Genomic DNA, 118,535 nt, shown 5'->3' on the forward strand with positions numbered 1-118,535 from the left:
ATCAATTATATACAAGTATAATACTTTTGTACAAGGATAGCTAAATAATGAAGCTATATTATTATTATTATTATTATTATTATTATTATTATTATTATTATTATTATTATTATTATTATTATTATTATTATTATTATTATTATTATTATTATTATTATTATTATTATTATTATTATTATTATTATTATTATTATTATTATTATTATTATTATTATTATTATTATTATTATTATTATTATTATTATTATTATTATTATACTACTACTACTACTACTACTACTACTATTATTATTATTATTATTAACAAAACCTACAAATTCAATCAATTTACAAACAATTAGTGGGGAGCCGAGATACAATCTGGGTCTCCCACTCCTCTACTTAAAGCAAAATCAATCCTGCTGAAAATAAGAGCAGCTGCATGAGCACCTATGTCCTGAGTCCTTGCAAATGCCTGAACCCGCAAAAACTTCCTTTTCTAATTCCCCCAAAGAAGAAAAGGATTAGAGAAGGGAAGAAAACCATAACCAAATCGCCCTGCAACGCGCCCCATACTTGTTTCGTTTCTGTTGAGCAGCAATCAATACAACACGATCAAGAATAAAGTCAGACAACCCTGATTGTGTCAAAGGAAAAGACCCCGTCAAGTCAACACACACATCAAAGCCTATGTCCCAAGAATAAAGTAGCACATCTGCAGGTTGTAGTGCCCCATCGTTCCCTCCGGTCAACCCAACGTTAACCTCTTTTCTTGCAGAATTCCTAGACTGAAAACAAATATCAACAAGGGTATTGCGAACAATATTATGTCGATGTTTAATACCCATCATCCCAGCACAGGACACTGCATGATCCCAAAAATATCCCCATCGAAAACCCTTAAGAAAGCAGAACACGGTAATTAAACATATAATTTAGGGCTTGTTTGGCATCAGTTTTGGTTTTCAGTTTCCTGTTTTTTTAAAAACCAAAAACCAAAAACAGGAAACAAGAAAAAGGTGTTTCCACTTTTCTGTTGTCAGTTTTCAAAATTATCATATTTTAATAAGTTTATACGTACTATAATTTTTGATTCATTACGGGACTCGTATCATATAGTTTTAGAAAACAAAAAACCACATCAATGCCAAATGAACCCTTAGGTAATTAAAGTTTAGTAATTATCAAATAATGACATAATGTGTAATATTTTGCATAATAGTATGTATATTGTATATATAGAAAAGCTATATGAACATTTAATTTACAAAAATTAAAGCTCGTATTTGGTAATTAAGAAATAATTTAAAATTTACAAGTTTGTACACGAGTAATCTAAACCATACTTGGTAATCCCTATCATAATTAATGGCTTGTTTGAGATTGTTTTTTGTTTTAAATTTTTTTATAGATAAATAAGATAAAAAGCCAAAAATAGAAAACTAGAATAAGTTGTTTCCACTTTCTATTGCTAGTTTTTATCATTGTCTTGATTTCAATAAGTATGACCAATTTTTGTTTTATTAAATGACATATCACATTATTTTAAAAAAAAAAACAAAAAACCAAAAAACAGAAAACTATAGAGATACCAAATGAAGAAGGCCCTGTTCTCATCATATTATTTTCAGTTCAGTTCAGTTCAGTTCTAATAAGTTCAGTTCAACCGAGTTCAATCAATGAGAACATGCCCGAAGTATAAATTGACAATTAACAGTATATTTTTTGTTGGTGTGTAAAAACATTTGTTTCATAATAAATTTTTTTTTTGCCAATTGCAGCCATTTAAAATTTGTACTTTGCAAATTGCAGCCATATAAAAAAATTTGCAAATTACAACCTAAAAGTACTAATAACTTGTTAATTGCCACCCAAATTAATTTTTTCCTCGATTTGTGTGATGTAAAGTGTTCCGTAGAGGTTTTTGAGGTCATTTTAGATCTCAAGAAACCAAATTGAGCTCGGAATTAACAAAAGAACAATATAAGTGCCTCGTTTTGTGTATCAAAAATTTGCAACTATTTTTGACGTGAAAATGAGACACTTAGTTTTTGTTTTTTTCTTCAATTCCGAGCTCAATTTGGACCTTAAGAACTTGAATGACCTCTAAAACCCCGATGGAATTTTTTCGACATAAAAGTCGATTAAAAAAATTTGAATTGGTTGGCAATTTGCAGGATTTGCAAATTTTCTTGATAAAAAATTACAATGAAATCAATTAAATATTTAAAAAAATAGGGATTAGGAATGATTGAGATTAAATGTTGAAAATGAATGGCTAAGATTAAAACGTTATATTAATTGCCTTTTTTTAAAAAAAAAATCCTATATTAATTCTTTTTAAGAAAATCATTGTAGAATTTGCGATAATAATTAACAATAAATTATTAATATCCATAAAGTGATAAAAGTAATAATAAATATTATCGTAATATTTATTATCTTATTATTAAAAAAGTACTCCCTTCGTTCCTTTATTAGAATCCTATTTCTAGCATTTATTCCTCACATAATAGAAAGAAGTAGGAATCTAATTAAGGGACAAAGGGAGTAGTATCATACAACTAATATATAAAGCTAAAATTTTAGCCAGGTCACGAGGCATCGACACTTGACGTTTCAACTTTTCGCCAAGTGTCGCGCCACGTTGGATAGATTTAAATAGACGATTAAAAAGTTAATTTAAAATTCTATTTGGATATAATTTTAGGATAAAATTGTTAGTTTAGAGTTTATTTTCAATAAAATACCAATATTTCAGAGGTACAAATTGAATTATAATTTTGTTAAAAAATATTCGATAAAATATAGCTAATCGTCATAAAAGCACACCAATTCCTAACTAATTTTGTATCAATGATATATTTAAAAATTTGACATATAGATTAAAAATTTATCTTCAATAAACAACCCGGGCATCGCACGGGGAACAAAACTAGTTTAATATAATTAGATTAGACTTGATTCGCTTGTTTGAACTTATTAGAACTTAAAAGACCTAATTGAACTTATTGAAATATTTTAAACCTAATTAAACTTAGTAGACCTGATTGAAAATAATAAAAACATATATGAACATATTTTAGACCTTAATTAAAACTATTAGGTGAAGAGAGAACGACCTTAGGCCCTGTTCTGTTCACCTTACTTCCACTTTTTTTTTTTTTTTTTTTTTTTTTTTTTTTTTTTTTTTTTTTAAGAAAAATAAGTTCAGATAAGGGCTAATTAATAAGTTCAGATAAGATAAGTTTAGGAATAAGTTCAAATAAGTTGTGATAAGGGTTAATCAAAGCTACTCAAGTCCAATTTATAACTAAAATAAGTTCTAATAAGGGCTAGTAAGTTTAAATAAGTAAAAATCAAGTGCATAAAACGCACCATTAAAGCTAGCAATAAGCATTTGAAGCCCATTTTTTAAATGCAATACTTTGATCTGTGTGAAATTTTATGTGATTGAGCTGAATTAATTAAAATATTGAAAGTGATAATAGGTGAAGTGTTTTAAAACTGGATGTGAGTGAAAAACAATATTTATTAAAAAATTGTGAGTCTTGCCCAAAAAAAAAAAAAAAAAAAAAAAAAAGAAGTGTGAGTTCCTTGATGATTAATAAAATCTTTAATTAATTGTCAAAAGGGAAAAAAAAGTGTTAGTTGTACAGGAGTGAACACATAGTGCAAAGAGGTATAATCTGTGTAAAAAAGTAATGTAAAATATTTTCACCAAAGAAAGTGCTGCAAGTAAAAAGAAGAGGCCGTTCAAAAAAAAAAAAAGGGAGTATATTCAAGAATGCATAAAATCACTCTTGAATGTTATGCTTATATATATATATATATATATATATATATATATATATATATATATATATATATATATATATATATATATATATATATAGTCCTAGTGCCTTAGGGGATATGATTACACTTTTTCGTAATTTAATTAATAACGATTCTCTTTATATGTATATCATATGAATATATCTTTTTTTTTTTTTTTTACTCTTTATATATCTATATCCACTCTATACCACACAAATACCAACACTATAATTTTAGCAAAGAACAAAGAAAGTAACTCTATTAAGGGTGCGTTCTTGCAAAACTTACATCACAATAAATTTATTATTGTATTACCTCATTGGACCGGATTGACTCTGATTAGAGATAGATCAGCTATAACTACCTCGAATTAACCTTGAAACTTATATTATTTAAACATCAAAAGTAGTTACTAAACATGAAATCATAGTTAGAGTAAAACAAAGGTAAGAAACATATATATATATATATATAAAGAGAAAGGGCCTTTTGGGTGATAAATTTTTCTTTTCCCAAAATGCCCTTCTCAATTTACAAAACTACTTATTTATTAATTAATATTTTTTAAAAAAATGAAAAAAAATTCATTCATAACTGCTCAAAAAAAAATCTATTCTTTCAAATAAAAAAAAATTAAAAAAAAACCTATTAACTAACTACCCACTCACCAGAATTATTATCACTAAAAACAAACAAAAATTATCTACTTTTTATAAATAAAAAAAATGTAACTAACCACAAACCCCATTTACTTTTTTTTTTTTTTTTAATTGAAAAAAACCACGTTAAACTTTGTTGAAAGATAACTATATCATGATTTTATTTAAAAAAAAAAAAAGGAATATAGTTCATTCCCTCAAAAAAAATCTAAGTTACAAAGAATAAAAAACCTTAAAATTTATTTAAAAAATAAAAGGAAAAATTATACATCAATCTAATTTTCTATATACGTACTATTACTGTAGATTTTTACTCTATAATTTTCAAAATTTTATATAAAAACTCATCGATCAACAATATTTTGTAAGATTAACTGAGGTACACGAAGTGGAGTAGATGTCCTATTGACAAATTTTTTTTTTCGTTCTTAAATTTAAAGTTTATGTAAGTATTGATTTTCGAAAAAATCCACAATAACAATATTATGAGTAAATTAATAAATTTCCTATAGTGTACACGCGTAGCGTGTGTCTCGTAGCTTGTATATATATATATATATATATATATATATATATATATATATATATATATATATATATATATCTTCTTATATATAAAGTGAAAGGGCTTTTTGGGTGATAAATTTCACTATCCCCAAATTACCCTTCTCAAGTTGCAAAATTACCAAATAAAAAAAAAAAAAACAAAAAAAAAACCCTATCATAACTATCCAATAATAACCACTCCCTTTCCACATAAATTTACATATTCAACTATTCTCACTCCCCATAAAATATAAAACCACTTTATTATTTTTTTTTTCATCTAATTTCTTATATTGTACACGCGTAGCGTGTATCTCTTAACTTGTATATATAAAGTGAGAAGGGGTTTTGGGTGATAAATTTCACTTTCCCAAAATACCCTTCTCATTTTCTTTTTCTTTTCTTTTTTTTATTTAAAAAAGCTACCACCTTAAAAAAAAACTTTTTTTTTTTTGACAAGATTAAAAAAAAAAAAACTACCATCTTTAAAAAAAACTACCATTTTTTTTTAGATAATTCATACTCTATTATTTAGTCTCATGAACTCACAGCCATATATATATATATATATATATATATATATATATATATATATATATATATATATATATATATATATATATTCTGAAACATATAGACATATATTTTTTAAATAACATATAGTTTTGTAATAGCTATATTTATTTAACAACAACTTTTAAACCCACTAATTTATTTTATTAGAATAAGGTGCATAACATTCTGGTAAAAAAATCGAGCTTGATTGATTTTTTTTTTATTTTTATATTATTGCACACAGGCATGTCTCTTAGCTTGTATATATAAAAGTAAAGGAAAAAAAAGAATGGTACATTAGTAAAACAAGTAAAGAAAAATTAATTAGTTTTAGTCAAACCGTCTTTTAAGAAACTATCTCCACTTGATTTTCATCAACAATCAATTTTTTGTTTTTTAAAAAAAAGCGCAAAAAGAAAAAGGAAACCAAAAACGCGGAATTAAAACATCTCATCAACCTATCATTCAAAAACATTCTGTAAAATCTTTTTGCCACCTTCATCTTTCTTTTTCCTTTTTTTAATTTTTTTTTTCTTTTTAATAATAATTTCTTTAATTAATTTATCCAATTAATTCAATTTTTTTCTCCTTATTTTCTCTCTCCTAACAACACCCTATATTCTCTCTCTCTCACCTAGCAGCAACCAAAGCCTCACTTTGAATCTAAGCCATTTTTCATCACTTTTTTAACTCCCCACTTCTTCCATTTTTTTTTCTTCTGGATTTTATTATTACTCATTCACATACTTACCGTTACTCTAATTTCAGTGACTAATAATTCATTGAACTTTGTGTCAAATTTTATTTTTGTTAATTTCCCCTCGAAATTCCCACTTCTCCAAGTTAGTGAAATTCCTGTCGTTTCATTGTTTTTGCTCCACAAATTTTTTTATTTTTTTTCCTGTTCTTCTTACTATTTGAATGAGTTCTTTAATTGGCGTGTTTCTTGTAAAAATTTGCTCCCCAAATTAAGTGGGTTAGTAAAAAAAATGGGTGCATTAACTTGGGTTCTGCTTCAATTCACCATTTTTGGAGCTTTAAGTGTAACTTGCGACTCATTTGTATCTGTTGAAGGTAATCCTTTTTACTCTCTTAGATCTTCGATTTTAATCATCATTTTTGCCAAGATTTAGTCGAATTTTTCTGGGAATTTATTTAATTGTTCTGGGTATTTCTTGATTTTGCTTCCTATATTTGGGGTGTTAATTTTGTCCTGATTTAGAAATGTGGTTAATTTTTTTATTTATTTTTTGTTGGATTTTAGTTTGGGCACTTACTGCTTTTAAAGAAGCCATATATGAAGACCCATATCTGGTATTGGCTGATTGGAATGGGTTAGATGTAACCCCTTGTCAATGGTCTGGTGTTACTTGTTCAGTTGCCAAAGATCATGTTGTTAAGCTGTAAGTTATTTTAATTAAATTTATAATCTTATGGAATTTCAATTATTATGGTATAATGTAATGTATGATTTGTGTATTTCAGGAATATTTCTGGGTCATCTTTGAAGGGATTTATTGCCCCTGAATTGGGTCTACTGAATTACTTACAAGAACTGTATGTTGTTTGTTTGTTTGATTGATAATTACTGTTGAATTTGTTTTAGATGAATTGTGTTTATGTTTGAATTGATGAATTAATTTCATTTTCAGAACTCTTCATGGTAATCATTTGATTGGGATAATACCTAAAGAAATCGGGTTGTTGAAGAATCTTACAGTGTTGGATCTTGGAGCAAATCAGTTATCTGGGCCGATTCCTCATGAGATAGGAAATTTGAGTAGCATTAAGAAGATGTATGAATAAATTTGGTGTCATTACTTGTAGTTTGTTGTGTTTTTGTTTGATTTTGTTTCTAAGTTTAGACCTTTGATATATGCAGTAATTTACAGTCAAATGGATTGACTGGAATGCTACCTCATGAGCTTGGAGATTTGAAGTCTCTTCAAGAGCTTCACTTGGACAGAAATAAGCTCCAAGGAACCGTGCCTGGTGCTGCCACTCCGGACTTTAAACCCAATATGCACGGAATGTAAGTGTCGTTCACACAACGCAAAATTTACCATGTATGGCTTGTTAAATAATGTCTATGAATCTGATCCTTTGAAAAAAGTTGTTGCTTTTTGTAGTGAATTTTCTTGACATGTATTACTTTCAATAGTTGCTTAGTGTGAAAAACAAAACTTGCAATTGTTATGTCTTTGTATGTATGGACTAGAGTCTATGACTGTAGAAGCTTTTGTCTTTAATTGTCAATTAGTTGATATTCGTTAAGAGCATATCAATTAATCCGTTCCCCAAAGCGTATCTATGGAAATTGGAAAATATTAGAATTTATTGTAGGATGATTTAGTTCGAGTGAATGCTGAAAACTTCCCTTTAAATTCCACAGTCCTTTCTCGTGGTAGGTCTAATTTATTTTTTATTTTTGTAAAATGGTTTAAGAAACTTATCAAAAATGCAGGGACTGAACGTCTGAACTTAATTATACTTTTCTTCGCTAGAATTTGGAAGCCCTGTTGAGTTTATCGAGAAGGTTTCCAGTGGTAGTAAAGTCATGAGTAGCTTCAATCATTACAAGCTCCCTCTGGTTTTTGAAGTCATGTTTTGAGAAGGAAGAAGCTTGCAGATCATGTGCCTTCGGCTTCTTTAATTAAACCATGTTATAGTTGACTTAAAACAGAAAGCATATGATTTCCACCAATAGTTGTCAATAACAGTTAATTTAAATGCTTTCTAGAAGTTGTGCCAATGATGATTAGGGAGTTTAGAGACTCTTGGGATAGTGCTTATATTCTTAAAGTTGTCAACCATTAGCTGTGTTGCTAATTTAGTTTGGAATTTTCAGGTATGCAACCAATGGGAATGCTACAGGTCTTTGTCGCTTGCCTCAGCTAAAAGTTGCTGATTTCTCATATAACTTCTTTGGTGGAAGCATCCCAAAATGTTTGCTACATCTGCCAAGGTTGGTTTAGAAATGATATGCTATTCAGAGCTCCCACATCTCAATGGCCTCTTGCATGCAAATGCTGACTTTGTTTTACATCTTCTGCAGTGCAAGCTTTCAGGGTAATTGTCTTGAGGGCAGGGGTTTGAAACAGCGCTCAGATGCACAATGTGGTAAGTAGAAGCTAATCTGGAACATTATCTGCTCGATCTGTTTCTCTTGCTTTATCCAAGCAAGACTAGGAAGGTGGAAGAATAGGAACTTTGAAAGCCTGTTTCTCTTGCTAAGTCCAATCACAGTCATTAGAAAAGAGTGAAAAAAAAGGAAATAAGATAAACACTATGAATGTCTATGATATCAGTTTATGCGCTTGCTAGAACTAACAGTGTGAAAGAGTTCATGTTCTTTGGGAAACACTCTAAAGTCTTAATGCGAATATGCACCAATTTTAGAGCCTCCTTTTGAGGCGGCTAACTCTGGTATTAGAATATGGATGATTCCATTTTGTTAAATGCTTCAGTATGGAGGGGCCATGATTTATATTGTGCTTATCACAGGATCTTCTATAAATGCCAAATCTCATTCAAATTCCAATGCCAGCACAAAGCACAAGTCTTCAGAAGATGAAGCCAAGCACCGGAGATCGAGACCTACTTGGCTTTTAGCTTTAGAAATTGTGACTGGTACCATGGTTGGCATTCTCTTGATCACTGCTCTGATAACTACATACAAAAGGTGCAACAATAAATCATCTATGATCATCCCTTGGAAGAAATCTGGAAGTGACAAAGAACGCTTGGCAGTATATATTGGTAAATTTCCCTCTATCAACTATGCTCTCTGGTTTCCTAAATAACATACATTAAAGTTATATTTTCTGATTAATTATTTGCTCCTGATTTTTCTGTTCATTAATAATCTCATCAGCAGATTCTGAGTTGTTGAGAGATATACAAAAGTTCAACAGACAAGACCTTGAAGTAGCTTGTGAAGATTTTAGCAATATCATTGGATCTTCCTCTGATAGTATGATTTACAAAGGCACTATGAAAGGTGGATCTGAGATTGCAGTGATATCCTTCTGCATCAAAGAAGAACAGTGGACTGGCTATCATGAGCTTTATTTCCAGAGAGAGGTACTGTTGAAGTATCTGTTTTGGCCCTGAGATAATTTTGAAAATTTAATTCTTACTTGTTCAAACTATACCGTGATTAGGTGGCAGATTTAGCTAGACTAAATCATGAGAATGCTGCTAAGCTGCTGGGTTATTGCCGAGAGACTCCTCCTTTCACACGGATGCTTGTTTTTGAATATGCGTGTAATGGAACTCTGTATGAACACCTGCATTGTAAGTGAATTGTCCTGTCTCAGTTAATTGTGTCAGTCTTACTCATAAGTAACAGAAGTATTGATGCTGTGTTGAAATTGAAATTGTAGCCATGTTTGCTGATGGAGAAGGCTGCCAGCTGTCCTGGACACGGCGTATGAAAATCATAATAGGCATCGCCCGTGGATTGAGATATCTTCATACAGAACTTAACCCTCCATTCACTATATCTGAGCTGAATTCTAGTGCTGTATATCTTACTGAAGATTTTTCACCCAAGGTTAGATATAATTTTCTATTTTTTGTTTCTTTCCTAAGCACTCTTTTGCGTTTTGGTTGGATATTTTATAACAATATCAATTACGAGTAGATGATATTTTGGTTATATGCTTGATATTATGATACTTGATCCAATTGAATCCAACCTGAAACGTTTCTTGCAGCTGGTTGATTTTGAAAGCTGGAAGACTATCATTGCAAGATCGGAGAAAAATTCTTCTGCCATAGATAGTAATGGTGCTATCTGTGTTCTGCCACGTTCAATTGAGGCACGTCATTTAGACATAAAGGGTAACGTTTATGCATTTGGAGTACTTTTGCTCGAGATAGTCAGTGGCAGACCACCCTTCTCCAAAGACACAGGAAGCTTGGTAGATTGGGTACGAACTACGAAATCTGGATTTATGTTCTTTGAAGTTATTATGGACTGCTTAGTAAACAAAGAAAGAAAATTTAAATTAGTTTGCATTAATAGTTAGTTTCTTGTTTCAGGCTAGGGAATATCTTGAGGTACCTGAAGTTATGCCCTATATCGTAGAGAAACAATTGAAGCATTTTGAATATGAGGACCTCAAAGCGGTTTGTGAGGCAGCAAGTCTTTGCCTGAATCCTGATCCTGTCAAGCGACCATTGATGCACGACTTGTGCACTTTACTGGAGAGCCGCATTGATCTCTCTATGTCAGCTGAGCTCAGATCATCTTCTTTGGCGTGGGCAGAACTGGCACTCTCTACATGATCATAGTTGAAACTAACATACTTACTGTAAAGCAAATTATAGTTTTGATGATACCTCTCTCGATTCTTTTCCCCACTCCTCTCCCCATCTTTCATCTGGTTTTCATCCCTGAAGATCATGTAAAGTTTTTTTCAGCTTCTGGCTTAGGAATATATATAGGAAAGTTTTATGGATGCCATTAATGTACACTGAGTATCTTGCTAGTAGATTGATATTACTAAAGTTAATGAAGATCTCTTTGCTTTATCTCAGTCTCTCCAAAACTGTTTGCTAGTGGATTGATATTACTAAAGTTAATGGAGTAAAAATAATAGTTTTGATGATACCATTTAAAATATTTCATTAATAAAATAACAACTTAATTATTTATTTATTTATTTTTTTAAATAATAGTATGATTTTATGGTACACTTTAATTAATCAGAATTACATATTTACATGTAATGTTAGAAACAATTTGAAAACTTTACAAACCCCTATTTTGTTCATCTAGCTTATCTAAGTTTCAACATACAACTAAAATAATTTTTACATACAACTAAAATAATTTTTATAAAAAAATCTTTTTATTTTATTCCGAGTACATGATAATATTAGTTAGTCTTGTTTGTGGTTCAGAGTAATGGCTAAGTTTTATTTATTTATTTTTTTTCCCTTCATTCATCCAAAGACTAAATTTGAAGACATTAAAATCCAATATAGTTGGAGAACTAGGAGTTGGTAATTTGGTATCCCTAGTCCGTAGGACCCTGAAACTAACGGAGAATGAGGAAAATGCAATGGAAGTATTACTAATTAAAGCTATTTTAAAGCAATGCTATGATTTTGCTTCCTTGTTACTCAAAGAGTCAAAGGAATAGACTCTAACAATAAAACCCCATCTCTTTTTGTGGGTCAAGAGAGGACTCTCTACTCTTAAGCATTGTATTATTTGTACATCTTAGTGTTGGTAAATGGTAATAACTACTTTAACGAGTAACTATTACCCACTACCAGGTATAAAGCCCTCCACAGACTTCACATGACGATGTTGTGCTGCAATTTTGTGTCTTGAGGCAATGTACTTGGATTTTAAATTTTTAAATACGAAGTACATGTAGGAAGCTTAGAAATATTCGACTATTTTCAGATTATCTTTCCGAAACACCAAAATACTTCAAATATGTTGAATTATTGATAATGTTGTATACATACATATAACATATGAGGTACATATTACATTATTACGAAGTACTATCATTTAGAAAGGAATAAGATATCTATTCTAAGAGAGTTGTTTATTATTTGTCTTAAAACTAACTTTTTTTCATTCTTAAAAAATAATTTTGGAAATCATGAATTTCCTCGAAAGATCTTTCACGGCATATATTAGGTAAGTGTTGGGGACTTCTTTTTTAATAGCATCAAATTAAGGTAGGTCAGTGTAACAGAAATATTTCTTCTAAAACATCATTGGTTGGATTTCATACCCTTTTAACAAAAAATGAAGAAAAGTTAAGCTAACTACTACCAACTTTGCTTGCTTGAGCTTTATTTCTAGGAGTATTAATCTCAACATTTGGAACCTCATGATTTACCTCATTCTGGTACAAATCATACTTTCATAATATTGATATCTGTTAATCTTGTATCATTGTCTAAAATTTTCAAGTTTAACCATTATATTACCTCAATTTATACTGTATAAGACAAACATTACCACGCAAGATTTCGTTGTATTTGAAGAGTGAGTTCCTAGTTGTCTAATACAAAGTTAATTGTTGATCAGATTAGTAAATTACACTACTGAAAAAGTATTAAGTATTTTTTTTCCTCTTATCTTGTAACCCTGCCAATCAAGTTAGGTGAGTTACATAGAGTCGCTACTAAAATATACTGTATGTAATTTCATTGATTCAGGATATATTCAAATGACTGATGCAGAAAATGTAGATATATGAATTAGTAACTCTTTCCAATAGTGAAGCCATAATAAAACATATTCGACGAGAATGATTAAGATTTAAGTAAATATTCAAATTTTTGTTCGATACAAAATAATGGAGGATAATTTAGAAACCGAATCACAATAATTTTTTTTTAAAAAAAGGAACATCTAAACAGCTACCAAAATTTCCAAGCAAAATTGCCTCAATGCTTTGCACGAGAGAAATGGTTGTCATTGGGATTTCTTTTACCACTGAACACTGCTAATGCTTGTCTCACAGGAGGCCTGTTATAAGCTTTCTTATCAGTGTGATGAGTCTGATGACCAAAGACGCTATCCCCAGCAAATATATCATCATCCTACATAACATTTGAAATAACCGTGTTAATTTAAAGATCAAATTACATGAAACAAAGAGCGAAAGGGAGAAAGTAACCTTAGACTTTTTCTTTGTCCTGGGGTATAAGAACTTCTGTGGGATCTGATCTTCTCGTAATATGGGATTCTTAGTCATGGAATCTCTTCCTCCTTGGGGCAAAGGGAGTGAAAACTGCAAAAGATGAATAATTAGCCAACAGGATGGGCAAATTTATCTGAAGATAAACATTGCATCACAGCTACGTCTTTTGTCCTCTTAAAAGGATGCATATACATCAGCCATTTGTTGAGGAGCCTAGGTAATAAAGTCCTCAATGTATGACAAAATAGGCAAACTAGGAAGGGAATTACTGAACAAAAGCAACATTTAAAGTAGATGTCAATACTAAAAAATCAATTGAATAACAGCCTCATAGCAGTAACGCACTAGCAAGATCAAATGCATAAGTATTAACTACTGCCTAGAGCCCAAGACTTCCGATAAGAGCAAAACATATAAGAAACTGTACCTTTGTGCCACGCAAGGAGTAACGATGCCTTCGAGCTTGTAGCACAACACCATTCTCGCCTACTGTAACAGCCACCTTCCTTAAGGTACCACCATTGCCACACTTTGGACAAAAGATTCTACCGACTTCAGCGGTGACATGCTGGCAGGCATGACATTTTAGTACCCACCTAGACAATCACCCCAATATCAGAACTTCTGACAATCATATATAAAATCAGTACGTACAAGACTACAAGGAATTAAAACTCATTCAAGTATAAAGGTTGCCCACCCTACCCATTACTGACATAATTATTAGCAGGTGATAGAGCTGATAGTTGGTGTTTGACATGCATTCCTCCAGATGAGAGAACAATGTACACTATGTTTTAATCAAGTCTCACTAAACTTCAGATTATGTTACTATATCATGCGACTATTAAGTACCCCCTAAGTGGGAACATGGAAATGTTAATAAGGAGTTATATTACCTGTGCAACTCACGTATCTGCATTCCCCCAGGGGCTAGCAAACGTAAACCCATCTGAAGAATAACATTTTGCATAGCAAAGTCTCCAGTGATACAAGCAACACTTGAATCAGATAAAGACCTCAGCATCCAGCTCTGTTCACTGCCATCATCCTCTGCATATGAGGTATCAACACTTCCATTCTCCACATGATCTAATCCTTCATTGTCATCCCCTTCACCCCCAGAATGAGCACTTACTGAGTGACCATCTACCGATTGAACTTCCAAATGAGAATCAATTTGCTCATTCTGTTCTTCATGAGTTTCCAAAGCATCTTCTTCAAGTCTAATCTGTTCCAAAATTGAGGAAATTTCCTCAGTACCATTTGTCTCATCAGTGTCCATTTTATCATCAGATGTTCCTTTATCAACTTCCTCTTCAGTATTTTTATTGACTTCTTGCTGCTCATCATCTTTTAAAGATGCCTCGTACATATCACGGCGAGCCTTTCTTCTGAGAAACCTTCTATGGGTACCTCGACTGACAGCAGGACGCCAATCACCATCATCATCATCATGTTGTCCTTGAGATGCATCAATCCCATCAGCCACCATTTTTTTCCCGTCAATTTTTACCTCCCTCTTTTTGGGAGGGTATCTTCTGTGTCTCCTTGCAGTCAGGCCAGCACCATCATGATCTTCACTACCATTTCCAACAGAGCCATCTTTCAAACTCATTTGGTCCTCAACAGGGATATTTAACGTTATATCCTTCAACGGAAGAATTTTAGAATTAGGATCTGGACCACTGTCTGTTGCACCTTCTAAAGCTTCCCACTCCTCAAGATTAGGAACATTGGAACCCCAACCAGGCAAATCCTTCTCAGGCAATCTCCGTACATTCAAAACATGGATAGGGGGAGGGCTGTCTCTAAGATGACTAGTACCATGAATTTGAGCCTCCAATGTGTAAGTTAAAGCAATGAGCTTAAGATCAACATCAGAAAGAGTCTGCAGATCACCAGTTGCTCTAGCAAAGCTGACAACTGTCAATAAACCATAGACACAGGTCAATTTGTATGCTAATCATAGTAAAACAAAACGAATTCTCACCCTCAATACAATGCATCAAACACAAGCTAACACATACAGTACAAATATAATGATTTTCCTGTTAAGTGCCTCCATAATTGAGTTGTCCTAATACTTCATAAATCATAGAATACTGACACATGACATTTAATACTCGGGAAAAAAAAGTCCTTGTACTAGAGAAAACAATTACCATAATATTTTCAGTAGCTCGAATTCTTTAATTGATAACATGTAACTGAATGGTATGGCAGCTATCAAAACTATATGAAGTAATCACTTTAGCTAAATAAAGATTCATCAACAAATGACTACCCTATCCTGCCCAATAAACAGCAAGCAAAGATTTAACAAGTAGCAAATCCCTCATTTCATGAAACTAATAACAAGAACGTGCAGAAGAATGCCAAAAAAGCTCTTACACAAGTATACTGTAGTACATAAACTACAAGCAAAATACATAACAGTAAACACAAAATTACGAAGACAATCTCCATCATGTATTGGCAGCTATTACTAGTTTACTCCCATAAATCAATAATCTTTAATACAGTAATACCTAAGGTCTTACTATTGTCAAGAATTATTCATTAGATCACAACCAATGAGCAAGATACAAACTTTTTCAACACTTTTCCTAGACAATAACTTAAGCGCAGTACAAACGTCAAAACAATTCAACAGCACAATTAAAAAACACCCTATTGAAATTCAACTCAATCAATCAATAATAACACAAAACAACCCAAATTGAACAAACCCCACAAATTCAACAATCAAATTAAATCCAAAACAAAAAAGAGAGATAGAAACAGACCTTTTTTAAGAGATTCAGGGGAAGGTTCCAACGTATCAACAGTGAAAGGCAAAAAAGAGAGACGATGACGAGAAGTGGGGTCACGAATTTCATTGATAACTTCAGAAACAGACACAAATTTGTCAGCTAAAGAAGGGAGTCTCTCTCCTCCTTGAATGATAGCGTTAGCATCAACAATGGCAACTGCTATGCCTTTGTTTGATTTGCAGGTTTCGAAGAGTTGTGTGGGTGTTTGAGGTTGTTGTGCTGGGGTTGGTTCTGGGGTTTGCTTCACTATGTTCGCCCAACATGGTGCGACCGATTCCGGTGGTGGTGGCGGTGGTGCGGCTGATTCCGGCGGTGACTCCATTGATTAGAGTTGAGGGAAGAGAGAAGGAGAGGAGAGTGGATGTGACGAGAAAGAGGTGTTAAACATAAACCCTAAAGAGTTTGCTGACGACGTCGTTTTTCGTGTTCTATTTCTTACCGTAACCCGTATGACTCCGTATCACTATCTGGTATTTATTTATTTATTTTTTTTTATTTTTTTTAATGATAATCTTACTTGACTTGTTTAATTTACTCATATGGGGTCGTTTGGTAATGGATTGGAATGGATTGTCAATAAAAAGAAGTTTTCATTCCATCTATTTTTTTGTTTGATTGAGTTTTTTTATTTAATGTAATCTCATACCCAAAAGAATCTTTTGAATATCCAAAGGAGTTTAAAAATCCCCATATATATGAAATTCTATACTTACTTTTTTCTAAAAAAAAAAAAAAAATCCTATACCTACTTTCCCCCTAAGATTAACAATCCATTCTAATAATGAAGAATACAATCCATTCTAATAATGAAGAATACAATCCATTCCAACATTAAACCAAATAACTTTAGACTAGTATGGATTGTAGAATTCATGCATTTCTTATATGAGATTCCATTCCAATATAATGAACTTAGCACCCCCATTTTCAGTTTTTCAATACCACTTAATAACCTTAAAAAATCTTTAACATTTTCAAAAAAAACAAAAAAAAACAATATCTCTAATTTTTAAGGATTATATATATTTTAGAAATAACACCACAAAAATCACACAAATTAGATTATAACACCACAAATTTTAAAACTTTTATTCTAACACCACTTAAAAGCCCAAAAAATTGATTTCATCACCACTTAACCTTGCCATCTAAAAAATCGTTAGTAGACCCAACATTGTATACTTGTCAATTACTTATAGGATAAAAAAAATGAAAAAATAAAAAAAGAATTAAAAAAACGAAAAATTCCTAAAATCTAAACCCAACCACCACCGGCGCCGGTTTCCACTACCGTTACCCAATCCCAACCGACCATCCTCGACCAACGAAACCAACTAAGCTGACCACCCATGATCGTTGAAACCAGTCCAATTGTACCCCTACCTCTGCCCAGATTTGGTTTCTAGGTACGGGTTTTGGTCTAGGTGAGGGTGAGAGACTAAGGTGAGAGGAGTGGGGCAGTTTGTGGGTTTGAGTATGAGTTGGGTTTTCGGTGGTTCGATGACGACTTTTGGGTAGGGCAGAGGAGTTCGGCGATGGTGATGGGGTGATGTTGATGTTTCGACTAGTTTAGGTTGGGGTTAATTACGGTGGATCGGCGATGGTGTGGGCTAGGCCGCCAGGCTGGCTTTGGTTGGGGTTACGATTGTTCGTCAACGGTTTCGAAGCTTCTGGGTATGGGTGATGGAAATGGGAACCCACCGATGGTGGTTGCTAGGCTAGCATTTTACGATTTTTTATAAATTTTTCTTTTTTAAATCCAATAGATTAACATGTGTACCGTACCGTGTGAGTGTGAGACCCACTTAATGAGATTTTTGGATGGCAAAGTTAAGTGGTGGTGAAATCATTTTATTTATTTATTTATTTTTTTTTTTTTTTTTGTGGTGTTATTTTCTAAAATATCCTTTAAATATTTTTTTAAAAAAATTAGACCAATCTGGAGAAAGGACTATGGAATTGAAAAGGAAGTTGCCAGCATTTACTTGAACTACATCATCACCCTTTGAGGGACAGATTAATTGATATGCTCTTAACAATTATAAAGTAATTGATAATTACAGACAAAGAGCTTATACAGTCATAGTCCATAAAGACATAACAAGTGCAAGTTTTGTTTTTCACACTAAGCAACTATTTGAAAAGTCATAAATGCCAAGAAGATTTACTACAAAAAGCAACAACTTTAATCAAAGGATTAAATTTATACACATTATTTGACAAGCCATAGTTTTCTCTAGAAATTTCATGGTAAATTTTGTGTTGCGTAAATAGTGGCGGATCCAAGATTTTCGAGATGGTGAGTCACCATCAATTATTGCTCACTTGTGAAAGTACAAATTTTTTTTCCAAATCTTGTTCATAATTAATTTCAATCCAAAAATTATATAAAAAAATTAAATTTCCCTAAATTAATTTCAATCTATAAATAGGACACAAAAATCCATACTACAATCAAATAGTACTTAAAAATTCAATCTTACAAGTTGAAAGTACTACACATAACATGTTACAAACAATTAGTACTATAAATTTATTAAATTAACTTTATGATTTTTTACTTAATTGATAAGCTTTGTGGGAAAATATTAAAATTGGTTGCACAAATATAGGATATAAATACAAGCAAAAATTAATAAAAATTAAAAAAAAAAAAAAGAGACATAACTTAAGAGACATGTTATTAAATATAACTAGTCTCTTTAATTAAAAAAGAAAAACACTGACGTAGCGTAAAACTCTTGTAACAATAGCAGCAAAATTCATTTTTTTTTTCTTGTTGACGTGACTCAGTGTGCACCTGAATACATCCGCCAATGTGTGTAAATGACACTTACAATCCGTGCATGTTGGGTTTGAAATATGCAGTAGCAACATCAATCACAATTCATTGGAGCTTATTTCTATCCAAGTAAAGCTCCTGAATTGAAGAGACTTCATCAAATCTCAGCTCGAAGCTCACGAGGTAGCATTTTCATACAATCCACTAGTGTGTATCCCCGACGTTGCCGGATTTTTACTTTAATTATTCCTTAATTATGATTATATGTATTTGATATTTATAATTTTTTTTTTTTTTACAAAAAATATAGACCTTGTGATTATCAATTATATACATTAATTTTCATACTTGTAACATAGTTGATGATTGGCTTAGATGGTTAAATAACCATCCTTTTTATAAGAGGTTGGGTGTTTGATTCCTCGCTCTTATCATCATTTTTTTTTTATGTGAAACAATATTAGGTGATGTGGCAGAATGATTCAGGTTGATTAGGTAGTGTGATGTGGCATAATGAGAGATAGAGCAAAAGACTTGGCGTGGTCTACGTGGCATAGAGGCATTCTTAGTATGCCTTTTAATATATTAGCACGGTTGAAATAGATTTTATTTGTTTAAAATAGTTGTCAATATTCTTTATTTAAAAAAGTGTACTCCAATTTTTTTTGGTGAAGGATTCAAAAAAGTGTAATCATAATCTTATTTATTAATTTTGAAAGAAATATTGTAATTGTTTAGTTTTAGAACTTAGGAGAAAAAAAAATAGAGAAAAAAATGATGATGTCAAAAATACTTTTGGCGGGAAAAATTTTCATAAGAAATTGACAAGTGTCTTTTCATGATGTCAGCAAGTTTTGTTTTAGTAATAGTTAATAGATTTGACCTATAGATTACTGTAAATAACAAAATACAAAACTTAGAACAAAATCAAACAAATTAAATTCACAACAAAATACAAGCAATGACACCAAATAAATTCATACATCTTGTAATAAGATTCTTCAATGATCTGTTTTCTTTAGGTATCTCAATCAAAATATTACCATGAAGGGTTTTGAAAATGAAATTTATTTATCAATTCAAACAAAACCCTATTTCATCAATAACAATTTCAATAGTAATTAGAACAAACATCATACAATTCTTGCAAGTAAACCAATAGTACCAATTCATGGGAATAAACCCCCTCAGAGAAGACCCATAAATACACATATATTATACCGTAACGATTGAAATTGTTGAGTTAGTTAAGCTTAAATTCCATAAGCCAATTAATTAATAATGTCTCAAAGATTTCTAGAAAATCCCCTCATATCGAGAAATTGATGGAGAATTGTGGAAGAATGTAGAATTGGTGAATGATCTTGAAGATTCTATATTAATGTGGCAATTTAAATTAAAGAGCATGTGTGTAGAATATTCCACACACTTCTTCCACCTCCTTACATCAATTATAAATAGGGTCCATTCTTTTACTACTTATCTTACATTTATCATTCTCCTAATTATTTTATCAATCTCTACATCATTAATTTGCATTTATCATTCTCCTAATTATTTTATCAATCTCTACATCATTATTCTTTTACTACTTATCTTGAATGATAGCGTTATCATCAACAATGACAACTGCTATGCCTTTGTTTGATTTGCAAGTTTTGAAGAGTTGTGTGTGTGTTTGAGGTTGTTGTGTTGGGGTTAGTTCTGGGGTTTGCCTCACTATGTTCGCCCAACATGGTGCGGCTGATTTCAGTGGTGGGGCGGTGGTGTGGCTGATTTCGACGGTGACTCCATTGCTTAGAGTTGAGGCAAGAGAGAAGGAGATGAGAGTGGATGCATGTAACAAAAAAGGGGTGATAAGATAAACCCTAAGAATTTGCCAAATGACGACGTCGTTTTTCTTTATTCTAATTTTCCCCATAAACACACTATATTTTAATACGGAATATTTTTTTTACTTTACAAAAATCTTTAACATCAATATATCTAATTTTCGATGATTAAAATAAGTATTATAAAAATTATATACATGTATAAATATACCATCAAAACGATCTCAATAAGATCGCACATAAAAAGAAGGTTAATGGAGAGGAGGTGAATAACACAAAGGTCAAAATTAGTCCAATTTCAATTAGGTTTTCATTAAATCTGATTTTAATATATTAAATTAAATGTGTTAATATTATGAAATTAACTTACAGAGTCAAAACATAATTTTCATGCATGGCTTCTTTGAATGCAGCAACTATCAAAACTACGGAGTATAATCCAACATAGAATAATTAACTCTACAATCAAGAATTCCCATACAAAATCTTGGCATAAATTGAAAGAGAATTACCTTCATCGCCGATTATTAGGCAGAAAAGAGAGACGATGACGAGAAGTGGGGTCACGAATTTCATTGATAACTTCAGAAACAGACACAAACTTGTCAGCTAAAGAAGAGAGTCTCTCTCCTCCTTGAATGATAGCGTTAGCATCAACAATGGCAACTGTTATGTCTTTGTTTGATTTGCAGGTTTCGAAGAGTTGTGTGGGTGTTTGAGGTTGTTGTGCTGGGGTTGGTTCTGGGGTTTGCTTCACTATGTTCGCCCAACATGGTGCGGCTGATTCCAGTGGAGGTGGCGGTGGTGCGGTGGATTCCGGCGGTGAGTTCATTGCTTAGAGTTTGAGGCAAGAGAGAAGGAGAGGAGAGTGGAACAGTGGATGTGACGAGAAAAGGGTGATAAACATAAACCCTAAGAATTCGCCAAATGACGACGTCGTTTTTCATTATTCTAAATTTCCCCATAAACACACCCTATTTTAATACGAAATTAGGGTATTTCTCGTGCCATGCACGATAATCTTTAATAACCATTATTAGACTATCATTATAATTAGTTTTTATAAACAAAAAGTTCTAAGAATATATTTGACAAATTTTGAGGAAAATAATGATTATGAAAGATATGTTAGATATGAAAATTTTAAGGTACAGACAAAAAATGTGGAATGAACATGTAACTGTTTTGAAATGAACATGCAACTGTTTTGTAAAGAACATATAACTGTTTTGTAAAAAAAATCCAAATTTATGTTTTTTTTTTTAAAAATCTAAAGAACATCTGTAATATTAATAAAAAACATGATGATATTATATAATGAACATTATCTATATATACCCACCATAATTTAAAGACAAAATTCAAAGAACATTTAATAATAAGCAATGAGTTTTATGGCACAAATAAAATAAAGCACATTATATTGATAATCAAAGAACATGAACATATGTTCTTTTCACTCTTTTTTTGTATATAAATATGTTCTTTTCATGAAATGGAGCACAAACAAATGAACCCAAAATCATAAAAAATATCAAATGAATTGCAAAAAAATCGAAAATCAAACAACAATAATATTAACAAAGTCGAAGAAACATTTTTTCGTATGAATTGCAAAAAAAAAAAAAAAAAAACTGATCAAATTCCAAAATAAACACTAAGGCATGTTGAAAATTATACTTACATGTTGTTTTTGTCCCCCATATTCAAAAATTTTGGATTGAGAACTACAAATTTCTTCAAAAATTGCATAAGGTTTTGAAGTTTGAAATTCAACTGGTTTTTTGGATTTTTTTTTTTACTTTTTGAGAGAGAAAACTTTTAGAGTGAGAAAAATTTTAGAGAGAGGAAGTTTTGTTTTGGTAAATGTCTAGAGAAAGTACGATATCAGTAAAAAAAAATTTACTTTTTACCTCTTGCCTTTTTTTTTAAAAAAAAAACTGACTTACTTGTTCGCGTTCTTTTTAAACTAGAGGAATGTTCTTTTAAACAACCATGTTATTTTGTTTCATAGTATATGTTCTTTCCGCCTTTTTATTAATCAAAGGAGAGGCGGTATGGTGCTTGGTACCGGCGTACGTAGGGACCACCTAATGTGTTAGATATTAACTGATGTAGAAAATGAGCAAAATTATGCTAAGAATGTGTTTTTATATTGTGTAAGGTTAGGAAATATTTGTAAATAAGATTTGTTTCTTTAATTGAAATTTATTCAAAAAAAAAAAAACTGAAAGACACACTAGAAAATGACATGTGTCATTGCTAGTGTGCCCCAGGCTTTGCCTATTAAACGCTTTAAAAGACGTACTTCATAATTTTTTTACGTGGTAAATTTGAAAACAATGACAACAATTACTCATTTTGGATTTTTTTTTTTTTTGTTTCTATATTTTTTTTTGTTTCTATATTACATTATAATACTTGTACTACATGTATTTATACATAAATGTGGATAAATAGATTATAATTTAATTCTAGCTAAGATGGTAATGCATGTGGTTTTCATTCAATGAAGTTTAGGTTTGAATCTCTTTACCTGCATTTTTACCTTAATAATGCAAAGGTCAGACTAATTAAAGGACATGTTTTCTTCACTTAAAAAAAAATAGTCCAAGTTTGATTTTAATATATTAATGCAATGGTTTTGAATATAAACAATATTATAACTCACTACAAATTAAAGCAATAATAATTTTACCTTAATAAGTACCAATAAGACTACATTTGGTAGAGAGGACTCGTATTCGATCCCTCGCAACAACAATTGGGAGGGGACTGGTACCTAACCACCCACAATCAATCCCTGAATCCAGATTAACCCAAAGGGTGAATCGGGTGAAACACCAAAATAAAAAAAAAAAACCTTAAGTAAATATATATTGAGGAAATTGTGAAAAAAGACCTTTTAAGTAGTCGACTTTTTAAAAAAGGATCTTTGAAGTGAAAACTTGTGAAAAAGTTTTAAGTTGCATTTTGTTTGTATGGGGTACTTGGGTGAGCTTGCGTGGTGGTCAACGTCGGAGCTCTAGCATTAACTATCACGTGTTAGTCACGTGATTTATTAAAAAAAATCCCCAAATTTCCCTCATTTTCCGACCTCCGTGAGAATACTATGAAAGGGTTAGGTCGAGAAAGGAGGAAAATTTGGAATTTTTTTTTATTTTTTAAATACGTTAGATGACTAACACGTGATAGTCAACGCCAGAGCACCACCGCACAAGCTCATCCAAGTGCTGAAGACTGAAGTGCCCCACTAAAAGCATTGAGAACAAGGAAAATTAAACTAAGGGAGCAGTGAAGGTAATTTTTTTTATTAAACAAGATAGTACGTAGCAAAAATAAACAAGATAGTACGTAGCAATATTAGTTGGGAGGTCCTGTCAAGACCTTTCTTAAGAAACAGCACATCAGTTGGAGCCATTCACCAAGGGCAAGGTATTGGTTAACTGAATTATGGAGTTGGTGGAGAGAAGAAGTGATAATGAAGTGGTAATGTCAATACCTTTCTGAAGTGATTTTTTTTTTTTTTTTTTTTTTTTTTAATTTTCTGGGTTTTTAATTGATTTTTTATTTTTGTTTTTATTTTAATCAAATTTTTTTTAATCGATTTTAATTCGATTTTTTTTTTTCATTTTCTGGGTTTTTAATTTTTTTTTATTTATTTTCTGGGTTTTTTATTATATTTTTTCGCAACTAATTTATTTTAATCGATTTTTTTTTTTTTTTTTTTTTTTTTTTTTTTTTGTTTTAATTGGTGCAGGTATACTGATGCAAGAATATTGATTTAGATGTTGTATGGGGTTTTTTTGATTGATGTTGTATTTTTTTTTTTTTTGATTTATATTGTATTTTTTTTATTTATATGTTGTAATTGATCTATTTTATTGATCTATATTGTAAAATTTTTTTGATTATATATTGTAAATTTTCGATTATATTGATTGATATCCGATTTTTATTTTGATGTTCTTATTTATTTTAGTTTATTTAATTTTTAAGTGAAAAAAGACAAAAAAAAAAAATGATTTTTTTTTACATTTTTGGCACCGGTTAACCGGTGTCAAAAACATTGAATTAATTTTTTTTGGGCTTACCGATGCCAATTCCGAGTTTTGCCATCGGTTCAAACCGGTGGCTTTTTCATGCACTTATTGGCACCCCCCCAAATTGGCACCAGTTCAAAACCGGTGGCATTGAGGGGTTTTGAACCGGTGCCAATTTTGTTTTTTCACCTAGTGTAAGCTAAGCTTGAAAATCACAGTTGTAAATATTAGGAAGATTAAATTTTTTTAAGAAGATGGTTCTTAAAAATAAGACTCTTAAAAGTAGAGTAGTTTGGGCAGTCACGGAACAGTTTAACTGTTGAATCATGTCTTCATTAGGAGCATAACACCTAGTGCAAATTTGGGAATTTTCTAGCTAGGACGTCACCAATTGGTAGAATTCCCCTAGCTATGTTCCAAATCAACATTTAATATTTGAAAGGGGTGAGAGTGAGGGATAGCTCAAGTGGTTAGAGCTTCCCTCCCGATTTCTAGGAGATCCTAGGATCGATTCTCACCCGCCCTTGTGGCTCTCTAAACACCAAAAAAAAAAAAAAATTTGAAAGGGGTGTTAATTTACCATAAGACAAACCATGGAAAATTAAGGAGAAAAGGAGTTGGAACTTGTAACTTTGTAAGGGTTGGATGGAGGAGTAGTGGAGGCATGATAAGGAGATTTAATAGTGAAGGAACCATGTAGTCTCTTAACTTTTAAATGAGGCAAAATGGTTGAAGCATGTCTTCATTATAATGCTAGTCTCAACCACCAATGATCACTTTTCCGATACAATACAACACAATCAACAAATTTAGGGACTTCAGAATACATGTGGCAAATAATTTATAAGTGTAATTTTTAAGTCAATGTCTAGGGACTTTTAGCTGATAAGTTAGCATTTTCTTGTATTTAATTAGAAATGAAACTTTATCGGATTAATGACAAAATTATGTGTAATTCCATGCAATTAATGAATATTATTTTAAAAAAAGATAATTCTTATAGTATTATAAAGTGATGGATTTACCAAAAAAAAAAAAAAAAAAAAAACCTTCTAGACAAATGATAGTTGACACTAGTTTAAAATACTTTGTCACATTAGCTTTCCACTAACTTTAAAATACTTTTATATTATTCAAATTCATACAAGACTTTCTCTAAATTTACACATTATCTCAAGACTTACTCAAAACTCACTTAATCTTCTTCAAAATATATTTTTTTTTTTTGTAAAATGCCTTTTTGTTAGAGTATATTGCCAGGCCCAAAGTTTGGGACCTTTAATGGCATTAAGTATTCTGGGCCATGATAAAATGAGGTTCCATCCCAAAACCATATGGCGATAGGAAGAGTAGCCCCTTAGCCTTATAAAGTGTTTAATTCTCTCTTCTTCAACCAATGTGTGACACTTACATATGGTGACACTTGAGAGGTTTATTTTTCAACACTTTTTTTATTTTTTAAAAAATTATTGTAAACTTTTGGTTAGTTGATGAGGTGACTAATTTTCATTGGCCTTGTAAAGTCTTGACATGGGATTGGATTTTCCAAACTCCATGTAAGACTCACATGAATCTTAGATGAGTTTATTACAAGAATGTCGAGTAAGACTCATGTAAGAGACTTTGCTCAAGACTTGCCATAAACTTACCCTAGGTTCTAAGACTTCTAACTCTTTTAAGACTTTCAAATTCCAACTGATTACTTCGCCAACTGCTTTTGAATCTCAAACTTAACGCCTATTAAACCGCTTCAATTTTTTTACTTTTTTTTTTTGAGGAAAAAACCCCTTTTAACGCAGAGTAGAAAACTAGAAATAGGAAAGTTTTATTTCTCAAAAAAAAAAAAAAAAAAAAAGAAAAAAAAAGTTTACTCCTATGCGAAGTATACTAATGTATTTTTATAATTATATATATATACGGTACCTCTTGTCCTCTTTGTCTTCATATACTCTTCTTTTATTTATTTATTATTTTTTTTTTAAAAAAAAAAAAAAAATTACCTCGTATACTCTTCTTCGATCTCCCTCATCTTAAATTTTCATTTTCAGTTTGTTCTTCTTCAAAATTAATTTTATAAAATTAGCATTTACAACTAATGGTTATGTCTCAATAATTTTTTTAATACGTAAGAATACATAAAATATATACTCCATATTTCAAAGAAATCCGAGCATCGCACGGGACTAATCTAGTCTAGTATTATACTAAAAGACAAGCGCCTCAATATGAGACTGACAAACGTCTCTTTATGATCTGTTTTTTTTTAAAAAAAATTATTATACATTTTTGTTTCCATATAAAAAATATTTTAAATATCTTATTCTAAATATGTAACACACTGTTCTTAAATTTGGGGTGTTAGACCTCGTTCTCTTCACCTTATTTTTGCCGAACTAAAATTATTTTTATTGAAACAAAATTATATTTGCTGAACTTAAATTATTTTTACTGAACTTAAATTAATTTTACTGAACTGAAATTATTATTACTGAACTGAAATTATTTTTACAGATTTTCTATTATAATTCATCTTTAAGAAAATTGAATTTAACTGAATTGAACTTATTTTACTGAACTGAAATTATTTTTACTGAACTGAAATTAATTTTATTGAACTGAACTTATTTTTACTGAACTGAAATTATTTTTACTTAATATTATTTTTTTAAGGTGAAGAGAACAGGGCCTTACAAAATAACTAACTAAACTATTATACGGAGTAGTAAAGTCTAGCAATATTTTTGCGACGTAATGAGCAAAGGAAAGAATTATACAAGTATTTAGGATTACATGATACATATTGATACGAGCATAATGGTCAATAAAGCATCTATTATACAGTAAAGTCTAGAAATATTATTTCTCAAATAAAAAAAAAGTCTTGAAATATAATGGTAGCATGATATGGTAAAAATAAAATATTCTAAATATTAAAATCAAATTATAATATTCAAATAATAAAATAAGATACAATTTTTTTTTTATTCATCTATATAAATAATAGTCATGGTCATAGACTCATAGTCATATAAGTCTTGAGAGTGAGGTATAGCTCAAGTGGTTAGAGCTTCCCTCCCGATTTCAGGAGATCTTGGGATCGATTCTCACCCTCGCCCTTTGTGGCTCTCTAAACACCAAAAAAAAAAAAAAAGTCATATAAGTCTTTATATTTTTCATTTCAAGGTCATATTATATATCTATATTACCTAAATGTTAATATATTGTTATTTAATATGACATTCACATATTTGACCTCGCCCCTCTTAAAGAATCATGGTTAATAAATTAAATTAAATTGGTTATATACAATCCGAATAAATATATATACAATCCGATTAAAGATATATACAAATTAAAGTGAAATAAATTAAATTAATTTAGATTAAAAAATATATATCTAATGTATCTTTTTTTCTAAATTAAACAATATTTTCCTAACAATAATTATGCCAAAAATTTATGCATATATAATAATTAAAGATTCCAATATTTTTTTTTATTAACATAGATTTCTAATGAAATTTATATGAAGATCGAATATTCTCATTTCTATAATCATAAATTTTCATTTTTTTTTGAAATAAATAAATTTTCATATTTTCGTACTAATGTAATGCTAATATTCAAGATTTAAATAATTACAGCATAAGAATATATGTCTGTAAAAAAATATATTACATACATGATTGAGTAGTTGATGAGATTTGTCTTTTATTCTTAAAAATTATAACAAATATCTTTTATTTGTATAAAAATTAACCAATATCCATATTTATATATTTGTGTTGTATATTCTATAAGTTGTTGCTTGGTTGTATGGATATTATGTAATTGTTTTTGACACAATGTTTTGCTTAAAAAAATGTATATAGTTGTGAGTCATATATAAGGTTATTATTATGTCTAAAGATTTGGTGAATACGATGAGTAAAGCAAATATTTGATTGTATAGCTGGTGAAGTGAATGGTATGGTAATAAATTTTTTGTTTTTATCTACAGTAGATTGACAATGATTTAGTCTATTTCTCCTATATAATTATGTGATACATAATTCATTTAGTTTTCAATTAAAATTTTAACATTATAAATAAATAAAAGGGAATAAAATAAACCAAGTACCAAAGACATAATTAATTTGTTAGTGAAACAGAGCCCTTTATTACTACTTTGAAAATTATGTTAGTTTTTTTCCCCTACGAGATTATTAATGTTTTTTTTTTCAAAAAATTAATAAGTTGATTTATAAACCGTACATCGCACGGGCACTAAGCTAGTTATTATTCTAATATGAATGTTTATTCATATTCAGGATTATATTGTTGCAAGCCTTTTGTTCCCTATATATATATTTATTTTTTTACAACCTTTTATTCCCTATATTAAAATTAGAGCTGATCACACTGAGCCCGACCCGATTTTGGGCAGAATTTTCCGGCCCGAATCGGGTCGGGCTCGATTTTTACAAAGTTTGGACGGGTTTGGGAAATATATTTTTTTTGCATTTTTAGTTGATTTTTTGGGCCCGACTCAAAATTGGCCCGAAAAGCCCGTATGGCCTGACTAGTTCGGGCGGGTTTGGGCACACGTTTTCCGGCCTGAAGCTTGGCCCGACCCGAGAAATGGACAAATTTTTTAACCTCAGCCCGACCCAAACCCGACCCGCCTCACCCATTGATCACCTCTTAATTAAAATACAAAGTACGCTAGAATGCATGTTTTATTGTTTGGTACTCCCTCCGTATCCTTACCTTATAAAAATTAGAACATAACTCTTAGGTATAGTGTGTTACCAATTATACCCTAAAAAATATGTACAAAAATATATATTTACTTTTTTACCCTCATTAATATGTTTACTCTCGTTAATATATTTAATTTTTTAATCATTTTTTTACAAGTTTTAATCATTAAACATATCATCAATAATAATTACACTTTAATAAGTATTTTAATACCACTAATAATTGTATAAAGTACGCTAATAATGCAGGCTTGGTGACCTTTTAAAGTGGGCCTAGCTTAGAGCATAGTCAGCATACAAATCTGATGACAGTTGCCTAAAATATACTATTACTCCGTATCTAATTCTATCTACTTAGGTCCCGTTCTTTAGAGCTGCTCAGCTCAAATCAAATCTTCTCTGCTCTACTCAAAAGAAATCTGCTCTACTCTGCTCTGCTCGGCTCGGCTCTGCTCTATTTTTAAATAATAATTAATAATAACAACAATAATAATTAATATTCAATAATAATAATTAATATTATATTGATGATAATAATTTAATATTTTGAATATTTTTTTATAATAATTATTAATATTAATAATAATTAATATTTATTAATCATAATAATAATTAATCATAATACTCGTAATAATTATTAATAATAATTATCAATAATAATATTTAATAATTCAAACTATTAAGAATATTGAATTGGAGCTATGAATTTGATGAATTACATATAAATTTTGCTGCTCACAAAAATTGACGAATCAATTGATTTGGAAATTCGAAAGGTATATTGGGTTTTTGGAATTTTACAGATAGAGGAGAATGTCAAGGAAAGAATGAGGAAGGAGGGTCTTATTTTGTTTTTTAGAAGGGTGTTTTAGAGTAAATAGGGGTTGTATTTAGCAACCGTGATAAAAAAACGCATTTGCAAAGGACTTATTTTAATCAATAAATAAAATAATTTGTCTTTTTATTAAGCAAAATTAAAGAATAAGGTTTGAGATTTTAAATTCAAGCTTAAAGTTAAAAAAAAAAATTATCTTATGATATTAGGAATTATATTCAAATATCCGATGAATGATATTTATATATTAAAAATCTTAAATTAATTAAAAAGATTTACTAGAACCGTGCATTGCACGGGCTAATATCTACTTAAAATTAAATGCAAATGTTTTAATATTTTTTTAAGGCAATGTTTTTATATAAATTGAGTGAGATTCAGGTTTTTTTTTTTGAAGAAAAATTCAGTTCTTTAATTGATGGTTGAAAAAATGCAAAAGAAGAGACATGACGATATTTTGAAGGCCGATCAAAAAAGCAAAAATAATTAAATAAATAAATGCAATTCCTCTCAAAGGCTCAAGAAAAATCTTAAATTCTTAAATATGAAGTACAGTATTTAGCTTAGTTATTTCCTTGTTGCACCGGCAACGCGGCGGCTAGAAATTGAAGTGTACGTAAAGAATTCAAGTATTTCAGTCAATCAATTTTAAATTCTGGCATTTAATAGCCTTTTTCCACAGGCCACATGGAAAGATGACAACATCTCACAAAATTTTGACAATTCCTTAAAAAAAGACAATTATAGCACCAAAATTTCCTAATAATCATCCAAACACCTTGTTTTTCTTATTGTATTCCTTTGAAAATTAAACTCTATAAATTTTGGAATAAAAATACAATAGAATAATCAATATAACGTATCACATAAAAATCTTACTTTGACAATTCTTACCATTATCACGTCTAATGCAATTGCAACAAAACATGTAATGAAAATTATTAATTAATTAGGCGCCTCTAAACCAAAATGTTTCATTCTAAGGAGGAAACCAGATTTACACTAACTTAGCACCCACATTTTAACTGAAAATAACTAGAGCTACGAGCTATATGAGCAATTTAAGGATTGATATGATTCAGGTTAAATTAACTTGTGTTAGGTTTTGAATTCGTAAGGTAATCTCCTTAACTTACAGAAATTTTAAAAAAAAAAGTATATTGAATTGACCATGACTTGGGCAATCCATATATCATCTAAAATTTCGATAAAAGTCGAAGAACATCAAATAACAAACTGAAAACATCCAAGGACACCAATTTATGTGATGTCACGATAATAACAAGAAGTAGGCCTTGCAATTTTGTAAACCATTAATTCATTCAGCAAAGTTATTGCACCTCACAAACAAGTTGCACTATTTCAACACCAAATTAATTAAAATGACCACTTTATTGTTCATGACTCCGACCCTCGTTTAACAATACTTGTAGAATATGAGAGCAATTATAAATTAATGATACTTGTAGAATATTGTTAATTAAAGTTTTATACAAAGAAGGTAATATGAATTGGTTATACTACTATTAATGTTATCGGGAAAGTCGGAGAAAATATAGTAGGGACTAGAGGGGCTTTTTGTTAATTAAATTGGAAAAAAATAATTAGTAGATGATCAATTATACTAAGAAACTTCGAACACTTGACCTCGTAGAAGAAAAATTATTGTTTAACCATCTTAGCTAATTATCAATTATGCTTTAACCTTGTACAATAAATAATATTATACTACAAAGTATTGAAGACATATTACATACGTACGTGCAAACTATTGGATGCTCTTAAAAATTAACAGTTGCACAACTATAAATTGAGTAACCCCGGACAACGCTTGGGCTACTCACTAATGTAGACTTTAAACAATGAGATTTATGAGAAATGTCGCCTTTATTTATGGTCGAGTGTGTATGATTTTTTTTTTATTCAATCAATTTTTATATTTATCTCATTTCTCTTTAACACTTTCAATTTTTGCACAATTTATACATTACATGTAAGTAATTCCAATGGTTGTACCTAAGAACTTGCTTGCAATTTAGATAATATCCTAGCTATAAGCTTAACCATTGTATTTAAAGAATTAGATTAGCTTGGTCAAGCAAATTAGCTTAGCTAAGCTAATTTACTTGAGAATTAACTTGCCAAAAAGATAGGTTGATCATCAATGAAATTAAATGTACAAAGCTAATCAAATTTAGGCTCAATCAAATCACAAGCTACTAGTTAACCATTTGAGCACAAAGTAGCTACAAAAGAAGTTAGCTTTTTTTTTTTTTTTTAAAGACAAAAGAAGTTATAATTAGCTTATAATCTTGTATGGCATAACAAGCTAATTTGCTAATTAGCTTACCATGCTCTTAAAATCTTGTATGGCATAACTACTCCTTGAAGAAATATACCCTATATACATTCTCAAAGGTTTGATGGACTTGGTTTTATGAAGTTTTATATTTTGCAACCCCTTTATTACTTCAATTTATATTCATTCTTTCCCCTTTTATCCCACTCTATTACATTTATATTTCCGCTTTTTGTTATGTTATCCACATACTAATTACTTCACGTGTCTTATATTTATTTACATATTTTCATTACTTATACATCAAACAATTATTAAAACAATACAGAGTATTAATGATTAAAGTTTAGAGTTGAAAGACATAGAAACTAAGAAATATTATTACATGTATTTAAGAACAACCCCTGCTAATCGAGAACATTATCATGTATAGCTCTACATTACTATTCAAAAAAAAAAAAAAAAAAAAATAAAAATATAGCTCTTCATTGACTGCCTCTTGCTTTGACTATTTCTTCCATTCAGTATTATCAAGTCTAGAACAATAATTGCACCAGAACACGCAAAGAAACTAGATTAGATCAGCCTCCCGTCAAATAAAAAATTGTCAGATTAGCCGCCTCAAAACTCTATATAAACACCCCTCATCATCTCTACATTTCCTCACATCAAAACTACATACAATAAGTATTATTTAAATACACCATTTCATTATGAGTCCTATATCTGCTTCTCTTGTTACATTGCTACTTTCCATCATCACCATCACCCATGCAACCACCATCACCGTAGTCAACAACTGTGACTTCACCGTGTGGGCTGCTGCCGATCCAGGAGGCGGTCAGCAACTCGCTAAAGGAAACACCTGGGACGTAAACCCAGCACCCGGGACTAAAATGGCACGTATTTGGGGTCGTACCGGGTGCAACTTTGATGGCAATGGTAATGGCAATTGCCAGACTGGAGGCTGTGGAAAACTAGTGTGTGACCCGGGCAATTGGGGTACTATCCCAAAGACTCTGTTTGAGTATGCACTAGCACAACCCAATAACCCAACCGACACCATCGATATCTCACTTATTGAAGGCTTCAATATCCCTATCTCCTTCACTCCCACTTCCAACTCCGGTGCACTTGATGGGAAGTGTCGTACAATTAGTTGCACGGCTGATATTAACGGGCAGTGCCCTCAGAACTGGAAGGTTCCGGGAGGATGTAACAGTCCTTGCACGACACAAGGGATCGGATCGTGTGGTGCTAGTGGTGACTCTACATTTTACAAGCAAAGGTGCCCTGATGCTTACAGTTTCCCTGAAGATGATCAAAGCAGCACTTTCGCTTGTCCTTCTGGAACTAATTACAGGCTCACTTTCTGCCCTTGAACGTTGATGAACAACTAATAAAGGGTGTTGTAACATGAGTACATGAAATGTTGAATTAAAGTTATAGATTGATGGAAATTTAACTATATGTGTAATAATCTAGAGCTAAATGTTCTTATAAGTTTGGCTCTAAAATTCTGTATTTTCAGCTGAAAATAATAATATGTATTGTTGTGCTTATTCCTCGTTTGTCTTTTCTATACTCTATTGTTCTATACCATTATTTGTTGGAAATTTTGTCAAATTTAAGCAAACCGTTATCTGGTTAACCCAAAAAATATAAGGGCCCTGTTTGAGAGAAAGCTAAAAACTGAAACTGATTGACTTAGTTGATTTTAACTAGCTGATTTTATTAACTGATTTGACTAACTTATTGTATTAACTGATTATATAAAAGTATTTAGTAAATAGTTGATAGCTTAAAGGTGATTGAGTATGTGAAATGACCAATAAGCTAATTGTGGGGTAGGTAGTTTAGATAGGATTTTAAATTAAATTAAATGAGGTTATAAGTGTCATTTCACAATAATTAATGAATAAGCTAATTGAAAAGGCTCCTAAAATGAGATTTTTCAAAAAGAGCTTATTTAGTGGAATAAGCTATTTCAATAAGCTTACTACCAAACACTAGTATTAGCTTGTTTGACTAGTCAATCAGCTAAAGTTAGTCAAATAAGCTAATATACCCCCAATAAGCTTACTACCAAACAGGGCCAAGAATAAACCTTTTGTTTACCTAAAAGTAAGTTGGCTTTTTCAGACTATATATTTCCTATAATGAATAAGGGGTAACAAGTTGATTAGATTATTATTATAACATTTGTCATAATATCATTGGTTCTCTTGTACTTTTTCAAGGGCAATAAATCCCTTCAAAGATGACCCATAAATGATAAATATTATTGGAACAATGCGTCTTGTGTACGGCTGGCCACCATATGACCACTTGAGAAAGAACAAAATAACCCCTATAATACTAAATGAGTAACCTCTATAATATTGGCCGATCGCGAGTAACCCTTAAGTAATCCTTATAATACTGACGAAGAAGTAATAACCCTTGTGAAACTGAATGAGTAACCCTTGTGACACTAACGAAGTAACCCTCATGATGGATGGCCATAATACCGTGTAGCCAGCCACATACCCTCCGTTACAAGTTACTCGCAACAAAGAGATAGTTTGCGGGCTTCTATGCGAAATATCTTAAGTGTAATTATTGGAAAATAAGGGGATGTACTTAGTATTAATCCAATCAAAAAAAAAAAAAAAAAAAAAAAAAAAAAAAAAAAAAAAACTAAACACCAATCACCACAACCACCACCACCTGGCAAAACCACGTACAACCACGAAAACACCACCACCCAACAAACCACCAATGAGCCCAACACCACTAACGAACCTAGTGAACCCTTGATCAACGAACCCAGCACGAACCCTTCGCGAACCCACGATCAACGAACCAGCACCACCACCACTTGCGAACCCTTCGTGAAGCCGCAAAGCCACCTAACCCACTGCAACCCACCACCACCCACCCCGAAACCCACACTCACGAACCCAGAACCACAACCCCAAACCCCACCACCCACAACCTCAAAACGCACAACCCACAAACCCAGATCCATCACCCACAACCCCGAAACTCACAGCCCACAAACCCAAAACTCGAACCCAAACCCAGAACCCCAAAATCTAAAACCCACAACTCTCTATCATCGATTAAAGCTTTAATTGGTCAAATTTAACCATTAAAACTCTAGATTTAGAGTTTTCATGGTTAAATTTGACCATAAAACCTTCAAATATGTGCTTCACCGGCAATGGCAAAACAACAAGCTGAGGAAGAGAGAGAAAACGGAGGCGGCCACAACAAAAAGGACGATGATAGTGACTTCCAGCGATGATGGTGTCTCCATAGTATGTTGTGGTCGAATCGAGGGGAGATGAACAAAGAACAAAATTTCTGGTGATTGGTGGTGGTGGTGAGAATGAATATAGATGGAAGGGGATTGATTTTGGTGGAAACAATTAAGTTAATCAATGTTAGGATTTAAGCTAATAAGTTAAAATAAGGAGTTTAATTAGGGTGTTTAAAAAAAAGTAAGGGTTATTTGTAAAATCACATATAAAAATTTACTATAAAAGGAAAAAAATAAGTTTGTTGCAAGTAATATGTAACGGCTATTTTAGTAATTGTTGCGAGTAATTCGTAACGGAGGGAGTATAAGACTTTGTGTTACTGGAAATAACGATTTATTTTGGTAAAAAAAAAAAAAAAAAAAAAAAAAAACAATAACGATTGAAATTGTTGGGTTAGTGTCGCTTAAATTTTATAAGCCTAACTAATTATCACTAAAGGTATGCAAAAAATTTCTAGATTACTCCCTCATATCGTGGAATTGATGGAGAATTGTGGAAGAATAAACTAGAATTGGTGAATGATCTTGAAGATTCAAGATTTATGTGGCAATTTAAGAGCACACACTTCTTCCACTTCCTTATGGCAATTATAAATAGTGATTATTCTCTTAATACTTATCTTGCATTTATCATTCTCCTAATTATTATATGATACCACATATTAAATTACTGATTTCCTATATCGCTTCATGAAACTACATGTTAAATTAACTTATAGTTTTGCACTAATTATCCAAACTAGAATCCAACAAATTATAATTAATCACATTTCTAATTCAGACATATTATACTTACAAAACACAACCAAAATAAAAAATTTATAATGAATGAATAAAAAAAAAAATTTGACAAAAAATGAATAATTCAATATTAAACCTAGGTTATGTGCATGCTCCATCTTTCCATGCTCTTGAACATTAATAAGTTCCTTAAACAACGTCTTGCAAACCTTAAATCAGTAAATGCTTTTATTGTGAATTTCAAATCGTTTGATGTTAAATGGTTTGTTACATGAAAAAAAAAAATAAAAAAATGCATTGTTTACACATTGATGGGTGGGACCATCAGTGTTTGTTAAAAATAAGCTAATAGCTAATCTAGAAAAATCTTGTAATTTCTAGTTAAAGCTATTTTACAATATTCTAGAATAGGCTTAAGAAAATATCTAGGAAAAATCTAAGAAAAAATCTAGCCTAGAGGGAAGTCCTAGATAATGTTAAGTCACCTAGAAAGATCTAGAGTAAAGGTATAGTAATATGTCGGTGGAAAGAACCGACTTACACCTACTATAAATAAGAGTAGGAGTAGCCATGCAATGTAATGTAATTCACTTCACGCAATAATACTCTCATCCTTGCAACCCATCACGTACTACTTCCACTTCTATTTCCAACATTTGGTATCAAGAGCCACAAATACCCATAGCCTTCCTATAATATCATACACACATTATCCCAAACACAACATAATATAATGGCAAATAACAATGTGAGTTTTCCCATTCCAACTTTTGGGGGAGAAAGTTATGATTTTTGGAAGATTAAAATGAAGACGATGCTAAGGTCATATGGACTGTGGAGCTATGCCGACAAAGGTTATAATGAACCTGAAGATGAAAGCAGCCTAAGTGATGCTCAAAGGAAGAGACTTGAGGAGGAAAGGATGAAGGATGCAAAAGCATTATATCTCATACAAAACGCGGTGAAAGATACCATTTTTCCAAGAATTATGAGGGCTAATACAGCAAAGGAGGCATGGGAGATTCTACAACAAGAGTTCCAGGGAGATAGCAAGGTGAGAAGTATCAAACTTCAATCTTTAAGAAGAGATTTTGAAAATTTAAGGATGAAAGATAATGATCAGTTGGTTAAAGATTATTTTTCAAGAATTATTGAGATTGTTAATCAAATGAAATCATATGGAGAAGAAATTTCGGATGAAAAAATTGTGAAGAAAATTCTAGTATCATTAAATGACAAATTTGATAATATAGTTACAATAATTGAAGAAACAAAAGATTTATCCAACATAACTGTTCAACAACTTATGGAATCTCTAGAGTCCCATGAACAAAGAAAAAATCGTCAAAGTAATGATGAAGACATGATGGAGACCGCGCTTGCAGCAAAATTTTCTCTTAAACCAGGAGAAATCAAGAAAAATGGGTCCATGAAGAAGGCCGAGGGTGAAGATGAAGAAGATTCACCAAAATACAAAGGTATGGAGAATAAATTATTTTGTAAAATTTGTAAGAGAACTAACCATGATAGTGCAGATTGCTACTTCAAAGGGAAAGCACAATGTTGGATATGCAAAAAATTCGGCCATGTTGGAAAGAATTGCAGGTTCAAGAAAGCTGATGTGGAAATTGCCAATTTTGGCAAGGAAGATAATGAAGAAAGCTTATTCTGAAGAAGAAAATAAAGAGGTTGCTAATGACAAGTGCATTAGCAGAAATATTTGGTGACATGAGCACTAAAATTAGAAGGAAAAATAAAGGAAATACATTCGAAAGGAGAATTTGGGAGATCTCTGGTGACACGAGCATCAGATCGATCGGTTAGAAAGATGGTAACACGAGTACCAAAATTAAACAGCAAAATTAAGGTTGGTAACATGAGTACCAACAGAAAGACATGAAGAAAAGTCAAGATTAGAAGTTGTCGGTGACAAGAAAAAAGAAACAATATCAGAGGCCGTTTGTGACAAGAGCATCAACAAACAATCGAAAGAATATTTTGAGAAGACGACGTACAGTTTGGTGTACAAGATTTTTCAGATTAAGGGGGAGTGTTAAAAATAAGCTAATAGCTAATCTAGAAAAATCTTGTAATTTCTAGTTAAAGCTATTTTACAATATTCTAGAATAGACTTAAGAAAATATCTAGGAAAAATCTAAGAAAAAATCTAGCCTAGAGGGAAGTCCTAGATAATGTTAAGTCACCTAGGAAGATCTAGAGTAAAGGTATAGTAATATGTCGGTGGAAAGAACCGACTTACACCTACTATAAATAAGAGTAGGAGTAGCCATGCAATGTAATGTAATTCACTTCATGCAATAATACTCTCATCCTTGCAACCCATCACGTACTACTTCCACTTCTATTTCCAAAGTCGGTGTTTGATGATGAGATTGTGTTGTTGTTATTAAAGAGGAGGAAGTTGAGTCAAACGTACGTGAGAGTAAAGTGAAGATTGACTTATAAGAAATACGTAGTATATGAATGTTTGGAATCAAGCAATCAAATCCAATTTCATTGATCATTGGCTTTCAATTTATAAACAATTTTTTTTACAATTTTTTTTATAATTAAAAACCTAGCTAGTTCATGAATCTAATCATTTCGATTATGTACGTCTTTGATATGTTGAAAAAAATAGTTTGTTACTTTTCGTGAGTTTAGTTAGAATTATTAAGAGAAAAGTTCGAGGAAAAATTAATGAATTTTTGGGGAAATGTAGAGTGAAAATAAAGAAAAAAAAAAGCAATTATACTTGAAATGCAATTGAATGAAGCAATTATAGAATATGGTGATTTTATTGGGTTCGTAATTAATTATGAGAATTTTGATTTCGAACATCTTTCGTAAATGCATTATATATTGTCTTACCAAACTTATATAACCATCCAGATCCCATGAATACCATATGACCTCTGGATACGACCTACCTCGCATACAACTGCAGTTGTGTTATAAAACCATATGATAATGAGGGGAGTAGCCCCTCCTTTTATAAAGTGGATCCAACTTTTTTTGTTTCTTTACTGTGAGATACACTTTTCAACACTTTTATACCTTTTCAATGTAGGACAAAACTTTCATTCATATCTGGGTTTACTCATGAACTCAACAAAATGTGCTACCTAATTTAAAACAAAAAAATTGCAAAGTAATTATATGAGAATGGAAGATCGATAGATGTATGCAATGGTGCCAGTTGACTACTCCGTATTCATTTGCACAATATATACTACGACTATATGAAAGTTGTGACAATGCCTACTAATATACACTATCCGTTATCAAAAGTTCGTTTTATTTCATTAATGGTTAGTGAACTCAATTTTTATCCCCCCACTTTGTATTCAAGTGCTAAGTCTACCTGTCAACCACTTCGCCGCCAATGATCTATTTCTCATCCACGGTTTAGAAATAGGAAAACTTTTGTATACACCCGGTTTTCAGTAATTTAATGTACATCGGGTACACTTTTGTCAGATTTAGTGTCACTTTTGTCAGATTTAGTGTCACTTTTGTCAAATTTATCAATAAAGCATAAATAACTCTTATATATGTCACGGTAACTTTTGTGCGTTTTAGTGTAACTTTTGCACATTTTATTGTCACTTTATAACGGATGTTCAGTAATTTACTGAACATCCGTTTTATTTAAAAGTTTGTGTAGAAATATAAGTTTTTTTGGTGAATTGACTTAGATCAAGCATTTACAGGTTGTCGGGTGGCCCCCATCGGTGCAAAGCATGATCGCAGGCCTAGTGTGGACTTCAAGTACTCCAACTTGACTCGAATAAAGTTTGCTCGCAAGTGTTTTGGCATATATAGTTTAGTTTATTGGTCGACTTTGTTTTCAATTGTTCAATTCTTTATTAGTACTTATTGTACAAAAGAAAAAAAAAAAGTTTTACTTCATACTTTTATATTATTTTTTGCAAAATCCTGTTATTATCTTCCTTCCTTTCCTATTTTTTTTTTTTTGAACGTGAAGAAAAATATTATTAAATAAAAGCCGTCATACGATATCTACAATACTAAAAATCTGTAAACCACAGATTTAGAGAAAATATCATAACTTTTACATTCAAAATCATAACTAATTTGCATATTTGGCACAACTCATACTCCACCGCTTCAAGCTTGACGCGAGCAATGATTTTCGATATTTTTGCATATTTTCAAGTTGAGACCTCAACAATCTACGCTGATGTTTTGATCGACCAGTTATTATCTTGTTATTATCTTCCGTCCTCCCCTATCTTACTCCACTAAATTTTCATTTTTTCTGTCCACCCTTTCTTATACTATCCAACTTTTTCTATGTTTTGAGAGACTAATAATAAATAATTCATGCACAATTTTCCCACGGAAATTATTCAAAGACAAATTTCCACAGTCCCAACTCCCAAGTGAGCCAAGTCAACAATGTGCTAAACTGCTAATGTGCCAAATCTTTGACGACTCGATACAATTTAATAAATTATCATCATTTACCCCAAAACTTACGCAAACAAGAACAAATTGGCCGCCTCTAATCTCTATATAAACACCCCTCATCATCCCAACATTTCCTCACATCCAACGTTACAACACCATTACAATTTCATTTCATCATCATGACCACTTTATCTGCTTCCCTCGTTACATTATTTTTACTATCCATCATCACAATCTCCCATGCAACCACCATCACCGTAGTCAACAACTGCGACTACACCGTGTGGGCTGCCGCCGATCCAGGAGGCGGTCAGCGACTCAATAAAGGAAACACCTGGAACGTAAACCCAGCACCCGGAACCAAAATGGCACGTATCTGGGGCCGAACTGGGTGCAACTTTGATGGCAATGGCAACGGCAATTGCCAGACCGGAGGGTGTGGTAAACTAGTGTGTAACCCGGGCAATTGGGGTACAATCCCAAAGACACTATTCGAGTATGCTCTAGCACAACCCAATAATCCAACCGATACCATCGATATCTCCCTTATTGAAGGCTTCAATATCCCTATCTCCTTCAGCCCCACTTCCAACTCCGGTTCACTCAGTGGGAAGTGTCGTACACTTAGGTGCACGGCTGATATTAACGGGCAGTGCCCGCGAAACTGGAAGGTTCCTGGTGGGTGTAACAACCCTTGCACGACCCAAGGTATCGGAACGTGTGGTGCTAATGGTGACTCTAAGTTCTACAAGCAAAGGTGCCCTGATGCTTATAGTTTCCCTAAGGATGATCAAAGTAGCACTTTTGCTTGTCCATCTGGTACTAATTACAGGCTCACTTTCTGTCCTTGAACATTCCATCAACTATGGTCTGTCTTATAAAATGCAAGATTTTCGCTTTTAATATTACTTGTGTTATATTAAAGTTATAGGTTGATGGAAATTCAACTATATGTGGAATAAGCTAAAGCTAGTTGCAAGTTGCTCTTCTATGTTCAGCTCTAGCATTCTGTAATTTTAGCTGGAAATAATGGTCATAATAATACGAAGAAAAAATAATGTAATGTTGTGTACTTGTGTTGTTTGTTTATCCTTGTTCGTCTATTCTATAGTTTGTCTATTGAGTTTTATGTGTGACAATGTGTTGTTTATGGCCACTATTTCTTTATTAATAAAAATATTTAAGGTTGTTGGATTGTTCAACATATAATCTTTATCTATTTAATTTAATAATATATATAGTTACAGTTTTTGATGGTTTTTATGCTATATCAAGTGAGAAAGATTGTTATACAAAGTTAGTTTTTTTTAAAAAGGAGGATGTATGTCATGGTGGTTGACTAATTCGTACTTGTTTAGTCATTTTCACAATAAATACTATACTTTTTCGTAATGTTAATGTAAAATATTTTATACTACTATCAGATAATAATATGAAATGAAAGCAGTAAATCGACGATTGAAGTAATTAGATAGACCTGATGAGATGACATACCAGATAATAATATGAAACGAAAGTAGTACATTAATGATTGAAGTAATTAAATAGACCTGATGAAAGAATCGCCATCGATACAACTATATGCTAACGAGGAGATTGTTCACTTGTTCTGATCATTTGCTATAAAGTGATGGATAATAAATGCCACATGCATGGCAAGATAAGCTTTACATTGAATTTGTCAAATAAAATACACAACTTTATTTACAATGAAAAATAGACATACAAGAGAAATATAAATGTGCATTATTTAAGGGAAACAACAAACAAGATATTATTGATTGAATTGACACATTTCCTTTTTTATAGACGATAATTATAGAAGAATTTTATTGTACATATTTTTTTTATATACATATTTAAGTATCTAAGGCTACAGCTATTTTTTTTAACTAAACAATTTACGCTTGTTAAATTTTAATAGGTTTGTATTACAAGTATAACCATTAATTATTTTCATTTTCATACCAAAAAATTATTAAAATTCAAAAGAAAAAAAAAAAAAACATACTGAAACAAATATAACAAGATATCATGTACAGTAGTATGTAAGTCATTTCACACAAAGAACATTTAAAACATATATTTTAGTTATTGACATCAATAAATCTCAAAAAAAAAAAAAAAAAAAGATCATGGTGGCTACTGCACGTCTGCACAGCAGGCCGATCTAGCACTTTAGTTCATCCTAAGCCAACAATTTTTTTTTTTTTTTTTTTTTTTTTTTTTTTTTTTTTTTTTTGACAAAGTAAGCCAACAATGTTATGAAATATGATGTACTTGGTTGTGGCCAGCAAATAAATTAAACAACGAACGTTATAGGTTATTTAATTGATGAATGTTCAATTGTTCATACTTCATAGTATGTAATTTAGTCCCACATAAAAACAATTGGGAGGGGAGGGGAGTGGAACCTAACCACCACCCACAACTGATCCTCAAATCTGGATTAACCCAAAGGGTGAACCGGATGAAACAAAAAAAAAAAGTACGTAATTTAGTTATTTGGATTGTTCATTTATATAATTTTATTTGATACATCAAAATAAAGGCTAAATTTTAAAAAAAAAAAAAAAAAATCATTAGTGACGATTAGTTGATTATTGTGAAAATTAAAATGGTTAATGCATTGTGAATAAAAGTACTTATTAATTAGGATAACATTCCATTATTTATTCATGATAGTACAAGTGTACAACAGTTTTAGCTTGAATCAAGGACAAAATGTAACCTTGTAATTGGTACCAGAAGGGCAAGTATAAGTGCTAGTAGCATCGTCCTTAGGATAACTGTAAGCATCTGGACACTTACCCTTAAAATACCTAGATAAATCTGTTGCAGGGCAGTTATCTTTGAAATTATTTAAACAACAATATTTATCATCTTTGAGGGCGGTGCACGGGTTGTTACACCCACCTGCGGCCTTAAGTTGAGCCGGGCATGGGCCGATAAGGTCACCCCTGCAAGTAGGTCCTTTGCTACAACCATTTACGGGCAAGAAACTCATGGGTACATTAAACCCATCAACCAAGGAAATGTCAAAGAAATCCAAGTTGTTAAATTGTTTTAAGCCATATTCGGCTAAGGTGTTAGGGGGTGTACCATAAGCTGTGCATTGGAGTACCCCACCACAGTCTCCTGTGATACACTTGAGCCCGTTGGCTCCATTAGGTGTGCATCCAGTACGGGGCCAAATTCGTCCACCGGTTTGGCCAGGGTTGGCGGTGACAATCCACGTGTCACCGGTATTCATACGTTTGCCACCACCGGGTACTGCGCCGGCCCAAATAGTGTAAGGGCAATTGTTCTGTACTGTAAAGGTGGCTGCATGGGTGGATGTGGAGATAAGGGTAACAAGGACTACGAAGAGGCGGAAAATGGAGAGTGATTTCGAGGGGATCATGATGGAAAGATTGAAAAGAAATGTGTTTGGATTTTTTATTTGTTGATTGTGTGTATTTGGTTGAGATTGTTTTAGTTTGAGGTTGTTTTAGTTTATATAGGAAAAGAAGGGAAGAAAAGTCACAACTGATCGTAATATCCAAGGAAAATTGTGGAGGCCTGTGTAGATTACTTTTTTTTTTTTTCTGAGTTTGTCTCATCCCGTTCACCAGAATATAGCCCCGAGTATATCCGGATCTGACCCGAATTGCACACTTTAGCTTACAGTGGGTGAGTCTTCCACCAAGAGTTTTCTGCATCTGGTGAGACTCGAACTTGAGACCTCCATCAAGTTGCTTACTACTTGAGCCAACTTTTGTTGGTGAGGTCTATGTGTAGATATACTCATATACTTCCTCTTTTTTTTTAATTACTTGACCTGTTTCTTTTATTACCTTTGTCAATGCAAAACTTTAGCAATCAATAAGTTTAATTATCTATAGGTAAAAAATTATAAAAGTTGGGTATATTATGATCGTACTTATTGAGACGAAATCAAAAAGATCCCACGTGAATATATTTTACCTTATATATCATTCACACAAGACGGTCAAAGGAGGAGTGGTGAATAGTATAAAAGTCAAATCGGATCAAATAAAAAAGAACGGAGAAAATACATAATAGGTGCAGTGCGTATTATTTATTTATTTTTTATTTAATTTTTTTTGTTTTTGTGAAAGATCGATTTAGCATGAAGTCAAGGTCAAATTAAAGGTCGTTTTAGCAACATACTGTACAATTGTGTGATGGACAGTTTGAAGCTAATTATGGGCATACCGACTTGATGCGCTCACCAGTATTGACTAGACTTTAGCGATGGATCGTTTATACTACGTTATATTCAATTATTAATGCTACCATTATCATATTATAGTCATCATTTCTGGTAGCTTGCACTACTACTCGTAAGTTGTGACTAGGGTGTTCTAAAGTCATCCTAGATAGATACTATATGTTAATTTAAGCTACAGATCAGACTTAAGGCAATTCAATTACATTATGACAAGCTAGACCTAGTTCTTAAGAAAAAAAATTATAGAATGAAAGTGATGTGTTCTTCATTATTTTAACGATTTGATATTATTTACGCTATTATACTTTAATTTGACTCACAAATTCATATTTTACTACTGTAATACGAGTACTTTGTTAAGCTATTTATAATATATGATGATTTGCTAACTAGATATTTGTGAGTTTGTTACAAGCCCAGATATCAAGATAGTTTATTGGAAGTTTCTTTGTGTAATACGGAGTTTTAATTTCTCTCTCTAATAGTTTCTCTCTTAATCTTGATTGAGCATACTCATTTGTTATCTAAAATTGTTGGATTATTAGCCTGGACTAGTAAAAGTATAAGGTTGTTGGAAGAAAAAAAAAAACAATAGAAGGGAGTGTAATGCTATTGGATTGGTCGAAATTGATCTACTTCCTGTATAATTAACTTATATTTTCAAAATATTAATGTTATATTATTTTTAATAATGTATACTCCATAGTTAAAGATATCAACAGTTATGCTTTTTATTCAATGTGAAAGAATGTAAGAACTAAGAAGTACATACACATATGTATGAAAGTATGACGATTGAAGTAAAAAGCGGGTCAGATGAGATGACAAGAATAATTATGGATACAACTATTCAACAAATTATTCATTTGTTGATGTTTACCTATAAGGCTATAACATAAGAGTAAGTCGTGTATGTGGCTATCACACAGTGTGTCCATATTAATTTATAAGAATAATTCTTATTTATATATATGAATAATCCTATTTATTTATAGGGTTAACCTCATTTTATCCATCAAAGTAACTCCAATTCATTATACGAGTAATATCAACTAATTTAGAAATAAGTAACTCTATTTTTTCATTAGAGTAACTCTTATTTTTTCATTAGAGTAACTCTTATTTTTTTGGTTTTAAAATTGAAAGAAAAGTTCCACTCATGTAAGAAATTTTCCCCTTTTTTCATTTAAGTAATTCACATACCTCAAGGTAATCTCATTTGCTCATCACCATAACTCTCTATTACTTAATAATTGCCTTATTGTGAAGTGGTCACACCATATGACTAGCCACATATAAAAATTTGTTAAAATGTAAATTGGTTGATATGAAGTTTCAAATGTGACAAGGCAAGATAAGCTTTATTTACATTGAAAATAAGACGACATTCCAAGAGAAAATAATTAAAAATGGATTAGGGAAAACAAGACATTGTTTACACCATTTTGTTGGTTAATTATTTGACTCAACCCCTGATCAAAAATTGATATTTTATATTTTTTTATTGAAGTATCGCTTGTATTGCTAACATTAATGTGGGTTAATATAATTTTATGTCAAAGTAATTAAAAAAAATACTCTATTTGAAATTTATAACGAACCTTCCTAACCTATGTGAACCATTATTGAAATTTATAAATATACAATTAAATGAATTTAACAATATGTCACCATACTAAATTAAAAAATGGAATTAGCAGTTGATATATATCCATTAAATTCAATCAATTTATTTTAATCACCACTAGTTTCAATAAAAATTTCAGTATATATCTAAAATTTTGAGGTGAAGAAAGAAACACGCTCAGTAGCTCACTACAAAATAAATACGTAGTATTGAAGTATTCAACATTTGGTGGAGTATAAAAGAGAAATTCTGAGCCTATAATAGCTTAATCATTAATGGAATAATACTGTTGATGTTAAGTTGTATCTATATAGTTAATATTAATATTAGGGTAATGCTATACATAGCCTTTAGGGCTATATATAAGCATTGAATTTACTCTTGAAAAATGTATAAAGTTAGGAATTCATGACAAAAACACGCGCAGATCGGTGTAATTAGTGTGTTTTTGTCATGATTTTCTAAATTTAAACAATTTTCAAGAGTAAATTAAATGTTTATATGTAGCCCTTAGGGCTATGTATAACATTTTCCTTAATATTAATACCAACAAAAATAAAATTCTTATTTTTGCATTTATTGGTACTAATGAATTAGTATTTTGGTATATTTATCATAAATCATCTAAGCATAAATTAATGGCTTAATGCCAATGGACATTACTAATTTACTGTATTATAACTATTGATAACTTAAGTAAAAAATGCTCCGAATCAAATGCTGGAATCCTGGAACTTATGGGGACTTATTAAAGTAGATGCACAGATTATTGGAAGTCAAGTACAAGTATAAGTATAACTGTATATTGTGTAAGGCATAATTTGGGGCTTTTGTGCCTTAATGTATTTAACTTGGGTCGGGCTTCACTGAGCTTTAGGTTGATTCAAATATGTTTATAGGTTGTAAACGACTCGTGTTAAACGAGTCACGGGTTATAGATATATGGTGTGTGTATAATGAATGGGGCACGGATTTTTGACAAATCGGTTCAAACTTATTTTTCCTGAATTTAAGTAATTCAAGGTCGGATTCAGTTTATTTCGTTTTAGAATTGAGTTGTCAAGCTAAGGCCAGCTCAGTATTGGGTACAAGTCACATTGCATACAGTCCAATAAAAATTCAGGTCGATTCAATTTCAAATTTCCAATTGGTGATTTCTGACCGGTTTAATTTCCCATGAATTGGGTCAATAACAAACAATTTCATATATAGTTTACGTCGAAAACTCGATAATGCTAGTTTCACCTAATGACCTTGAAGCAACTTAGAGAATTTGTTTCTTACCACTGGAGGGTGGGGAGTTCTTTATACAATTGATATACATGAGCTTTACGTTAGAGACACATTATTGAATACAAGATTAATACAATAGGATAGCATTCCATTTATTCATTTAATATATAGTACAGCAACATACTGTATATACTATATAGATAAACTATATAAGAAGTACAAAAGCCCTTATATTATACATCAAGGACAAAATGTAACTACATAGTTGGTACCATGAGGGCAAACAAAGGTGCTAGTTTGATCATCCTTTGCATAACTATAAGCTTGAGGGCACAAATTCTTAAAAATCATGGAGTAGTTATTTGGAGGACAATTTGTTTCATATTGGTTCCTACAACAATATTCATCAGTATTGTACTTATTGCAAGCGCTTAAACACCCGCCGTCAACCTTAAGGTCGGAAGGACACGAATCGAGAACATTAGCTGCGCAAGAGGGGGTATTGTCGCATCCACTAGCCGCCTTAAAACTCATGGGTACATTAAACCCATCAACCAAAGATATATCTATGGTGTCTTGTGTGTTTGTTAAAGTATACTCTGCTATGGTAAGTGGGGGTGCCCCAGAGTTTGTACCGCAGTCGAATAGCCCACCACCACAGTCTCCTGTGGTGCACTTAAGGCTGTTGGACCCACCGGAGGTGCATCCGGTGCGACCCCAAACACGGCCAGCGGACGTGCTGGGATCGACATCGAAATTCCATGTGTCACCGGAGGGCATTTCTTTTGCACCACCAGGTAGTGCAGCGCCCCACACGGTGTAGCTACATTGGTTTTTAACTGTAAAGGTGGCTGCGCTGATGGGTGTGGAGATTACGGAAGCTAGGATGATTACGAGGCAAGAAATGAGGAGGGGTCTTAAGGAGGGGCTCATATTGGAAGACTTGTTTAATGAATAAATTGAAGTTTGTATTTTTGATTTGTTGATGGTGTGTTTAAGATAGTTGAAATAATTTGGTTTATATAGGAAAAGAGGGGAAGAAAAGTCATAAAAGATTGGGTAAAAGTCACAAATTTGATCGTATTTTTTCTAAATACATAGTGTATGAAAAATTGAAAATGCGATCAAAGTTTAAATGTAATGCGTACATTTTACGTTTAAGAGTTTGCATAGGACCTCCAAATTGGAAGCCAAAGCCAAACAAGAAACTAGTGTGGGTGCGGCGACTTGCCCACATAATTGAATGATCAGTGCCCTTGAATGAAGGACTCTGAGACAGTTCCTCACTTCTTGTAATTATTGTAAACGATAGCGGAACGAAGATCAATTGTCATTTCTTCCTATGAAAGTATTTTTGAAATTAAGAATGTGTAACTAGATTTTTGCACAAATGTAAAATTATATATACACTTAATTTATGGATGATTGATATTATCATTAATTTTTAATTTGATCTTGCTAAGTATTTAAAATTGTACCAAAAGTGGTATAAATTTGGGAAAGCATGACAAATTTACGTGTCGATCGGTGTAATTAATGTTTATTTTAATTTGATCTTTCTACTTTTAGCTAGCTTATCCAACGTCCTGGGGGCGTTCGTTAGCTTTTGCCTTTTTAATTTGATATACTTGTTTGATTTTATAATACTTGTAATTGAGAATGACATAGACATGGATGAATTTATAGTGGGGCATGGGTGGCTGGAGTCCCACCAAAATTTGGTTTTATCAAAGGAAAAAACTAACGAGCGTTGTCAAGATGGGGCGTTAGTTAAGAGAATTAAAAATAAAAATATTATAATAAAATAAACACTAAATAGAATAATTAATACGTGATTTTGGCATGCATTTTACACTTAATACTACAGAGTATTATTTAAGTTAAAAGAAAAACTTACTACGACTACGAGTCCTATTTTAGATTATATGTTAATTAATTATTTTATTGAGATGAATCAAACAATACTTTACATGATTTTTATTTATTTATTTTTTTTTTTTTAACTTCTATGTTGAGAAAAATTTAAACGATTCTCTTAAATTGTAAATAGTGATTAAAAAAAATAGGGATAGTAATGGCTTAACAAATAACACTTCGTAACAAAGTACATTTAGTTTGTTATTAGGGAAATTCTCTTTGATGAACTCCAACTTTTTAAATTTCTAAGTGGTAAAACATTCTTAAAATTTATTATCAATGGTAAACCTTAATTAGCTTTACTAATGCATTGGTAACATTATTGATATAATTAATTGATTCCTTAACCATGGTTACCTTTTAAAATTTAAAAAAAATCGAAATGACTAAGAAACCCCTAATTACTACACTCAACCAAAAAAAATATTTTACAATTAAAAAAAAAAAAAAAAAAAAAAAAAAAAAAAAAAAAAAACCAAGCTCCTCCTAGACCCCCTAACCACCGGCGGCAGCCCTCTCCTTGCCGGCGTCCAGGCTCCCACCTCCCGGTCGAAGACGCCCGGCCTTCCCCACCGTGGCTGGCGACGTAGCCTCCCCCTCCCCTACCTAAAACCACCAGAAAACCCAAACCAAAACCCCCAATTAAATCCCCAACCTAAAACCCGTAAAAATTAAACCCTCCCCCCAACCACTTTGAACTTCGAATCAGGCCCTTCCCCACCCTCGAAACTTTGTTGCCCAGGGTTTCGAGGGTGGGAAATTAAAGGGCTGGATTTGGGTTTTAACGTGGTGGGCAGGGTTTATTGAGGTTTCGGGTTGGGTATTTGGGAGTTTCGGGTGGTGGGTTTAGTGGGTAGGCGGGGGGGGGGGGGGGGGGCTGGGGATGGGTCACCGACACAGAAAAGGTTGTCTGGGTGCCGGCGGAGGTAGGGGCGGGCTAGCTGTCGGAATGGTGGGGTGCTTGGCCACCGGCAGAGGGAGGAGCTGCTGGTGGTGGCTAGGTGGGGTAAGGGAGGAGTTTGTTTTTTTTTTTTTTAATTATTTTTTTTAAAAAAATTATTTAAATAATTTTATTTTATGAGGTTAGATTAGTCATTAGTGTTGCAATTAACTAGGGTTAGCCAAATAAGTACATAAAATCATCAATAATGTTACCAATGCATTAGTAAAGCTAATCAAAGTTTAACATTGATAATAAATTTTAAAAATGTTTACCACTAAGAAATTTAAGAAGTTGGAGTTCACCAAAGAGAATTTCCCTTGTTATTATTAGTGTATATATTACACATATGAGGCTTACATGAATTGCCAATAAATATCGTGACCCGATAGTAAATTCTTGATCAACAATGGATTTACACATTAGAAAGAAAAAAAATGCAAATTAGAGTGCAACTAGACATATTACTAAATTTTTTTATATGTGGCTAGTCAAGGCGGTAGCAAGGGGAGGGCAGTTAGGGCGGCTGCCCTGGGCCCCTTGTTAAAAAGCACAGTTTCAATACAATACAAGGCCCCAAATAAATATATATACTTCATACTAAATAATATTACGTATATATACATTTAACCAAAAAAAAAAAGAGAAAGAAAGAAAGCAAGAAGTGTGTACTGTACAATACTACAATAGCACCGTAGTATTCCAAAATATCAAATGGCATTTTTGGTAAATGTATTTCATCCCTAATTTTTTGCCCAACTTATTCACTTTCCCAAATGAATTTGATTAACAAAAAAAAATCATTATTTTTTATTGTATCTCTATTTTTGGTAATTTTATTTTTCAAAATGTATTTCATTACAATTTTCAGTTAGTTAAATTCCTTCTCTTTCGCAATTCAATTGAAGATGAAAACTATAATAAACGATCATTTTACTCTTAAATTTTCAACGTGATTAATCTAATTATATATAATTCTCTTTGCATACCCTACTTTTTTTTTTTGAACGGTGCATACACGACTTTATCCATCAATTAGTTCTCTTCTTTGTATTAAATTATATTTTTCTTTGTATTAAAAAAAATCTAATGGATGGGTTGGATATTTGGTTTAAATGGTTCGGCTGGTGTAATTACTTCAACGAGAGTTACGAGAATGTAATTTCAATGTTTTATGAAATTTGGTGTTTTTAAATATTATTGAACATAATAAAATATTTTTGCATACCCAATTTAAAAAAAAAAATTATATAGTATATGTGAATTAGGGCCCCGATTTATGTTTCTGCCCCAGGCCACCGAAATCTCAGAAACGGGCTAGTCATAGTACACCGTGTGGATGGAGATATTTGAGTTACTCGATTATGGATCACTTAAGGCGTTCGATCAGGGGTTACTTGAGGGGCTCGATTAGGGTTACACGATGAATTCGGTCAGGGGTTATTGATTGAAGGGGTTACTTCATGGATTATTCGGTCAGGGGTTGCTTGAAGGGTTAAATTACTCGATCAGGAGTAACTCAAGTAACCCTGGCCATACAACATGGCTAGTCAGACTGAAAAATCACCCTTACTAACAATTCTTAAATAAGTGGCCTGGAAGAGTAAACTAAAACATGTTTAATTGCTAATTTGCTACTCCACCTTTATAGGCAATTAATTTTAAGATGAACCTTGTTAGATGTTGGGCGTGTTCGACAAAATATAGTTGTGAAGATAGATGTCAGCTGTGAATGTAGTTGTCAGCTGTGTAGATAGCTTTTAGTTGTCAACAAGCTGTTAGCTGTGAAAATAGATAATTTAGGTATGAGTGTTTGGTAAAGTTGTGGTTGACTAGTTGTTACATTTAAAAATCAATATTTTATATTTAATACTATAGATTAAATTTTCAACAGCTACCTCAAAAGCTTTCTCTAATTTCAAAAGCTAATATTTCTAACTTTTCATAAAAGCTACCTTCACCACTAAAAGCTACCCTAACCACTACTTTCCCAAATACTTACATTTTTTGTTAAATAGTGGTTTGACCAAATCAAACCACTAAAAGCTACTTAAACGCTAGCGCCGAACACGCCCGTTATGGACGAATAAAGTGACTGAAAATTTGAAGTTGAGTGATCTATTAGCACCCAAATATGTATCAGCCCAGTAGTCTCTAGTGTTGCACTTGAGTCCATTAGGCCAGTGGTTATACATCCCATTTTGGTGCTAGTTGTTACTCGTATATTTATATACATCCATCCGGGTGTAAGGTGTATCTAAGTGTATTTTACTAATTTGATATATTTTATTTGCTCATTTTAAAATCTAAAATGAGTAAAAGTTCACCTTTAATTTGGGTGCACATAGCCACATACGTCTATGTTGGAACCCCAATATATTTCACTTGTGAGTGTCCCATATTGAAGAAATAGAAGAGGTGGTTCCATTTTATAAGGTAGAGGAGTAAGTCCTACTATTGCCAATTGGTTTTAGTATAGAAGCTCTTAAGCCTACTTTGTGGACCAAACTCTCCTTCTCTTTGTTTGGGTTGCACATGCCCATTTCAAATTATCTCAAAATTTAACATGTGGGAGTGTTGGAACCCCAATGTATTGCCTAGGCCCATTTCATTTATCTCAAAATTTAATAGTCTATGTGCACTCATGTGTATATAAAATGTTATACATGAGCTTCACTTTAGAGACACATTATTGAAAGCAAGATTAATACAAATATACATTCCATTTATTCATTCATTAATATAGATATAGTACAACATATACACTAGATAAACTATATGAGGAGTACATACCCCCTTATATTAATTATACTTCAAGGACAAAATGTAACTACATAGTTGGCACCATGAGGGCAAGACAAGGTGTTTATATCATCCTTAGCATAACTATAAGCTTGAGGGCACAAATTCTTAAAAATCATGGAGTAGTTATTTGGGGGACAATTATTTTCATATTGGTTCCTACAACAATATTCATCAGTATTGTACTTATTGCAAGCGCTTAAACACCCACCATCAACCTTAAGGTCGGAAGGACACTCGTCGTTGACATTAGCAGCGCAAGAGGGGATTTTGTCGCATCCACTAGCAGCCTTAAAATTCATGGGTACGTTAAAACCATCAACCAAGGATACATCAATGATGTCCTGTGTGTTTGTTAAAGTATACTCAGCTATGGTAAATGGGGGTTTCCCCGAGTTTGTACCACAGTCGAATAGCCCATCACCACAATCTCCTGTGGTGCACTTAAGGCTGTTGGACCCACTGGACGTGCATCCGGTACGACCCCAAACACGGCCACCAGCTGTGTTGGGATTGACATCGAAAGTCCATGAGCCACCGTTGGAGGGCAATTCCTTTGCACCACCGGGTGTAGCAGCACCCCACACGGTGTAGCCACAGTTGTTTACAACTGTAAATGTGGTTGCGTGGATGGGTGCTGAAATTCCGACGATTAGGACGCAGGAAATGAGGAGGGATTTTAAGGAAGAAGTGATCATCTTGGAAGGCTTGCTTATTGAATGAAGTTTGGATTTTTGATTTTTTGAGTGTGTTTTATGATTGAGATGATTGGGTTTGTATAGGAAAGGCGGGAAGAAAAGTAATAAGAGATTGTACTGTGTAAAGGTCACAAATTTGATCATATTTTTTTCCAAATACATTAGAGTACTCACACTAGTGAGCAAAAAAAAATTTGCTCATTCTCTCTTTAGCCACATTCTCTCTCTTATCAACCATGAGCATTTTTTGTGAGCAAATTTTATCCCACTAGTGAGCAAAAAAAAAAAATTGATCATCAATCTCTCTCCTACTTTTTCACCTACCCCACCAACATTTCTCTCTCTTACACATCACCATATTGTTATTAATTATGTTTTGGTTAAATGATGTTTTAGTGCTACTAATTACAATTATACTATTATTTAACTTAATACAATTATTAAATATTAATTAATAATATTGAATTTAATCGCTAAACAATTATAAATTATAAATCACACTAGAAATGGGAGTAAGAATAATTTAGAGTGTTTTTGTGATTTTTGAAATTATACCAAAATATGTCAAAATGGATCTCTATTTGTAGAGAAAAAAAAAATTATAACTGTTGATGATTTTTTTTTCAAAAAGAAAACTATAAATCAGCCAAAATAGCCGTTTTTAATTAATTACCGTTTAAAAACGGTAATATTTGCTGATTGGAGGAAGGAGTAGGGACATTGGAGAAATGCTGGGCCCCACATAGTTACTATTCATCCTCAAATTTGCTCAAAGGATGAGCAAAATCAGAAATGCTCATGAGCATTTTTCAATATGCTCATTGATAGGGAACCATTTTTAACAAATTTGCTCACCATTTTTGCTCATGAGCAAAAAAATGCTCACTGATGTGAGTGCTCTTAGTGTATGAAAAATGGAAAATACGATCAAAGTTTAATTTGAGTTTTTCTTCTTTATGGACTCTATCTAGATATTTCAAATGGTTTAATACTATTTTTTTAAAGAAAAAATTAAAAATAGCAGATGCGTTTTGTGTTTGGGTTACCACACCATGTGTCCACTTATTAAAAAACACAGTAACTCCTCTAACACTGACCCGGTAACCCTTGTAACATTGACCAAGTAACTCCTAAGTAACCCTGATAACAGTGACAAAGTAACCCCTGAAAAATTGAATGATGAGTAACCCCTATAACACTAATGAATTAACCCTTATAATGAATTATAACACCATATGGCCAGCTACATATAAGACTTTGTGTGGAAATAATAATCATATCCCAACTTTGCTGGATTTTCTTTTAATAATTCCAAATTTGAATTATTTTGGAATAATATGAACTTTATAGGATGCTTACTTTCTTCAATCCCAAACCGGTCATCAATGACCTATTATATCAAGTCACTTGATTTGTGTCAAGCCCTGATTGGTCCAAAAAAATTAAATAAATAAAAATTATTAAACAAAACAAAACAAAAACAAAAACACTAGCTCCTTCCCTTTCCCCCACCCTCGCTGCCACCCCGACACCCTTCTCTCGCCGGCTCACCGCCTCTCCCCCACCCTTAGCGTTGTCGGTTTGGCTTCTCTTCCCGAAACCCCCTCTCATTCCCCCGCACAACCACCAAGAAAACCCCTCTTCCACTCTCAAAAACCCTAAACCGCCATTCTAACCAACTCGTAATCGCAACAATGACAACACGCCACCGCCAGCCAACTCGCAACTGCAAAAAATCGCCACCAGTTGCTCCTAGGTGGGGGTTGGAATGGTTTCCCTTTTTGTTTAGGTGGTTTCGAGGTATAGGAGGGGGGCTGCAATTTCGAAGGATGGGAAGAGGCTGTGGTTTATCGGCGTGGAGGAGAGGTGGTGGGGGAATGGAGGGGTATTGTTGGCCGGCTATCATTCGTCCAGCGTCGGGCATCAATGATAGGATGGCCGGCGTCAGGGATAGGGTAGCCGGCGTCGGGCGTTAGGGTTGGGGTTTGGTTGTTGGTGTGAGAACCGTGAGAGGAGGGTGGGTTTTTTTTTTTTAATTACTTTTTTAATCAATTTTTGTTTTCTTTTTAATTTTTTTAACCAATTATGTTGCGATAAGTGTCATATAAAGAAAAATAAAAAAAATACCCGTTCAACAAGTAACCGGTATTTGGGATTGAAGAAAATCAACAACCTCAAAGTTCGGACTATTCTAGAATAATCCAAAGTTGGGATTATTGATACAAAATATGTGAAAGTTAGGATTATTATTTCTAATTTTTCCTTTTTTTTTAAATATATATGGTGTAAAAGTCTAGGGTTTTTTTTTTCCACTACATTTGGAAAAATGGCGTATAGTTTGAATTTTAACAATTGAAAACAAACCTTGTAATGTTGATACTATTTATTTTTGTTTAAAAGTAAATACTTTTTTAAAAAAAATAATTAATTAGTCATTCCATTATATATGATCAACAATTCGAATGTAATGACCAGTGAATGATTTTTTTTGTCACTATAAACCAAAGAGTAATACAAACCTATCTTGGCTATCTAGCTATAAAATCAACTAGATTACATTATCATAGTTATCAAAAATACTTGCTCTTTTAAGTGATTCCACAACCAACATTGTATTTTGTATGTAAAAAAATATCCCAATTAAGTGAAGTTCAAAGACGATCCATGACCTATACGGGGCGGGTAGCTGCATAAGTCCTTTAAAAATGGCTTAAAATTTAATCTAATTATATTCATTACATGCAAATCAAGAAAATTAAGTTGGTCTCATGTAGTAAGATCTTCCATGTAAAGGACTCAATATTATATCACGAATGTCTCAAGTTTGAATCTTCTCATAGCTAATGCGTACATTTTACGTTTAAGAGTTTGCATAGGACCTCTAAAACAAGAAACTTGTGTTTGGGCGCGGTGTGATTTATCCACGTAATCGAATGATCAGTGCCCTTGAATGAAGGACTCTTAGACTATTCCTCACTTCTTCTTGTAATTATTCTTAACGAAAGCGGAACGAAGATCAATTGTCATTTTCTCCTATGAAATTGTTTTTAAATTTACATATTTAAAAAGTATTTGCGGCTAGATTTTTGCACAAGTGTATACACTTAAGGATGATTGATATTAGGAAAAATTGTTAAAATTATCCCAACTTTCTCTTATTCGCTTTGAATAATCCCAACTTTGGATTATTATTAAACAATCTCAACTTTGGGGTGTATTCGCTCAAAACAATCCCTAACCGATTACTTAACTGTTATAAATGGTTAAGGTGATGTCACCATGCAATTGGTTGATAAATTTAAAATATTAATAAATAAAAAAACTTAAAAATTGAAATAAAAATAATAATAACCCAGCCACCACCCACGAACCACGTTCCCCATAAAAGCTACGACGACTGAAACCCCCTTCCCCACTCACGTGACGGCGAGAACCCTCTTCCCCGGTAGCTCCCTTTCCCCCAAATCCACCAATCCCGTAGCCCAAAACCCCTGAAATCCTACCCACGACCACCCAAAATCCTAGCACTAGGGTTTTAATGGTGGTGGAGGGACGGCTGAGGTTTTATGTGGTGGGGATGGTAGTTCAAGGATTTCAGGCGAGGGTTGCATGCGGAATTGGTGTTTGAGGGAAAGGGGCGCCGGTTAGGGCAATGCCGGCGTGGCAGCGTGGGGTAGGGGGTCTGGCCACAGCAAGCTAAGGCCACGGACTTGGGCTAGGCCGGGTGGAAGGTTCGACGCCAGTTGTTGCATGGTTGTCGTGGGTTAAGGGCTTGGGGTTGGGTTCTTTGTTTTTAGTTTTTGTTTAATTTTTTAAATATATTTTCAACCAATAACACGATGACACGTGTTAATTAATTTTTTTAAAAAATTACTTGTTTAACAGTTTAGCGGTCACATGAGATTGTTTTGAGCGAATGACCCCAAAGTTGGGATTATTTAATACAAATACGTGAAAGTTAGGATTAAATTATTTTTAGCAATTTTTCCTTTATCTATCATTAAGTTTTAATTTGATGCACTTATTTGGTCTTATAATACTTGTAATTGGCAATAACAAAAGCATGGATGAATTTATAACGAGGTCTAGGTGGCACGAGTCCCGCCAAAAGTTAATGGTTTTTTATTAAATAAGTTACATTTTATTATATTTATTCTCTCTCTCTCTATATATATATATATAACAATATTTAAACCTGCTCCGTAGTAAACATAAAACACCAGTAGGTATTGAGAGGTGAAATTTTCTTCGTAGAGGCGTATCAGGGTATGTACCAAGCATGATACCTTTTTTATTTTTTTTTAAATAAATAAAAAAAAAAATGAACATACTAGTATATATATAGTTGTTTTGTAAATAACATATAATTGTTTTATAAAGAACATCCAACTTTATGTTCTTTTTGTATATCTAAAGAACATCTGTAATATTAATAAAGAACATGATAATATTCACCCACCATAATCAAAAGAAAAAATTAAAAAAAAAAAACATTTCACATAAACAATGAATATTATGTCACAAATAAAAATACATTACACTAACATTCAAATAACATTATTTAACAATATGCTATTTTCACTCTAGGTATATGTTCGTTACATTTTAATAATATAGTATATTCTTTTCACTGTAACTATATGTTCATTACATTTCTATAATATGTTCTTTTCGCTTTTTTCTTTTTAAGGAAACGTATGTATTAGGGGCGTACTATAGTGTAGGCTGAACCGGGCTTGGCCCTTGATAACTTTTGAGATAAAAAAAATTACACTTAGGGGTTGTTTGTTTGACATAAAAAAAACATGGGAAGTGAGACTTCCTAGGAATTGTAATTTTAGTGTGTTGTTTGGTTGACAATAATTTGGTTAAATGGGGGAAGTGGAACTTCCTAGGAATTTTGAGTTCCCACAAAATGTAGGAACTTACTTACCTAACCCCTCCTAGGTAAGTGGAAATTCCCATGGAAGTTACTTCCCTCATTGTTAACCAAACAATTTTATAAAATTCCCATAAATTTAGATTGTAGGAATTTAATTCCCATAAATTTACAATTCATTGGAAGTTCTAATTCCCAAGTGAACCAAACAACACCTTAGTATGTGTAAAGGGCCATAAAAAAATAAAAATTAAAATAAAATAAAAAAAAAACCTACATAGTACGTAATTGCTTTTCTTAATTACTTTTCCTATCAGCGTAAAGCTAAATACAACCCACAACCCTTTTCCCTTGTTTTAATACTTGTACGTTTATTCAATCAATGTATTGTTACAAGGCGGAGCAAATTCCAAGAACAAGTGAACAATATCAGATACTCGTACTCAACTATACTAGGCCCTGTTTGGTAATTAGCTTTTAGCTAATTGATATAGCTGATTATATTAACTGATTTGACTAGCTAGTTATATTAGCTTATTTGACTAGCTAGTTGCAAATAGCTGATTGTGTAAAAGTGTTTGGTAAATAGCTATTTATTATTAGCTGTTTCAATGTATTTAATACCCAAAAAGCTAATTCTTCAATAAGGTAATTGTAAAAAGCTCTTAAAATGAGCTTTTTCAAAAAGAGCTTTTTGGAACCAAAAAGTTCTTTTAATAAGTTATTTACCAAAAACCCAAATTAGATTTTTAAATTGGTCAAACCTGCTCTGCTCAATTGGTTGCCCTTCTCATTCATTGATCAATCCTAACATGATATCAGAGCAGGTTCTCCTATTCTAAAAAACAAATTGATAATTTTAAGCGACAAGACGTTATCAAGGTTAATAAATAACTCAATTAACTTTTGATTAAAAATACTGCCTCCATCCCAATATAATAAATTTTTGCTTTCAAATGCTTGTTATTATATTCTTGTCTTAGATGTACATTTAAGCTAGTATTTATTAGCCCCCGAAAGAAAAAACTTCAAGATCCGTCACTGGTATGTATCATGCTTGGTACATATGCCTCCATGAACCAAACACCGATTGAGATGAATCAAGTAATTCATTACACGATTATGATTTTTGTTTTTTTTTTTTTTTTTTATGTAGAGAATACCTTAGTTGATTTTCTCATATTATGAATAGTTGCAAAATTATAAACAGAAATAAAATAACAGGGAGAATTAATAATGGTTTCAAATAATAATAATAATAATAATAATAATAATAATAATAATAATAATAATAATAATATATTCACTAGGGTAGGCTTTGCTATTGCTTAGAGGAGTGGGGCCCAGATTGTATCTCGGCTTTCCACTAATTTATTGTAGGTTGTATGACTTTTGTTTTTGAGATATAATAATAATAATAATAATAATAATAATAATAATAATAATAATAATAATTTCTTCAAAAAAAAAATAATAATAATAATAATAAATAGATAAATAAAGTACATTATTTTTGTTTGAAGGATTAAAGGTTTGTTCACATTTACTGAATTGAGCTGAACTGAACTGATTGGAGCTGAACTGAACTGATCTGAACTATTTGGAACTGAACTGAACTGAGCTGAAATGAATATTATTGGAGAGAGAAAAACTAGGATCTGGAGTAAACTTATTAAAGTTGAACTTAACTGAAATTAAGTAAATATGAACAGGCCCAAAGTATATAATTTTGTTATTACAATTACGGAGTATGAGGCTTACACGAATTGCAAAGATGTGATCCCATAGTAATTTCCTTATCAGATGGTTAGAATTTTCCTCCCAAAGAATCCTATCCCTTTCTCTAAATAAATAAATAAATAAATAAATAAATTAGGGTGATATCTTGATCGGCAATCAATTTACCAACTCTTTAAAAAAAATTGAGGGTGATGTTTAATAGCTACTCCATCTATAACCAATTAATTTTAAAATGACACCAATTGGTTGTTGGTCTAGTACGTGGTGATTGGGACTACACTTGGTAGGGAGGACTCGTGTTCGATCCCCCGCAACAACAATCAGGAGGGGATTGGAACCTAACCACCCAGAACTGATCTCCGAATCCGGATTAGCCCAAAGGGTGAACCGGGTGGAACACCAAAAAAAAAAATATATTTAAATGACCTTATTAGATATTACGAACACAATAAATTCAGCTAATTCAACTCTAATAAGTTCAGTTCAGCTCTAATAAATTCAATTTAGTTTAGCTCTAATAAGTTTAGTTCAGTTCAGTTTAGCTCATTTCAGTTCAGTCAATGAGAACAGTACTAAGGCTTTGTTTTTGTTGTTATTGTTGTAGTAATTCAATATTTTGGATTTTTTTTACGAGTCACTTTGTGGTATTCGCCCGAGTACTACTTTGTGTTATGATTCACCGCCGGTGAGTGTCACTTTGTGGCATTCACTGTCGATCTCAAGCCCTGATTAAGAAGAAGAGTTGTGGTAGGTCAATGGTGGCCAGCGCAAAACGTAGTCACATCTTATGGATCGGAACCCTCAAATCATTTAGGGACTAAAACTTTGTAGTTGTCGTTAAACCTAATTTTAATTTTCATCAAGTGACTGTTTTGTGCGATGTCTAAATTGTTATTTTTTGTGATTTTAAGAGAGTAATAATAAGAACGCTCTAATGGTATGATGTAATTGTCATCACTATAATCACAACAAATATGTGAAGTTGGTTTGGTGGTTAACTTTTCACAATTTCACTTTCCATTTTAAGGATTAATAGATAATAATCCTTTTTTTTTTTTTTTTTGTGTGTGTGTGTTATACTTAAGAATGTAGATGAAGGAGACTATTATTTAAAAGTAAAACTTTGTTTGACTACCAAAGAAAACCATTCAAAACTTAGGCTTATCATTTGAATTTCTTAAAAAGTTCATCCTCACCAAATTATTTTTCTTATGACAATTTGTGGGATCGCGCATGGCTCTCAATATTTAAAGATGTTATTAGAAAGTAATCGTAGTGGATTAGATATAATAGCCTAATTATATTGATAAGCTTAGGAAAATTAGGCATTGCATTAAGTTATGTTCATATACTTTGGTTATAATATAATACGGTATGCTAAAAGATGCAGAAATAAAACAAATATTAATTACAAGCTTTGCAAAATTGCAACGCAGCAATTTAACTAAAACAAATACGTAGTAATGTAGTATTAATTAAAACAAATAAAACAACACAAAAATTTTTAGTGATTCATTTGACATCGGAACTATATGAACCACTTCAGAAATCAACAATCTAGCAGGAGTAAATTAAAAACTCTGCAGCAAATGCGGAATCCTATCCATTAACCTGCATATATAGAGCGTAATTGTCAAGCCAAATTTACATTCAACAATCAAGATTTTAAGGAGGGAAAATAGAGACAATAAAATTGCAATCTAGATTTTGCAATGTAGATTATTTAGTCCTCCGTATGTAATATATTAAGGTTAAAACAGAGAATGCACAAAGAATTCTCTATGTTATAAGTTTTCCTAATTATAAGAATCAAATAGAAGTTATAGTTTACAATGCTACAGCAGTTTCTATTTAGCAATTGTTACCTTCGTGTCAATATACTAAAGGAATGAGTTGAGTCGTCTAAAGTGAAATAATAAAAATAATACGAAGTATCTAATAGTTTGTAACAAACACTAAGTCAAGTTCAAATTAAAGATTTAATAACATATACTCCCTTCGTTTTTTTAAGTAACATTCATGAATAGAGTATGTTATTAAAATACTCTGTAGGCACTTTGAAGCTAACTATCAGCATGATGACACAATTGATGCAGGACCTTGGCGATCGTTAACTTGTACAACGTACTACATACGGTTGCGTTTACATTCAATTCATTTATTCAATGCCATTACCGTAATAACGTACCATTATGTAGTCATAATTTCCGGTAGATTGCACGTCTGGTAGTTAACATGGTGTTATTAAGTCATTCTAGATAGATAATCCATGTTAATTAAGGCTTTAGATTAATGGCATTTCAATTATATGTGATTATGAGCAATGAGCTAGAAAGTTATAATAAAACAACTCTATGATTAAAGTTGTGTTGTCTAAAAAATAAATTATTAAATCTGTGAGTTGATATGCGTAAAAGTCTAATGATGACTCCCTTTGGCATTGACAATTTGTTACCATAAGAAGTCCGTCAGATTACAATTGCACCAATTCACCAAACATGCACGCAAAGAAGATCAGATTAGCCCCCTCAAAACTCTATATAAACACCCTCATCTCTACATTTCCTCATATCAAAACAATCATCCCAATAACTATATATTACCAAAATATACCATTCACCATTATGAATCCTATATATTTTTCTCTTGTTACATTTTTTCTACTATCCATCATTACCATCACCCATGCAACCACCATCACCGTAGTCAACAACTGTGACTACACCGTGTGGGCTGCCGCCGATCCAGGAGGTGGTAGACAACTCAATAAAGGAAACACATGGAACCTAAACCCAGCACCCGGGACCAAAATGGCACGTATTTGGGGCCGAACTGGGTGCAACTTTGATGGCAATGGCAACGGCAATTGTCAAACCGGAGGGTGTGGTAAACTAGTGTGTAACCCGGGCAATTGGGGCACAATCCCAAAGACACTATTCGAGTATGCTCTAGCACAACCAAATAATCCAACCGACACCATCGATATATCCCTTATCGAAGGCTTCAATATCCCAATCTCCTTCAGTCCTACTTCCAACTCCGGTGCACTTGGCGGGAAGTGTCGTACAATTAGGTGCACCGCTGACATTAACGGGCAGTGCCCCCAGAACTGGAGGGTTCCCGGCGGGTGTAAAAGTCCTTGCACGTCGCAAGGTATCGGAACATGTGGTCCTAATGGTGACTCTAAGTTTTACAAGCAAAGGTGCCCTGATGCTTATAGTTTCCCTAAGGATGATCAAAGTAGCACTTTCTCTTGTCCTTCTGGAACTAATTATAGGCTCACTTTCTGCCCTTGAACGCTGATGAACAACTAACAAAGGATGATATGTTATTACTTATACATGTGATGATACTTCATAATATACATGCTAAATTAAAGCTATAGATTGATGGAAATTCAACTATATGTGTAATAAGCTAGAGCTAGTTGGTGTTATATGTTCAGCTCTAGCATTCTGTATTTTCAGCTGAAAATAATGATCGTAATAATAATATGTTATGTTGTGTTTATTTATCACTGTTTGTCTATACTTTGTCTGCATATTGTGTTTTGACTTTTAAGCTTTTAACTGACTAGTAGTGCCAAAGGATATTTAAAACATTGGAACGTTTTTTTTTTTTTTTTTAAGCTCAAAGATCCAATTGACCAAACTAGACTAATAATCCATATCTCTAGCCCAAAAAATAGACCATGCCAATTTAGAACAGTCCTAGGCCCAATAAGCATTTTTAAGCCCATAGATAACATTTGTTTTAATGGAAGTAAATTGCCCAATGTTTTTTTTGTTATTTTTTTTGTTTTTGTTTTTTTTTTTTTTTTTTGGGAAAAAGATATATGCAGCCCTAAGAGCTGCATATAAGAAGCTAAAAGTGAAAAGAATTGACAATAAATATACAATTATTACACCGATTTACTCGTGAATTGTTGATAAATTCCCAATTTAATACTAAAAAAGGAAAAATATTAAATGCTTATATGCAGCCCTAAGGGCTGCATATAGCATTAACTTTTTTTTTCTCTCGTTAATAGCCAAACTTAATTTTAATTCTCAATGATAATCCATATTTTTTAAAATTGTTTTTGGTTATACTTGAGAATATAAATGAAGCAGGAGTATCACTGAAATGTAAAATTTAATTTGACTACCAAAGCTTTATATTCAAAACTTAGGCTTGCCATCCAAAATTTTGAAATTTTCATCATACACTTAGGTGTGCCATGCTCATGGTACACCCACTTAGAATACAAGAGTTATATAAACACAAAAAGAACATCGTGTGCAAATACAAAGTACACGAGTGAAAAAAAAAACGATTCCCTCCTTGATTTAAGGTATTGGTTTGTGATTTATATTCCTTGATTTATGAAATTGATTTATTATTTACATTCAATATTACTTTTGGTATATAGAATTTCATTTTTTGTTAAGAGAGAGAAATGAAGTTTTTATAGAGAGATAAGCCATGATAAACTTTGAATTTCGAAGTGATTTAAGGTAATTACGGAGTTGATTTTATCATTCCCATGAATCATTTAATTAAAAGGTGTAATTGACGAATTCGTTGTTAAGAGAAGTATTTTTCATTTTTTTTTTATCTATTTTTCTGTTTTGGTAATATTTTCAAAGGTTGAAGATGATGTTCTTCATATTCTGATGAATGTTCTTTTATCATTTTTTATATGGAATCAAATATGTTTTGGAGTCTAATCAATATGTTTTTTGAGTCCTAAGTATAGGTTCTTTATATTACAAACAATATTTTTCGAGGTATATAAATTAAGTATTTTTTAAATTTTAAATTTTGAATTTTGAATTTTGAATTTTTAAAATTTAAAAATGAAATTTTGAATTATATTTTTGGTGAAAATAATTTTGGATAGAGAAATTCTTGATATCTAAATATTTTGAAATGATCTGACATTAAATTTTTGGTAAAACTCAATTAGTAATTATCTTTTACCTTTTTTTAAATGCCATTTATTAGAAATTACTTTGGTCTTTATATTTCTGTGATATGTTCTTTTATAAATTCATACTCCGTAACGTTCTTTATAACTATATACGATGTTCATTCCGCTTTAATCCAGCCATGGTACACCGCATGGTACACCTGGGTGTATGAACCACTAATTGCAGAATTTCTCAAAAATAGAATTGTTAATCTTTAGCAAACTATTTTTCTTCAGCTGTCAAAAAAAAAAAAAAAAAAAAAAAAGCAAACTATTTTTCTTATGATATGTGAAGTTTGAAGTATCAAATGATTATCAAATATTATTCATGTCAACATTCAACTAAAAGATAAGGGCAAATACAAGTTTATTTGCCAAATAAACTAATTTTTGTTAATCTGGTGGCATTTTTGTAAATATATTGAAAAAGCGTGGTCATTTATTCAGTTTTTTTTGGTGAGGTGTCCTATTACTGTTTGCAACTTGTTTTTACTGTTTAGTAAGGAAATTCACATATACCCCTCAACTAATACATGAAAAGACTCATGTACCCCTCCACTAATACTTAAAAAGACGATTATACCCCCAAATAAACAAATTTTGTTTATCTGGGGAATTAATTGGGTACAGCTCAAAAGATAAACAACTTTGTTCAACTGATAAGAATTTGTACATTTAAGCAACTTCTTAATATTCCAAATAAAATGGAAATATCTTCAGTTAATACGTATAGTTGAGAAATTAATATAAGACTCGAAGCGCCTAGATAGGGTTATGGATTGGAATTTAAGTCTATTTGTAATCCAAGCATTCATGATTTTTTCTTCTCACTAAGACTTTCTTTGAGCTTAACCATCTCACTAATAGATAGATATTAGAACTAATAAAGTACCTTCTATCCAATATTAGAACCTTTGCTAAAGTTCAAAGTCCATTTTGTTTGAAATAAAGTCTCATTCCAAATTGCAAAGTAAGTGAAAGCCATGAAATGAAATATATATAGTTCTACTCGTGGATTTCTCTAGCTTTATAGAACTTATGAGTGACATTAAATAACTTATTTTTTGGACACGAGTGCACAAAGCTGCATAAGAATTGCACAAATTGGCATCATCAAATCTTATTTATGGTCTCTTCTAGTGCTAAGAAGTTTGGCTTTTTAGTTTTTGCTTGTTTGTTTTTTTCGATCTGTTGCTTGTTTTTTATTAGTTATATGTTATTTTAATTTGTTAGCTTTGGGGCTTTGCCCCTCTCTTTCACCCCCCAAAAAAATGCAATGATAGTGTAAAGCTAAGGAGAGTTGTGTCTAAGTGAGATCAATATCAAATGTGACACATTTCCTAATAAAATAGAGTCCTTGAATTTGTTGAATGGTAATAATTTATAGAACAAAAATTGTCTATTTTCAAAGGCATTCATCAATTTGTTGGATTTTAAAAATAGATATCTGGAAGTCAAAACACAACATTGCACTCTTAAACACACTAAAATAGTAAAGAATATATACATGCGTTTTATTATTTATTATACTAGGATAACATCCCATATACTTATAAGGGAGTATTATTGTAAGTATACCATAGTACATTTTTAGATAGATTTGAAGAGTATTATACAAATCAAGGACAAAATGTAACCCTGTAATTGGTACCAGAAGGACAAGTATAAAGGCTAGTAGCATCATCCTTAGGATAACTATAAGCATCTGGACATCTACTCTTAAAATAGCGAGAGTAATCTGTTGGAGGGCAGTTATCCCTATAATTATTTATACAACAATATTTATCATCTTTGAGCGCCGTGCACGGGTTGTTACACCCTCCCGGGGCCTTAAGCCGATCAGGGCACGGGCCGATAAGATCAGCCGTGCAAGAGGGTCCTTTGCTACACCCGCTTACAGGCAAGAAACTCATGGGCACATTGAACCCATCAACCAAAGAGATGTCAAAGAAATCCAAGTTGTTATATTGTCTTAGGGCATACTCAGCTAAGGTGTTAGGGGGTGTCCCATAATTTGTGCATTGGAGTACCCCACCACAGTCTCCTGTGATGCACCTAAGCCCATTTGACCCATTGGGTGTGCACCCAGTACGGGGCCAAATGCGACCACGATCTTGTCCAGGGTTGGCTGTGATAGTCCATGTTTCACCGGTATTTAAACGTCGGCCACCACCGGGTACTGCGGCTGCCCAAATAGTGTAAGGGCAGTTGTTTCTTATTGTGAAAGTGGCTGCATGAGTGGGAGTGGAGATTAGGGAAGCAAAAACTATGAAGAGGCTGATAATGAAGACAGATTTTAAGGAGATCATGTTGGAAAATCAATTAAAAAGAAAAATGTTTGGAATTTGTATTTGTTGATTGTTTGCATACTTAGCTGAGATTTTGTTTGAGTTTATATAGGAAAGGAAGGGAAGAAAATAAAGTCACAAATGATCATAATATCCAAGGAAAATGGTGGAGTCCTAGGTAGAATGTAGAAATACCAGGACATTTTGTTTCACCAAACTTACAAGTTTAAGCTAATTTCATACGTGTATAATAATTATTTCAACACTCCGCATTAAATAATAATTCATGTACATTATTAACCATAAATGTTATTGCATACACAATAAATTAACGAGTATAGCTGTATAGAATGAAATAAAAATATAACATCCAACATGTTAAGCAAAGTCAAGACTAAATTAAAAGTTTTAACAACACACAGAGTATAATTTTTTTAAAAAAATGGACATTTTGAAGCTAATTATCGGCATATTGATGGACTTGATGCGCCCACCAGTGTTTTAAGGGTCTAAGGACTCAAGCGATCGTCACAATTTGTACGAGTACTACGTATACGTACCAACGGTTGGCGGTTGCATTTATATACATTTAATGTCATCATTATTTTGTTAAGTCCTAATTTGCAGTAGCTTGCACTTAGCTAGGGTGTAAGGGTGTTATAGTCATTCTAGATAAATTTCCACGTTAATTATACGTAGTATTTTAGTTTAAAATCAGATTTATGCGATCATCAGTTTTTTTTTCCCTTTTCTTTATAAAAAGAATGAAGACATAAATAAAATAAAATTAAGTGGATGGATTAAAAATTATTGAAATTATTTTTTTTTAATGATAAACTAGTTAGGACTTATTTATTTAATCAAGTACGATCTGAAACTCAAAATGAAAACAAGCATGCATTTTTGTGAATAAAGTTTAAACAAGCCACATTCTTAACGAACTAAGCTCAAACAAGATTTTTACAAGATCGTTCACACTTGAGATAGGTCGAACAATAATAATTATTATCAAGCTTAGCTCGAACAAGCTAAATCTTGGCTCAATTCGAATAGTTTCCATACAACTCTATTACACAATATTTAAGGAGGTTTACGGTAAATGAAATCTAATATGAGGCTTAGACTCATATTAAATTCATATCCAATTTGAATAATATTCAACCTCCCCTGACTATAAATACCATATACTCCCTCCGTCCCAAAAAGAACGACTCATTTGGGTTGATTACGCGGGTATTAAGGAAGTTAAATAAAAAGAACTAAAAGTATATTGGAAAGATAAATTTACATGGGGTTTGTAAAAAAATAGAAAGAGAAAGTAATAAAATAACATGGAAAATCAAATTTTTATATGGGGAAGCTAATTTTGCACAAATATTGTTGCAAATTGGTGGTGTTTTAATGCAAATGGGTCATTCTTTTTGGGACAAAGTTTTGGCCAAATGGGTCGTTCTTTTTAGGACGGAGGGAGTAGTTTATCTAGACTCCTACATATCTAATTTTTATAATTTTTGCTAATGTGAGATTAAAGATATTTGCGTTCAAAATTTTACATCGATATGCATAGATGAGATTAACATTATGAAATGAATGGAGTAGTATTTTTTTATTTATGCATACTTAGTCAATATTACTAATACTGATTATCCGTAAACTTTGCACCAAGAAAAATACAGAGTATGGCAAATTTTAATATGGACCATGGTGCATATTAAAATATGTGCACCACCATTAATAAGAGGCCACGTGTTTTACAATTTGCCAACACACAATACCAACATTATTTCCTATCCCCGTCATTTTCTCTCTCCTCTCTTCTCCTCCTCTCACACTTTCCTCATTTCTGATTTCTCTCTCCTCTTTCTTCTCTTTAAACTACTTTTCTCTCTCTTAAATTCATTCATAATTTTGTTTTTGATTTAATTTCTCCATCTCCATTGTTGTTCACCATAGATTGAGATCCTTCATCTCTTTCTCTTACAATTCCTAATTTCTGATTTCTCTCTCCTCAATTTTTTTTTTCCTAAATTCATTCATTATTTTGTTTTTGATTTAACTCCTTCATCACCATTGTTAATCACTATACATTAATTAAAAAGTTCATTTTCTTCAACCTTCAATTTGAAGCTTTGTTAATGGAGTTTTTCCAATGAAGTGAAGTTAAAAATGGCGGATTTGACGAGAAAGAGGTCGTTAAGACGATGGAGATGATTATTTTCCGATAAGATTCCTTTATCAATCACTATGGCTAGGTTTGAGTTTCGAAATTTGTAGCTTTCATATTATTTTGATTTTTTTATTGATATTTGTGTATTCTATTATGAACAATTCTGTTTTTGGTTATATTTTGGTATTTTGAACATTTTTAGTTAAAAATATGAACGTAGGACAAGTTTCCTATGAATATATATTTTTACAAACATATATTTTTGGATTTATGAACATCTTAATTATAATTTTGAACAAGTGATACATTATTTATGAACTTTTTATGAGATTTATGTATTTTGTAATAATTTTTTTTAAAAAAATTGGCATTCTGTACTTTATAAGGAAAGTCCAGTTGTGTCTTTAGGTGCAGATGTTTTTTCAGGGTGTTCAGTGGTTTGTGGTTGGGGTTCAGAAGTTTTTGTAGGGGGTTCAGAGGTTTTTGTAGAGTGTTTAGTGGTTTGTGGTTGGGGTTCAGAAGTTTTTGTAGGGGGTTCAGAGGTTTTTGTAGGGTGTTCAGTGGTTTGTCGTTGGGGTTCAGAAGTTTTTGTAGGGGGTTTAGAGGTTTTCGTAGGGTGTTTAGTGGTTTGTGGTTGGGGTTCAGAAGTTTTTATAGGGGGGTTCAGAAGTTTTTGTAGGGTGTTTAGTGGTTGGGGTTCAGAAGTTTTTGTAGGGGGTTTAGAGGTTTTTGTAGGGTGTTCAGTGATTTGTGGTTGGGGTTCAGAAGTTTTTATAGGGGGGTCAGAGGTTTTTGTAGGGTGTTCAGTGGTTTGTGGTTGGTGTTCAGAAGTTTTTGTAGGGGGTTTAGAGATTTTTGTAGGAAGTTCATTGGTTTATGATTAGGATTCAGAAGTTTTTGTAGGGGGTTCAGAGGTTTTTGTAGGATGTTTAGTGGTTTGTGGTTGGGATTCAAAAGTTTTTGTAGGGGGTTCAGAGGTTTTTGTAGGGTGTTCAGCGGTTTGTGATTAGGGTTCAGAAGTTTTTGTAAGGGGTTCAAAGGTTTTTGTAGGTTCAGAGGTTTTTGTAGGGTGTTCAGTGGTTTGTAATTGGGGTTCAAAAGTTTATATAAGGGGTTCAGAGGTTTTTGAGGTTTTTATGTTATCAGGAGTTTTTTGGGGCTTTTTTGTTGCTTCTAGTGTCTTAGAAGAAGTTTTAGGGGCTTTTCTTTTACTTCTTGTGTTTGATCTGAAGTTTCAGTCTTTCAGGTAGCTAATTTAATTTTGATTTTGATTTTCATCCTCTTCAGTAGGAGTAGATAATTTAATTTTGATTTTCTACAAAAAAAAAATAAAGAAAAAAAATCAAAAAACAATTTTACAGTAGAATATTGTTTCAATTTTATAATTTGTTCATTTTTTGAGTGATGTTTTCGTGTGTTTTTCGTCTTTCGCCATGATGGATTGCAGTTTTAGAATGAGAAAATTTGTGAGAGGAGACAGAAAATACAAAAAGAAATAATTGAAGAAGATTTTTAATTTATGAGAGGAGAGAGAAAATTGGTGAGAGAAGACAGAAAATACAAATAGAAATAATTGAAGAAGATTTTTAATTTATGAGAGGAGAGAGAAAATTGGTGAGAGAAGACAGAAAATACAAATAGAAATAATTGAAGAAGATTTTTAATTTATGAGAGGAGAGAGAAATTTTTTAAAAAGAAATAAAGATAAATATGGTGGATAGAGAAGAGGAACAATTGGTTTTTTTACAAAAATTGAACTTCATGTGCCCTTTTTTCATCTGGGCTTTCTCTATTGGGCATAGATTGAGCCTTTCTAGGTGCACCATGGTGCACATAATACTAATTGTACAGAGTATATCCCTAAACTAATAATCCTAGTCTCCTAGATTACTAATTCCATCTCTAACATCCGTGATTAAGTCAATTTATTTGTAACATCCAAACAATAAATTCCTTTCCAAAATTGCTAAACAAAAAGCTAGTAGCAACAAAATCCAAAATTTTCCAACAACGTAACATGCACAACAGCACAAAGTAGCCGTTACCAATTTCAAATCAAACCATAATGTGACAAAAAAAATTCACATTTAGGAAAAACACGAAATCTTATCAATCTTGTAGACATTAAATATTCTAAATTAAAAGGGTAAGTAAGTTCAAACAAAAGGTCATTTCTTACTGTACTGCAGTAGTGAAGTGAGTTTAAAACAAATAATCCAAAACATACACATCAGAAATCACCCACTTTTAATTTAACGGCTACATTTCTACATTCGCCCGCCCTTCCCCCAAAATTTGAATTTCTTTCTTTCTTTGAAAACTGTGCCCTGTTCTCTTTTCTCTCTCCTCCAAATTCCTCAAATTTCAAATCTTTTTCTTCTCTACCTCTCATCTTGCTCCTCCCACCTACTTTAATTAAACCCTTTATCTTTCTCTTTCTCTTTAATCCTTCAGTTTTTTAGTTTAATCCCATCAAAATTAATTTCATAAATTAAAGATGGGTTGTTGTTTGAGCAAGAATGACCCATGTTCAAATTCACATTCACAAATCGAACAAACTGATACAAAAAAGAATCTTCTGGTTCCGGTTCCGATTCCGATTCCGGTTAAATTAGAGCACCCTAAGAAACAATTAGCCGGTTTCGAGGCGGCAACCCCGAAACCGGAATGTAGCACAAAAGAGATAGAAAGTGAAACAAAGGAGGTTTTTACAAAGAAGAAGAAGGAGGTTTTTGTAATTCAACACAGAAAAAGTAATGAAAAGAGACCGGATTCAGATGGGTCAGCGTCAAATTCATCGAATTCGAGTGACCCGAGTAGAGGATCCGGGTCCGAAGAGATTGGTAGGAATATACTAGCAGCTGCTGCAAATGGGCAAGCAGTAAGAACTTCAAGTTGTACAAAGGAAGAAGTTGATGCCATTTTGATTCAATGTGGTAGGTTAAGTAGGAGTTCATCTGGTAAAGGAAATGGAAATGGAAATGGTAATGGGAATGGGCATGGAAGGAGGTATTCGGGTTCGAAACGGAGTTTCGATTTCGATAGAGAGAATGATACAATTGAGGATTCCAAGAGAATAGGTAATGGGAATGAAGATGAATTGAATGATGATGATGAACGATCCAGGAGGCGACAGTCCCGGGGTTCGAATCGTAGGAGGAGTACTCCGAGTAGGAGTAGGGAGAGGGACCAACAACAATTAAGGTCAGGGAGTAAAGAGAGATCACAGAGTAATGGTAGGAGGGTTAGTAGGTCTCCTGGAAGACGGTCCGAAAGTCCAATAACTCAAACACACAATGGTAATGGTAATGGGACTGTTAGGCCTGGGAAATTAGTGTCTGTTCCTGCAACTGTGACTTCACTGTCTGTTGAAAAGGGTAGTGTTGGAAATGTAAATGATGGGAATGTGAAGAGGGTTTTGGTGAAGAGGAATGTGGGTTCGCCGCGGTCTCAGTCACCTGCTAGAGCTATTTCACCTGCAAGGGCTAGTTCGCCTGTAAGGGGAGGTAATCAAGGGAATGGTGGAGGGCAGCAGCAGCTGGTTTCGGCTCCGTTGAGCCGGAATGGGTCGAGGAAAGCCGAGCATTCGCCGTTTAGGAGAACGCCTTTGAATGAGATTGATATTAATTCACTTCCGTTTCATCCGCTTTCTAACAAGAGGCCTGTTAGTAAAGGGAAGGAAATTGAGGAGGATGTTGGGCTTGTTAAGCAGCCTATTAATTCTGGATTTCAGGTAACGTTTTTTTTTTTTTTTTTTTTTTTTATTTGTTAGCCTCTTAATTGTGCTTAATGTTGTTGATTGTTAGTAGATTGGACATGCTATTTTATGCTAATTTTCATAACTAGTTTACTGCATAGCTCAGCAATCACAATGAAGTTTTTTATTTGCAATTTCTGTGAAATATATTAGGTTCACTTGTTTCTACAAATGACATTTTCAAATTCGTGTATAATGGTAATCTATATGATATGAATTGGGGTGGTGGATTTTACAAATATTTTAGGTTCACTTGTTTGTACAATTAATAGGCAATTTTGAAAAATTAGGCCTAGATGCAGTAATCATCAGTGCAGTGCTGATTGACTTGCCTTAGAGTGACTGAGATTGCGATTTATTTTTCTGTTTTTAATTGCATCATGTGTATAAGCTGAGTTGCTGCTGTTGTGAATTGTGATGCAGCAGAACAAGTATGCAGAGACAAACAATGTTAAAGCATCTATTCAGGGGACTCATAGAAGAAGCAGAAGCAGAGGGGCTGAAGGATATGAGGTTACAAAAACTAATTACTGCAGAGTGAATGAGCTTCAGACGCCGAATGTTGAGCAAATTGAGGATAAGAGGGGGCAATTAGATACAGTTGAGTATGATGCCATGGTGACTCCGGTTGTTGTCTCGGGTGCTGAGACCCTCAAGTTGCCACAAACATTGATGAGAAGTAGGTCTGCAAGGCGATCACGAGACCTGGACATCAGTGTTGAGGCTCTTTTAGCCCCTACCCCGGCTACTGACTATAACTCTCTACTGCTTCGAGACATTCAGAATTTCCACCAGAAGAAAAGCTCAAACGCGAATGCTAATGCTAACAGTAGCAGTAATAATGCTGGAAGTTCTAACATGGAGGCGAGCAATTCATACAAACTCCCACCATGTGTCAGCAAAGCATGTTCAATTGTTGAAGCTGTGGCGGATCTCAACTCCATGACTGGCTCTGATGACAGGCGAAAAAGCCCAAAGGAAACCAACTTCTCTTTCAACAGTAGTAAGAAGGTTTTAGAGTCCAAGGACCCCTTTGTTGAATCAGAAGTGAAAGTAAGTGATGACTTGATGGAGCCGAGTTTACATAAGTATGTGACAGTAAGGATGAAGGGTGGAGACTTCAACGACGAGGAGTCTTCTGGTAGCAATAGCTATGTGGGTGGAAGTCAGCAAAATTGGCTCTCTTCTTCAACTTGGGAGCCAACTTCAGCTGATTCAACAGAATCTTGGACTTCAAAGTCTTACAGCCGAGAAGAGTTGAACCCTGCAAGATTTCAAAGACACGCTACATCTGAAATTGCCTGTGGAATCAATGAGGAACCTGAGAAGAAATACAGCAACGGAGGAGCTACTCGTGTTAGGACAATTGCCAGTAGAGCTCCTACTGCATCAGCATCAAAAGCAGCTGTTGCCTCAATGTAAATTGTTTGTTTTGTGTTTTAGTTTCATTGTAGGGTAAGATTATGTTTGTAAAGTAGTTGCATACTTTGCAACTCGTTTTTCTTTTTCTTTCAGCTTCTTATCAAGATTGTTTAGAGATAATTTTTCTCTACGGTATTGCAAATTATGCCTTTCACCGGATTAATTTGAATTTCGCAATGTCATTAATAAATGACCAATAATTACAAGAACAAACAGTTTACAGAATTATGCACATTCTGCCATTAGCTATTTTATGAGTTATATTGGTAAGATTTCGCAGCAGTATCATGTAGAAAGAATGATTAATAGGTTTTTGAGTAAAGGCTAGATACTCGTCAGCTGGTCCATTTGAAACAGATGCAGACTGCTGCAAAATGTTTACATCTTTTGACAGTATAAAGATGCAAGATAAAGCTAAAAGGAGAACATAAAGTACTTTAGATAGGTTGAAAAATATGTAGTATGCTGCTAGGGAGATGCAATACATCAGGTGGCAAAAGTATTTGTAGATAAAATCGTCGTTTTGAAGTGCTCCAAATATATAGAAAGGACAGACTGTTTGGAACAACTTAACATTAGGCATGAATTTCATGAAACATCTTGTTGTAGGAAGTTGAGTACTAGAAGCAATATGTTTCTTAAGTTGGTTATTTTCCAATGAAATCAGCCATATATGAGAAGAATAACAATTGCATTCTTTATTTCAATGCTTAATCAAGTCATCTAATAAGAGTAATGACAGTGTTTTCTATAACAGTTCATTATATACTCATTTTATCAGTAATAAATATTACCCTTCATGAAACATACCCCGTAATACTAGTAGTAGTAGATGTTACTGAGTACATTGTTATGTACAATTTTCGACTTTCGAGATTAAATTTTGTTTACTAATCTCTCGTAGATGTATGCTAACCAGTAAAGTATTAAAAATAAAATCATACCAAGATTACTAACCAGTAAAGTTCTGTTTAAAGGCATTTTCATAATATTGTATAATCAAAATATATAAAGGAGTAATCAATGGTCAAAGTACAACCTCGAAAGTCTTGTGAATGAAGAGCGTATTCAATATGGTAATCTCCTAGGTTGCACGACTCCAGGAGCTTAAAGGTGGTCCTTTTCACCTCAAATATTTTTGAGTCATTACATAAAGCCAATCGACTTTAGACACCAAAATCAAGCCGATATACTAGTACTACGTATATAAAATCAACACTGATTTGATCCTTCTAGTAGTCTAATTTATGAACTCTCAACCAAATAGCTCCACGCAATTGCCAAGAGCGAAATTTACTAGCTTGGACCAAAGTTTTAACTACTTATACAAAGTAAATTTTAAACCTGAACACAACACGACAACCCAATAATTTTGTGATATATTATCAGCACAACACGGCAATCCCTGTATTTAGTTTGTTTGGACTTGAATTTAGTGCATAGAATCTAGGCTGATTTTTAGTTTAATTTGCATATTTAACAAACGGGTTGATTTATGGTTGAAGGTTATCATTTTGTCAATTAATTTGTAAACCTGCCACTAAACTGGCTCAATCCAACGTAGGTATATAATTAAGTTTTGTTGTACATTACTCTGTACTCATAGTGCACATTTCCAATCTATAATATAGTCATAGGATCTGTTCATATTTACTTAATTTTAGTTCAGCTCCAATCAGTTCAATTCAGTTCAGTTCAGCTCTTAATTTCCCTCTCTCATAAAACATTCAGTTCAGTTCAGTTCAATTCAGCTACAATCAATTCAGTTCAGTTGAGCTCAATTAAGTAAATGTGAATAAGCCCATAATCTCGTAAACCAAACAAGTATTCCATATTGTTTTATATAAATATGGAGAACATGATACTTAATAATTAACATTGAGATTAAGCAAAGTCAGTAAATTACATTATTTCAAAAAAAAAAAAAAAAACAAAAAAATCTGCAAATTACATAGGGGCAATACAAAACAACCTTAAAAAATGATCACCACCGCCAACATTTGGTGTGAATGGACAATCAAACCCTTACTACTTCACCACCCCTTCATCCTTCCGGCAACCCACAACCCCTTCCAACCGGCGATCACAACCCCTTTTGACTGTCGACCCACCACACCCCCCTCTATGACAACCCACCACCTTCCCTGGTCGGCGTGAAGGTGGTGTTTTTTTATTTTTATTTTAGGCAACTGTGGTAATCGGAGCCCAAAACCGGTTACCGTGCGTGGTAACCGGAACCCAAAATCGGTTACCATGGATGGTAACCAGTTTTGGGCTCCGGTTACCACGCACGGTAACCGATTTTGTGCTCCGGTTACCGTGCACCTTAATCGATTCTATGGTAACCGGAGCCCAAAACCGGTTACCATGCACAATAATCGGTTTTGGGCTCCGGTTACCATGCACAGTAACCGATTTTGGGCTCCGTTTACCATACATGGTAATTGATTTTGGGCTTTGGTTACCGCGATTGCCTGAAAATCTGAATTTTTTTTTAAAAAAAAAAAAAAAAAAAAAAAAAGAGGGAAGGTGGTGGGTCGCTAGTGCGGTGGTGATCGTCGCCGGTCAGTGTGGTGGGGTGGTGGTGGTGTTAGTCGTCAATTAGGATGGTGGTGTCAAGGTGTTAGTGATTGATGGCAAGAGGGAAGATAGTAGTGAAGTACTAAGGACATGATTGTCCATTCACACTAAATGTTGGCGGTTTTGATAATTTTGGATGGCGGTATTTAACACTCCCCTAAACAAAGTCAGTAAATTACATTATTTAAAAAAAAAAAAATCAGTAAATTACATAGGGGCAATACAAAACAACCTTTAAATTAGATACGAGTAAGTAACAATCTAAAATACGTTCAAACTACTATACTAAAATCTTACATACCATTAGTAGGTCAATATTTTTAAAATTTGACCTTCACAAAATAGAAATGAATCAATCATGTAATTATTTAGTGACGGAGGAAGTATTATCTCCATCGTTGTTCTCATCCTCGTTATCTTCATTGTTCTCTTCATCCTCGCCTTCGTCTTCGTCTTCGTCTTCGTCCTCCTCATCTTCATCTTCGTCCTCCTCATCGTTCTCCTCGTCTTCATCATCAGAGCTGCCCGAACCGCGCCGCTGAATCATCGGTTTCACGTGTTCTTTAACTAAACCAGTGATCATTTCATCAATCTGGGAATCCATGATATAATTGTACACCATAAAATCCCAAATAAAATCTGAACTCGAACTCGAACTTGAAATAGAATCACTATCATAATTATACGAGTAGTTGTAGTTACGCATTCTTTCAAGTTTGGATTCAAGCATACTAGTTAGGACTTGAGTTTTCTCACCATATGTTTTAACTATATTTCTTAGACTACTTTCAATCGCATTTTTATGGGCCACATTACTTGGTTCAGTGCTCTCACAATCTTCTGAATTTTCAGGAACACCAACACTTTCAGAACAAGTACGAGTAATTAAATTCCCATTTACTGAAGAGCTTGAATTTTGTTGCGGGGTTGGATTTCTTTGGTTCGGATAATTTGGAAAATTCGGACGAGTTCCCGGATTTTGTATATACATTTGAAAATTTGGGGGGAAATTAAAATTCTGATTAGTTTGGAAATTATTCGGATTTATTTGGTTTGGGTGGAAATTAATTGGATTATGTGGGAAATAAGGATTGGTAAAATTTGGATTCGGTTGGAAATTATTCAGATGTAATTGATTTGGATTCGGATGATGTTGGAAATTTGGATTGGGAAGATTTTGGCTTGGGTTGAAATTAATTGGATTTATTTGGTTTGGATGATAATGTGTGAAATTCTGATTAGGAAAATTGTGATTATGTTGGGAATAATTCGGATTTGTTTGGTTTGGATGATTTGGAAAATAAGGATAATAAGGAGGCATATACATTTGAAAATTAGGATTGGAAATAAAATTTGGGTTTGGTTGGGAGTTATTGGGAAACATTGAGTTTTGATAATGAGGATAATTGGGATTGAAATTGGGATGATTTCCAGTATTCTGCAAATACATTGGAAAATTTGGTTGTGGATTAAAATTTGGGTTAGGTTGGGAAATATTTGGTGTTCTTTGTGGATTAGGAGTGTTTCGAGGATTCGGATTGTTTGAATTCATGTTTAGGGGATGAACAATGAAGAGTAAGCTGAATTGAGGAAAATATTTGGACTGAGCTTGTGAGAATGCAGCAGAATCCAGGGAGTAGGATATCTGATTGAAACAAAGAGGAAGGTGGATTTTTTTTTAAAATTACTGAGAATGAGAAAATGTAGCCGTTGATATTTTATTTTAAAACAATGTTTGTTTTTTGGCCGTTGGAAAACAGTGGAGTTAAATCTTGGGTGTTGGAGGAAAAGCTGTGAGCTCAGTGCTAAGTACCATGATAGCATCAGTTAGGCTTTGTTGTAGATCTATGTAAATATGTGTTGTACAAGTTGTACTCGTACCCATTGCACAAGGCAAGGTTCTCGTGTTAACCGACAAATTTTAGTTCAATAAAAAGGGTTGATGAGGATTTGTGAACCAAGGTCAATTGAAATTAGTGATATCCCCTCCGGACACAAACACAAATAAACTAACTTCTCAAGTCTACATTCTTTACAGTGTTCGTTACAATAACACTAAGACATCAAAGAAATCAGCTCGGTATTGGGAATTTGGGATACAAAGCCAAACTCAACAGATAGTAGCACCATTTCCACCATCAAGACAGTAGGTGCTGATACAATGATACTCGACTATTATGATGTCAATTATTTGCTTGAAATCCAACTCTTGTTTAGCTGAAGCAGCTTAAGAAAGTAGACAAACTTGCCAAAAGGCAAGTCTTTTTACAATAATTATCAAAGAATAATTGTTACTACACACCTACACTACTATTATTAGTCTATTACATAGTCATAAATCATTTATTTTTTGAGATGAAAATCTTGAATCATACATAATTATACAATTGTAATTGCAATCATGAATTTAACCATAAAGCCAAAAATACTTGTGAAAGGTAAAAAATGTTGAGCAAATGCATAGATTACAATATTACATAGTACATAGACCGACTAATACACTAATACATCAGGTGTTCCAAGTTGCTACATAAGGATCTCAACTAAACTTTCACAGGACCAAAAATATACTCCCCTATCATGCACAAATACATAATTTCTAGTTATTGAACTGCTGGTTCACTGGTTGTACGCTAATGTCAATCTTCATCAATCCTTTCACTTGTATTCGGACCATTAACTTCATCCTCGTCCCCATCATCATCATCATCATCGGAACTAGTACTCGAGCTCGGCTTCTGTAACATTGCTGCTAGTACGTGTTGGTTCATGACATCAATCATCCAATTCTCCATCCTTCGTCGAATTTGACCACGTTTAAATCTTCGACTATCACTTGATTCGTCATGCCACTTGTTAAATTTTGATATCATCCTATTAATTTTGGAAGAAACTAGATCTTGATCTGGATCCGAACTGGAACTAGAACTTGAACTTGAACTTGAACTTGAATTCGGAATACTATAATCCTTCAACATATCCTTGAGCAGATGATTGATTTGTACTTGAGTTTGATGAGCATTACCTTGAACTGAATTCCGGGTGGAAGTAGATGGTTGATTGGTTTGAGAAATGGATTGTTGTTGAGGATTTGTTGGTTGAGATGTCTGTTGAGAGGGTTCTGACATTGAGGGTGTTTTGCTCGGCGTGTATAGTGATTAGTGAGTGAAAGAATGGAAAACCGAATCTGTATGTGACTGAAAGAATGAGATAATGTAGCCGTTGTTATTCCTTATTGATACTAAGGCCTGTTCTCATTAACTGAACTCAGCTGAACTGAACTGTACTGAACTGAATTTCAACGTAAAAGAACCGGCCCTAAAATTGTGATATTTTTAGCAAGGCATAAACAGTTTTTATAATCTAATGGGTTACGTTCATAAATTTCTAATTTCTCAAATGAATAAGGTACAGGAACCAACAAGATTTGGTTCAAGTGTTGAAGTAAATTAATGTCGCTTAAATCGGGTTCGAACCTCACGGCATGCAAAAAATTCTTGTTTGGGAGACTCACGTGAATCAGGGATTAGAGCCCTTTTGGCAAGCCTTTCTCCACCAAAATACCCTGCTTTGATTTTTGCTACCTATCTAAAATTTTATTTTTATTTTGCTATCTCTAAAAGTTACAAAATATAGCTTTTTCTACCACTTAACATAATCTGTTACGATTTCGTTAAGTGGTAGCAAAAGCTATATTTCATTAAATAATGATTTAATTTATTAAAATAAAAAAGAAGAGACTTTAAAAAACAAAATCCCAGCCATTGCCTCCTATGAGCCACCCCTCCCCATGCCGGCTGTATGGGCCCAAACGATCCCCCGGCATCGCTAACCCCTCCCCTTCTCTTTCCCCCACCCACTTTGCATCACTGGCGACCATACTTCCCACACATCTACGTACCATCACACCTTTTGTTTTTGAAACACAACCGCAACATCAATCTCTCCTCTTCACCGTCCCCATTCAGGCCACTACCAAAAGCGAGGCTATGTTGGTCGAATTTGGCCACCAAATCCCAATCTAAAACAAATAAAACCAAAGTCAACCTTTATAACCTCGGTTTTGAATCTCAATATTTTTTTAAATTTGCTTGGCTAACGGTGGTTGAAGTGGGTATTTTCTTTATCTTCTCTTTTCTCTCTCCATTTGTTCCTTTATTTCAATGGTGCAGTGGTCTGCACGGTGGTGAAAAAGAGGGTTTTATATTTCAAATAAAATAAGGGTATGGTGGTTTTAAGGATAGTCAAGAGTGGGAAAGGGGAGGGTGAGGGTGAGGGTGAGGTCGCTGGCGCCGAGGTATTGTTTGGGTGCCGCCAGCCGCCGCAGGGAGGGGGAGAGGGTGCCGCCAGCCGCCGCAGGGAGGGGGAGAGGGGGGGTAGATAAACTGATTACAGAGAAGCATTGATCAACCAATCGCCTCGCAAGCCACAAGGGACTATTCCTTGATTTTTCTGTTTGTATCAAATGATAGAGTTACACTATACAGATTTGATGCAATTACTGAAGGAATATTCCAATGGAACTGCATCTTTTCTCTCTATATCAACAACCCTTCCAAAAAAATCTTTGTTGGCTGGACGTAGCAAAAGAATGAGGATGAATGATTACATACAGAAGGTGGGTGAGTCTGAACTGTTGACCTCTTGAACTTGAGTTATGTGCTTATCACCATCAGACGATCAACTGATCAAATTGACAATTAAGTATGGCGTGTGAACTAAGACGATCCTTAGAATTTGATTTTCTTTGGATCCAGTTAGATTGCATTTCTGGAATTGAATAAGTTGTCCTCCTAAACTGCACTCTTCTATCTGAAAGTTATGTAAATAACGAGCGAGCCCCAGTTGCTCATCATGAGAAACAAGGTTGTTCCTCACAATGGCAGTTTTGAAAATATTTTGATGTTTTCCACTTACTGAGATGTTGATTCGGATTTCGTGGGGACAGCTTATGTGTCAAATTGGTTGAATAATGGCGTAACAAGAAAACGGAATAACAGAATTAGCTGAGCTCCTCTCACCACTTTCAGAATTAGCTCACAGCTCTCCTCAACTCTATCAGAGCTCCTAACCTCTCCTCACCTGCCCAGATGACTTAATTGGGTCTTCAAGTTGTCGGAAATCCGTCGAAGATAACAGGTTGGTGAAGTTTTCTATTCTTTCTTCTTCGTCCCTTCATGTTAATTTTTGTTCTGATCTGTTGTTCTGATTCTAGGGTTTTGGTCAAATTGAATTCACAATTGAGACCGAAATCAGAATAATTGAAAGTAATGGGGTTATGCGTTGACATTCCTATGTTGAAATGGTACAAATTGGCTGAAAATGGGTGATTGATTTTGGTTTAAAGGGTGTAAAATGGAAAATATGAGAATGTGTTGTTGTCTTGTTACTGCAAAAGCGTGTTGGTGTTGTCTTGGTCGATTTTTCATACTTTTTTAAATTGGTTGTAGTTACACATACTATGGTTGTTTAAATTTGTACAATAATGATATGTAATGCGATCTGTTATAATGGGGTTTGAAGTTCTGATAATTGCTGATTGATTTTGGATAAAAATTCAATTCATACTTTATAAAACTGTGTTATAGTCTTGTGTGATGCCAAAACGTGTTGGTTGAATTGTCGTACTTTGTTCGGAGAGTTATGATTGTTTCAATTTGTATCATAATTCTGTTGGTGTTCTGCTTTTGAAGGGTAGAAGTGAATTGTTTTTTATGTTATAAGAGTGGAGTTAAGTTTAGGAGGATATTCATATGGAGGGTATAGAAGACATAGTTCTTGCAGATAGTGTTAGTGAAGATGTTATAAGGGGCAGTAATTTTGGTGTTGGTGATAGGGGCAGTGGAGTTAAGGTCAGGAGGAGTAACATTGATATGTTGGAGGGTATTGATATGTTGGAGGGTATTGATATGGAGGGTATTGATATGGAGGTTTTAGAAGACACGGTTGTTGCAGATAGTGTTAGTGAAGATTTTAACATTAATGTTGGGTATTTATCCCCCTTGAATACAATTCAGACAACTCACACTATGGTTGGTAGTGACGATATGGCAGTTGGTAGCAATGACATGACAGTAATTGAAGAGCCTAAGGAAGGGATGGTCTTCCCGTCTTCGGAAGATGTTGAAGCCTACTATAAGGAGTATGCTGAGCAGATGGGGTTTGGAGTGTATAAGGTTCAAGGTGTAAATTGTAAGAAGGACAACAGGAAAAAAAGAATAGCTAACACGTGGAAGTGTAAGTGTTGGGGAAAACCAGACATGAGGGCTAGGAGGGAAGCCAAGAAGAGGGCAAAGGCAATGGGTGTTGGAGGTTCAGGTGGTTTAGTTGATGGGGTGGTATGTGAGGATCAGTTACGTCGTATGAAGAGGACTTCGAAAAAGTGTGAATGTGAGGCCTGTGTTTATGCTAGAATGAATGAAGATGGCTTGTGGGTGTTGAAGACAGTGCACCTAGAGCATAATCACCAGATTGATCCAGCAAATTCTAAGCTTGTGAAGGAGTACCGCATGAAGCACCTGACCCCATCATTGAGGAGGACGTTGATGGATTACTATGAGCTAGGTGTACCAGTTTCTCAAATACACGGTTGCATGGCATCCAAACGAAAAGGACTGGAAAAAATGCGTCTCACCGTCAAAGACTTACAACATGAGCTGTACAAGGTAAAGCGGTTGAAGATGGTTGGAGGGGACTCGGTGGCAGTGATGGAGTTTTTTGGAAAATTGCAATCCGACAACCAAAATTTTTTCCATGCCCAACGGTTGGATGAAGAAGGGAGGCTTAAGGATGTGATGTGGGTGGATGCAAGAAGTAGGGTTGCTTATGAGGACTTTGGGGATGTGGTATGCTTCGACGCAACATACCTAACAAATGAGTACGAGTTCCCATTTGCGAACTTTGTTGGTGTGAACCACCACGGGCAATCATTGTTGTTGGGATGTGCTCTTGTTTCTCATGAAGACTGCGATACTTTTCGGTGGATATTTCAGCAGTGGCTAGCTTGTATGAACAACAAAGCTCCTAGTGCCATTTTGACTGACCAAGCGGCAGCTATGCGGAGGCCCCTAGCTGAAGTCATGCCAAACACGATTCATCGTTGGTGCATATGGCATATAATGAGCAAGATCCCTGACAAACTTGGCAAGTGCGCACGGTAAGTGGCTCATGCAATTATTAGTTCATATTAGGTGTTGTCTGACTTCAATGAGTACAATAATCTGCTGTATGAGTTCAATATAAGTTAATTTAATTTTTTTTTGTTTTATTTTTTTTGTGAAGAGGAGTCTCATCTATTAGGCCTTAACAGGCTTCAGAATAAGAGTTAGATAATTATTGATCAATATAAGTTTAATGATATATGAACTGTTGTGAGTACAATATAAGTTTAATGATATATGAACTGTTGTGAGTACAATATAAGTTTAATGATATATGATCTGTTGTGACTGATGCTGGCTAATATTTGGCCTTCAAATCTGATGTAATAGTTTATTGATATGCCAAGTTGGGTGCAAGATAAAAATATATGAACTATCAGAGCCAGAGTAAATTTTTTCTGTTATTTTTTTTGTGAAGGGGAGTCTGATCTATTAGGCCTTTAGAGCAGATATATACAGTAGCAAAATGATCAGGAGGCTTGGTGGTATACAGAAGATTGCTGCTAAACACATGTGCTGTTTTGTTAAATATAATTTGCTTGCATTTGTGTTTTTTTCAAGATGTTATAGTTTTAGACCATAGTTTTTTAAGACATTGTATATATTGTGATGGTAAATTAATTTTTGTCTAGGTACCAAGACTTTGTCAACCCCCTGAAAGAGGTGGTGTATGAGAGTTTTGATCCCGAGGAGTTCAATACCCGATGGGCTGAGTTCATAGCGGAGTATAACTTGGAGGACAATGAATGGCTGCATAGCCTCCACAAGGAGAGTCATATGTGGGTGCCTGCGTACATGAAGGAATATTTCTGGGTTGGTATGAAGACCACACAAAGGGTGGAGAGCATCAATCGGTTTTTTGATGGCTACGTAAACCGCAAAACTAAACTCCACGAGTTTCCCCAGAAATATGACATGGCCTTAACTCAACGCGTGTTAGATGAAGTGAGTGCAGATGAGCGTTTCTCGAAGTACCTAAGGAGGTTGGTTAGTGGCTTCAAAGTCGAAATTTTTTTCCAAAAGTTATACACAGACAACAAGTTTTAAGAAGTTCAAACGGAGTGTTCGAGATTGATGTATTGCAGCCTCCGAGGAAAGGAGGTTTTGTCTGAAAACCTTATTCAGTATTTGCTGATCGATCGTGTATGGATAGTACCTCCAGGTGCTAGTGAGGAGGTCATTACAGATAGGCGAAGGCTTTACCAAGTTACTTACTATCCTATGACTAAGGAGGTTCAATGTGTTTGTAGAAAGTTTGAGACAAGTGGCATACTTTGCAAACACTGTATTAGAATTCTTGACGAAAACGAGGTTGAAGATCTGCCACAAAAGTACATTTTAGACCGTTGGCGGAAGGATGTACCCCGTAAGCACACTAGGGTCAAGGTGTCCTACCATGATCCGAGCGACACAGAGAATGTGCAGAGATTCAACAGAATCATGGAAAAGTTCGAGCCCATCTGTGACACTGCTGCCATGCTCAATGATCAAACAGTCCAAATTGTAATTGAAGCATTATCAAAGCTTCAAAAAGTTGTTAATGATTGTATGGACAAGAAGAGTCAGGAACATGTTCCTGTAGTTAGCACACTTTCATCACTCGCTGAAGAAGACAGAACGTTTTCATCAGTCTCAGTTCATGCTGATCCTATAGACCCATGTCCATCTGCCATGGTGCCTGTTATAAAGGACCCTATTATTAAGAAAAGGAAAAGGGGCAGGCCTAAGGGTTCAAGGCACAAATCGTTAGCTGAAACTGGCTACAAGAAACCCAAGAAGAACAAGAAGCCTAGCCCAGTAAGATTTATGCTTTTATTGTCATTACTTTTTATTTATGGAATAATCTGACTTGGATATCATATAGGATGCAGGAAATGGTGCTGAGGAGGGTGAAGAGGATGCAGGAAATGGTGCTGAGGAGGGTGAAGAGGATGCGAATGAGGAGGATGAACATGCACCGACTGCAGGAACAGTTAAGGTAAAGGCAAAGGGAAAGGGAAAGGCAGAACAATGTAAGGGCAAGGGAAAGGGCAAACCAATCAAGGGAAAGGCAGAACAAGGTAAGGGCAAGGGAAAGGGCAAACCAATCAAGGGCAAGGCAGGAACAGTTAAGGGAAAGGGGAAGGGCAATGCCGAACCAGATAAGGGAAAGGGAAAGGGAAAGGGCACGGGCAAGGGCAATGCTGAACCTGTAAGTTTATACAGTCATTTATGTGATTCCAATTAAATTATTTTTTATATCATATTTAACACATCACTCACAGGTGGTGAAGCATAAGGTGGTGAAACAGAAAAGGCTTGTGGAACTAATGGCCAACGGGGCGTGACTTGTAAGTTTGGATACTACTTCAACCGGAAGGCATACGTATTCCCGGGAGGCGAACAAGTTTGCTGATGTGGATTCGTGCGTTTATCATATTTAACAAAAACCTAATGTCTGATCTATTATGAGTTGAGTCTTATGTGTTGAATCTAATGTATGAACATGATTTGAATCTAGGATTTATAATATCACACTTGAGGCTCAAAACACATGCATACTTGCTAATTAGGCTATTAACATTACCAAAGATTGAAAATATAAGCAACTCCTTCTTGTACAACAGTATATGTACAAAACCAAAATATTGGAGTAGTGAAAAAAGCAAAAAAATTAAAAAAAAAATGGGGGATGGGAAATGCGGCTGCTGGGATTCGAACCTAGAACCAAATATAGTGCATATAGAATGTAAACCAATTGAGACAGTCATCGACCGTGATATAATTAGAAAACAAATATTATATATAGTATGGAACTATTGCTTTTGCACTCTCATTCTCATTTGCATAATTTAATTAATATTTTAATTGAAAATAAAAAGGGTGTATTCCCACGCAAGGGAGGTTATATAAGACTTCACAAATAACTTTACTTTTGTAGATTTAATTATAGAACAAACTTTTCAATAAACATGCCACCAAAATCTAATACATGAACAAGCAACCTTTCATGTCTAATCATATTCTGCCACCCCTTTCAACCAATAAACCCAAAAGTCCAAAACAAATATTGGAGTAGTGAAAAAAGCAAAAAAAAAAAAAAAAAAAGGGGGGGGGGATGGGAAATGCGGCTGCTGGGAATCGAACCTAGAACCAAATATAGTGTGTAGGTAGAATGTAAACCAATTGAAACAGTCATCGACCGTGATATAATTAGGAAACAAATATTATATATAGTACGGAACTATTGCTTTGCACTTTCATTCTCATTTGCATAATGTAATTAATATATTAATTGAAAAAAAGCAACCTTTCATGTCTAATCATATTCTGCCACCCCTTTCAACCAATAAACCCAAAAGTCCAAAACAAATATTGGAGTAGTGAAAAAAGCAAAAAAAAAAAAAAAAAAATGGGGGATGGGAAATGCGGCTGCTGGGAATCGAACCTAGAACCAAATATAGTGTGTAGGTAGAATGTAAACCAATTGAGACAGTCATCGGCCGTGATATAATTAGGAAACAAATATTATATATAGTATGGAACTATTGCTTTGCACTCTCATTTTTGGCGCAAAAAAAAGAGGGAATGAAAGAGGGAGTTGAAAGGGTATGTATGACATCATCCCCATGATCAAATAACTTCCACTCCCACTCTCTATAAATCTAACTTCCATTATTTATTTCAATTTCCCCTTAAATTTGCTCTCCATTTTTACATAATTTCTCTCTATTATTCCCAATTTCTTAATTTCTTTCTCTATTAATCCAAAAATGGTTAAACAAAACAAGGGCAAACAACCAATGGTTCTGTCAGAGCACGATCAACCCAAATACTCTGAATTGCAATTCCTTGAGTTGAGGAAGAAAATGATAAGAGATCAATTGGCTGACTACCAGTTAATGTGCAAATCCCTGCAGTGGGTGTTGCTACTGGACAGAAAGACCCACGAAGGGGGCAAAGTCAGAGGCTGTGAAAAGGGTTTTTGGTAGGGCTGGTGATGGGCAAGCAACAGTGGGTGTTGCTACTGGACAGGGACCCGCTGTTGCAGGAGGAGTGCAACCGGTTGGGAACAGGCAGAGGCCGAGGCAGTGGACAGTGAGGCAGAGGAGATCCACAAGCCCGACGGAGGTAGTTCCCCACGCTCCATATCATGTCCGTGATCACTGGTCTCCGGAGGTTTCTGGCGATGGATCTGGTGCTTACGGTCACTCTGCTTCTACCATCGAAAAGTTTGACTAGTTTGTACAATTATGCTCAATGTTTAATGTTTAGTGTTTAGTGTTTTAAGTTTATTTGATGTTTTATGTGTGTAGTTTGAACAATGAAGTAGTAATTAGTAGATATCTTATTGTTGCATGTCTGTTTTATGTTTTATGTGTTGAACAATTAAGTAGATATTGTGGAACAATTAAGTAGTAATTACTAGGTATGTTATTGTTGCATGTCTAATTTATGTTTTATGTGTTGAACAATTAAGTAGTAATAAGTAGATATTGTGAGTAATAAGTACATATTTTATTGTTTTATGGTTGTGAGTAACAATTACGAGTTCTAGCTTATAATTTGCAATTTTGGAATTAGGAATACATAAAGATTTTAAGATTTTAAAGCTTAATAATTTGCAATTTTGTTACTTATAATTTGCAAGAAATTTCATTAGGAATACATAAAGATTTTAAGATTTTAAAGCTTAATAATTTGTTACTCCGTATTTTAATTTGGGTTTTGCTATACATAAATATAAAAAACAACAGTTTAATATAATTAATGGACTTTTTCATATTCCAATGGAATCTAATATTATAATTGAATTAAACAACTGATTTACTTAATGTAGTGTTATTAATAGGATAGATTTTCATAACACTACATTTAATAACACTTCCTAAACTACTTTTTTTTGGAAAATAAACAATTCTACTCCGTAGCTAATATCCTACCATCGTGTACAAAAAAAAAAAAAAAAACAAAAAAAGTCGTCAAATAAGTTAGGCCAAATTTCATTAGGAATACATAAAGATTTTAAGATTTTAAAGCTTAATAATTTGTTACTCCCTCCGTTTCATAATGTTAGTCCCATATAGAATCAATCACGTGAAATAAGAAAAGAAATATATTAGGAATGTAACATTAAAGTACAACATAATTAATAATAAGTTTAACTTTTTTAATTTTTATTAGGAAAACATAACTCAAAATTGCATAATTTAAGGTAAAAATTTCCTTACTTAGAGTCATGTCATCAATCCACAACTTATTAATTCCAAAATAAATCAACTTATAAATGAAATATATTCAATATGGGTATATCTTTTTGAAACGCCCAAAAATAGTATGTGGGACTAACATTATGAAACGGATGGAGTATTTTAATTTGGGTTTTGCAAAACATAAATATAAAAAACAGCATTTTCATATAATTAATGCACTTTTTCATATTCGTGTTATTAATAGGATAGATTTTCATAACACTACATTTAATAACACTTCCTAAACTACCTTGTTTAGGAAAATAAACAATTCTACTCCGTAGCTAATATCCTACCATCGTGTACAAAAAAAGAAAACAAAAACAGTCGTCAAATAAGTTAGGCCAAATTTCATGTTCTCGTATGGATGTTTTTCAATTAGGCTATATTCGTCCAATTTCAATTGCATGCATTTTTATTGAGTCATATTGTAAGAGAATAAACTATGTAATTAATCCTTATATATAGCCCTATAGCATTGGATCTTTTACCAAAATGGCTATTTTGACAAAAGTATTTACCAAAACGGCTAATTGTAAAATTTAATTCCTAAACTAGCTAATGTTATATTATTTATTTTTAATATTCCTTTGAACCCGTTCGGTTCATTTTATTTTTTATTTGGTTTTAATTAAAGAGAATTAATTTTTTTTTTTAATGTTACAATGTTACAATTAACAATCAACAGAATATACATGCATAAACAAAAAAAAAAAAAAAATGATCCAAAATCAACAAAAGAAAAAAAAAAACAACTGAAACTGCATTCAATCATAATAAAGCCAACAATACAGTTGATCATATTTAGTGGCTCACACTAAGACAAGATCTACACCAAACACTGCAGGCTGTCCTTCTTGAAACTTAATCAATGCACCTTCTTCTACCTGAACGTTGTACCGATCAGTAAATTCCCTAACACCACTTAGTTCACACTTGGTGATGAGACCATCCTTCTTCACAACTTTCAGCTTCGCAGCGATTTGCTCATCATCAGAGTTTTGAAGCAGCACATTAGTTGAATCACCACAGTTGCTTAACCATTTGTTAGCAAAGTCAACAGGAACATTCTGCAATAATTGAACCGGAATAAGTACAAATATTTTATCAGGTCAAAAAAGTGTAATAGTTATTAGTAGCACATACAATTACTCCTTTCTTAAGGTAAGCTGCAGTGAAAATGAACTTAAAATGTGGCTCAGAACAGGAACGTGCAAGGTCATCAATCCATTCATTTGTTTCGATTATATTTTTTGAGCTACCATGGTAAGCAGGTCTGCGTCCTGGCCTCTTACTCGAGCTTGAGCCAGGTCCTGGCCTCTTACTCGAGCTCGAGCCACCAGTGCTCTTTGCAGTTTCAGATCTTTGTGATTTCTTGCTTCCTGATCGCCTTAAAATCTTTACCAAGAAACAGCTATTCCCTCTATATGTAAACTTTAGACCATCGCCAACCATGATCTCATTTTCTTCAACAAAATCAACCCAACCACCTGCTAAGATAGTCATCCAACCATCTCTGTCTTCTTCATGGGCCATTGTAGCTTCCCACACTCTGCCATACTGTTGTAGTTGCAAGTCAACCCCTTTATCACCATCATTCAAGATATTCTTAAATTCATCAGGAATACGCTGTAAATTAATACACATTAGCAAAATACCAGCTCAAAATATAAGCAACAACCAAACATACACATGCTAGAAAGTAATCTCACCATAACACATAACTACAGCAATAATAAAGCAATAATTATATGTTTCATACCAGCTTATCTTTGTGATGATCTTCATAACAAATGGTAAATGTCATCGCAGTATTTGCCATTCAATATTCTGAACAATTTACTAAGATTTTTATTTATACTTGGCTTTTTCGCACAATTCAGTAGCTAATCTGCAGGATAGGAGAATTATGCTATATATATATATATATATATATATATATATATATATATATATATATATATATATATATATATATATATATATATATATATATATATATACACACACACACACACATATATAACAAAGCTATTGTCAAAATTATGTAGTATATTAATTGCAATTAAATATTACTTTGACAAGAAAAGACTTGAACAATCAGATTTTTCGGTAACTGAAAGAATCTTTAATTTCAATATTCCTTCCCAATGGTCATACCAACCATAATTACAAGTCAAGAAAATTCAAAGATGGCATAATGATCAACCCAAATAAAATAATAAGTACCAATGTTATTCAATCATCATTTAGTAAGCTAACCACAATAAGTACCAATGTTTTTTCAAATTTAATAATCCTTTTATTGATCCGTTTTTTCAAATTTTAGTATTCACTTGTTTATTTTAAAATTTTTAAAATGTTTTAAATTATGCACTTTGATTTGGATCTTTAAAAAAAATCAAAAAATAAAATTATTGACTTGAACCGAACCCGACTCGAACCCGAGAATGACCCGACTAGGAAATGACCCGACTTGATTATAACCCGCAAATTATTGACTTGAACCGAACCCGATAATGACCCGACCTGATTATAACCCCCAAATAACTGACTTGAACCGAACCCAACTCGAACCCGAACAGGACCCTAACTCGTTTAAACCCGTAAAAACCCGAATGTTATCCGACCCGAATGTAACCCGACCTTTTATTGACCCCACCGAAATCCTACCCAAACCCGATAAGATGTATGACCCGACGTTACCCGACTCAATCATGACCCAACCCGAACCCGACCCGCATAGGTCCCGACATTAACCCGTACTGACCCGACCCGAGATGACCCGACCCACACTAACCCGACTCAAACCCGACCCATTTACCCGAATTGACAGCTGTATATAAGACTATAAACAAAAATGAGAATTTCTAAAGGTACATATACATTTTTTAAGGCCAATGTATCACGGTCGAGCTACTACGCATAAGGTCAGCGGTTCGATTCCTACCAACACCCCACCCCCAAACAATTTTTTTTTTCTTTTAAAGTTTTCGTTGATTGATAAAAAAAAAAATTTAAATTTATTATATTTTCTTTTTCCTTTCCAAGATTAAAAACAAAAAATAAAAAAAAAAACCCAAAACAAAAAAAAAAAAAAAAAAAACAAAAATAGCTGATATTGCTTGAAAATTGATACTCTATTAAGATTATAAACAAAAAATGAGAATTTCTAAAGGTTAAAAAAAAAATTTAAAAAAAATAAATTCGTAATGCTTTCAAAGAGTATGACGTGTACTGATTTGGGATAAGATTGGAAACTAAGACCTGAACCCTTTTCAACACTTCGAAGTTAACATTGACTCTGGAATTCAAAGAGTTTTTGACGAATACAGTTCACCATTTGACTACTGCCTTATCCTACAAAGCATAAGTACCAACATTCACCCTCATATCCTATAAATACTCACTACCAATAAACTAAAGACTCACATTTGTAGAGACTAGAGAATATTATCTTACAAAGAAAAAGTTTAGGAGAATATGGGGAGTTCAAGTGATGAAAGTGTGTACAGTGAATCTGAAATAGAGGAGTGTGCAGAAAAACCATACAAGCGTTTAGTCGACGGCAAGACCAAAATTCGCCAGTCAGCACAGGGATTGAGGTGCCCCTTCTGCCTGGGCAAGAAAATTAAGAACTACAGTTTCACGTCTCTCGTACAACATGCCCATGGGGTGGGACATGGGTCTGAGCGGCGCCGTGTTAAACAGAAGGCAGAACATCTTGCCTTAGACAAGTTTCTGAAAGAAAATGAAAACAAGTACAATCGGCCAACCCCCACCCCTGAGTAGTTGTTTGTTTAGTTTTTATGATTTCCATGTTTTGAGGTGTTGCTATGTTTTTTTTAAAATTATGATGTACCAGTATGCTTTGTTATGAAATAAAACTAGTAAGTTTGTTTTTCAATACTATTAACGCGTAAAATAATCCCCAAATGCTTGCAATTGAATTTCAGATCTAGATTCAAATGAATTGAACCCTAATTTTGCATATTGGTTAATCTCAATATGAAGATTTTAAAATCTCTATATTATAAAATCAACAGTGACTATAGATTCACGTATTTATAATTCCAAATTACAATTTCCTAAAATTATCAAGATTATTCACAGAAATATGTACAAGCCAAACAATTCAAAAAAAAAAAAGAAAGCAAATATGTGAAAGCAAAATTCAATTCAAATTGGTTTACGACAAAAAGAAAGTAACATCTTACCTCAGAAGCTAACACAAGGGAGAACGTTAACTGCGCATCAAAGGATATAGAGGGAGAAGGATGAGTGGATGACACTTGATTGACTGACTGTAGAGAGTAAACACTATACGAGTTCAATTTAGGTTAAAAGATTTTTTGGATTTTATTTGTACTTTATTTATTTGTACTTTATTGTTAATTTGTACTTTATTTTTATTTGTACCTTTTCTGATTTGTGCTTATTTTTTTATTTGTACTTTTTTCTTATTTGTGCTTTTTTTTTTATTTGTACTTTTTTCTTATTTGTGCTTTTTTTTTTATTTGTACATTTTCTTACTTTGAAGAAATTTTTATTTGAATTGTTTTAATTTGAAGACACAAATTAACTTATCTAAGATGGCAAGACTCTTAATTAACTTAAGACATGTTGGTCTTCAGTTCAAGTCTTGTTATAAGCATTTTTAAAATGTAAACTTAATACATGTCAAACTTAATACTTGTGAAACTCACATACTCACATATCACGTTTATGACATGTCGAACTTGATAATAGGTGACACGTGAACAAATTTTGTTTTAGAAACATTTTTTAATACTACGTATATAAGTATAGCTTTAACCAACCATTTAACCGTATAATTAATTGTTAATTTCCAATTTTGTCATCTTTACAATTTCAATAATACGATGTTTGAATTTCGTTTTAACTTTCGTCAATTAATGTTTCTCCTTTAATAATCTAATGTTTACAAAAAAAATATATGATAAAGAAAGGATTTCTAGAATTAATCCGCGCGGTTGGACTTAGATCATGTGCTGTTTGTGTTGCAGTGAAATAATTTAGATCATGTACCTTATTTCTTTGAAACTAGTCAATCCAAGTGTAATTTTGAAGTATTATTAGGGGTGAGCAAAAAGTCTGTGTAACTGTCAATTGGAACTGGCACCGGGTAGGAATCGGCAGATCCGGAGGTTGTTCCAATTCCAATTATCAACCTTTTCGATCCAAAACCGGTTGGGTACCCGGTTACCCAATAAGTAATATCACTTTCTTTTCCTTTGCTTACAAATAGGGGTGTCCATTCGGTTTTAGGTTTGGATTTAGCACAAATCCAATCCGATCTGAAATAAATTTCCGTTTTTAGTTTTCAAATCCAATCCGATCCGAATTACTTAGCCAATCCATTTAGCGTATACACACAAACACGTATAACTTTGACTTTTTCGTTTTTTATATTTATATACTAGTATATTAAATTTGGTTTGTGTTGTAACCAATAAAAAAAATCACAAGAAACAAATGTTAATATACAAAATGATGTTGGATATTCTCAATGAAGAAACTTTTTATATATATTTTATTTTTGTAATTTTTATTATACAATTAGATTTAGTGTATATATAATACAAATCAAATTGATGAATTTATTTCAAAAAAATAACATGTATATACATCAACCTGACAATTTATAAAATTGAGGTGACACCGTGAGAGCATCAAATTAAAATCATGATAACTTCATAAAAGTAGTTTTAAAATATTATTACTCCTATATATATATTCGACAAGTAACAAACTATTGGATTAGAAAACGTATTAAAATATAAATACAAATAATTAATTTGTAACTATCACATTTAGAAATTATTTTCTACAACCATGTTGTACTATGTTGTTGGCTAGTGATTGTGGTCTTATGGATACGTCCATGTTAGAAGTCTTGTAATCATTATTGTTTGTTGAACTCATAATTTGTGTGATATTGGTCTTAGGACTCTTAGATTAAAGGGCATGGTTAATTTCCACAATAGTTATGGAAGTAGTATGTGATTATTAACTCACCATTGAAAATCTCCACCTCAAAATTTACTTCAAACTTAAAACCTAAAATAATTGAGTCTTTCTTTTTATCCCATACATTCAACATCATATCCCCTGATACAAGGACTAAGCGTGCATAAGTATATATAGTGTAAGTATGATTACAATAAAATGAACAAGAAGGTTTAACATCACTTCAAAAAAGATGTGAATTGCTACAATAGGCCAAATTCAGGTGTTTGGCCAAAGTTCAAGGCAGAGGATTTGAGTCCAATAGCTTTGAGTTTGAGTGAACCACCAACTAGGTTCGACAAACACTACTTTCCACAAAATCACAAGCAATACTATATAACTCCACTTTGGTTAAGCTTTAAAACTTTTCAAGTGCATTCTCGAAATTAACATCATCACCCAACAAACCTTTACTCGTTTTCATCTATATATATTCACTCCGCCACACCTAAACTCAATTTCACCGTATGGCTATTACAAAACTTACCTATTTTTGTAATACCCCGTATTTTTATGTATTTTTATAAAGTATTTAAGTATTAATAAAATGTATTGTCAAGGGCTCAAGTATTTTAATTAAATATTTTAAAGGGTTAAAGTATTTTAAATATAAAGAAAGGATTTCTAGAATTAATCCGCGCGGTTGGACTTAGATCATGTGCTGTTTGTGTTGCAGTGAAACAATTTAGATCATGTACCTTATTTCTTTGAAACTAGTCAATCCAAGTGTAATTTTGAAATATTATTAGGGGTGAGCAAAAAGTCTGTGTAACTGTCAATTGGAACTGGCACCGGGTAGGAACCGGCAGATCCGGAGGTGGTTCCAATTCCAATTATCAACCTTTTCGATCCAAAACCGGTTGGGTACCCGGTTACCCAATAAGTAATATCACTTTCTTTTCCTTTGCTTACAAATAGGGGTGTCCATTCGGTTTTAGGTTTGGATTTAGCACAAATCCAATCCGATCCGAAATAATTTTCCGTTTTTAGTTTTCAAATCCAATCCGATCGGAATTACTTAGCCAATCCGATCCGAATTACTTAGCCAATCCGATCCGAATTACTTAGCAAATTCGATCCGATCCGAATTATAATTATTTATTGGGTACCCGGTTACCCAATAAGTAATATCACTTTCTTTTCCTTTGCTTACAAATAGGGGTGTCCATTCGGTTTTAGGTTTGGATTTATCACAAATCCAATCCGATCTGAAATAATTTTCCGTTTTTAGTTTTCAAATCCAATCTGATCCGAATTACTTAGCCAATCCGATCCGAATTACTTACCAAATCCGATCCGATCCGATCCGATCCGAATTATAATTCTTGATTGGGTACCCGGTTACCCAATAAGTAATATCACTTTCTTTTCCTTTGCTTAGCTTACAAATAGGGGTGTCCATTCGGTTTTAGGTTTGGATTTAGCACAAATCCAATCCGATCCGAAATAAATTTCCGTTTTTAGTTTTCAAATCCAATCCGATCCTTAGCCAATCCGATCCTAATTACTTACCAAATCCGATCCGATCCGATCCGAATTATAATTCTTGATTGGGTACCCGGTTACCCAATAAGTAATATCACTTTCTTTTCCTTTTCTTAGCTTACAAATAGGGGTGTCCATTCGGTTTTAGGGTTGGATTTAGCACAAATCCAATCCGATCCGAAATAATTTTCCGTTTTTAGTTTTCAAATCCAATCCGATCCGAATTACTTACCAAATCCGATCCGATCCGAAAGTTAACTGAAAGTAGTCGGTGGCTTTATCAAAGTATTGCAGCGGAAATCCAACTTAAATCTTAAAATAATATAATTTAGAAAACCAATAAGTCAAAGCTTACAAATTGGAACCATAAAGGCCCTTATTTAAAACCAAACCAATAATCAAAGTCCCAAAACATAATTAAAGTAGTAAAACATAAATAAGTTCAACACAAAGAACAAATACTCTCAATCACACCAATCCCTTGACAATGCGTATGTCAAATCCCCGAACTTCACATCATCAAGCTAACCTGTGCAATACTGCTCCCCAATAATACCAATGTAATAATTGGATCATCACAGGGTCATTGAAAGGCGAAGGCCATGACCAAAAGAAAACACACAAAAGCACGCAATCAGCAAAGCTGAGTACATACAAGCTACAACGCACAAAACCTAGCATGCTGCTCAACTAATTAAAGTAAATAAACATACAACACGAATTCATTAATCAAGACTCCACACTTAAACAATTCAATCGACTCAACATACTTGCTAATCAATTCCAAACACTTGACTCTTTATATTTAATTTCATTAATTTAATTTGGAGTAAGCAATAGACGAGGTTGTTCAATCCACCAAATCATTTTGGTCCCAAATGACTATTTTAAATAAAAGTTTAGCGCGATGCAAGAATGGGCGCGACTCCATTATATTTTGCTTGAATTGCGATCCAATCCGAATTATAATTCTTGAAAGTATAGTACTACATGATTTATTTACGTTTATGACATGTCGGACTTGATAGAGGTGAGACGTGAACAAGTTTTGTTTATATACTACGTATATAAGTATAGCTTTAACCAACAATTTAACCGTATAATTAATTGTTTATTTCCAATTTTGTCATCTTTACAATTTCAATAATACGCTGTTTGAATTTCGTTTTAACTTTCGTCAATCAATGTTTCTCCTTTAATAATCTAATGTTTTTAAAAAAAAAAACATATGATAAAGAAAGGATTTCTAGAATTAATCCGCGCGGTTGGACTTAGATCATGTGCTGTTTGTGTTCGTTGCAGTGAAACAATTTAGATCATGTACCTTATTTCTTTGTCATATTGTAATTCTCTAACTTTGAAGCATAATTTATTTAACTTAGTCTTATTTATATTTTTTGTTGTTGTACTACTTTTATTTGAAACTAGTTGGGTACTCGGTTAGTTTTCAAATTCAATCTGGACCCGAATTACTTACCCAATCCGATCCGAATTACTTACCAAATCCGATCCGATCCGATCCGATCCAATCCGAATTACAATTCTTGAAAGTATAGTAGTACATGATTTATTTACCAGTATTGAAAACATAGGTTTACGTTATTAATATTATTATAATGATGAACATAGTTTAGTTTAACATGATTAATATTAAAAAAAAAAATTATAATTCGGTTATTTCAATTTTTTGGATCCGAACAAGGTCAATCCGATCCGATTCAAAAATCCAAATTAAAAAAGAAATTCAATCCAATCTGATCCGATTTAAAATTTGGATCCGATCCGAATTGATAATTCAGTTTGGATTTGATTGGATTTTGGTTTTTATCTGAATAATGGACACCCCTACTTACAAATCAATACCCTTAGCTTGTCAATATATCATAGATGTACTATATAATTTCTTTGAGGTCCTTTTGCAATTTTGTGGGTCTATGTCAGTGGGAGAGTGGAAGAGCTCTTCCCTTTACCTTACTGGAGTAAGTCAGACATCCCACACATAAAAAACAAATTTTCCCTCCTTTATGCTGTCCTTTTTGCGTGGGGAAGCATGAGGATTTTATTATTGTTTAGTAACAAATACTGACATTACAAATCACTAGTACTCACCCTTTACATAACACCATCTTCAACCCCAATTACAGAACCCATCTTCAACCCCAAGCACTCAACCATCATGCCCAGAGCTGCGGTAACTCCTGAGGGTAGTCGGGCACTGCTTTTCTTCGACCCCCCCTCGTAGCTTAGCCCCGGAATTGGACCTCGATTCAAAGCTGTTCTTATGCCGGGACGCTAATGACAACCCCTCATATGTCTCCAAACGAACTATTGCAAACTTCATACTCAATCCCACTAATGTCACTGAGATGATACGTCGGCTTCCACGCCACTTTAGTTTTATCACTTCCCCTGTTCGTGCATTTTCCGGCGGTGTCGCAGTCTTGTGGAAGCCAGAGGATATCAAAATCAACCAGCACCCTACCTTTACCGGGCCTGACGTAATCAACGTGGTGCTTCAGGTAAACTTTAAAGTCCAATTACCATAGTTTTTACTACTTTTTACCTTTATTTACCTTTTGTTCTTAAACACGTTTATATTAAGATAAATCATAGTCCATCTTGTACATTTAATCAATTTTTTTTTTCCTAACCATCACAGGGCACACAACCTTCGTTGAAGAAACCCAATCTCGGAATTACTAAACCTTCATTCAAATGTTGTGGGAAGAGGTGCAATTGACTTGTTCAAGCCAAGTATTTAAACTTAACCTATGTAATTCGGCGGTGAAATCAATTGGTTTTACTTTTGTTATAGTGTCTTTAATGTAATGGTGGTAATGATTGAACTTCAAACCCTAAAAGCTAGGAGAATTATTCTGTCTGATTTTCATTTAATGAAGGAATGTTGTAGTAGTAGTAATTAATGTAATATATTTGGTAGAGTTGTACCCCTGATCCTTTTTTATTTTTAGAAGTTATGAATTATTGCAACATACTATGTCCAATTATTAATGCAAAGGAGTCCTTTTCTTAAATTAATGAAATTTTGTATTTGATGTATTAATTAAACTTGGATTTATCTGTAATATTTATTTTTAAAAAATAATTATACATTATTTAAAATAACTTAAAAGGTGGTTTAGTTAAAAAAAAAATTAAATGGTGTAAATTATCACTGATTTAACGTGAACGAAGTATATACATTATTTCTTTTTAATTTTTACATTTTATAAGATAGGTTTTTTTTTTATGTTTTATTTTATTTTTTAAGAATCGATCACTAAATGGTGTTTATGATTTATCTTTCTTATATCACTATTCGGTTACTAATCTAAAAAACATAGGGTTTAAACTATAAGTCGCCAAATTTAAAAGGGCAAAACGTAGTAATGAGATAATTATTAAATATAATTAGGGCCTCATAACACATTCATACATAAACATTAACAGATCAAGTTTAAACAACACAAACTCAACAAGTTTAGACACAAACCATAGCAAGACAATTCCATGACACGCAAACTCCAAGTCTCTAACAACACACACTATTTTACATAGATTAGTACGCGTAGCAGTACAGTTTTTCTAACTTCACATTGCAGCCTTCCCCATCAGCGTTTGCACTTTATACTAGTTCTCCTCACCATTACCATCACCAGAAACCTGTGTTGGACATTAAAATTAAAGGATTAGTAATTTAATTAAATAACATAATAACAATATTTTTTTTATCTATAGTGGGGGAGTTCAACCTCAACTGGGGTAATTGTGCCCATGACACGCTCATCATTCGACTCATCTGCAGCTAGGAGGATGACTGAGTCTACCCTACGAGTGTCAAAGAAAACCACGGTCCCTCCAAGCACACCTCCACCCGCATAGAACCTCCAAGTCATAGTTGTGCCTAGTTTGGCAAGAATCCTTTCACAATTGGTGGATGTTGCCCCCACCTCTGTCACTATCATCAGAATTGGGTTATGGGTTGCAACAATTTTTTCAAAGTGGTCGACAAAGGAAGGACGGGTGATCCTACGGCCATTCCATAGCACAACAGAAGATCCAACGTCCACTGTTTTCTTGTTAGCTTCTACCAACGGGTGAAGTCTGATAGATTGGTAACGGCTTGTGAGATCTTCTTCGATGAACTGGTCCCTCACAACCGTAATTGATCTCCGTGATAGGAGACCTCACCTAAATGTAGTGCAGATTATAAGCTACTCAAACCAACTTTATTTATTGGATCAAAATTTATAATCAATTGTTTAAAAAAAATTGTTTTTTTTAAAAAAAAAAACTTTGGGGGATGGGGCTCGATCTATTGTGTGTAAATTTCATATTCATAATTAACCTACTCAATCAACTTAAATTATCATGTACGGGTTCATAGTTATCATGATTGACTACTGAATTAACTTTATATACTTTTTACTCTGTATATACTTAACTTTAAAAATTAACTTAACGATAAAAATTAAGTGAATGATAAAAATTTAAAGCATGATTACGTAAAAATTAAGTGAATGATAACAATTACCTGAACTTAATTTGAACAAAAACATAAATTATCAGGATTAACTTAATTTGAACAACAACATGATTACGTAAACAAGTTAATGAAAATGCTTAATTACCATGAGTAAAATTAAACCATCATCTATATTAGCAAATTACATACCAAATTTAAATTACCATTCACTGGTCAAACATATCTATTCAAAAATCGTTCATGGGACTCTAATACTCTAATCTACTTTAATTTCAACCATTATATGGCACATGAATTTCCCAAATTAAATTAACTTAAATCAAATAGCAGGCAATTAAATTAAATCAAAGAGCAGGCAATAAAATTAACATAAATTATCTAAAATTAAATTATTATTTGGCTACTAATTAAAAGGGTACCTGCAGGAAAATAACATCATCGGTGTAGCTCCCAAAATCCGTGATGAAGCCAGCCAATCCAAGGGAGTAAACAGGGCCACTCGTGGGTATAATTGGCTTCGGATCCATCTTGTCTACCAACAATTTTGGAATTATTTTTGTAGTACCCTCGTACTCCACAACATCATCCTTTTCCAGCTCACGAATGGCAGCTTGCACCTCCGGCTTACCAACAACGTCAGCAATGTTGGGTAAGTACGCCGGAAAAAACTCACCAGCCTCATTGACCATCATCAATTTGTCCATACGGTGTTGCTCTTCTTTAGGGTTGGCAAAAATTTTCCTCAGAATATCGTACTCCACATCATGCAAGGTCAAGTTTCCATTTTCACTATAGAAATAGACAAAATCATTGAAGTTCATTTCTTGTTTAGTGTTCGTGTTGTACTTGAAACAGTGTTTGACGTTATTAGTGGCCGTAGCCGGGAAGAACCCAGGAGGGTAAGGCACTTCTTGGTTGGGTTCCATGGTGGGAAATGAAAATATTACTTGGGGAAGAGAGGAAGAAAGTATTGGGGTGTGTTTCTTTTCTGTGTGATAACTTTAACTTCTGATAATGAAGTAGCTAACTCTAGTTTTTTCTTTTTCTTTTTTTTTTTTTTTGAAAAGCAACTGTAGTTAACTTAAGTCCACTCATTGTACACCCTAGCTTAGGTAAGGTAAGTTAACTCGAGGTTTGGTAAGGTAAGTTAACTCCTCTCAAAGGAAAAGAAAAAGAAAAAAAATATATAAAGTAAACTAAACTGGCATGTGCCTAGTTCAGAGTTTTAGTTAAAATACAACTGCTACGGTTATGGGTTGACAGATATTTGGTGCTTGTTTCCCATGAAGTTTGCCATTGTATAGTCATTGTCAATTGAAATGATTCTTGGTTATAGGGCCAAAAATATACTGCACTAAAAGACAATTGGAAATCAAACCCTCCAAACCTTAAACCCTAAACCCTCCAAACCCTAAACCCTAAACCCTCCAACCTTAAACCCTTCCAAACCCTAAACCCTAAACCCTAAAAAACCCTAAACCCTCCAAACCCTAAACCTTCCCAAAACCCTTCCAAACCCTAAACCCTAAACCCTAAAAAACCCTAAACCCTCCAAACCCTAAACCCTCCAACCCTAAACCCTTCCAAACCCTAAACCCTAAACCCTAAAAAACCCTAAACCCTCCAAACCCTAAACCCTAAACCCTCCAACCCTAAACCCTCCAAACCCTAAACCCTAAAAAACCCTAAACCCTCCAAACCCTAAACCCTAAACCCTCCAACCCTAAACCCTTCCAAACCCTAAACCCTAAAAAACCCTAAACCCTCCAAACCCTAAACCCTTCCAAACCCTAAACCCTCCAAACCCTAAACCCTAAACCCTCCAAACCCTAAACCCTAAACCCTCCAAACCCTAAACCCTTCCAAACCCTAATCCTTCCAAACCCTAAACCCTCCAAACCCTAAAGTGATATACCCTTCCAAAACCTAAACCCTCCAAACCCTAAACCCTTCCAAACCCTAAACACTTCCAAACCCTAAACCTTCCAAACCCTAAACCCTCCAAACCCTAAAGTCCTAAACCCTTAACCCTCTAAACCCTCCAAAACCTAAACCCTTCCAAACCCTTAACCCTCTAAACCCTTCAAACCCTAAACCCTCCAAACACCCTAATCTGAACTTTCAAAAAGTCTCAATTCGACCCGATCCGATTCGATCCGTTTAAGAGTTCCGATCTGAATTGATTGGATTGGATTTCAATTTTACTCCAACTTATTTACACCCCTAGTTTAGTCGATAACATTGACATGCTTTGAAATGTCGGTCATTACATAATCCGTATGTATTCATATCATAAATATTTATATGAGAATAACTATGTGAATGAATATGATTTAGTTGCCTACTATGTTTGTAGATTTAATTGCCTTATAGCTTTAGTTGCCTCTAGCTTTGTTGATTTAGGGCCTGTTCTCTTCCGTTGAAATTCAGTTCAGTTCAGTTCAGTTCAGTTCAGCTCAGCTCAGTTCAGTTCAGTTCAGTTCAGTTCAGCTCTTAATTTACGTCTAATGATATTGCTAATGATATAAAGCCAAATAATAATAATAATAATAATAATAATAATAATAATAATAATAATAATAATAATAATAATCAATAAGTAATAAATAATAATAATAATAATCATCAATAAATAATAATAATAATAATAATAATAATAATAATAATAATAATAATAATATAATAATAATAATAATTGAAATAATAATACTAATAATAATAATCAATAAATAATAATAATCATCAATAAATAATAATAATAATAATAATAATAATAATACTAAAAATAATCAATAAATAATAATAATAATCAAAATTAATAATAATAATAATAATAATAATAATAATATTATTATTATTATTATTATTATTATTATTATTATTATTATTATTATTATTATTAATATGTACATTTGTATATACACATATGTATAGTAATAAATAATCAATAATCAAAGATCACTAATCCGTTGTTAGAAATCACTAATTAATAAGTTCAGTTCAGTTCAGTTCAGTTCAGTTCAGCTGAGTTCAGTCAATCGGAACAGGCCCTTAATATGATTTTGTTAATTGTTACAGTTTTAAGTGAAAACATAACCACAAATAATACACTCCCCAAAATTTTAGAATTCCACAAACTAATTACAGCCGTTGATCTATCAATATGTGACAGTTGCATTAGTAGGACTACAGATACGATTTTGAAATGGGTGTATGAGATATTGGTAAAAGGACATTGGTAAAAGGACACGGTTTCACCCTGGTAATTAGTAGGGTAACTATGATTCGGGCTAGTATGGGTAGGTATGATTTTGGAACGTTGGAAAGGATGTGGGTGGATATGTTTTGGATTCTTGTTTCCATTTTTACGATAATACTCCGTACTTGCTTTTGTGAAGGTCTGCAACTTTGCACAGTTTTGACAAGCAACCTCCTTTTGTCATTTCGTCAAATAAAGTAGCTAAAAGACTCCTGAACAAGGTCTGAAATTCATCCGTTGTTTGGGCGCCAAACCAATACAACCCTAAACAAATTCATTAACCTTTGTTATTTTAAAAAATTGTTAATACCAGAAAATTTGTATTTAATTTTTTTTAACAACATTTACAATCATAAATTAAATAGCAACAATTTATATACACTAATTAGTTTAAAGATTCGCGTCATACATTGCAATCAACGTAATCATGAACAAAATTTCACATGATTAAGATAAACAATCCTCATAAACAAGGTCAATCCGATCCGATCTGAAACATCCGAATTCTCAAAAATTTTCAATCCAATCCGATGCGATTTAAATTTATCCGATCCGAATAAATACTTCGGTTTAGATTGGACTTTTATGGACCAAATCCGAATAATGGATACCCCAAGTTGTCCTATAAACAATCAAATTGGAAATCAAACCCTCCAAACCCTAAACTATTCACACCCTAGACCCTTCAAACCCTAAACCATTCAAACCCTAAACAAACCATAAACCCTTCAAACCCTGAAATCATTAAATATATATGATCCATACTCATTATTTGGAGTAAATTATTATGCAACTCTATCATTTTTTTTAACTAAAATCTAAATCTGCATTAAAATCTAAATGGAATGGCATGTTATAAACAATCAACGTAATCATAAAAATAATTTCACATGATTAGGATGAACAACCCTCATTTGTAACATCATGGCTTCATATTTCGGTGAAATTTATTTATTGGATGCAAACAAGGTCAAAATCCGATCCGATCCGAAAATCCGATTTCTCAAAATATTTCAATCCAATCCGATCCGATTTATAGTTATCCGATCCTAATTAATAATTATGTTTAGATTGACCTATTTCGGTGTATATCCGAATAATGTACACCTCAAGTTGTAAACGATCAAATTGGAAATCAAACCCTCCAAACCCTAAACCCTTCCAAACCCTAAACCCTTCCAAACCCTAGACCCTACAAACCATAGACCCTCCAAACCCTAAACCCTAAACCCTCCAAACCCTAAACCCTAAACCCTCCAAACCCTAGACCCTTCAAACCATAAACCCTACAAACCATAAACCCTCCTCCAACCCCAAACACTTATATATGATTGATCGTCATACTAATTAAATTCTTATGTACCTCTAATGATGTATCCGTATTTTTTTACGCTTCTTATAAAATAAACTTGATTTCTTTTTGTTTCAATATATTTAGCTATAAATTGTTGTAAAGTCAAAATATATATATATATATATATATATATCAACAACAAAATTTAGTGTTCACAAACAAATTACAGTCGTCAGCCGTTGAATAGTCGATCTAAATTTAAAGTCGTTGATTTATCAATATGTGACAGTCCAGTAAAAAAAAATAAAAAAAAAATTCAATATGTGACAGTTGCATTAATAGGACTACAGATACGATTTTCAAATGTTTGTGTGAGATTTTTGAAAGTATGAGTTTGGTAAAAAGGACATTGTTTAGTTTGGTAAAAGGACATTGTTTAGTTTGGTAAAAGGACATTGTTTCACCATGGTAAGTCAGGAGTAAGGTAGCTATGATTAGGGCTAGGTAGGTTGTAGGTATGATTTATAAACGTTGGAAAGGGTGTGGGTGAATTTTTTTTTTTTTAAATAAGTGGGTGAATATTTTTTGGATTCTTGTTTCCATTTCTATGACAATAGATTAAAAAATAAAAATTATTTTATATTTTAAAGTACTAGTAATTAAAAAAATTAATTATTGACAATTTAAATTTTAAGAATCTGAGTAGTCTATCAACTTTTTATTTAAAAATTTAAATCTGCATTATAAACTGTCAATTGTACATGCATTTTATAAATGACAGTATTTCTAAAAATATATAAGTTTGCTTGGACATCGAATTCTTCTATGTAGTAAATCGTAGTTTGCTTGGTGTTCGAATTATTCTTTGTAGTTGATCGAAGTAATGAACTCATCGAACCTCAATTGTTCTTTGGTTTGTCAGATTTATTGTACAAAACTAAAACAATCAGAATTGGAAGTCAAACCCTCCAAACCCTAAACCACTAAACCCTAAACCCTCTTAAATCCTTAAATAAGCCATAATAAATTCTTATTGTATCGTCTTTTTTTTATTTTAAAAATTAAACTGTCCGCCTTAATTACAAAATAGAATTGTACATTTTAATTTTTGTTTTAAAAATTAAACTCTCCGCCTTAATTACAAAATAGAATTGTACATTTTAAAATTGAAACTAAAATGTAATTATAATAGTTTGTTTGGTGATCGAATTCTTCTCTGTAGTCGATCGTAGTAATGATGTTCATATATTGTTTCTCTATATAGCTGATCATCGAAGCTCAATTGTTCTTTGGTTTGTGAGATCGAAATGAACTCTAATTATGTCAATAAACGTAACAACTTTGATAATTTTATTTCATGTATTCCCTATACACAAACCCTAAAACCTAGAAACCCTAAACCCTAAACCCTAGAAACCCTAAACCCTAAACCCTATAAACCCTAAACCCTAGAAACTCTAGTAATCTCTAACAAATTTTTTGTAATAAAGATCCGCATTATATTAAATAAAAGAATTGTACATCTAATAATTGCCAGTAACCAATTTTATTGTTAAAGCATATTTTTTTTTAAAACCATGTTAGATCATACTTTTAGGTGTAAGGTTATGCAATATTTCCATAAACTTATAATAAATACTATGAAATCGAATTCGAGCTGATTAATCAAGTAATTTCTTTGTTTATAGGCGTTGATGTTTTAAATTGTAGCCGTTGATTGATTTACCACAATGTGAAAATTGCATTAGCAACAGTACATATACGATTTTCAATTTGGCGTGTAAGATATTTGGAAGTATGACTGGAGAGGTAAAAAGAAATTGGATTCACCGTGGTAATATAAAATGGTAAAATGTGAAGTGTTAGGATAAGATTTGGCCTAAGATAAAGCTAGGATAGCTACTTATTACGAGTATGCTTTTGGGACGTTAGAAAGGATTATAGCTGAAGTGCTGAACATTCATAGGAAGATACATGTTTCCCTTTTTCTGTTAAACAATAATTTTGACAGGCCTCAATGTGATTTTGTAAGCGTAGACAATGTCCTTTAGTTAATACCTCGCGGATAAAGGACAACTCCTTTTAGTACAAAATTATTATTATTATTATTATTATTATTATTATTATTATTATTATTATTATTATTATTATTATTATTATTATTATTATTATTATTATTATTATTATTATTATTATTATTATTATTATTATTATTATTATTATTATTATTATTATTATTATTATTATTATTATTATTATTATTATTATTATTATTATTATTATTATTATTATTATTATTATTATTATTATTATTATTAAATTAGTGTAGACATGATTTGTAATTATCTTTAATACAACTGTTTATACTAATACATACAAAGTAACTTTTTAAAATTAGATACAATTAGTGTAATTGCATGTCTAAAAAGATAAAATTGGACTACCTTTTTATAAACCCAAAAGTCCAAAACAAATATTGGAGGAGTGTAAAAAGCAACAAATAAAAAAATTTGGGGGATGGGAAATGCGGCTGCTGGGATTCGAACCTAGAACCAAATGTAGTGTGTAGGTAGAATGTAAACCAATTGAGACAGTCATCGACCGTGGTATAATTAGGAAACAAATATTATATATAGTATGGAACTATTGCTTTGCACTCTCATTCTCATTTGCATAATGTAATTAATATTTTAATTGAAAAAAAAAGGTGTATTCCTACGCAAGGGGGGTTATATAAGACTTCACAAAATAACTTATTCACAAACATCATCCACACATAGATATTCATCCGAAATGAGTTCCTCCGCCCCTTCAAATCTTAACCCTAATGGTATCCCTTCCATACTCGGTCCACCACGTAGGAAAAGGAAGACTTCTAGCGGGCGTCCCAGCCTTTTGGAGCAGTTAGCGTGTGGCATGAGGGTCGGAGGAAGAAAATGTCGCGCTAGACTGCAGTCTCATCGTTCTGTTCCTGACCTCATTAAAGATCCTGTACATGACCTTACGAAACCAAAAGGAACTGTTGCCGAAGAGAAGGTTGCTGATGCTGAAGAGAACAAGGACGTCGTTGCTGCTGCTGAAGAGAACACGGACGTCGTTGGTGCTGCTGAAGAGATGGAGGACGTCGTTGCTAATGCTGAAGAGAACAAGGACGTCGTTTCTGCCGTAGAAAACAAGGAGGATGTAGCTGATCAGGAGATGAAGGACGTCGATGGTGCTGAACAAAAGAAGCCCGTTGCTTCTAAGGATGTTATTGTTGAGATAGAAGATGATGAACTTGATGCTGCGGTTGTCATGGCACCTCCTACTGCTAAGCCAGCGCCTGTTGCTAAGAAAGGGCCAAGGTTTAGGAAGGAAAGGCCTGGAGTATTAGCTCCAAAGATCTCTTTCAGGATTCGCAGCCTAAACGACGACGATCCAGGGCTCGAGTATGAGCTTAGGATTAATGAAACATTCCTGAAAATTTACTATGACTATGCTAGGAGGGTGGACTGTCATTCGGATGATATTACTATAAGGAATGCTCGTGGGATCATTTATTGTACTCACAATCCAATAGCGGCTGGGATTGTGAATGGGGCTGTCCTGTGGGTTCGTGGCCACCGGGTAACTTAATCATTTTATTTTGCTTTTTGTCTTCATCAAGTTAAAATTATAAGTCCTTTTAGGTGTTAATTTCATTAAAATTTAATTTTCAAACTCGTTGACTTTTACCTGCTAAACACGAATTTAATTTTTAAACCTGTTAAAATCTAATTTTTAAAGTAGTTAATTTCGTTCAAATTTTATTGTTAATAGTCGTTAAATTATTTATGTTGTTAATTTAGCTAAATTTTAGCTATTAATCTTGATAAACTTTGTAGATCTTACTGTCTTTAAATTTCGGCAACTATTATTCAGTTATTAATTATTGAAGTACTTTATGGATTTTAAGTTAATGTGAACAACTCAAGTGGATTAAATCCATTGTAAAACTGAATTAAATACATAAAACACGTTTTTGGATTTTAGTTGTTAATTTCGGTAATTTATAGTTCTTAATGTCGTTTAGTGGAGTTAAAACAAAGTTGTTAAGATAGCAATGAATGAAAGTGGTTAAAAAAAATATTAGTTGAGTTAAAACACAGTTGTTGAGTTAAGATAGCAATGAATGAAAGTGGTTAAAAAAAATATAGTTTATGTCATTAAATTTAGTTAAAATGTAGTTGTTAATTTCTGCTTTGATTTGATTTGTAGAACCATGCTGATGGCAACATGGATGTTCGTAAGAAGCTAGTCATTCTTCGAGAGCCGCGAACAAGGTCAGTGAAGAAGAAGGTGTTGGTTAAGCTGGACGACTATCTGGACGGGCTGTTTCGAGCTTGGAGTGAGGAGGTCAATGTAAGGCCCAACAAAATCCTGATGATTCATGAGAACAAAAAGGTTACTCCAATTCACCTAGTTCGGGGTGCGGCCATGAGGAATGGGGATGAAATATTTTGCTTCACAGACAAGTAGGTCATGTGTGAACAAAATCATGTATTAAGGGTCTAGGGTAAATAGTGAATGCAATCGCCTTTTGTAGGAAGCCCGAAGGACCTATGTATTAGAAAGTCCCCTTAGTATGGGCATTATGATGATGATGTATTGCTTTTGAACTTGAAGCTTTTAACTTGCTTATGAACTTGATGTTAAGTTGTTTTAATTAGCACAATATGCAATTGTTTGAATTAACAATTATCCCTGCAATTATCACATTACCTCAAATTTTAATAACTATAAAGTGTACTTTGATACAATTAAACTTGTAAAACATACAGTACACTAAAATTATACACTTCAGCACAACTTATGAAATCTATAACATACAATTATAAATTATACAATGCCATAAAATTATGACAAAGTCCATTTGACATAAAATAAGGCCAAAAATAAAATTGACCAATACATTGGGCCAAAGGAGCCCACAAACCCACAAACCAGATATCAGGGGCCTTTTTTTTGGGCTTTACCATTACACATTCCAAATTGGAAACTGAGTATTCAAGGCCTTTTTTTACTGGGCTTTACCCTTACACAAATTAGAAACTGAGTTTTCAACTTAACTGAAAATTGAATATTCTTTTGTCAAAAAAAAGAAAATTGAATATTCAATTAAGTTAAAATAGTAATTCAGAATATCCAAATCCTACAACTATCATCATTATTTCAGAACATTACACATTCTAAAAACTGAGCAAAATAAGCCCAAAAAAAACCAGGCATATTTTCTGGGCTTTACCCTTGCACATTCCAAATTGGAAATTGAGTATTCAACTAAACTGAAAATTATATGTCACAAAACAAACTACAAATTATATGTCAAAAAAACAAAACTGAAAATTATTTGTCCAACAATTAACCAATAAGTAAATATAAGAATATCCAAATCCAACAAATATAAGAACCCTTAATACATTACACATTCTAAACTTAGAATTGCGTTCAACACATGCTACATATTACACACTGTACAGTTTGTTACCTCCCTTGCAGTTTAGAATCACCTCAGGCATTCGGCCCCTTCTTTGCTTAGCCTTGAAGTTAACCCCAGGCACTGGTAAATCATGCATCTTCATCCACACAACAGAGATTCAGATTCAACGTACACAGGTGAAACAACTACTATAAGATCAAACCTCACATATTCACTCCAGCTTGGGGTCCAACGCTATCCCGTGCATCCCTTGGGTGTTGTTCACCATAGGCAATATCCAATAGCTTGATCCACCACAAGGAAAGACCACACAAATGAAAATTGGTTACTTCTCTCTACACCATATTTGTTTGAAGGACTGTGCAATAAAACACATACAAAAGTGCTTACCCCAAGTTTCCCGTAGTCGCCAGACAGCAATTTGTCCGACTTTGCTGCCATCCCAATCTGCTGCATAGTCCACACTTTAATTCTAGGAAAAACACCCCACTGAATAGGATCCCTATCCAACCGATCCAAGTACAATATCTGCCAATATGTTAAAAACAAGCAATTACTAAGAAAGGAACCACAAAGAAAAAACAAAACAAGCAATAATACACTGAAACACACATACTACAGCAAATATTGCACACCCGCCGCATCCACTTGCAAACCCATTAGCATAGAAACGTCGAGCAAAACTTTGTACGCTCTTCAGCAACTTCGACAGCACTAAAGAGCACCAGTCATACTCAACTGCCTCCATAGCACAGCTTATTGCAGGTAGTAGGTCAGACGCAAGCCGGGGTGACTGAGTGGGACACAACACCATCTCTAAAGCAACTATCAAGAACAACGTCTTGAATTCCTCTTCCTCTCCAGCATCGAAGTACCCCTCCAAGCGACTCATCATATCTGAACTTAATGGTATGCCTACAGACGTGTAGATTTGACCATACTGTCCCCCAGACTTGGACTCCCACGATTTACCATACTTCAAAATTATATTCTGAACCTTTACACGTTCATGATGGGTCATGGTTTTTGTACAAGGAACAGTCCTAGAACCCATTGGTATCCCTAGTACCCACCTTACCTGATTCTTTGAAAACTTAAACTCTATACCGTTGGGACTTCTAAACATTTCACCAATTGGATCCATCCGTGTCACGACCCAATATGCCAATTGTCTTGGTAAATGCATATCTAAATCAAGATGTAAAAGACTACCAAATCCCATCTCACAAACCCAACGTCTTCTCCTATCATCAAATTTCTGACATATGCGCCCAAATGACTCGATGCGGCAACCCATATTAGGAGGCTGCCAATGAAATCACATTAATAAAGTTAATGTTCCTCTCCTAGACCCACTGACCACTTAATCAGGAAGCAAACTTACCCGACTTGATGCCTTGGTATGTTCAGCCATCACCTCCGCTCTACCTTTGACAGTCCCTCCATAACTTAATCTGTCATCCTAATCACACAAAAAAACAGTATACTTAATTCATTCGTAAACATTAATCATGCAAAAACACATTGAGAACAATCTTAGATTGAGTATTGTAGGACCTTAAACAATTCTGGATACAAATGCATGGTCTTCTGCTCACATACCTTACGCTTCTTACTGAGCCCATACCCCTCTTCAACATCTTCAACCACAGCCCCAATCTTCATCCCAAAACCCCTCACCATTGTACGTTTATTCTTACCATTCCCCGCTGACATTTTGATAATCCTGTCCGAAGAACGATTATATCAAATTTGCTGCCACAAAACTCAATCTACCCACAAACAATTAATGACTGCATAATTCACCTCATTTAATTAACACAATATCACATAGATATAATGAGTAATGAGCACCAGTGAATGCATAATTCAACTCATTCCATCAAATGAACATTACAATACAACATAAATCACATCATTCAGTCAACTGAACAGTCCACCATAACACAATATAACATATATAGAAAGAATAATGAGCACCAATGAATCAATAATTCACCTGATTTAACACAATATCACATAGATAGAACGAATAATCGTCACTAATGAATGTCCAATTCACCTCATTCAATCAAATCAAATGAACATCCCAACAGCGTAATTCACCCCATTCACCGAACATCAACATTTCCAATATTTAATAGCAGCGTAATCGCAATAATTCCATTATTTAATTCCGGACAAATTAATACCTTTTGTAGCTTTGGTTCTGCATCTGCAACCCTAACAAATCCTGTAACTGCAACCCTAATTCTGTCAATTGAAACAATCACCGAAAATCGACCCTCAACCCTACAACATTCGAAGAAACAAGAACCAAGCGCCCAGTACGAATTGAGAAAAAACAAGCCAGTTCGAATTGAGAAAAAACAAGAAGCCAGTTCGAATTGAAATCAGAAAATTGAAATCAAAAAATTGAAATAGAAGTCAGTGAGAACTTGGATACAATGTTTCCGCCCAAATTGGAGATTCTCCTCTTCGTCTTCGACTTCAATTCGGCAGTGAGAAAAAGTTTGAAATTCAGGTCGCCCAGATTCGAACTTGTATTTTTACCCATGAATTCGCCCAGTTTCAAATTCAAATCTCCGTCGAAGAATAACGGCGTATGCCAGCAAGTATAACAGCTGGCAAACGAATTCTAAACACGTAAGATTAATTGGGCCAGCTCATTCGTCCAGCAAGTGACTTATAATGGGCGAAATGTCGTTTGTACCCCTATGAGAAACAAGCCCTGTTTCTCATGGTGAGAAACAGGGAATTCGCCGTAAATAACAGGAGCATATCGTCAGGTCTAAGTTGTAGCACCATCTATCTTAGTTAAACTAACAATGAGAAATAGCACAGTCAATACCCTATGCCCTTAAAACGATAGGCCACATTTGTAAAGACTAAAGAGGTTATATTTTCACAGAATTGAGTAAACAAACCACAGGTATATATTAGGGACAGGTAAAGTATTTGGTAATTGAAATAGCAGTACTGTAAAATTACCTGTGACAAATGCGTCCTTGACAATAAATCACCACACTCTTGAACAAGCGTGACTTCTCCACTATGTACTCTAGCCAAGTCGGATATGAGAACATCCATTTGCTCTGCCTGCAAATGTATATCACAAAGTCTCAGTCAATCATATTAAGATTAATCTGCACATCCAGTATACTAAGTACTTGAATCTTAAGCGTATACAAAACTTTCAATTTCATTTGCATTATATCACATAATAAAAGTATTAACAAGACTTCACCTTGGGCACGAAGCCTTGCACTTGCAAACAAATGCTTTCAGCCCCCTTCAATGCTGAATTCATTGCTTCATTTATTTCTTTGACGTTAACCTGGAAAAAGACCCATATGCTGAATTCATTGCTTCATGTGCTGATTAAATTTGCGGGAGGATTCCTAAAATAAAAAAATAAAAGAAAAACTAGGTTAGAACCCGTGCGATGCACGTTTTGTATAAAGTCTATTTTTAATTATTTTTAATTTGTACATTATAAAAATAAATCGCTATTATACATGAATATAAATAAGAATTACGTATATTTTGTAATTATAAAAGTTTTTATTTAATCAAAATTATGATATAGTATCTGGTTAATGTTGTCTAGGAGGTCATTTATTAGTGTGCTATTTAAAATTGTTTCAATTTCCTACGATAAATTGGTAGATTTTAGTTGTAATGCAGAAGCTTCCAATATTTAAATTTCAAAAATGTTAATTATGATAGTTTTCCAAAACAAAAAAAAAATGACATCATCATTGCATTTAGACGGGAAATTTTTTAGTGAATTGCTATTTGCCACAATGAAATTACTCAAGCTATAGTATTAAAAGACTTTCATGCTCCTTATAATTTTGAAAATTACATAACAATCCAACCATTATTAACTACTAACTTTGTCTTAGCTCCACCTTGACCATTAGCTTCACCACCCATACCACGACTCCACCTTGACCGGTCCACCACGACTCCACCTTAACCATCATACACCACGACTCCACCTTGAATGGTCCACCACCTACGACATATAAAATGAGTCGACTACGGTCGGCGTTCATATCGGAGGCACTTGGTTGGGACGACGAACCGTCGACGCCGTCGAGTCAGGTATATGTTGGACTTTTTTTTCAATTTTCGTTGTACCCGGTCGCATGTTATATGCGACTATACCACGGTATAGTCGTATGCTATATGCACTACACCGTGGTATAGTCGCATACACTACTAAAAATAGGCTAAATTGCGACGGAATACTTACGACGGACATGTTTTTCCGTCGTTAAGGTGGATATTTTCGACGGAAAACATTTCGTCGCAATTTAGCGACGGAAAATTTCAATTACGAGGCATTTTCCCTCGTAAAATTTACGACGGAAATAAATTCCGTCGTAATTTAAAACTTCCGACGGAATATTCCGTCGTAAAGTGATTTGCGACGGAATATTCCGTCGTAAGTTTTAAATTACGACGGAATTTATTTCCGTCGTAAATTTCATTGTCATTTTTTGAAAATTAAAATTCTTTCCTTGGCCTAAAAAAAAGGGGGAAAGAAACGCAGATAGAGAAAGAGAAGCAGCGGGAGGAGAGAGAGAAAGAGAAGGAGAGAGAGAAGGAGAGAGAAGAAAGTCGCGGCGGCGGTTTCCCTTTACGCCGGCGACGCCTGCAGACGACGCACATCAGCCGCCGAGAAAGAGAACGGGAAAGAGAGAGGAGAAAGAGAACGGGAAAGAAAGAGAGAGGAGAAAGAGAACGGGAAAGAGAAAGATAAGGAGGAAGGGAGAGCTGTCGAGCCCTGGTGGTTTCCGGCGAGCCGCCGCGTCTAGGTAAGTATGTGCAATTGGTCAATTAATTTTTTTTTTTTTTTTTTTTTGCAAAAAAACCACCAACGGCTAACATATAACCACCACAACGCAGCCTATGTGCCGCACCTCCGTCCCCTAGCCGTGACTGAACCACCTGGCCGTGGTTGTTTCCGGCGACGCCACACCTCCGCCTGACAGTAAGTTGCCTTTGCTTTCCCCCTTTTTTTTCAATTTAATTTTGTTTACTTATAAACCCTTAATTATTTTATTTTTTTTAAATTTTGTTGTAGGATTTGTACAATTTTGTTGGTTTAATTGTTAAAAAGAAGTGCAGATCTAAAGGTTAGTTACATTACAAACCCTAATATAATGTATGTGTGTATCTTACTTTGGTTGTTAGATAGTGTGTTGGATTATAATTAGAATGTATTCAATAACTTTTAGTTTGGTTAATTTAGTGACATTGGTGATCTCTCATAAGTAATTAATTGCTCCCTTCTCTTTAAAAAAAACAATATAATGTTAGTTTGGTTTAGTTTAGTTTAACATAATGTAGTTTAGTTAAGTTTATATTAATATAATGTGTTTTAGTTTAATTTATTTTAATATAAAGTATCTTATTGTAGTTTAGTTTTTTTTAGAAATATGTTAGTTTAATTTAATATATAAAACGGTAGTTTGGTTTGGTTTAGTTTTATATGATATATTAGTTTACTTTGGTTTGGTTTGATTTGGTTTATATTAATAGTATGGTGTTATGATATGTTTCTCTTGTTTAGTTTAATCTTGATATATTTGTTTAATATTATGTATGTTAGTTAAGTATATATATTTTTAAATAAATCTTATAATTAATTAATTGCTCCCTTGATCTTTAAAAAAAACAATGTTAGTTTGGTTTAGTTTAGTTTAGTTTAACATAATGTAGTTTAGTTAATATTATGTTAATATAATGTGTTTTAGTTTAATTTATTTTAATATAAAGTATCTTAATTTAGTTTATTTTTTTAGAAATATGTTAGTTTAA

The 118,535-nt window shown here is 33.2% G+C and overlaps 8 protein-coding genes and 2 pseudogenes across 10 annotated transcripts; 5 read left to right on the plus strand and 5 right to left on the minus strand.

Moving 5' to 3' along the window:
* The first annotated feature begins 6,159 nt into the window (after positions 1 to 6,159).
* On the plus strand, positions 6,160 to 11,118 carry LOC145582252 (putative LRR receptor-like serine/threonine-protein kinase At1g63430). Of its 2 annotated transcripts, none has more exons than XM_081639260.1 (13): positions 6,160 to 6,632; positions 6,823 to 6,961; positions 7,044 to 7,115; positions 7,211 to 7,354; positions 7,441 to 7,590; positions 8,407 to 8,523; positions 8,614 to 8,678; positions 9,063 to 9,317; positions 9,433 to 9,641; positions 9,722 to 9,854; positions 9,944 to 10,113; positions 10,277 to 10,492; positions 10,605 to 11,118. In XM_081639260.1, exons 1-13 carry the CDS (start codon positions 6,548 to 6,550, stop codon positions 10,848 to 10,850), a joined length of 2,001 nt encoding a protein of 666 aa, XP_081495386.1. In that variant the 5' UTR covers positions 6,160 to 6,547; the 3' UTR covers positions 10,851 to 11,118. The 2 variants fall into 2 exon arrangements, with proteins under 2 accessions (XP_081495386.1, XP_081495394.1); XM_081639268.1 differs by having other exon boundaries at positions 6,161 to 6,632; positions 9,436 to 9,641; positions 10,605 to 11,117.
* A 1,701-nt stretch (positions 11,119 to 12,819) lies between these two features.
* On the minus strand, positions 12,820 to 16,681 carry LOC145595286 (RNA-binding NOB1-like protein). Its single transcript, XM_081651674.1, has 5 exons — positions 16,027 to 16,681; positions 14,137 to 15,163; positions 13,665 to 13,833; positions 13,214 to 13,327; positions 12,820 to 13,136 (listed from the first exon to the last, which is right to left on the minus strand). The coding sequence occupies exons 1-5, from the start codon at positions 16,373 to 16,375 to the stop codon at positions 12,981 to 12,983; spliced, it is 1,815 nt and encodes a 604-aa protein (XP_081507800.1). The 5' UTR covers positions 16,376 to 16,681; the 3' UTR covers positions 12,820 to 12,980.
* A 16,575-nt stretch (positions 16,682 to 33,256) lies between these two features.
* Positions 33,257 to 34,134, plus strand: LOC145595312 (osmotin-like protein OSML13). The gene has a single exon (XM_081651706.1). The coding sequence runs from the start codon at positions 33,300 to 33,302 to the stop codon at positions 33,966 to 33,968; it is 669 nt and encodes a 222-aa protein (XP_081507832.1). The 5' UTR covers positions 33,257 to 33,299; the 3' UTR covers positions 33,969 to 34,134.
* Positions 34,135 to 41,193: 7,059 nt separating this feature from the next.
* Positions 41,194 to 42,274, plus strand: LOC145595295 (osmotin-like protein OSML13). Its single transcript, XM_081651684.1, has one exon. It carries the CDS (start codon positions 41,245 to 41,247, stop codon positions 41,914 to 41,916), a length of 672 nt encoding a protein of 223 aa, XP_081507810.1. The 5' UTR covers positions 41,194 to 41,244; the 3' UTR covers positions 41,917 to 42,274.
* A 1,436-nt stretch (positions 42,275 to 43,710) lies between these two features.
* On the minus strand, positions 43,711 to 44,543 carry LOC145595303 (alpha-amylase/trypsin inhibitor-like). The gene has a single exon (XM_081651696.1). It carries the CDS (start codon positions 44,466 to 44,468, stop codon positions 43,779 to 43,781), a length of 690 nt encoding a protein of 229 aa, XP_081507822.1. The 5' UTR covers positions 44,469 to 44,543; the 3' UTR covers positions 43,711 to 43,778.
* A 3,736-nt stretch (positions 44,544 to 48,279) lies between these two features.
* Positions 48,280 to 49,161, minus strand: LOC145582265 (pathogenesis-related 5 protein Cup a 3 pseudogene; annotated as a pseudogene).
* Positions 49,162 to 53,829: 4,668 nt separating this feature from the next.
* Positions 53,830 to 54,679, minus strand: LOC145582276 (pathogenesis-related 5 protein Cup a 3 pseudogene; annotated as a pseudogene).
* A 9,080-nt stretch (positions 54,680 to 63,759) lies between these two features.
* Positions 63,760 to 64,652, plus strand: LOC145582288 (osmotin-like protein OSML13). Its single transcript, XM_081639290.1, has one exon. The coding sequence runs from the start codon at positions 63,760 to 63,762 to the stop codon at positions 64,429 to 64,431; it is 672 nt and encodes a 223-aa protein (XP_081495416.1). The 3' UTR covers positions 64,432 to 64,652.
* A 3,053-nt stretch (positions 64,653 to 67,705) lies between these two features.
* Positions 67,706 to 68,395, minus strand: LOC145582298 (alpha-amylase/trypsin inhibitor-like). The gene has a single exon (XM_081639301.1). The coding sequence runs from the start codon at positions 68,393 to 68,395 to the stop codon at positions 67,706 to 67,708; it is 690 nt and encodes a 229-aa protein (XP_081495427.1).
* Positions 68,396 to 72,963: 4,568 nt separating this feature from the next.
* Positions 72,964 to 75,939, plus strand: LOC145582308 (uncharacterized). Of its 2 annotated transcripts, none has more exons than XM_081639312.1 (2): positions 72,964 to 74,274; positions 74,722 to 75,939. In XM_081639312.1, the coding sequence occupies exons 1-2, from the start codon at positions 73,039 to 73,041 to the stop codon at positions 75,718 to 75,720; spliced, it is 2,235 nt and encodes a 744-aa protein (XP_081495438.1). In that variant the 5' UTR covers positions 72,964 to 73,038; the 3' UTR covers positions 75,721 to 75,939. The 2 variants fall into 2 exon arrangements, with proteins under 2 accessions (XP_081495438.1, XP_081495446.1); XM_081639320.1 differs by having other exon boundaries at positions 72,965 to 74,274; positions 74,725 to 75,939.
* Positions 75,940 to 118,535: the final 42,596 nt, after the last annotated feature.

The sequence above is a fragment of the Chenopodium album genome, chromosome 2 (genome assembly GCF_948465745.1).
Source record: "Chenopodium album chromosome 2, dcCheAlbu1.1, whole genome shotgun sequence".
NCBI classification, from domain to species: Eukaryota; Viridiplantae; Streptophyta; class Magnoliopsida; order Caryophyllales; family Amaranthaceae; genus Chenopodium; species Chenopodium album.

What these genes read in the sequence shown, in the direction of transcription:
- LOC145582298 (XM_081639301.1), bottom strand. Translation starts at nt 68,395, where the DNA reads ATGATCTCCTTAAAATCTGTCTTCATTATCAGCCTCTTCATAGTTTTT.
- LOC145582288 (XM_081639290.1), top strand. Translation starts at nt 63,760, where the DNA reads ATGAATCCTATATATTTTTCTCTTGTTACATTTTTTCTACTATCCATC.
- LOC145582252 (XM_081639260.1), top strand. Translation starts at nt 6,548, where the DNA reads ATGGGTGCATTAACTTGGGTTCTGCTTCAATTCACCATTTTTGGAGCT. An exon ending in CTGAATTACTTACAAGAACT is followed by an intron (nt 7,116 to 7,210) that starts GTATGTTGTTTG and finishes TTTCATTTTCAG; the next exon opens with AACTCTTCATGGTAATCATT. An exon ending in TTGAGTAGCATTAAGAAGAT is followed by an intron (nt 7,355 to 7,440) that starts GTATGAATAAAT and finishes TGATATATGCAG; the next exon opens with TAATTTACAGTCAAATGGAT.
- LOC145595295 (XM_081651684.1), top strand. Translation starts at nt 41,245, where the DNA reads ATGACCACTTTATCTGCTTCCCTCGTTACATTATTTTTACTATCCATC.
- LOC145595312 (XM_081651706.1), top strand. Translation starts at nt 33,300, where the DNA reads ATGAGTCCTATATCTGCTTCTCTTGTTACATTGCTACTTTCCATCATC.
- LOC145595286 (XM_081651674.1), bottom strand. Translation starts at nt 16,375, where the DNA reads ATGGAGTCACCGCCGGAATCAGCCGCACCACCGCCACCACCACCGGAA. An exon ending in CCCTGAATCTCTTAAAAAAG is followed by an intron (nt 15,164 to 16,026) that starts GTCTGTTTCTAT and finishes GTTTATTGACAG; the next exon opens with TTGTCAGCTTTGCTAGAGCA. An exon ending in CAGATACGTGAGTTGCACAG is followed by an intron (nt 13,834 to 14,136) that starts GTAATATAACTC and finishes GTGATTGTCTAG; the next exon opens with GTGGGTACTAAAATGTCATG.
- LOC145582308 (XM_081639312.1), top strand. Translation starts at nt 73,039, where the DNA reads ATGGGTTGTTGTTTGAGCAAGAATGACCCATGTTCAAATTCACATTCA. An exon ending in CTATTAATTCTGGATTTCAG is followed by an intron (nt 74,275 to 74,721) that starts GTAACGTTTTTT and finishes ATTGTGATGCAG; the next exon opens with CAGAACAAGTATGCAGAGAC.
- LOC145595303 (XM_081651696.1), bottom strand. Translation starts at nt 44,468, where the DNA reads ATGATCCCCTCGAAATCACTCTCCATTTTCCGCCTCTTCGTAGTCCTT.